At 42.8% G+C, this 133,788-nt stretch overlaps 1 protein-coding gene and 1 long non-coding RNA gene across 3 annotated transcripts; one reads left to right on the forward strand and one right to left on the reverse strand.

Moving 5' to 3' along the window:
• Window positions 1-38,810: 38,810 nt before the first annotated feature.
• On the reverse strand, window positions 38,811-112,806 carry ALDH1A2 (aldehyde dehydrogenase 1 family member A2). 2 transcript variants are annotated; one of them, XM_054043073.1, is made up of 13 exons: window positions 112,746-112,806; window positions 77,807-77,911; window positions 77,446-77,586; window positions 75,527-75,656; window positions 67,881-67,942; window positions 64,561-64,689; window positions 64,320-64,433; window positions 51,664-51,766; window positions 48,538-48,722; window positions 47,495-47,659; window positions 46,890-47,047; window positions 45,955-46,029; window positions 38,811-41,014 (listed from the first exon to the last, which is right to left on the reverse strand). In XM_054043073.1, the coding sequence occupies exons 3-13, from the start codon at window positions 77,518-77,520 to the stop codon at window positions 40,942-40,944; spliced, it is 1,269 nt and encodes a 422-aa protein (XP_053899048.1). In that variant the 5' UTR covers window positions 77,521-77,586; window positions 77,807-77,911; window positions 112,746-112,806; the 3' UTR covers window positions 38,811-40,941. The 2 variants fall into 2 exon arrangements, with proteins under 2 accessions (XP_053899048.1, XP_053899046.1); XM_054043071.1 differs by lacking the exon at window positions 112,746-112,806 and adding an exon at window positions 110,637-110,791.
• Window positions 84,403-103,364, forward strand: LOC128844925 (uncharacterized). Its single transcript, XR_008446553.1, has 2 exons — window positions 84,403-84,844; window positions 103,093-103,364. It is a non-coding gene; the product is annotated as an uncharacterized LOC128844925 (long non-coding RNA).
• Window positions 112,807-133,788: the final 20,982 nt, after the last annotated feature.

A 133,788-nucleotide genomic window follows, 5' to 3' on the forward strand; every position in this document is an offset into this window, starting at 1 on the left:
TCTCAAATAGGTCGCCCTGGAACCCATCTGTAATTTATAAACTCTAAACAAACAGTGTCTGTATCATCTAACTCCACCCCCCAGATGACGACAATAGCCTTGGTGTTACCACTGTCTGAGTCAGGAGAGCGGGAGCCTGATTAGGTTTTCATGTTTGTTAGTTTATACAAAACACTTTCACTTCTCTGAGGGGTGTGTGTGTGCACCTTTCCAAGTAAATTCTGCATGAAAATCAAATCAGCAGTTTAGGTATGTGTTGCGGATCAAGATCACAGGAGGAATCCGGGATGGGAGAATCTTTAAAAGGTAGGGAAATGAAGCTATTGCCCAAAATGTCATACCCTGAAATGCTGACGCAGGACGCTTTGGTGAGGGAAATTTCTTTCCCCATCACCTGTAGTCTCTGCTTCTCTCATAGCCTTTGAATTTATGAAGTGGGTAGCAAATGGCTTAATCTACAGCCCAAAGCTCTCCAGTCCTCTTCTTTCATGTCCCAGTCTTACTGGGCCAGTTTTCACACGGGAACTTGAATCATGAGCAGAGGTTGTCTTTCAGGTGATTAAGTTATGAGGGATGATTAAGTTATGAGGGATACCAAACCCTCCATTTCCCAAAGGGACAAAATGCACCCTGGTTGAGCACATTTCACCAGTCTCAGCAAGTCCCCTTTGAATTTGGCCTGGGCATGTGAAGCAGAGGCAGAAGTAATTTGGCTCCCGTAAATGCTAACTCTTTTTACACCTAAAGTTATTGTTCTTTGGTGCCCCAAAAGGAGGAAGGTGTGAATCTCTTAGCATCCAACTCCTCACTGTCAAATTCCAGTTTCCTCCACCTGTAGGGACTCTGAGCAGGTGACTGGTGTCTGGAGGTTAGAGAATGCTATGCTGCAAAACCAAATAAAATGCAGTACAATGAAATACCACTGAAGTACAAACATAACAGTTTATAAAGGGGAGAGAAAGGGACTGGAAAGGAACATAGTAAATAGAGGGCCAATATAGTCATGCTGAAAGTGTGTATGGGGGGAAACAAATCTTTCAGGTGCTTTTGAAAAGTGCAGGACAAAGAGAAATGGATTGCGAGGAGGAGTGAGTTCCATGCCCAGCACAGCTCACTGCAGTCAGGGAACACTCACTCGGAAATGTTCAGAGTTTGTGGTGGAGCTTTGACAGGAGCAAGAGACTGGCAATTACAATGAATGACGAGAGCACCCAGTGGGGAGGGGCTTTAATTACTCGTGCCACTCGGGCTGCTAAGGCGGGCAGAGCAGGAGGGGTGAGTCACGCTCCCATGTTGGCTGATCCTTTTCCTGTAGTGGCAGCTATTGAGGAGTAAGGGACACCTACTAGGCAAATATCCCTACAGCACAAATACACTCAGTGTCTGTGTCCCCTTCTCTGTTGCATGGAATGCCATTAAGAAAGGAAAGAATTACCCAGAATATCAGGAAAACCTTCTTAGCAGTGAGATTTATTAGGATATGAAATAGTTTCCCTAGGGAATTGGAGGAGGCTCCTTTGTCTGAGCCTTTTAAAACCAGACTGCACAAACCACTAGAATACGGATGGGAACAATGCTACTCTGGCAGGAAGATCTTCTTGCTCCCATCCAAAAGCGGGTGGACAAGGAATAGAAGCGATGTCCTGAATGTACTTTGGAGTAAGTTTCCCATCCCCAACTACGTCCATCTCTCTCTGTTCAATTCATCTCTAGCTTGACCAGATTTATTTGAAAGCAGCTGAATAGTAAAGTACGGAACTTGCTGAAGAACTAAAACTATATTATTTGGCTGGACATTTTACAGTGGTTTTTAGTTTATGATAAAATTTGTTACAGAACACTTGCCAGAGAACAGAGGAATGCAGCTGAAAGGGTATGGTGTGTTCCATTACTAGTATGGGTACACCCTGTATCTGCTGTAAACCACTTTAATGGTGAATACTTGCGCTAAGCAATTAGAAAAATAATATTGAGAAACTATGATTATAGGACCACCACAGACTAATCTGTCTCTCTTCCTTTAGTCTGTGGTTAAAATCTGTTGGCATGTGGCCCACAACATATTGCCTTTGTTACAACAGAGCAAAAGTATGCAGAAGTATTTCCTCTAACAATCAAAACTTCAGTGCAAAAGTAGTGACCCAAATTAACTGTTTGGAAGAAAAAGGTTAAAGGTGTTTTGAAAAAGCATTCCTGACCAAACTGAAATAAATCAGCCAACTTCACCTACACATCCCCCAAACCTGCAATCAGCAATAATTTAATAGAAATAAAACAAATGGATTGCCACATTCCTTCATGTCTATTACACTTCACTCTTCATTGCAGAAATTACTCAGAAATGAAAGGTTGGAAGGAAACTTGGCTGCTGGTAATGTCTTTATCACTTGTGCTGCTGCAAACCTTCACAGAAACGTCTACGATGCATTTTCCCAAAAAGTCACATTTCTGAGTCTACAAAAATTATGAAAATGCTTTGAGTCTTTTAATAAAAAGTTTAATGAATTAATTTTGCATATAAAATAGTAATAAATCATTTATTAGACCTCTGAACAATTAACACTATATTATAGAGAAGGTGAGTAGCACGCTCTCTAGTTGAAGTTCAGTTTCAATTTCCCTTTATCGGTAGAACATAACAAATTATGACCCCCCTTACCAGAATGAGCACTTAAGCATGTGCTTAAGCCTCACTAAAAGTCAATAGGACTTAAGCATCTGCTTAAGTGCTTTCCTGAATTGGGGGCCTATGCCTGAGTTAAGTATCAGGGGGTAGCCATGTTAGTCTGTATCTACAAAAACAACAAGGAGTCTGGTGGCACCTTAAAGACTAACAGATTTATTTGGGCATAAGCTTTCGTGGGTAAAAACCTCACTTCTTCAGATGCCTGAGTTGAAATTTTCAATGTTCTGTCTCAGGCCAAGGGTGAATAAACTATGTTCATCTGCTTTAAAAAGTTGTGTGTATACTCGTTTTAAAAAAATATACCGTTATCCATTTGTTCTTATAAGAAATGCATGTTGTGCATGGACGATATGTTTAAATATACAAATGTTAGTAAAAAGCCAATTTATAGAGGGGTTGCCGGGAAAGAAAAAAACAGATCCACAATACCATCCCATCCCACTGAAAAACAAAAAAATCATCCCTCTGTTCCCACAAATATTCTAGGAAGGGGGGAAAACCCTTGAGACTTGCCCAGAAGGAGTGCTCTGGCATATATATTTTTCTAATCTGCTAGGTTTGAGATAGGCTTGGTCAGCAGCTAACTTCGAGAATTATGGTGTTGTTAAGATGGGCATTGCTACTGTTTTCTTCCTATAATACCTAGTTCACATATGATATACAATCCTAATATTTTTCATGACACAATGTCTTGAAAATTTCCAAAGAAAGAGGACAGTTTTTTTAATCTAATTAAAATCTTTGATCCTAACAGGAAATACACTTTCTTATAGCCTTATGACATTCAGTAATTGCTGAACTTATACAAATATTTCTGCCCAGGTATATTTAATAAAAATATTTTTTCTGACTGATTTGCAAGTGACAGATTATTATAAAAAAGCATTAAGTATGCTTTTGGAGCAAGGAAATAATAAGCAACAGTAAGAACCTAACAGCTGATTGACTTTCCATAGATATTGACAGTCTTCAATTTTAAAAGAAGAGCAATGTAATGTATGGTCATTTAATAAAAAAAAAAAGGCAAATTCTTCCAGCTCCGACTCCCCAGATATTTTTCATATTTAATGATGTTTCAAGGTCATGCTTTTAAAAAAAAATTAAAGAAATATAGGGAGTGCCAGTCATACACAAATAGCAAGGTAAGTTTTTTCTCTCCTACTACCCTTCCCCTCCTCCTCGCCTGTGTGTGCTGCTGCTTGGTGTTTCTAGAAGACAACTCTCCTTGATAAAAACACCCGTGTTCCCCTGAGATGGATGGTAGGATTAGTGACCAGCCAACGCCCCAACAAAGACCAAAGAGGCTTCAAGAAAATAGAGGAGGTTGCTGCCCCAGCACCATCCTGCTTTGCTGAAGGCAAGATAACAACCTGGGACCTGTCCCTTTCATACCTGCTGGGCAAAGCTGCTTTTGGCCTTGAGAGTCAGAGAGAGGTGGAGCTGGAGGTCTCCAACCTGGGTGAATGGACTGTGAAACAAGTGCTGGGGGTGAGAGTTCTAGTTTGAGGCTCTGGGTTTGGAGAAGATAAAGGAAGGTGATGGTCAGAAAGCACCTGGGGAGAAGAAGAAGAGGGACAAAGTGAAGAAGCAAGAAATATTTTTTTATATGCTTTAGGAATTATTTTGGGGGATTCTGTGGGCTGAACCTCTTTGCTCATCCTACAGGGAAGAAGACAAGGCCAGCCCCTGAACAGTGATCTGCCTGCAAGAAACTCCACGAGGGAAACCTCCCAAATCTTTCCTTCCCATCACATCCTACCCAGGGGTTTGGTCACAGGAGTGATCTGGCCTCTCAGCGGGTTAACATTTAGTAAAATACAATTCTTATAACTATACAACCTAAGCTCATCCGGCCATAAAACAGTCTTAAACTCATCAGGGTTTTAAACAGAAACACACAACTTTTTGAGCACCAAAAAACTAGTCCCTTTGAATACTGTACATTTACTTTCTATAGCGCCCTCTAGCTAAGGCTGTCACAGCTTTTTTTTTTTTAGAGACTGGTGTATTAAGCTTCAAAATGCTCCTGTGAAGTAGGTAAATGTATTGATTACAGGCGGAGATACTATGCCACAGAGAGTTTCAGAGCCTTGCCTAAGGCCATACAACATGTCTGTGGCAGAGACGGGAATAGAATACAAGAAGCCTGACATGTTGTCTCCCCCGCACTCCTCATTTACTTTGTGATTGGCAGAGTTGAAACAGTTTATATCTTCTGGTAGTTTAAATTAATCGCAACTCAAAGGGCTACCAAGATCCTTGGCCTGACCCAAGTGAAGTCACTGACACAGCACCAGGAGGGTCTGGTTCTTCATTGCCTTGCTTGACTGGTTATGGCCATCATTGCACAATGAGCGTCAAATGCTAGACAACCGAAGTACAGGGAAATGAAGAATCAGGCCTCCATGTACTTCCTGGGGGTGGGGGTGAGGGGCAGGAGTGAGCCCCAAGGGATTGTGATCTAGTGGTTCTAGACAATACCCCATTCCTTCTGAGTGGTGGGCAGGAAGAATGTAAAGAATTGGCCTGTATTTCTGGAGAGGGATAATTAGTTTGTTTTTTAAATGATATTGAATATTTGAGTTAGTGCTATGTCTGGGTACAGGGGACACAATTAAAACCTGTCAATTTTGCTTTAAGTAAAGAGACCAGGTAATTTCACTATGTGCCCTGTTCGCTGTATGTCACTATTATTACTACAGAAAATAACAAGAATATTGGAAATAGTGAGTTAAGATTATTTAGCTCTCTAAGGTAGTTGAGAAGTTAATATTAGTGATCACTGCAGGTGTTCATGGTAATCAGCTTGTTAATATATTATGGTATAAATCGGTAATATTTGTGAAAGTAAAATATTAAAACAACAACACAAACACTGTGAAAACCGGAAATAAAATAATCAGTTTTATGACACGGGAGACTGGGGAGAGGGTTTCTCTCTGTGCAGAATTATCATTTTTCCTCCCCAACCCCCCCGTACAAGCTCATTTATATTGTTTGAAAGTGCAGCCAATGGAAACACAAATAAACACAGAAACACGTGTTTCAGTCTGTAATTTCTGCCATTCTGTTCCGGTGCCAGAGATACCCATCCATAAAGAATTTCCCTGAGACAGCAGATTGTCAGTACAGAAACCATGTCTGAAAGTCTCCCTTCTTCCTTTAACTAGCATCAAAAAGAAAGTAGAAGGCCAATATATATCATAGTAAAGAAAAATCTAAGACCTAACAGCTTGAATATTTTGGAATTTGTGCTCTAGTGAGAGAAACTCATATCTTGATCCCATTTCAGGATGGGATAAAGTACTGAGGATCCTCATTTCAAAAGATGTTCTAAAGATCGCTTGGTTTCCTCGTAAGTGATGACCATAGTTGGTAATACACTTTTGACTGACTGTATCCCTGGTGTGAATTGTTTAAATAAAGTTGCACTGATTTACACCAGGAATGAAGTTTGCCCCTTGTATAGGCCATTCTGATAATACTGATGATTTGATGATGTATGATTACTTGAACCTGTGAGTATGACCTTTTCTCAATAATAGTTGCATATAGCACAATGTGCATCGTGTTACAGACCAAGATTAAGGCGATTTTAGTCATCTCCCTAGATTCCATTATGCAAGCAGCTAAGGAGTGAACCGAGGTGATATAGTTGGTTCCGTCCCCACCCGTCCCCATATAATCCAGGCCCTAAAGTTTGATATTTCAGCTGTTTACATTCTGCTAAATGAATGTCAGTCAGGAGAGAACAGGAGTTTGGCATTTCAGCTTTATTGATGCACCTTTGATAGGAAGGAACACCAGCTGTAACTGGAAAAAACCCTTATGAGAGAGAAATGACGAGAAGAGGGATAGGTGGCAACACTAAAGAGCCGGAGATAGAACAATTGGAGGAAATGCTCTATCCTAGCAGCATCCCACTATGTATTCTCAGCTTTCACTATAGTCTTTGTCTTAGCATCCTTCTTCCAGTTCTCTAAGACTTCATTGGGTATTGTTGACTTGAAGCCAACTAAGCGTAAAATGCTCTCAGTCCCTTTCAACAGGTGCAACCGCATAAAAACTTCATCTTCCAGAGACAGCGACAGACACTGCCTCAAACTTTGGCTATGAAGTATAAACATAACCCAAATCATTCTGGAATGCAGATCTGAAATGAGGCAACAGCAGAACTTCTAAAAGTATTGCAACATTCATTTGTTTCAGATGAATTTTCCCTGATGCACATGGCACGATCAAACCCAATATATACACTGTTCATCTTGCTGGACTTATTTCAGAGGACAAATAGTTAAATGTGGTGTCATAACCAGAGACAAGAAATGCCTATAACTTTCCTTTTGCATCAAGACAGTTGAAATTGCATTTGTGTTTGTTTCTACCAATATCAGTAATATCTCAAACGTACAAATTTACACTTGGCCTTTGAAAGTTATTAGCATAAGAGGAGAATTGTTTTTATTTCTATTATCCTGGTGCCTTTAAACAAGTGTGGGGGAGAAATAGAAATGTATTGGTTCGGGGCTCCTTTTAATAAATGCAAAGGTTCACTTTAAAAATGTGATTTGGTAAATGTTTGTCATGTGTCTAAAAACGTTTAAAAATCTGTCTTGCAACAGGGGCAGCCTCAATATATAATCCTGATGCCAGCAATAACATTTGCTATGATCAGTAACATGTCTAGTGACCTTAAATGGATTGTGGGTTCAATCTCAGAAGAGCAATATTTACATTCATATTAATTTTAACTTCCCCTCACCCGCCCCCCCCAAAACCCCAATAAACAACTTTTATCAGAACAACCCAATGGGCCTCCATCATAAAACTGCTGTTCAGCTAAGGTTCTTGTAATTACAAACTTTGGCCCAACTCTTTGACTTCAGTGGATCCATGCCAGTTTACACCAGCTGAGGATCTGACCCATAATGTTCTTGAAAAAGCATTTTATGCTTTGGATGGTAAATCAGACTGTTGCTCAAAGGCAAACCAAACCTGAGCAGAAACACTTTTCTGTCTTCAGTAAACTGTGAATAGCTTTTACCCAGTGTTATTACTTAATTACATATGCACCTGCACTTTCTGGTTCTGGCTGGCACTGGATTTGGAAGTGTCAAAATAGCACCAGAAAGGCTCTCTCCTATGACTTTTGCAGCACCATCAGGAGCGGGATGTATCAGAAACCTATGGTAGTGTGATTTACAACCATTTTTTTTTTTTGGTAGATCTAGAGTTCTGGTAAAGTCTGGGTGATCACCAATGTAACTATACAGTAACTTTACCTCACTGACCAGGTCACATGCAGTATTCATAAAATTATTACATATCAATATTCTTAGATTATTACATAGAAGCTCCATGTCCTTCACAGTTTGATTATTAGAATAACCTCATATCCACATGTGATTAAAAAGAGGACAAATATTTGTCTACTGCTATAAATGGGGTAGAGTAGACAAAAGAAACAGTAAATGTTACTGTCATGATCTATTTAGATGAGCTAGAGAATGCTTAGTTGCCGAGCACACTCTAATGTAGTTTATAATTTGATTGCATAACTAGCTGAGGGGATGTAGCCTTGGGGTAGTCCTCAAAAACAACCTCTTTTCTCAGCGGGACTCCAAATGTGAATAGCAAAGTTCAGCTTGATATGATTTGAAATAGCAAAGATATTTATCATATAGCCTGCGAATTCTCTGGGCAGGGACCATCTTCTTTATTATATGACTATCCATCACCTAACCCTTGACTAGTGTTCGTAAGCACCAACTGTAGTACAAATAACAATAATTAACTAAACTTGAAAAGTCTGGATTTACGAGAGGAATACAAATTGAATTTTACCTGTTATGGGGCCATTGGGAGCAAGTGCAGAATGTCATAATCTACCATCCACACTTCATGCATTATTTCAGAGACAGGCTGTATTATACAGCAACTCAGATCAACTGGATTTATTTCGATACTTTTGAAAAGTTAATAGAAATCGGGTTGGTTGGCACAACTTACTGACCCTATCCAATCATTCTTTCCTAATCTACCACAACAGGGATTGTAAGGAGACCATAAATCTCAGGCATTTGTTTCAGTAGTTAGATACGTGTTCAAAACAAGAAGATGTTAGGGATTATTTATGTAGTAGTACAGGAGAAAATTATCATTCTTTACAATTGATATGCATTCCTGATAAGGTATTAAGCACCCTCTGCTGCTGCTGGAGTTGAACATGCTCAGATGTGCATAGGTGGTTTTTAGTAGGATCTGGCCCTGTGGATTTATACTTGGTTTAATTTTTTAAATAATATTCTGAATTTGTTCTGTTTGCTTGACCTACTTGAAAACGTGACAATCAGGAAATTTCACCCAAATCTACACATTTTTAGCTTTTACATCATCTGGACCCTTCTTTTGTTAAATCAAGTAATACACAATTGGCTGTAGCACTGGGAACTGGGAGCGAGTCCCACCTGTGCTAAGAGCATGTGCGCTCAGTACCAGTTAACTGCTTTCATCACCTGCATTCATGTTACAGAGAAACATCTGGATACTATTACAATTATAAAAGGTGCAGTTTTTATCCTCAATCCAGGATTGGACTCCGATTTCACAATCCTCCTAGAAGAGTGAAGCTCAAGTAAATACATCCTGTCCCATTTATAATCAACATATGCTTAACATCAATAAAACATAATAGATCTTTGTTAATTACATCATCATCATCATCATCAACCATAATTGAGGCAGCATTAATAAACCTTCTTGCTGAAGAGTAAAGCTTGTCAATGCAACTCGTCATCTGGGACAGAAAAATAAAGATGTTGACTTCTTGGTCTTTTTTCAAGTAGCAAATAGCCTATGGAATTTTTTTGCTGACTGAGAAGGGAGACACAAGAGGCTTGTCTGGCACATTAAGCAAAGTAACTAGTTCTTTTGCATGTGGAATAGAGCAGTAATATAGCCCAATGCTGTTCCCACTGACATCTGTTGTAAAACATCTATTGACTTCAGCCAGACAAAGGAGAATTGAGCTCTGGTTGCAATCCTTTGAAAGAATTTTGTCTTTCCGTTCTTTCTTTTCGCATGAAAATTGGAAGTAAGATGTCCACACCTTCCAGTTTGCACATGGTAATGAGTGTTTGCCCAAACAAGCAGGTGCACGCCCACTTTTCTGCTCGCACTTTGTTGTGCACAAACACATGGGCATGCAGAAACAGAAGCCGGCTTGAGACAAGCCCATAGAGTCCTTCCAGCATTTACAATATAAACATATGGAAGGAGACTGGAAATAGGGAAGGGAACGGCAAAAACGATTTACCAAATTCTGAATGGAAAGGGGAATGAAGCCTCACTCACTGCATATGCTTCCTGTCTCTTTATGATGGTATATTTGAAATGTGAGAGACTGTTACTTTGCCAAAGTGAACAAGGAGGCAGATATGTAACCACAATGTGAAATCCTGGAGGCGTTTTAGCTCATTTAAAAATGTGTTCACACCATTTTATCAGTCAGGCATGGCTAAGCAGGTGTGCTAGTTTCCTCCTGACATTATGCTTTCCTTGTTTCCCACTTGTAGCTCAACTGTTTTCCCTGCATTTATTTATTGTGTAATAACAGTATCCATAATACATAGGCAGCTTGTTCAATACAGTACCCTGATACAATACAGTACCCTGATTATGCATGGGTGTCCTTGTTGATTGAAGGATTAGTAGGAAGAGCAAATTATATGCTGGGAAAAGCTTGATTTTATAATGCTCCTTGAAGTGCTATGCCTAGAAAGTAGCATTTTCGGGAGTGACATCGCAGCATCTCCAATTAGCAATAACCCACCTGTGATTGCTGTGCGGCAGGGACATTACTTTCAGAAATGACTCCTTTCAGAATGAAATTGTCCATAGGTTCAAAGATCTTGATCTTCCAGGAAGAGTTGGTTATAACCCCTAACATCAAATCATGGGCCTCCAAAACCTTTGCGTCTCAGGTACTTAAACATTTTTATACCAGTTTGGCCAATTTTTAGTGAAGAGTCTTGACCTGTGAATCATAATGGGAGCACTTAGCATGCTTTTCAAATGGAATTCTTTGACGTGGGCCAGTCCCTCTTCCTGGACTGCTTTCATCTTTGGTTACCCTTTGTTAAAGTTTCATACCTCTCTGTCAAACAGCTCTGTCTCTGATGGCAGTTGTCTGTGCTAAGATGCGTTTTTCTACGCAGTCCCACCAGATTCATCTCCCTGCCTGGTTTAACTACCTTCTTCCACTTTGTCATCTTATCCCCATCCGTATGCTTAAGGGCCACTTGTACACTGATGAGTTCAACTGTAAATCTCATTCCAAATTTGTAATAAATATCTTTCAGTAAATACTATCTAAATATTTCTCAGGCCAGAGGAACAGCCTACTATAACGTCTTTTCCTCTATCTCCTTTCTCTGCTCAAATCTCCCAATTGCTGCCACTCCCTATAAATTTGGCCTTCTCTTTGAACTTGAAATGTAGTTCACCTCCCGCATCTCTTATGTCTGTCACTCCCTCCACCACATTGTTTATGTATGCCAGTGTCTTGACTCACTTCTGCCAAAATCCTCCTCTGTGGTTGCTTTCATGTCTTCCACCTTTGCTAATGCAAGTCCTTTCTACTTGGTTTCCCCAATTTGCAGTTTTCCAGACTCCAGCATGTGCAGAATGGTGTCGGCCAGAGTCTCACCTAAACATACAAGGACCAGCACATCTCCCACGTGCTTAAATGACTCTCCATTCAACTCACGAACCAGTTCAAAATGGTATTCCTTGTTCCAGCCTGCTGCATAGCCTGCTCCCTGTCTCCTTGCCTCTCTCGGATCCACTAGCACATGCCTCCTCTCTACTCTCCCAATCTTAGACACTTGGTCTCCCCAACTTCTGCCATCTCAAAGATCCTTCTGTATTTCTCTGCCTCATGGATTTTTCCATCTATTTTCAAATGATGGGCTAGAGTCTGAACATTGATGTCAATACAGCTATACTCATTTACAACAGCTAAGAATTTGCCCCATTGTCTCTCCTTGGTCTCATCATTTCTCACTCTTGCTTGACTTTCAGTTCTTATTTCAGCTTTTTGACGATAATGTTTAATTCTTTAAAACACTATCAGGGAGACAAAGCTGTGGAAAGAGGCAAAACAAAATAAATGTGCATGTTTGGGGATGTGTGGGAGAGAAACAGCTGTCTTCCATCCCATGGGAATCATATTTACTTCGAATACAGGTCTGAAAGCTGGAACGGCCTTTACCCAACCATTTTATTGGGAATTCTTAAAATATCCCAAGGAAATCCTGCTGTCCTCCTTACTAGACAGAAAAGCCAACTTCACAGCTCAGGTTAACCTAAGGAGCGTTTTTAAAAGTGCTCTGTGATGGCTTAACTGTGTTCCCATTGAAATCAGGGGTATAAAGCAGAATTATGACAATGATAAGTGCTTTTGAAAATCCCATCCAAGACGTGTCTGACAGTCATTTCCTAAGTCATGTCTTTTTAAATTCGTCCCTATGAATTAGCAAGGGGATGTCAGTGGGTGTGCTGAGGGTCACGATAGACCCATTCCATAGCACAAACCCAGAAATCCTAAATAGGGGACTTATAATTTGATAGCATATAGGAACAGAGCCACATTATACTTGGTTGGGGGGGCTGTGTGTGATTTTTTAAATGTGGTCTCTCTCTCTCTTTTTTTTTTTAACTAGAATTTAGTTACTGTGAATTATGTAATACCAACTAGTTGCAAATTATTATGCCATTAAATTGGGAAAAACCCTTCAGGACATGTGGAAGCCATGAGAGAGAAATGATATTTCACATCCATAAGTTATTAAAGTTGGCCACTGAGGACCACATGTTTGCTAGAAATGTGAGGAACATGTCATTGCTATTTACAATTCCAGGTAGTTAATAGGAATAAATAATGAGCAGAGATGCTGAAAAGAAGAAGTGAAAAAAAAGGAGAACTAGAGAAAAACATGGATAGAGTGAGTGAATCTGGAAAGAATTCATCATGGAAAGGGAATAGAAGAAAAAAATATTCTGCTCTGTCATCCATGATTTCTTCTATTCCCCCCTTCACTTGACATGATGGGACTGGTAGTGAGGCATTTTATAGAACATCTTACAACATGGTGTGAATAGAATTATGTATAACAGGGCAACGGTGGAATTGCCAGTAACTGCAATTTATTGGAAGATGACTCTTGACACAAAATGAACTTGCCACTGCTCACCACAAACATATGGCCAAACACAGACTTTCTTATCATACCTGCCGCTACCAACATGCGTTTAGGTAAGTGCAGTTGATTCATTCTTCTTTGGGAATTTTACTTAAGGATGTCCTGAGAGGATGTTTGTAAATTCCATTGTTTGGAATATGGCATGCTGCCCACTTCTGTGTGAGGTTTTTCAGCAGGGCCGTAACACTTCTAAACAGATGTTTTAAAAAATGACTTTCTGAAATGTAATCTACATAGGTCTGACCATATTTTTGTTACAGATGTCAAACATATCGACATATTGCACAAGGAAGATAATGTTTGGGACCTAACACTAGGAGATAATCAAGAATGTTTAGCTGAAAAATCCTGTCAACCCCCTTTATTTGTCTCTGCACAAAATCCTTGTGGGAAGAGCCTGACCCCCTCCCCACTCCCCAGCTCCACACACAGATAGCGTCAAGAGATAAAGGCACCAGGCAAAATGAAAAGATAACTTACCTGAGACAGCACTGAGGTGGCCTCTTCGCTTCAAATCTGTATCAATTGTCCAGGGACTTCTGCTTGAGCTCTCTGAATAAGATTAATGAGTAGATGACATCTCTAAGTATAGTCTGATCTTGGCTATGGAATTGGTTTTCTGTTTTTCAAACTCAGAATTATTCCTCAAGACCTGGTAATAAAGTCACTCTGTACTCTTTTGACTCCAGATTAGTGGAAGAGAGATTGTGCCCATGAGGGAAGCAAAACTGCTGGCAACATGTATGTTTAAATATGATAGTTGCTTAGCAGGGTTCTAGCAAAGCTTCCCTGTTCAGTGTAGGCATATATTGTCTGTCTGAGATCCACAGTATGGAACCATGTTGTAGGGTGCCTAGCATGAAGTCTGTGGTCTTTTAGGATGGTTTGGTGAACCTATTTCTGAGAAACTGTGCTAGAGAGTGCTGCCAGGAACCACTAGGTTACTTGTAGTGTGCGAGCTGCCATCTTGGTCAGCACACCAGGAACCTCCAGAGTGGAAAGCATGTTTCTTCAGCTTGAGCTGAAAGGCCAGGCTCTGTAGCTTGAAGCTGTAACAGACTTGCCTCCTTTATGCAATTGGTTACCTATTTCCTCTAAAGAGAGGAAGCTCTTTCTAAGCATCTGAGGCCAACAGCAGTATGAATTCAGGCTGAGCCCCCACTTACATGACGGCCACCATGCCAACTGATACTGACTGAGCTAGGGACCCTACTGAGTTAGAGAGATGAGTCTCTACAGCTTGAGCTATAGAGCCAGACTCAAGCTGAGACCTGTGACAGACCCATATTCTCTATGGAGAGGAGGCAGGGGTAGGGGAGAGGAGACATAACTTTAGCACAGTTCTGCCCTAAGTATGGACAGGGACATACTTTGTCCTTTAGCCAATTTAATTTGAAAAACATTTTCAAATAATGCATTGAAATAGCAAAAGTTTGTTTCTCTGTGTGAGATGTGTCCTGAAAGGTTTATTGCCAGTACTGACTGTGGTTGAACAGTTACAATGGAAACTATTATTAGCAAATCTGTTTCCAAACCTGTCTACATTTGCCTTATTTGCTAAACTGTGTTTGCCAAGTACTTTCTAAGGTATCTGCAGGAGCTGTTCAACTTTTATATCTACGTCAGAGTTCATCCATTACTTCAAAGACTCAGATGCTAATAATGAAATGGTTTTGTGGTCTCACTATTGATTTTGAGTCACATCTAACTCCTTTCCCAGCGTGGGTATTATCAGCTGTCCAAAGAGATTCTTTAGTGTCTTTCACCATTCCCATCTCTTTCTTGTGCCCTGTGGTCACCAAGGTTTAATGGTCATCAGTGGAAGTTAAAGCAATTGAGAGGAGGAATGGAGAGGAGAAGGATGTGTAAGGTGCCACTTCCATATGAGGACTTTATTTTGGCATGTTTGAAGGGGTATGATTGAGACCCAGGGGCTGCAGACACTGTAAAGAATCAGCCATCTGAACTTTTGATACAGTCCAGTTAACCTTGGCTGTCGGACTCAAGTTGTATCTTCAGTTGATTGCTGCCATGAGTTTTGTTGCATTCTTTGTGCATAAGGATGAACAGCTTTGGCATAGACTCTCTGAAATGTGTGACTGAAAGACATGCAGGCTCTTTATGGAGTGCCTCCCCTTGGTTGTGTTTGACATGGTTCCCAGAAATTGTGACCATTCTTGACAGTGTTTAAAAAGATATCATTTTAGTGTTAGATAAGAGCCTGTTGGCCATCTTCGTCATGGTGGACCTCTTTGTAGATTTTGATGCTATTGACCTTCATACCTTGAAGACAGGAGTCAATCAGTGGTGAAGATCACTTCTTTACCTTGAAGTCTTATAAGTACTCTGATAATACACAGGTGTGTAACTCTTGCCCAGTAGAACCTGCATGCTACCCAGAGGAAAGCTTGTTGTTGCCAGCTGAACATCTCAGTGCTACTCCACGTCAATCCTGGGAAACAGAAGCCTTTCTAGCAAGGAAAATTTTCATTATGAAGATGCTAATGCTATGTGTCTTCTTTAATGTGGGGGTTTGGTTGTAGTGAGTCATTCTTAGAAGTTTGTCACTGCTTTTGACCATGCTCTTACCATGCAAAACCATCTGTCAGACATTGTATCAGTGTGTGTTTCCCAATTGTACAGACTGCACCCTTACTTATCTTGTGAAATCCTTGCAACATCATCACCAGCCTTTGCGGTTGTGAGCTGTGATCATATTATACCCACTCTGCATTCTTTGGAATGGTTGCCTATACACTGCCAGAATGACTTTAAGTTCATAATACTGATTTTTAATGTCCTTTAGCAATGTAGGTGGTGACTATATCCCAGGCTTCCTCCTTGAGCCTCATCCTGATGTGTATTTGCACTCTGATGCTATCCAGCATTTAGAGATACCACCGTCATATCTTAAGTCAGCAGGTAATAGGGTTTAAATATGATTTTAACCATTATTAATATTTAGAATGCTTTTATTCTATTGCTGTTCAGCACAGTGCGTGCTGTTGTGTTATGCAAGCACAGTTATCCTGCTTTGCCATATGAATTACAGGTGCACAGTCACTGTTTATACTTCTGCACTGGGAAGTGGTTAATAAAGTTGCATCTCCAGGCAGAAATCATTTTTTTCCCAAACAATTATGGTTAGTAGCTTGATAATGAGATAACAAGGTTGTAGGTACTTGAATGGGGTATTTTGGCAAACAGGTTGCAGTAATTTGTGGGGAATGTGACGCAGAAATTGTTGTGATATGCTAAGGGCTGAGAGAGCTCTGGGGAACTTACTTGGTAATCAAGGTCACCTTCTTCTATAACAGCCTGACAATTCTGGCTCTTCAGACCCCGCAAACTTAATTAAAGCCAGTGGAGAAATTGAAAGTAAAAGGGGAAAAAAGAATGAGGGCAATCAGAACTATTCTGTATTCTGGATCAGCTGAGCAAAGTTCAGGAAAAGAGCCTGATCCTGCTCATTGTCTATGTATCATGAGGTACGTAGAGAATGGGGCATGTCATGTATGAACTGTAATGACACAACATGGTGTGTGGGTGAAGGGCCATCTGCAGGAGCACAGAAGAGACCAATCACCGTGGGACACCTCACTGTCCTAGTGAAAGCTCCCGCCACTGGGGTAAGGGCTGCCATTGTGCCGGATCCTTCCCTTTCATTCAAATCATTGCAGCTGTAAAGCAGAGAATCAGAGTCCTGGATTCTAGTCCCAGCTCCGCCGCTGACCTTCTGCGTGACTCTGGGCAAGTCACTCCACTTCTCTTTACCTGTTTCTTCTCCAACCCTTTGTCCAGCTTATCTATTTAGACTGCAAGCTCTTCAAGACAGGGAGTGTCTCTTACTGTGTGTTTGTACAGTGCCTGTAATGGCCCTGATTGGCTTATATGCTTTTTGACAGAGCCATCTCGAGGCCCCTGAAAAAAGCCATGTGGTCATTTATTTGTTTTTATCTGTCTTTCTTAGGCCTGTGATGAATTTGCTTTGGTATATAGTGACATCACTTTGAAGTGCCACCAGAGTTGGCTTCCATAACTGCCCTTCTCTGTCTTTGCCCCATCACTTGGTAACCATAGGTTAGCAGGTGTTGATTTAAAGATGACCCATTACCCCAAGGAATAAAATAATGGTTAGTTTGGGGGCACAACCCAGCAGACAAATGAGCTTCTAATTTCTATATAAGGTGACTGAGGATTTTTTTCTTACTACAACGCAGAGCAAATGAATAATAAGAGGGGCTGATATTTTTGCTATTCTGCATCTGCGCAGGGTCTTTTACAGAGAAAAATTAGCGTGCATGGAGTCGGTGGGATGGTTTGCTAGGTATATGGGTTTTTTTCCCTTCTCCTTACCCCCTCCCTCATCCTCCAGCTGGGTCTTCATCCTGCCTTTCTCTCAAATTTCAGTTTCTCCTTTACTCATTTTTATTTAGCGGAATTTTAGGTTTCTCAGTACACATCTCCCCCTCCCTCCATGTTCCCCATGGGCCCCACTTCCTTTCTCACATTCCACACTGTAGCTTACCACTCTGGATTCACAGTTGGCCAGTGGGCTCAGGGAAGAGTTCTAACCCTGCAAGTTCCAAGCTTGGTCTGTCATCGTCATCAAACCAAGGAGCACACTCTCACTAGTGAAAATGCTAAGATAACAGTTCTCATGGTATTCTCAATTAAAAATTCCTGAAATATTTCCAATGTCAGCCAGCAGAAAAGCAGGGTGATAGCAAACAAATGATGACAGGAAGGCAAGAGGGAAATGGGGAAGGGAAATTTAGGGCGAGACAATAAGGAGAGAGAGAAATAAGCAGGAGACAAAAAAATAGAGAGATGAAAACCCTAGTGAGGGGGAATCAAAGAATGAAAAAATGAATCAGTATAGATTGTGAAATGAAAGTAAATGAAATTAAGTGCACAGAACAAATATTTGGATAGTGGTCAAACAGAGAGAGCAGATGCTGAATATAACTGAGATCCAGAAACACAACAAAGATTAGAAAAACCTGTAGGAAGGTTTGGGCAAATTTCTGGTCAGTTCTGATGTTATCTGCTCTAAGTCACCCATGTCTGATTCTGATACCTCAGCTCTTCTACTGGGAAGCTGGTTTGCCCAAAATCAAATAATTTACTAGTCTTGATACAATGCTGTGTTTTATGGAGGGTAATTTCTATGGTGGTTTTTCTGCTTAATCAGAGCAATCATGTCCGTAGTCTGGGTATGTTCAGGATCTAGATATACTATGACCTTTGTAGGAGAGGGTTTCTTCCATCATCTATGTTCAAATATAGTCACCCAAACCCTGCCCATGTCTCAGGGCACACTTTGTTCTGATGAAGGCTCTTTTTCCTGAATACCACATGTTCACTTCCCTACGCCCAGCCTGCTATGGGGGCAAACCCACCGGAAAAAATAAATGTCCGCCTGAGTGCAACTTCTGCAAAGGGAAGGGCCCTTACATAACATTCCACCCAACCAGAAAATATTGAGATGAAAGAAAGGAGAAGGGATTTGAGCAGTGCATGAGGATCTTTCCATCAGAACATATGAAGGTCAGATACCATATAGCTTAATTTACAACCTGCTCTCAGTTAGTAATCACTTCTAGTTAGCAGCAACACCTTTAGCCTACAGCTTTTAATTAATGCCATCCATCCTGGTTTAGTAGCCATCCTCACTGGCCCCTTACTTTTCCATACAAGTTTCAGGCGAAAAGTAATTTTATTTAGTAGGAGCCATCCTTGCTTTAAAGTAGCCCTTGAGTTAAAGCCAGACGTAATTAAATGTAATGAAGCTTACAGCCTCTGCACTGGGATCAGAACCATGCTAGCTACAGCCATATTTATTTGTCATTGTAGCTAGTGTGTTAATAGCCTGGTTTCCATAATCAATTTGGATAGCTGTTTTTTGTTTTCCTGAGAACCATGCTGGCCAAACTGTGGTACAGCGTGTCTATAGAGGTTAGGGTAGTTTTATAACATGGCTGAAAACAGTTTTCAGATTAAAAACCCTGCCTGCACTGGGAAAATGTGCTAGAACTGTATCACATTGCTGCTCATGGACTGATCCAGGCCTTTTCCTCTTTCTCTTGTATTGATCTGTATGGCTGTTGGATATCTGTTTCACAACTTTATGTATATTTCCTTCAAATCCTACCTCAAAAACCTATCTTCTTCTACAGCTGTTCCCTATTGCCCTTTCAAAAGCAAAATAAAGTAAAACCTGCATTTTAAAAAGAATTAATATGCTGCATTACTGTGCCACCTAAATAATCCCATGCACTCATTCTGGGTAGTCCTCCTTCCTTTCCTCTGTAACCTTGTCTGTTTTTGGGTTCCCAGAGTCCCTTCTTGCTGTGTGCAATTTAGATTGTTAGCTCTTTGGGGCAGGGATCTTGGGTGAAATCCAAACCCTACTGAAGACAATGGGAGTTTTGTCACTGACTTGAATAGAGCCAGGATTTTCACCTTTGTCTTAACTCTCTGGTTACAGAAACCATACACATCTACCAGCATACCTCTCACCTACCAATGCCCAAATGTGAGACACAGTGTATGACAAAGACCTAAAATGAGGGGCATCAAAAAAAAAAAGTCATGGAGGAATGCTGTGGGATTCACCCCTTCAGTGGAAATAACTGCAACCTCAGTGCCATGATTCTTTATTTCCAGTGTCAGTGACTTCCCACCATAAAAGTGAGCTGACACCAAAGTGGTGTGGCTGTGCCTTGAAATGAGGGACATTTAACTATATTAGAATCGGAAAAGGTACAGAGATGGGCAACAAGTATGTTATCGCTCAAGGATGATTCAGCCATCTCCAGTGAAGAGAACGCTGTTAGAGTCAGAATAATTGGCTCAATTTTGCCATTCGTTTTTTGGCCACCTTTTAGGAAGGTGATCCTGAGAGCCCACACTACGGCGTATCACTGAAATGAGAATCCAAGAAACACAAAGATGGAGCATTATGAGGCAAATGACTAGTTATAGAGAGCAGTGTGTAAATGGAGTGACTCATGTCAATTCATATCTTCCTGAAATAAGACTTTTGGGTGTAACAAATGTAATATTATAGTAAGAGAGAATAGCATGAGTGTTAGGACAGAGATTCATATTTATAAAGTGAATGAAAAACAGGGGAAGGGAGGGTTCTATTTTCCCTGAATAGGAAACATTTTGATTGTTTTCAACTGTAAATGATGCATAAAAGTTCTACAATAGGCCCCTTGAGAGCTCCTGACTGCAGTTTCTTGAAACACGGCAACACTGGTTCTCTCCAATAGGGTATTCAAAGTCAGTTATATTACACAGCGTAAACAGGTGCATGACACCTGATCTATCATACTGGGTGTACGAGGCAGACAATGACAGAAATGGTGATCAGTTCCAGGGCATTTAAAAAACTGCAGATTATGTATTTGCTGATTACCAAGGTTTTCTTAAATTGAGATAAATCAATTTACACTCGAGTGTACTTTAACTTTTTAAAAGCGTGTACTGAGTTATTATAGTGCTTAACAGCAATTACACACAACATTGGCTCTGTGATAACAGAATCTTTTAAAATGATGATTCAAGACTGTTGGAACTGTTACAATAAAGCTCTTTTTGTTTAGCACCTTTTATAATTTGTACTAAAATCCTACAAGTACCTGCTGTAGATATTGTAGTTGGTTTCCCTGTTTATATCAATCTTACAGCTGTTGCTTTGCTGGGATTAATTTGTCTCCAAGGGGTTTCAGCACTATCCTCCCTGGTGCATTTTGAGAGCCTGTAATGTCATGTAATCAGGGCCATATTATTTTTGTCTAAATCTCTGGGAGTGATGTAAGAGGAAAAAGGAAACTAGCTAACTCCCAACCATTTGACCAAAGGTTAAATTAGTCTTGGCCTTCTCCCAGCTGGACTTGAAGCTTTTCAGTCAAACATTTGTTCCGCCCAGCTCAGAAAAATTGAAGGGCCTTTTTTTTGGGTGTCTTTTTTCCCCCCTCAAGATTTTTTGAAAGTTATTTTACCAATATTGCCTGCTTTCCTAAATATCAATAGACTCATTTATTGTGGAATAGATCTCTGGAAATATGAATGTTATCTACTGGCGGTTCTGTCTTATTGTTCTTAATTCCAGCAGAAACTGTGGAATGATGTGGAAAAAGAACAAACAGATAAAATGTCTGTATGTCAAATCACACAGCGAAATAGCTACATCATTTACCAGACAAACGGATGTGCTGTATTTTGTGTATAGTAGAGGCACAATTCAGATACAGCCCAGTCCAAGATGTTACAAAAAACCCTCTGTAACTCTGCAGATGTTTGTGGTTCTGCTTTGGAGAGTGCTACATATTCTTACAATAGCAGCAACAGTTTACCTTGGTTTTGTTGTTGTAAAAAGCCATCTTGCAAACTGTTCTGTACAGGTTCTTATACTATCCTCATCACTGCAGTATCTGAGCACCTTCCACAAGTGCGTTAAGCAAGGTAATTGAACATCTGTGTTGTGTTTGTTTTCTGATCCTCTCCCCAGAGGGAGAAGTGTGTGCAGTGGAGCGATTTTATTTTGGAATTTTTGTTTTATTTTCTATGCACACATTGCTTTATGATGTAGAGAGGGCAGGGTGAAAGAAATATGCCTTGCACTTAGCACAGAAGGTGATGAGGGTTATGATGGTCCTTAGTTTCTGTGGGAGTTCATTAGGCAAGCATCCTGATCTGATTACAACAGGTTGTGATTTTAAATCTTGCCTTCTGATTAATGATAAGTGAAGTCCCAAAAGCTCAGCTGTTGGGCTAAGTTAGGGTGGGGGTAAGCTAAGTTGGGGTAAGCCCTGAAAAGTTTGGATGCTTATCCATCCTCTTTGGTCTGCAGAACGGGCTTGGAATCTCCCAAAGAACTGGCTTTCCTCACAAGGTTTCTGGTTGTTTGGACTAAACATCACAAGTGTCCTTTATCCCACCATTTTAATCATTCTACTCCCTGCTCTGCTTTAAACTAGGAGGTGACTTTGAAGGAATGGGCTGGACTATTAAGACCTTAAATAAGGTTGAGTGTAGTTCAAGCTTTGAGCAGAAGTTCAGGTTGGTTCATAATTTCTCAGATTTGGACACCCCATTCCTAATGTTGCTATCCCATCATTTCTACTGAGAAGTTCATAGAATCATAAAAGGGACCTTAGGAGGTCTTCTAATCCAGCCCCCTGCACTCATGGCAGGACTAAGTATTATCTAGACCATCCCTGACAGGTATTTATCAGTTAGTTGGTATTCGGAGGAGATCAGAATTAGTAAGCCAAAATAGTCTGTTCACAGGTGCTAGTGGCTTTCTGCACATCACTGCATTCATGGGGTATTTTCAGCTTCCGTCAGCCTCATTTCAGACTTCCCACTATTGTCAGTGCATTATCCACTAATGATGACTATTTGTGCTTGTGAAGTATCCATTGCACCGTAATACCTGTGCTACTGTTAATGAAAAAATAATCCCTGGCCCTTTTATAATGCACTACCATGAGTCCAAATCATACCGAGAGGCTAACTCACAGATTAGTATTTGGCTCTTTGATCTCCAATCAAAATAATAATATGTATATAATTTAAAAAGCCCACCTCCAGATATTAATGGTCAGGCAATGATCATGTAAGGAAACCTGATTTGTTATAGGTTATTTTAAAGCACCATTATTGCACAAACCCTTTGGAATGCTATAACTAAATGCTATAACTGCTCAAAAAAAGAATATACTCTACTTTCAGCAAAGTTTTCAAGGGTCAAAACTCTGAGATAAAATTTGTCCCTGGGTAGTTATTTCTCTTATAGTTAAAAGAAATTTGGAGGTATAGATTTGGATGGGAGCTGCCAAAATGTTCTCTGGAAATAATTAGAAAGCAATTGAGATTAATGCATTTGGAAAATCACACATAAGTTTAGCATTGGTGATCTATATAGTAACAATTGCAAATCCTTCGAATAAAGCCAAGCTATTTTAACGGTAAGCATATAGCTTTTCAGCTCTTGCAAATGATGTTGCAGCTAGTTAATGTGTTAAAATATAGAATTATTTCTTTGAGCATACTCTGTTTTGATATGAATATAGACACTAGAGAAAATAGGAAATTGATTTGGTCTATGGAATGAACTGTGTATTGCCTCATGGGAAACAAGGGAAATAAGGATTGACCTTATGAATTGTTCTCCTTGGGCAGAGAAGGGTTGGAAGCATGGCTGAGGGGATGCCCTCTGCTGTGGGGAACAGCACAGCTTGTATTTCATCACTTGTTTGCATCTTTCAATGGCTGGCTGAAGCATGTCATTCCAGTTGTGGAGGAGGTTGGATCATCTTAAAAGGTACCAACTGCAACAGATAATAATTGCACTGAAGAAAGAAAACGCAAGGAACTAGAACCATCTAATGTGGCTTCGTGGAGTTTGCTTAATATATCAGAGTAAAAAAGGATTGGCTTTAGAAATAGAGAAGGAGTAGAACAATAAGCATAAAAGGCAGCCATATATCAGAATGAGTTACTGTATGAGGTCAGGGGTTGGCTAGATGGGGGTTGGGGGATCCCTGCATTGCCATGGAAATTGTCTCCATGCCAACCTATGTGGGGTCAGTATGGAAGGTCATAGGGGAGAGGCTACAACCACCCCCCCATCTGTGTGGATCTTGTGGCTCCAATATCTCACAAAACCAGCAAGGAGGGTTTGCATCTGCTATTCCTGTCCATAAGTGTGAGAAAGGAGGCTAACTGGCAGCCCCTTGTTATGATCCTGGGTTGGAGTTCTTCATTTCACCACCTGCATTTCAAACACATAACCCTGCATCCTTTGTGTGAGTGGGGTGAATTTCACTACTGGTGCCTAGGTGATCAGGGAACCAAAAGGAATAAGCAGCAAGAGCTTAGAAAGAATGAATCATAAACAATTCTTTGATGAAATCACAAACTCACCAGTCACTAGGAATAGAATGGATATAACAGAGAAATTTCACATAAAAGTTTATTCACATGGGCTTTGGTCTGAGTGCTGTCAGAAGCGGGGGGATAGTGAATGTCCAGGCTTTAAAGAGACACCCAGACAATCCGGGTGTATGTGTTTGCTCTATGTATCTTTATAAAACTATAGCTTTATTTTCAAACGCCATGAACACATTATTCATTCTATATTAAATGCTTGAGTCTGGATGCCACTATTTAACCTTTCTGATGTCATTTGCCAGGCTAGTCAAAGAGAACTATTATATACTGTTTCCTATGAATAATATTTTATATGGAAATAGGCATTTCCCTGACTAGTGTGACTCTTTTCTACTTTTAAGTGTAAACAGTTATACAGCAAAACTATCAAACATTGCCAGCTCAGATTAGCTACAGCTGCCGCATGCCACATAACCTTTTCCATTAATAGCCAGGTAGCTTTGACAATGGTCACTATAGAGGCTCCTGTTGCTGGGTGGCCTTCAAGTTGAGATAGAAGTAGGGTGACCAGATAGCAAGTGTGAAAAATTGGGACGGGGGTGGGGGGGTAATAGGAGCCCATATAAAAAAAAAGCCCCAAATATCGGGATTGTCCATAAAAAATTGGGACATCTGGTCACCCTATAGAAGTGGGGGCGGGAGGAGGGGGTATGGAATGGGTCAGTACAAAGGTTATAAAGAATAAAAGGGGGAGCGAAAAATATCATGCCTTGCTCAGTTTCCCTAAAAGTCCCCTCAGAAGTTAAGCACTTCCATGATATATTCAGTACCTCTTAGGCAGTGTTTCTCAAACTGGGGTCACTGTTTGTGTAGGGAAAGCCCCTGGCGGGCCGGGCCGGTTTGTTTACCTGCCCCGTCTGCAGGTCTGGCCAATCGCGGCTCCCACTGGCCGCGGTTCGCCACTACAGGCCAATGGGAGCTGCTGGAAGCGGCGGCCAGTATGTCCCTCGGCCCGAGACGCTTCCAGCAGCCCCCATTGGCTCGGAGCAGCGAACCGCGGCCAGTGGGAGCTGCGATTGGCCGGACTTGCAGATGGAGCAGGTAAACAAACTGGCCAGGCCCGCCAGGGGCTTTCCCTACACAAGCAGCGACCCCAGTTTGAGAAACACTGCTCTTAGGTCTTCTGGGACAAAGGAAAAGAGTTTCCACAATAGCCTTGCACCATCTTCCTGGCTGCCTTTATCTGTGTGTATTACGAGTACCATAAGTTAAAAAATATCATTAGCATCTATTGATTTTAAAACCATTGTTGGTTCTGGAGCAGTCTCAGAAGTACAAGAACCTTTGGGATTTGCCGTGCAGTTATGGATCCCAGGAGGCTGCTCAGTTGTACAAAACAAGGAGGCAGGAAAGACAGGTATGTAAGTGAAAGGGCTGTTGCCTCTCCCAGAGTAGGAGTCTTTCCCTCACTCTCTCTGATTTTCATGAGAAAAGGGTGACTTGTCTTAGGTGCCTAACTCCAGAGGAGGGTTCACAGCTGAGAATCCCAAACAGAGAGATAGGTGCATGCCTCCGGCCTGTCAGGCAGGTACCTAAGACTCAGATCAATGGGAGTTAGGCACCTTGCGTACCTTTGAGGAGCTCTGCCCTAAGCTCCACCCCTTGCCTCTGCATATCACCTCAGGCTAGCTTAGGCAGCTCTCTGCTCAGCTTGCTGCCTTCTGTGAATCCTTTACTCAGGCACCTAACTCTCTCCAGACAGTGCATGGGTGCCTAACCGGGTGCCTAACTCAGGGCTGTGAATTCCATTGGGCAGCAGGGTGCCTAGGAGTTAAGTATTGCAATGCTCAGCACTGCAGTGTCTGGGCACGTCTTCACTACCCACCGGATAGGCGGGTAGCAATCGATCTATTGGGGATCGACTTATTGCGTCTAGTGAAGACGCGATAAAATTGATCCCTGATCGCTCTGCCGCCGACTCTGGAAATCCACCACGGCAAGAGGTGGAAGCGGAGTCGACGGCGGCGCAGCAGCGGTCGACTCGCCGCCGTCCTCACAGCCAGGTAAGTCGACCTAAAATACGCAACTTCAGCTACGCTATTCACGTAGCTGAAGTTGCCTATTTTAGGTCGACTCCTCCCCACCCCCGTAGTGTAGACCTAGCCTAAGTGCCAAAGACTGTGTGCAAATGGAGTATTTGCACCAAGGCATGTGCAAGGGGACCTGTGTGCACTGTTAATATTGGCCTAATCCACCAAAGCAGCCAATCAGAAGTATTTCAACAAGGCTTTTTAAATAAAGTTATTCTACACATTTTTGGAGCCTAATTGTTGTATAAATTACGTTATCTTTCAACAACAGAAGTTTCCATATATAGAGAGATATGTACCTTTTCAGTCTATAACATATATATTGTATAGAACTTCCATCAATGGTTCTTTTTCCTTTAAAAGAATGCAGTTTGTTAGATTAACCATTACAAACGTAATAAAGAGAGTGCATAGTCCTGCAGTTAGTTCTTCCTGTTCCTCTGTCCTGGGGCCAGCATAAAATTGGAATCTTGTGGCTTTCCTGAAATGCCTCAAGATTCACACTGGGAGTAGTAATGAGATTAGTTCAGTTGTAGTTTAGAATGACCCAGGAAGCTGTAGCAAACTATTATTTGAAAGTTTCTATGATAAAATGCTCTTGACCAAAGAAGAGAAGCATTGTAAGTAATCAGAATGAATCTAGCCTAAGGCCAAAATTTACACAATAGGGTGCCTAAAGTCAGGCGCCTAGGACCCGTTTCAGAAAAGCATCCCTATTTAAAATCAAAGGGAATTAAGCATGTGCTTAAAGTTAAGCACATGCTTAAGTGCTTTCTTGCATTGAGGCTCTTAGCCACTATTTAGGCATCCAAATAAGGGGTTTGACTTTCAGAGGTGTTGAACATCTGCAGTTCCCACTAAAATCAATGTGGGGCTAACGATGCCCTATGCCTCTGAAAATCAAGCCACTGATTTAGGTGTGCAAATGGGGGTTAGGTACCTAATTTTATGCACTCACGTTTAAAAATTGTGGCCAAAATATGGGTGTATATGTGTAAAACAAAAACAAAATATGTTATTTTTAAATTGCTGTCACGTCCAACTAAGGAACAAGCCAATTGGCTTCTGAGAAACAGGAAACAACTGAACTAAACTGCAGTAAATTGATACAAGTGCTGAAAAGATAATTTGGCCAAAACCAGGCCCTGGTGAAGCTTCATGGTATTATTTATTAGCTAAGAGATCCTGTATTGAGTATTAATATGTAGAAATGAATAGCTGCTGTGGCTACTAGTAGGGATTTGTTTTCAGGCCATTACTTACTTGAGTATCAAACACAATATCTTAAATAGTCTTTAGTCTTAAAGTGTTACAAGCAGTTTTTCCCCACTTGGTGTGTCAAAAATGAAAACTTTTTAGTCTGCTCTTGCAGTTTTTCAGGCACATGAAATTCCCACTTACGTCTATAGTATTTCCAGGTGCAATGACTGCGGGATCGGGGGGTGGGGGGGTGAGGAGGAGTGTACGTGAGCATGCATGTGTATTGGATATACTTTGTCTTAAAATAGACTTAAACCTCAGTCTGTCCAGCTGGTTATCAGAGAGGAGGAATGATCTTGTGGTGAATGCACTGACTGAGGAATCAGGGAAGCAGAGTTCAGCTCCTGGTTTTGCCATAGACTCCCTATGTAACCTTGGGTAAATTACTTAATCTCTCTGGCCCAGATCCTCAAATATATTTAGGTGACTAAGGACATGTCTACACTAGAAAGGTAAGTCGCCCTATATTAGACTGACTTACAGTCACCACATAATGGCAACTATGGCATCATCTAACTTCCCAATTTGTTGTTTGATAGGCTTTATCGCCTCCACTCAACTTTCCCATCGTGTGGCACTCAGTAGTTTCAGTGTCAAAGAGGATGTTCCCAGATGTTGCTTCAAAATTTGCCATCTATGAGTTGATGCAGAGAAGAATACATACTTTGAATTACATTAAAAAATTCAGCAGCCTCGCTAGAAGCTGATGCTGCATCACTGACCACCAAGTTCAATGAATGAGAACTGCATGGGACAAAAAAGCTCGAGGGTTTAACTCTCGGATCCATGTCTGCACTCCTCTGTTCTTTCCTCTCATGTTGGCACCATTATTGTAGCCCTGACCTCTCATGTCAGCTATTGCAATTCCCATATCTTCCAGCTTTCTAAGAAGCACATTTGTCATACCAGCTCCTGTAGTATCATCAATGTCAATAAATTCTAGAAAATGCTCTCTGACAGTCACCATTGCAGGGACATTTTCACTAGGTTCTGTTGTTGTTACAAAACGCACCATTAAAGTCATTCGTTCCATATGGCTGACGTCAGGTGTGCAGTCCAGAATAACAGAGTAATATCTTGCTGACTTCAGATCTGCCACAATCTTCTGTTTGGCTTTTGTTGCCAGTAACTGTATGATCTCATTTTGAATTGTTTTTCTAAGGTAGTGGTGTGTGTACATTTCTTGGGTGGTGCCTCTTAGATGCTTCTGGAGTACAGCATCAAACTCAGCCATCAACTCCACAATTTTAAGGAAGTTTCCATTGTTTGGCACATCCAGCTGATCTGAAGTGCCACGCAGTGCTAGGTTTTGGGTAGCAAGCATTCTCACAATGGCAATGAGCCTTTTCAGAACATTTTGCCAGTAAAGAGACTCTGATGCAATCTTCTCTTGATGCTGATCATCTATGGTGGCCTTTAACCGTAGTCTCATCTCAGCTCTTTCCATCTATGGAATGCTCTCTGGTGATTTGCTATCTTCTCATGGCATGCCAGATTTCTAGCCAGATTTTTCCAGTCCTTTGTTCCCATAGAACCAAATGTGGCTGGAACATTAGACTGGAAGAGTTTGCAACAAAAACAGTATGCAGCATTCTGGGTTTTTGAGTACATAAGCCATGGCCTATCCACTTTGTCACCATTGGGGATTTCACACTAGTAATGTGTTGGATGGAAACTTCTATTTTCATTGTCTTTGGGGAACATGAAGTTTTTCACTTGCTGTGGCCCATACAGTACAAGGAAGTCCCTCAGGCTACTGCTCAAGTGGGTCCACAGTCCTGGATCATCAAGACCTAAGGAACTAAACTCAGCAGCAGCTGTTTCTCGTGCCTTCACCTCACTCTTCTCTGATCTACACTTTTCTTCAGAAATGTGCATGGTTGCATCCATTTGAGATGGAAATATGGATGCTGCAGTAGCTGCCGGGTCACCTGCACTCTGACTAACTGGAAGATCAGGCATCTCCTCACTACTCACATCCTCACTGGGGCCGGAAGGCTCACCGTGAACAGTTGTGTCTATGTATCTCAGGAGAGCTCCTTCCTGCTTAGATAGAAAAGCTTCCTTTGTTTTCTTTCTTTTTCTGAATGCTGCCCCAGAGGGACGTTTTCTTCTTTCACTCATGATTGCTGTTCTATGCCAGCTATAGTGGCTCTCAACACTCAGTTGAAGGGGACAAATAAGCAGGCTGGTAGCAGGGCCTGAGTGAGGGAAGATATCAGCGTCTTAATGGCCTAACTGGCTCCTACTACTTCAGTTGACTGCCTGTTCTCCTCAAATGGGTTCAGGGAAGCAGCAGGAAACAGGAAGCTCCCTGAGAAGCTGGTGTTAATCAGTCCAGGCTCCTGAGGATGCTAGAGAGGTACATAAGAGGTTCCGCCTCCTCTCTCACCCTGCAGCTCCTGCTGCTTTCTGTTATTCCCTCTCACCTTTTCTCCTGCCTGCCTGTTATGTCTCTTGTGCCCTCCTTCCTCCAGCACAGCACTCCACCCTCTCTGTGCATCTAGAGCAGAGAGAATACATATGCACCAGTAGCAGACACAATTTTCTACACTCTGGGTCCTCGTGGCGCCCTCCCACATTCTGGCACCTGAGGCGGCCGCCTCAGTTCGCCTCATGGTAAGGCCAGCCCTGCCAGGAAGCTGAGTAGCGGATACTGCCTCCTCAGTTACCCCGCAACCTGAATAAGGCATAATAAAGCAAAACTTCCCCACCAAACCCACAACTGGGCATCCAGTGGCAGAACCAGGATGCCTATTATACCCACTGCCCATGATTGGTGGGAGGAAGGCAGTAGTGTAGACACTGACATAATTAGGTTGACGTAAGCAGCCTTATGTCAACCTACTTGTGTAGTGTAGACCAGCCCTAACTGCTATGGATTTCAAAGGGAGTTAGGTGCCTAAATACCTTTGAGGAGCTGGGCCTTAGTTTCCCATCTGTAAAATGGGGGTAATAATATTTCCTTTTTCCTACCCTTTTTCTGGCTTGCCAATTTAGCTTATACGCTCTTCAATGCATGGACTATTTCTACTATGTTTTAGAGCACCTAGCACAGTGGGGCCTAGTCTTTGGTGGGCCATTAGGCACAACCCTAATACAAATAATACCATAGCTAATTCACGTATTTTGTATGCTCTGAAGGCCATGGGAGCATAAAACATAGACAGAGATACTATCAAATAAATTGCTTCATAGTGTTGCATTTGCTTCATAGTGTTGACTGCTTCTGTGCTAGTAAACTTGGTTAATTAGTTCTGTTACTTCTCTTTCTGGACAGCGATAAGAATATTTGTGTAATCACATGCCACACTATCTAGAGAAGGGCCCACCTCAGGATCTGCACACCCTTGAATACTGGGGAAACTTCCAATCCAGATCTGGACTTCATGAATGGGCCTTACACAGATGGTTGGCTGAATCAAATTCCCCAGGTCTGAACACTCTCAAACTGTGGAAATTTTGGACCTAGATCTAGGTTGTGCAGCTTGGGTTCTAATATAAAGGGAAATGTTTTCATAAATACTCTTCAGGTTGAATTTGATTCATCAGGTTCTTCACTGAATTAGCAGCATCTGCACATTGCTCAGCTAATGACATCAGTAAGAAGATGGTGTGTGACTCAAGCTAATGTAAACAAGCATGTCTTCCAGCACTTTAATCACCTTCAAAAACAGGGAAAAGTTGGATTGTATGTGGAGATTTAGCCCATCTTGTGGGTGGTTATTTTTAAAGGTTACAACAATATTTTTGAACGATGTGTTGTAACTGTAGCACCTTCACCACTGTCTAATTTCCTGGCAAGGATAGATGACAACGTATGAAGCTTGATAGCTATAACTGGAAAAAAATGGCAAGCTAGAACAGTCATTTCCAGTGTATTAATGTGTGAATTTTTAGAGGAGTAAAACCCTGGTTTACTGAACTCTAGTGAACTGAAACTCTCTTCACGGAAGCTCTGTTATGTTCCCGGGCCTTGTTCTGTCTATTCACTGAGTTCCAAGTTCCCCAAACCCAGAGGAAAAAGAGGAGCAGTTGACCAGTTTGCCCAAAGGTGACTGGCCAAGGAGGGTGCTCACCGCTAGAGCTGGGCAGGAAATGGTTTGCCTGGCCCAGGAATATTTTTGAGAGTTTGAAAGTTTTTCCCATTTCGAACTTGGATGGAAAAGCAAGCATGAAAATAATCATGGACTGAAAAAATGAAGTGTTTAGTTTCAGTAATTTAAAAACATTTTGTTTCAATGTTGATGGGTTTTTTCCCCCAACTTTTAGCTTAAATTTCAAAACATAAAGCCATTTAGAAACAGAAAAATTTAATTTTTTCCTTTTGAAAAAAAGTCAGAATAAAGAAGTTTGGATAACTTTGAAAAAAAATTCTCAAATTTGTCAAAACCATAACCCTGGTTTGTCAACAGCTTCCGTCTCGACAAATCAACATGTTTCTTCAAAAACTTTTCATCAAAAAAAATTCCCAACCAGCTCTACTCACTACTTTGTCTAAGGCTAACAGGCAGAAAAAGATGCTAGCGGTGACAGTCAGCACGCTGGAGTTAAGCATCTGCTAAAATTCTTTGCTGAATAGAGATGGATTTAATCATGCTTCAGATTAAACATGCACCTAAGTGCCTTGCAAAATTGGGGCCTCCAGACTAGCTCAACTTTGTATGTGCTGTTGCAGTGTGTAAACTAGCTAAAGTTGTTACTGAACGTGGCTCTGAGCAAGTATCTGTTGAGCACGAGCACAAGAGGAAGAAATTGTTGAACAGAACAGAGAAAAATAATCTTTAAAAATGAACATGGGAAAAACCCATTTTCTCCCAGAAACCATGAAAACAAGGTACGGGGAAACTAGCCATCAGTTTGTTTTTCTTTGTGAGTGTCCAACTGGCTAGGCACACCATTCAGATCATAGCATGCAGACTGGCTGCATTAGTATTTGTGTTACTTAATACTGTGTCAAGAAGTTGCTTACAATTAATTGATGCTATTGATGAAGTAATAGTCTTGTGCTGTGTTTACAAAATGCTGAGATTACAGCATTTGGGAGGACATTGTTTTATTGCTGCGACGCTGCATTACACACACAAAAAGGAAACAAGGGGAAATATATTTGTTTAATTCTCATTTTAAAAAAAATACAGGCACAATACAGGCACTGTGAAGGCTCTTGAACTTGATGGAATCCCCAAGCCACTAGTAACTTGCACTATAGTGTTCCCATCAAGCATTTGGGGCCAGAGTCTACAGTCCTTAGTAGGAGTTCTGTCTTAATAAGGATGGGGCCCTGAATGTTTGAAGCTGCACATTATAAGGCTAACTGGTAATTACTCTTCCCAGAGTGGACATTGTAAAAACAGAGCATGCCACTATTTGTTGCTGGTCTACCGAAGAGCACAACTGAAATAACCCTGAGGAAGAGCTCAGAATGTTCTGTTTTAAAATGTAAACTACCCACAAGCGCAGTCTTTTATCCTAGCTAGTACCCAGCCTAGGGTTGCCAGCTTTCTAATCACACAAAACCCAACACCCTTGCCACGCCCCCTGCCTGCCCTTCCCCAAGGCCCCGCCCCTACTCTCTCCATTCCCTGTCCCTCCAGCAGTCACTCTCCCCCACCCTCACTCACTTTCACTGGGGTGGGGTGCAGGGGGGGGTGAGTGCTCCGGCTGAGGGTGCATGCTCCATGGTGAGGCCACAAATGAGGGGTTTTAGGTGCGTGAGGGGACTTTGGGCTGGGGCAGGGGGTTGAGGTGCGGGGCGAGGGCTCCAGCTGGGGGAGTGCATGCTCCGGGGAGAGGCTGGGGATGAGGGGTTTCGAGTGCAGAAGGGGGCTTTGGGCTGGGACCAAGGGGTTCGGAGTGTAGGAGGGGGCTTAGGCTGGGGCAAGGGGTTGGGTTGCGGGAGGAGGTGAGGGCTCCGGCTGGGGGTGTGCGCTTGGGGATGAGGGCTTTGGGTTGCAGAAGGGGGCTCAGGGCTGGGGCGGGGGTGAGGGGTGTGGGCTCTGAGAGGGAGTTAGGGTGCGTGAGGGGGTTCCAACCTGGGGCAAGGGGTTGAGGGTGCGTGAGGGAGTTCAGGGTGCAGTCTCTGACTGGGCAGCACTTACCTCAGGCGGCTGAAACATGTCCGGAGAAGTTAGGGGCAGGAGCTGGGGGGCTCTGTGCGCTGCCCATGCCCATAGGGCCGTCCCGGCAGGCGCCCCCCACCTAACTCCCACTGTGCTGCCAACTGGACTTTTAGTGGCCCGGTCCTTTTTGACAGGGCGTTCCAGATGAAAACCAGATGCCTGGCAACCCTAAACCAGCCTATCTGTATTAAGGTGTGACATCTAGTGCACCTGAATAGGAAATTATCTTAAAACATTTGGCCCACAATGTTAGATTTCAAGCCACAGCCCATGCTGATTGGCATGGGGGCAGGAGGTGGCATGCTTAAGAATAGGCTTCAATGCCTGTCTTTTTGAATAGGGGAGGGAGGGCTGGGTTACAATTGCACAGTTCCTAGTACAACATTCTGAAGCAGGGGCACTTGGGAGATTTGGAAAGGCCTTCTGAGAGCCCAGGGGAACTGGGGGGGAAGAGATCAAATTCCCATTAATCCTCTGGTACCAGTGGCACTCCTGCCGCTTTTCTCAAAATGGAGGCTTGCTTGGCAAAAGAGGGTTCTCCTTGGAAGGCGACTGCAGTGCGGGCAGGACCTGTGGAGAACCAAAGTCAGACAGCGACCTGTCATAGAGAGAGTTTTTAACTGCAACATTGGGGGCAGATGCCACTCCTGGAGTACTAGGTTCCATGCAATACTGGTAGATGATGTTCATGTGGATGATATTAGAGGCATAACTCTGTGAATGGAGAGGCGATGTAACCTTCTGTGGAGAGCGCTATACATTGCTCCCAAATTAGATTGCAAGGCTAGATATAAACAATATTTGGACATAATTGCTAAAGATTGATGAGAAATATGGCTGAAGGCTAAGTGGTGGCTCTGCTAGACCTTTGTGTGTCTTTAGTGTCTGAGAGTAGACAGAATTGGCAACGTGATTATTCCCCCAGGTTAGTTGTACATCAGTGTCTTATCAAAATATTCCCTAAAAACCCTATTCATGTAGTAAGCAAAAAAGAGCCCCATTCTAACTGTGTGCCCCAGTTTCAGTGTCTGGCCCAACAGATACAATGCAAATGCTCTGGTCATAGTCCCCAATATGTAATTTCCTGAAAATAAAATGTTTGCTTTGCAATTCCCTGCCATCCTCTCTTCATCTAAAACTTACACTGAACCTTTGTGAGGTTCAAATAACCATGGCTAACTTTCTATGTATTATTAATTATTATTTGCCACACTATGTACTGCTGGGTTACATTTGGGACTGGAACAAAAGTGCCAAAAGACTGATAGAGAGGCTACTTCTGTGATATTTTGGCCCAACTCAAAGCAGGAAGTAGCAGAAACCTCATGAGACATCCTGCTCTCATGGAATTCCAGCCCCATCTCATAGACTCAATTGGATCAAACAAAACATGGGGAGGCTCACCCACTGCCACCTTTTCCATTTGTTGGGGGAGTCAATGGAATCCGTTTTGTTTCAGTTTTGTAGGGCAGTGGATTTGTTGTGCTGCACACAACTGTCTTTCTGGTTTCAATTTCTGTCTGAAATCTGAACACAGCTGTGCACTTTTCCAAACAGCAGGAAAAGCCACATAAGAAATGAGTTGCTATAAGCACATTTGGTAATAACACCAGGCTATTGGCAGGGGTAAAGGACGGTGTCTAAACAAGGTCTTTAAAAATGGTCAAATTTTGTGTGTGTGTGTGTGTTTTCTTGATACTTTAAAAGGCTCTCACATTTAAATTTAAAGTGGCCAATACAGCTGGGTTTTTGGTTCCAGCTTTGCTACATAGATAAATGGCCAAAGGAAACATTATCCAAACAGTTCCACTTCAAAGGCAAAACGACAAGCTTAGCAGAACTTGCAGTACTTTAAAGCTGGCCAATAACCAAGTGCAAAGTGTAAAATATACATGTTTAGGAAGTAGGACACATGCCGTTCCACACAGGCCTTTCCCATGCTCTTAGAGCAGGCCAGCTTCATTTGATGTGCAAATGCATTATGTGTGAGCTATCCTGGCAACACACTGCCTGCCAGCAGCACAAACACTCTTTTGGAACGCTGCAGCAGGCGACGCGCACAGCGTCTTCAGCAACTCCTGCCTGGTGAGGGCGTCTGTTGCAAAGCCCAGGTTTCTTTAGCAGGCCCCATTAGGGAGGCTGTGCACATGAAACCCAACCTCAAAATAGCACAGTATTTTTAATTAACAGCAAACAAGAAAATTACAACAACATTCTGGGAACTATATTAGTGATACAAACTTAATTTGTCCTTTACCCACCCAGAATATCTCCAGCAAGAACCCTTGGGCGTTACAGCTAGTGTCACTAACTAAGGCCCCAGCACAACAGAAACAATGTGTTTGGAAACAGCCGCTGACATGTGGACAAGTATTTTTCTTTTGCTTGTGCTTGGCAGCGCCCGAGTCACAGCCTCACACAGGAGCAGCTGATCATAGTATAATGCACAGGGTATTTTTGTATCACTTAACATGTTACAGAACCCTACAAATATAAATGTAAATACCAGATACAAAGATGATGTAAATAGTGGTCCTGGTTCTTCACTTAGGCCAACTTTACATCAGTGGCTTCAGTGGATGTAAACAGCTGTAAGTCCAAAGTGAATCAGGCATATGAAATACACTATAGTGGCTACTTTGGTGGCATGCCCAGAGATAGCTTAACTTCTAGAGTGGGTGATGGGGTGCACAAATGTGAAGAATGACATTAAGTTAGAGATGCTGGCTGGCTCGTCCAGTTCCCCTCCCTGCCAGCTGAGGTTTCTCCCATATAGTACATTGTCCAATGCAATACTCCAGGTCAGTTTTAAAAGGCCCCTGATGGGGCTTCCACGCTCTTCCTTGGGAGGCAAGCCACAGGAGCCTGTAGTTCTCTCTTTAGAAAATACGTGCTGGTATTCAGACTAAATCATTCCTACATAGACCCCCCCCCCCCCCATGTGCACCATGTAATTCCTCTCCCTTTGCAGTGGTTAAGTCCTTCAAGTATTCGTTTGTGGTTTTATGTCTGTCACGCTAAACATATTTAGCTTTTCTAAAAAAATATTTCTCCATATGTTTTTTTCCCCCTCTCTAATGTTCCCCTTCATCGCTCAGGAGACCTGTTCTCAGCTCGGCCACTGATCTGCTGCTGTGCCCTTAGGGCAGTCACTTCATCTTGCTGTGACACCATTTCCCCTTTATCTATTTAAGCGCTTTGAGACAGGGTCTGTCTTAGTATGTATATAGACTGTATCTAGCACTAACAGTGCACTATTAAAATTGTCACTTCCATTAAAATATTGTCACCACCCAATTAGTGTGTGTGGAAACCCCAGGGGGGAAGAATGCATTCCTCATCTTATAGCCTCCTCCCAAAGATCTGTGCATGGAAATGGCAAAATCATTTCCAAATTCTGACTGCGCATCTTTTAAAACTAAGCATTTCTGCAGTATAGTATGAGTGGTAATGTGTTTACGCTCACTGTTCTGGCAGGCATCGGTGCTCATTGTTAGTTTAGCTTGTTTTAATTAAGGGATACATGGACTGGATTCTTCACACAGTGATGTTGAATGGCAAAACTTCCTTTGGTGTCAGCGGTACAGGATTGGGCCCTACTCTGTTTTTCTTTTCACCAACTTTCTATTGCTTGTGTGAGCAATTTGTGGCTGCACAGTGCAGTCAGAACGCTGCTATAGTTAGCTTAACAGAACACACATCAATACTGACATACAGCGGAAAGTGTTGATTGTCCAGATGTATGTTCATGGGGACGACTTGTTCATGGCTTGTTATCTACTGAAGCAAGTGGAAATGAAGCCCTGCAACATTTAAAAACATTCCTGATTCCCAGGATTTGTCAATAACTGTGTCCTTTTCTCTCATATTGCAATTTAGTTGCTATTCCAATAAAACAACTTCCCCACCAAATGGTTCCTCTTTTCCTATCCTATTAGAACAGGGGTAGGCAACCTGTAGCATGAGTGCCAAAGGCGGCACGTGAGCTGATTTTCAGTGGCACTCACACTGCCCAGGTCCTGGCCACCGGTCCGGAGGGATCTGCATTTTAATTTAATTTAAAATGAACCTTCTTAAACATTTTATAAACCTTATTTACTTTACATACAACGATAGGCTCATTATATATTATAGACTTATAGAAAGAGACCTTCTAAAAAGGTTAAAATGTATTACTGGAACACGAAACCTTAAATTAGAATGAATAAATGAAGACTCGGCACACCACTCCTGAAAGGTTGCCGACCCCTGTATTAGAGGTTCCCTATGTATAATGGTTGCCCTTAAAAATGTGTTTAAATAAATCACATTGCCCCAGAATTTTCTGTTTAGTCTAGGTATTCTCAATTGTTAGGTGTGGAGGGATTAGATTTTTATTGCTCAATGTCAGGAAACGTCGATTTCACCGTACACACACAAACTGAAAAAATATTTCCATTGATCATGATAAAAGTTTACAGCTAGATGGAGTAAGATAAATGCTGCTTGCAAACTTATTAGCATTTGAGTTAAGGATAGTTACTTTATAGCTGTTGATATGTGATGTTGACTATTTGTGTTTTAACAGTTAAAGTTTTAACTCGTTGACTCTCAATATCTATTGTGAGATTAAGTAATTATTGTCTGATCTCCTCCCCGGAATTTCCCACAACCGTGAACATTTAAATTGCTTTAAAAAAATCCTTAAAACTCATAATTTTGCACAGCTGTGAAAATTTAAATTGATTAAAAAGCTTAAAAATAAACATTGATACGATACATCAAAATTATTAAAAAAAAAATTGAATTCTGCCAAGCCAAGTGATAGGAAATAGTGATGTAACCATATCTATTTTATCTTAGCAAAATAGCCAATTTTTCAAAACATGAGCACTGCTTTGGGCAATGAAAATATGTGAGGAATTTAAGGGATTGTCTGATTGTTTGTGGGGGAGTTGTACATACCATAGAATGCAAATTCTACTGCTTGTGAAGTGCCTTGACATTCAAACTGCCCCTTTTTGGCTTCAGAGACTAAAGGCCAATGGAATATCAGTCCATAAGTGATTGTGGTGTTAATTTATTTGTATCTATGACTCATTGGGAAAGTAAAGTCATCATCATTTTTTTTTAAACTTTATCCAAAACTCAAGCTGCGATGCGACAGTTTGCAAAGATGCCCCACTGGTTCAAATGATTTCAGACCGTCACCAATAGCAAAACTTTATGAGCACAGAGGGCGAGGATGAACTTTGGCTGTGACCTGGATCCACAATTCACAGGGTTTTTTTTTCATACAGCTGCAAAAATATTCCAAAAAACATAATTGGCCATTTACTTCATTCACTTTTGCAAATGAAAATAAAGCTACTGTGAGAGCAGTCCCTTCACTAGTATAATGCTTTTTTCCCCCCTGGCTCCATTAACAACAAAGAACTCTCGCAGGCTACAAAATCTTTCTCTAAACCTTTTTAATGGAAAACTTCATAGAAAATATTTCATATCCTTTTACTTTTTTTTAATAACATAACTATATACATGATAAACTGTAACAAAGACTTGCAGGGATTGGAAAAAATGTTTTGTTGACTACATGCAGATGGTACATTGTTCAAAAAAGGGTTTTCACAAACTCATGTACATCAAATGTAGCAACAGTGACAAAAGCTGGGGGAAAAATGGCAGCTGTATATTATTTACCTGAATTTAATTGAAATAACACAGAGACATACAAAACACACAAATAATACAGAAGAATACACAATATAAATGCTTATTGCTAGCACAGGTTTCTTTTCTTTTCTTTTTGTTTGTTTTTAAGTAAATAGCAGAAAAGAAATAAAATCTCCTTTTTCACATTTTATACTGCAGTTAAAAAGATAACTAATTTGTTATTTGCTGTATGTTTATTTTACTCTGGCATACACTACAGTAGGCGTACATGACATTCACGTGTAACAACTCAGGAATACTTGGTTTCAGCTCTGTTTGTGAATGTACTGTCACTTGTGAATAACAGCATGTTACATAGTACTTAAAACACACACACAGGAAATGGCATGAGTTATAAATACAAAATGCTTTGGGGGTTCAATGCCAGAAAGTGCTGGGCACTGGGTCCTGATGCAGCAAAGCATTTAAGGACAGGCTTAACGTCACGCCCAGGAGTACCCCTCTGAGGTCAATACGTAAAAGTTAAGTAAGTGCCTAAATGATTTGCTGGATTGGGCCCAGAGTGCTCAGCACCTTGGCCTATGGAGCCTATGGTTAGGAAACAAACTGTTAAACACATGAGGCTATAATTCTGTCCTTACACTCCACATAATGTAGCGACGGTAGAATATTTACTGTACTTTTAAATAAATGTTGTTAACATAAAACATCCCCCCCAAACTGGCGCTTGAGTGTTACTCTGCAGCTGGAAAGGAGAAAAAGACAAAGACTGCTAAGTTGATGTTCAGTTTGTTAACTGGGAATCAGGAGGGATTCTGGGACCATCGGGTGTGGCAGTGTACTGTAAACGTCTCACTTTTAAATAGGCCTGCTCTTATTCTGGTGCTGTGTCAAAACAAAAGTGTAATCAATGAAAAGTCCAATAGCAGCAATTAAGCTCTTCTGGGGCTCACCAGCAGGGTGAGGACAGCAAGTCATCTTTTTGTAAAATCAAGCTTGTCGGGCGGGTTTTTCCAACTCTAATGAATACATCACAATTTCCCAAAGTGCCAAAGTTGAAACATCTGCTGTAATCACGAGTAGTTTGCTGGCTGAGGAGCCTGCAGAGTCAGTCTATGCAGATATTTCATGGCACGCATGGGGGGTGGGGGGGAGAAAGCTGAACTAGTTCTGTATAGCCTTTGGGATCTCCTTCCAATCCAGCCATGCATTTGTGGGAGGATGGTAAAACTTTCTAAAAATCTTATAAGTGAGCTGGTACCTATAATAAGACATAAAATAACTGCTAAGATGCACTATGAATATCAGACCGTCTCTGCGTCTTCATGGAAACCAAACCTCAATGCTAACTAGAATCCTTCCAAATTTAGTAATTCATACAATAAATTAGTTCCCCCAAGTCTAACCACTTCAAAATATCATGCTGATTACAAAGTTGCCAATGTACCATATTGGCTGGCTCCAATTCAAAATAGTTCACTTTTGGTTATTAAAGGACATCAGTGATACTTGGTCAGTTATGTATGGCTAAAATGGTGGCCTCCAAATGAGATCTGTCGCAAAGCACCATATAAGAATATCAGCCCTTGTTTGAGAAGATGATTTTAAAACAACTTGCCTTTTTTGCATATGTATGCAAAGGATTGTTCTGTGTGTAACTAACAGATTTATAGTGGTACAGTTAGATAGTAGATAGTATCCAATTGCAATTTTAACTCTTGCTGCATGATTTGATTTACAAAAAAAAAGCGGGGAGGAGGGGAGTTCCCAGTGGAGTGCTATGAAACAATACAGAGTTGGTTTGCATTTTGTATGCAATTATGTGCCTGGTATATATGTTGTAACTTAATATCTTAAATATATACTGCGTAACAACACTTTTTATTCCTGAGTGCTGGTCCCGTAAGGAATATTGAGGGTGGCATCACATGTTGTTCTGCACAACATGCTCCTTCATCTTCTTAGGAATTCTTTTGAGGAATCTTTATTGTCACAGTTTTAACTTCAGAATATTCTCTCAATCCACATTCGCCCCTAGAAAACAAATGGTAGCCTATCAACTCATGTCCATGCATTAGTTCCTTATCCAGCCATAATACGTAGCAGAAGGTTACTTGATGAAGTCATGATATAACCTGAACACCAAGCACAGTTGCATCATTATATTGTGTATTTAACACTGGATTAAGGTTCATTTTATCTTCTAAAACCACTGACTGTCAAGTCCCAGTTTGGGTCAGGAGGAGTATGGACAGCTCCAGGGTTTGGTAATGAGGTGCGGAGCCACTATGAATCCTGTCCAGGATAGTAGTGACTAGAAGCACCCACTGTCTATTGATAGAGCCATGCAAAATGAATTGATGGTCTCCATCCCTTCCTGGTCCTGGAGGAAAAATAGCCACATGCCAAGAATGAACAGCACAATTGGCACCTGTGTTAGCATTCTACAAAGAGAAGTCAAGGAGTGAATGGCAGGAAAATGGAACTACTCATAAAACTAGAGCTGTGCTCAGCCCTGACCTGCCTGTCTTCTATCCCTGCTGGTTCCTGTCCAATGAGTAGGGAGGGGAGGTAGCAGCAGTTACAGAGGTTGAGACTGAGTAAATACCTAGCAGCAGGGATTTAGGGCATTAGCATGTACTCCACTGCAGAGTTCAACCTACCCAGACGTCCAGTAGCCAGAAACCCTTTTAGCCCTGGCACAGTGACACTTAACTGAGCCTATAAGCTCTTAAAGGTTAGTTACTATCATCCACCTGGGATTGGATACTGCTGGCTATATCTACTACTTGGGAAATATGGAGATTAAGCTATTGGTGTTGTCTTGGTTACTGAATAGATTCTTCTGTAACTGGCTCTGGCCCAGCTCCTCTGTTGGGCAATTCTGCTAAGTCTCTGGAGTGGCCACTGCATGACTCTAATCCTTTTCTCTCTCAGGAACAGCTCGTTTCCTTTCCTCTCCATACATCTGGGGTGACGGACAAGTCATTATTTGATATTAGCATTGCAGTCATGCCTATAGGCTCTAATCAGGAATTGGGGCCCTCTCGTGTTGAGATACAAAAATAGGCTCTGCCCCTGAGACTTTACAATCTAAGTACATGAGTTGAGCATCTTTTTGACCTGGCTTGGTACTAGGAGTCTCACACATAGGCTCTCCAGGCGTAGGAGCATTTGCTCCTTGTTTAGACCCCATGTCTCCTTGCAAGAGGCTACACTTAGTTTAGTTTCCTTATTTGTAAGAATAAAACCTAGAGAATTCCTGTAACTGCACTTCATGTGAGTTTGTTTGGCATTTGGAGCTGCCCTTCTTCCTTATGCAACAGCGCAGAATGTAATCCTAAATTACACCATTAACAAAATTCCAGAGGGACTCTCCTGAACCCCCCTTTTAATAAATGTTGCTTTCAAAACAGGGAGGGGGTTATTATTCAGAGGTTGTCCACTATAAAACCCCTGGGTATGCTCCTGATGTTGCATAGCTTGTTCTGAATTTACTTCCACAGTGTACATTTTTACACACAAATGTTTCCCCGGGGGGAGACCCTTCTGACCTCCCTTTGGAGTGTTAATTCATTTGTGCAGAGATGTTGATATTTATCAGGTCATTCCACCCCACCTGCAGTTTTGAAACCCTTCCAACATGCCTGTTGGCACAGTAAAGCTTACACCTGACTTAGCCAGTTGATATTTAACTGATGTTTCAGTCAGCATTGTATGAATTTTTAGAAACTAAGTACACGAAGGGAAATGAACTAATGAGGATTTTTCACAATTAAGTTTCACATTCAATTGGACAAACCCCCACAACTCGCAACAGAAAGTCCTCAGATTTGTCTTCCGCACAATGACCAAAACATTTATCAAACTTAGCTGAGCCACAGAGCTGTTCCCCAATGGCTCAGTAGAGGCTGTCACAGAGAGCTCCATGGAGCTGAAGAACTAATGCTAATAAGTCACTCTGTGTGAACATTTCTGCTTGATTCAGTAGGGCTGAAACTTGGCTCCAAATACCCCTTGGACACATTTTTGAGTCAATAGTTAACCTAGCCAGAGTAGAATCCAGTGCCTTTATATACCACAATTGCCAGCCGCTGTCTTGTTCTGGTCTAGCAAACAAAATAATGGGGGGTGATATGGGCCTTCACAACCTTTTTTTTCCTTTTCTGTTTTGAACTTGAGAAGATAGACAAATGTGAGGAGTCCTAGAGCTACCGGGAAGTTGATGCCCCTTTATAAGCTTATCTTGATTGTCCCTACCTCTAATATAGCCATAGAGGAGAGTACGGAGCAGGAAGAAAGCCCCAGTGCATGGCCATGCACAGGCCTAACCAGATCATAGTTCTAGGAGCAAGGAGAGAGCTGGCGTTGCACACCCAATGGTTGCAGAGGGAAAATGGAGGAGTCAATGCGCAGGGAGTGGTCAGAGCCATCATTCCATTCCCCTCTATCAGCTGATCAGGTTTGAGCGGGGAAGTAAGCTGCACTCCAAAAATGGGTGAAATAATGTATGCTCCCTCTTTCCCTCCCCCCCAAGAACAAGAGATGGTCAGGAAAGGAACTGTGACCCAGGGATATTCCTTCTTGGCTCCTTCCAAGCAGTGCAGCTGGGCATTGCCCCATGCGCAGGACCAAGCTGAAAACCTCCATCTAGACCTTACGAATTAACTCAACGATAGACAATGAGGCTGAAGTAGGACTGAATTTCCTTTGGGAAAGTTTGGACTGAAATCAAAAAGTCTTTCTTTGGGTCATTTTTAATTTAATATGGCCATACTAAATATGATGGGCCTGATTCTCATTTACAAGAGGTCACCTTCACAGCACTCTGGCAGTGTAAAGGGGCCTTAATAGGAATGTAACTGTAACTTAAGACCACTTTAAGGCCTTTTTACACTTCCAGAGCATTATAAAGGGGCAGCCTTAGTAGACAAGAGACCCGAATCTCATATGTATGTAAGGTCTGATTCTCCACAGCTTTTCACTTTGTGTCATCAGGTACACCTGTGCAAAGTGAGTGTAAAACTGGTGTAGCAGACCTGGAGTATTGACTTTCACTCTTTCCTACCTATGAAAAAATTGCAGAAAAATCTAGGAAATGAAATGCAAAACCCAAATCAAACCTTGCTAATGCAACATTAAGGTAACATGGTTATTACCTGACTCTAATATAATATTAACTCAGTTGTGATGCACATATTATATAACATGTTTCCTAGTCCTATTTTTCTAACTAAATGTGTAGCTTACTACTGTTTGTGCAGTAAAATATATCCCATAAAACATATGGATGCGCAACATAGCAAAATTAACCGTTAGACCCTTCACTGTTTTCATTCCCTGACTTTGTGATTTTAACATTAAAACCTTGACATTGCAGTAAAATGTGCGTGTGTGTGCATGTGCGCACATGGGGCGGGGGCGGGCAGAGAGAATAAAAGACACGATGGACCCTGGTCAGAGGATTCTTAAATGCCTAGAACGATAACTCACAGCAGAGTTGTCATCTGGTGTCGTTTCATGGGGGAGACAAATATTATAGCAGATCTAAACACTATTTTCTGTGGGAAAGCTTTTCAAAGGCACGAATGGGAATCAAGTGCCCAACTCCCATTGATTTTCAATAAAGGTTGGGTTGTGCAACTGCCCTCTGTGTGCTTCAGAATCTCCCTCTAGGTACACATGAATATCTTTACTCTCACAGCTAGTCCCATTCAATAAAGGTACTACTAAGTGTGCTCTGTTATGCTCAGTGTTTCTGGAATATTTTCACAATGATAAGAATTAGCCAGTTTGAGGGATGATCTACACTATAGAGTTAGGTTGGCTTAACTACTCAGAGCCTTGAAAATTTTCACACCGTGTGTGATGTAATTAAGCCAACCTAAGCCCCAGGGGTTGAGAGATGGATTTATTATGGTGACGGAGGAACCCCTGTCTACACTTCAGCGCTTCTGTGGCCCAGCTGAGGCATTTCCAGTGTAGGCATAGATATCCTGAGAACAGTCTGACTCACTCATGAATGAGTTCTGCTAAATGGTTCTTAACAAGGGAAGATATACTTGTCTACATAGAGCCCATTTTATGGATCAGAATCTACTTCACCATATTTAGTTTGAAAGAGTTTGACCTTATTTTGATTTTACGGCTGAATGTGTAGTCAGCCACAAGCCTTTTTCAGGGATTAAATGGGACTTAAGTGGTTCATGTGCCCTCTGCACAGGAATTTGCCTGTTATACATATATATTAACAAATACATAATCAAAGGTGCTGCATACACAATTGATAAAATATCTTGCTATTTCCATGAGGGTTTAATACTGGTAGGATGTTAAACTAGGTATGGTAGGAAGAGGATTAAGGGTGGGATTCCACTCCAAGAGATCTGCCATTTACTTCCAACTGGAATAGGAAAGAAGACAGATATTCCATAACAGAAGGGGAATTTTTTTAGGAAGTGTTAATAGAGTCGCCTTAGTGTAGGCCTGATTTCATTTAATGTTGTTAAATCTGGAAGAGATAAATAGCACTTTAGTTACATACAGGTAGTCCAGTATTGGGAACTGTGGAAAACAACAGTGGAGACAGAAAAAAAAACAAAGAGTTACAGCTAGGGAGGCAAGCAATATGACAGAAGAACGACAACATGGGAATCTTCCCAGAAAATTACCAGTTAATATGTCCAAGGAAAAATCTCCTGGATCAGGGAGATATTTGGAAACTTCCATTCTCTTTAGGAATGAGAAGACAGTCTCACTAAGTCACCTTGCTGTTCCAAAATCTCCAAGGGAAAAATAATAGTGCCATGCAAGCCAAATGTATATGCAACCAAGACACGAGTATCCCTGTCTTCTCATACCACGCTCATCAGTGTGGTACATGACTATCTCTATCGTTTTCATTCTAAAAATTCACTAATGTTTCCTTACTTATATATCTGAGCAAAGTTTACAAGGAATAATATGATACTTACATTTCTCTCCCATTGCCAGACATTTTGAACCCTCCAAAAGGACTCTGGGCATTTAAGGCATTGTAACAATTTATCCTGTCAAAAGAAAAGGAGCTAAATCTGGGTGCATTGTCAGTTATGCATTTGGGAATCCCGTTGGGAGGACTAAACTCATAGAAGTAAGGACACTAGCCAACTATTTGTAGTAACTAAGTAATTTCAAACATATTAAAAGAAACATAACCAGTTTATCTTTTATGAGCATAATCCTACTCCCAATGCAGACAATGACACAACTCCCATTGTCTTCAAAAGGGAGCAGGGTCAGCTCCTTAGATGCTGAGGGAAAAAGGAAAGTAGCTTGAATTCAGCTTCAGTAACCAACTGTTAATTTGTTAACAAACCTCAATGCCACCTTGTACGCTTTGCTATTAGATTTGAAATTGTCTTTTTCCACCTGATTTCCTCCGGGCTCTTTAGTTTATCCAGTCCTAACATATCAAATTACATGCTGTTGTTAACCCTCAGAAATGGAGCTTGTCAGTCCCTAAGGGATTAGGGACAGTGGGTGCCTGTTGTTTTCCTGATGTATGTACTTTAACATCAGCAACTGCATTATTCTTGGTGCATTCATCAGAAAAATCTAACAGGGTTCCTCCATTCTGAAAACAACACAGGACATTATTTTTATTTTATTAGGATGATGATGCTTATTTCCTATTATTTGTTTTCAGCAGTGCCTACCAGCATGCCAGCGTCTGAGTTTACAATCTAAAGAAGATGGGGGAAGGCACAATATATAAGTAAACTGGGCGGGATGATGACAAAACACTTTACCTCTACAGTTAGTAGATATCTAGACTGGGCCTGGGAAAGAGTGGAAAACGAGGGTGGCACAATGGTGAGTCAAACCCCTTATCTCCAACAGCAGGAATGCATGGTGACTGGTGCCTTACCAGACGGTTCCAGCTTGCATTGCTGATGAGACTGTCAGGGCCTTGTTTATGTCATTTGTAAAGACAGCAGCTACCAGTCCAAAATCTGAATTGTTGGCTCTCTCTATAACTTCATCCATGGTTTTAAATCTCAGTATTTCTTGAACAGGCCCAAAGATCTGCAACAGAGATTAATGGTTAATTTGTAAAACAGCCTTGGGATAAAAATCCCCATTTTTTCCCAGCTGTCTCCCTTTTCCTGTTTTACTCTTTACCAATTCCAACAGGAGTATTTATAAGCGGCACCAGCTCCCTGCAAAACGGTGTGAGCTTTCCCAAAGCAGAGCCCTAGGACGAGCAGCCACTCAATGAATCCCGTCCACTTCCTTTTCTCTTTTCTCAGCACTGGAACTTGGCTAACTAACACCGATTCTTCACCCAAACAGGTGCTGAGAACTTCTCTCCCCCTAAAGGGTATTGAGACGCACACCACTGCCCAGCAAGACCCATATTCCATTTACAACAATAAATTCCGACTCTAAAACTTTTATCTTCTAAAATAAATTAAATCCTGTTTAGACACAAATTTATAATGATTATGCCCCAGAGAGGAAATTTGTGGATACCTCTTCCTTGGCAATCCGCATGTCATCTGTTACATTGGAAAACACCGTAGGTTCAATGAAGAAACCCTTTCTTCCTAGTCCTTTACCTCCACATTCGAGTTTTGCACCTTCTGTAATGCCACTTTGGATAAGTTCCAGGATCTTGTTATACTGTTTCTTATCGATCTTAAAGGTTGAAGAAGCTGTGTTAGTTCTACTGCTTGATAGTACTCTTGACTACAAACCAGAATGAGTCTGAGAGCATGCTCACAAATGCTCACTTTGTCTCAAACTTGAGAGGTACTAAATACCTGCAACTCCTGTTGACTTCCCCATCTCAAAGAATAGTGTAACCCACATTAACCCTGTATGGTCTTTGTCCTGCTCTAGTGGCTGGCCCACATAGTGAGACTAATGAGTCTGCTACTGCCTTCCATCTAATGAAGCTGAGCCTTTTGTTCAGTTGGTAGATGGGTCATGCCTTTAGGTCCAGATGTCCTACAAATGACCCAACCAGGGGGGTTTAATTACAATTAGATATTTATAGGTAATTTTTAGTGCAATTTAGCGATTTTTCCAAATCTGCCTAATTTTTGTTCAAAACTCACTCCTTTTTGGAGATCAATAATAACAATTATGGCACTATGAACTTTTTGAAAGATGACAGCGTAGAGCAGAGACTTCTGGGAATCTGCCTCTCCATTGCATGTGCTCATTGCACAGCTTGGAGGTGCACAGTGTAGATTTAAGGACAAAATCTACCTTTAATTCTATGAAGCAAACTTTGTAGAATTTGCCAGTATGCTCAGATAATATAATGCAAATGTGACTCTCCATGAAGGGGGAGAGACCCACTTCTGCACTGCAGCAGATAAGGTTGGCCCCTTTGGAACTATACTTTTAAAAATATTTGTTATTTCAATCCCTGTGTACCACAACAAGTCATGCATTCATTGGCCACAAAACATGCTGTGGTTTGAATGAGAACCACAGTGCTAAACAGGCACCACCATACTCTCTATGCAGTGCCCCGTGTCATGAAGAGCTGACGCATTATTCTTTACCTGGGGACCTTGTTCTGTAGTTGGGTCAAAAGGACTCCCCACTACTCTCCTCTTGGCACGTTCGACACTTCTTCTAACAAACTCCTCGTAGATCGACTCTTCCACGTAAATCCGCGAGCCTGCAGTGCAACATTGTCCTTGATTGAAGAAGACCCCCTGGTGAGCTTGTTCCACAGCATAGTCCACTACAAAACCAAGACAGCCACACACTGCTGTGAGAAGTAATTCACACACTGCTATTGTAGCCAGCATCAGACATATTATTTAGTGTTGAGTTTTTATAACTTCATAGCAGAATTACAGGATTTGGTTAAAAAAATAATTAAAAACACATTACTGTGGTATGGTCCTATACATGAGGATTCATTTTATTTTATGTAACAATCTCTGTGAAAACATGGTACACAATATGTGTTTTAAGTTTAAGAGATCAAATGCTGTAGACTATTAGGGCATGATTTTTCTCTCATTTACATGAGGTTTGACATTACTGAAATGTTGGTGACTTCCGTGGAGTTACTCCTGTACACCAGTGGGAGGAAAATCAGGTACATAGGAACAAAAATTCTACCCTTGGTTATTTGGGTGCAACAGATGCCTAGAACAGAATTTGGCCCTCATGGTATTTCATGTGCCTTTATAAAGATTAAAAATACCACTTTATTAAGCAGTAATGTCCAACAGGGTAGCCATTACCCCACTGTCAGTTGCAGCACTTTGGAGTTTGGTGTAGAATATGATCAATTTGGGGATTTAAAAAAAACAACAACAATGCTTTATTTTCAGAAAACCCTGTCTAAGAAACATGTCAAATGTGTTTCCTTTTCACCATCATCTTGAAAAAGTAATTCAGACTGTTTCCTGAAACTCATTCAAAATCTCCCAAGAAGAATCCACAAAGATTGAGAACAATAGCATTTAGAACTGGTTAACTGATTTCCTTTTTCTTTTCTTAACATAGTTTTGCACTCCGAAGGGCTGTAACCATCCACTTGTGGCTTTTCAAAGAACCGTATAGTTTCTATGGCTTTGCCACACTATCAGCAAACTTTCACACACGTTGTTCTGTAAACAGATTAAACAGTTCCTTTGTAACAGCCAGCAAAATCTCTTCAATGTTTAACTAGTGTCTTAGAATCTCAGGTTGGGTGCTAGTAGTATATTTGCAAGGAGACCAAAACCTATTATTGATCCTCTGTTTTGTATGATATACTGTGAACACAACTGTACTTTATATTTAAATTTCTCTGTAGATCAAGCAGAATATAGGGGAAAGAAGGGAAAGAAGCTCTTGAAACATTTATGGCATATGGGATCTGTAATAAGTGCTTGGAAGGAGAACAAGTTGTCGCCTGTCAATTGTCCGTGAAAACAGTAGCTTTGAGCAAGAACTGGACAACTGTTGAATTGTGTTAATTGTAGAGATGGATTAATTAATATTTTGGCTGCTTGTTTCAGGTTACCTAAAATCACAAAGCTTTAGGCAGAGCAATTTGTCCCAATCCAGGAGAATTCTGTCAAGTTTTCTCTACATGCCTAGTGGCATCTGCTTCAATTTAAGCTGTGATTTCAGCCACGTTAGTTAAACTGGTTGTAAAAAGCATGTGGACAATTTCAGTTTGAATCACTTATTTCAATTTAGCTTTTTTTAAGAAATAGCTTTAAACTAATTAATTAGGAATAGCTTTAAATAATTCAAAATAAACCTCTCAAACCAAAATAAGGGTGTCCGTAAATGGGTTTGCATTGGTTGAGTTAAATCAGTGAAAGTCTGTGCATAGCAAGACTTGAGGCCTTGTCTGCATTGGAACTTTTTTGGGGTATAATCTAAGGTGTGAATTAAAACAGTTATAGTTACATGGTAAACCCTCTGTGTGGATGCCCTTATGCCACTGTAGTTTATGTCACTTGGGAAGGTGTTTAACATGATAAAAGCCATTCTTCTACCTGAATAAGTATGTCCACACAGGATTTATATCAGGATAACTGTAGTTGTATAAGTACTGTATATCAGTAGAGTTGGTAACTTTTCCCCATACCAACCAGCTCTCTGTAGTTGAGAGTTCTTCAACTTTATCCTAATCTTGCAGAGCCTATCTGAAAGCTTTGAAAGTGGACATAGGGTTGTATCCTTCTGTTGATCGGCATGTGGCACAGCTTTCTCTTGTTTAGTTAAAAAACCTAAATTTCTAGCCCCTATGGTTGCAAAGGCTTTGTCTACACTACGCACCTTTTAGCGACACAGCTGTGCCGCTATAACTGTGCTGCTAAAAGACGTGCAGTGTAGCTGCTGTTTGTCAGCGGGAGAGAGCTCTCCCGCCCACAAAAAACTTCCACTCCCAAAGAGTGGTGGGGTAGCTTTGTCGGCAGCAGAGCGCTCCTGCAGATAAAGCGCTGTTCGCACTGGTGCTTTTCATCGACAGAACTTTGGTCTTTCAGGGCATGTGTGTGTATTTTTGCCAGTGTAGACAAAGCCAAAGAAAGCTTTTCAAAAGTGCAATGAGTGCAGTGTGTCTGAACAGCAGCCTGAAACAATAGCTCAAAGCAAGGTGTGAACTGACCCATTCATTGTAATAAGTTGTTAACTTCAAAACCTCCTGCTGAACAATTTAAATGTCAACATTTTAACTACCTAATTGCTGATCGTTTTAGCAGAAATTTCCAGCTAATGTGCTTATCTCACAATCTTAAAATGCTGCCCGCAACTTCTAAGGTGTCAAAACTCCTAAATATCTGGCCTGGTATGTGTGCCCCAGAATGGGCAAGGGGGGCTGGATCACATGATGATTGCCCGTTCTGTTCATTTCCTCTGGGGCACCTGGCATTGGCCACTGTCGGAAGACAGGATACTGGGCTGGATGGACATTTGCTCTGACCCAGTATGACTGTTCTTATGTTCTAACTCCCAGCTGCACACACCTTACCTAGCTGCCAAACCTCCAGCTACCCTCTGAGGCTCTGACAAAGGCAGTTATGTTTTGTCAATGCACAATTCTGCAGCACATTGCAAATTAAGACGTTCAAGAGGAGTGTAAAATATACAATCAAATCGCATAGCAAAAGGAATACTGCACGGATTGTATTATCATTGTCAGATTTAAGGAGAATGCGTAAGTGCTGACTTACAATCAGCATCTGCAAAAATGATGTTGGGGCTCTTCCCTCCCAGCTCCAGAGTTACTCTCTTCAAATTACTCCTTCCAGCTGCTTCTTGAATCAGCTTCCCAACCTGAAAGGAAATGGAGAAACATTTTACACACAATGCAGTCATACAGTTAACTGCACTAGCAAGCTCTGGATATTAGTGGGACACAGCTATTAAATAATCCAGCAGGTTCTTCAAATCCACAGAATCACGTAAGAAAGAGACAACTTTCCAGGCCTTTCCCAGAACTGGAGGGTGGCCAAGGCATGGGACAAACCTGTCAATAGGCACGCCCCTTCAATAGCTGTGCTGAAATGGGTTTGGGTTCTTGTCACAGGGTAGCTAGTCCCTAGGGATAGACTAAGCCTAGTGCCTCTGGACCAGAGCAGGTGAGTCCAAGCCGATTAAAGAGGGCTGGGCTACAGGTGGGCCCATAAAGGGCTTCTAGTGGGCAGTTTGGATGGTGGCAGAGATGGGCCAGGGCAAAGAAGTTACGTGAAGTAGAGCTAACTTGGGTGCTGAGTCCCTAGAGCAAGGGGCCAGGTGGCTTGGGGCTGCTGCTCCAGGAAGGGAGCAGAGCTGACTGAAACTGGGAAACTGCCAGGAGCACCAGAGCCCCCTCAGGGTAGGGGGGTGGGGGGCAGCCCTGAAGTCTAAGGCTAAGGAGTGACTTAAAAGACTGTTTTTGTGTTCATCTGCTGGCTTCTCTTAAGAAAATAAACCTCCTTGCAAGAGACCGGGCATGGCAGCATACATTTTGGAGCTGGGGAAAAGCCTGGCTTAGTGATCATTTTCTTCTGTCTTTTTATTGCCAGGATCAATAGGAGAATTAAGCTGAAATCTGTGTAACTGGAATGACTTCTTACACAAACCAGTTTTTTTAATTATATATGGAGTAAGTGCAAAGGGTTTTCCATACCATTAACAAGAGGTTTAGGCTGACCGCTTTCTGTTGATACTGAAACAAAGTCACTTGTACTAGCGCAGAATGCATTGAGTTCTTCTTTAGTAATAAGCACCATCATGCTTCTTTTATACAGTACAGCTATTAGTAATACGATCGCTTTAATTGTTTTGTAATTTATTGCAATCCACTCTGAACACTGACATTTTCCAGATTGTTAGCCAAATAAGTTCTGAGGAATGTGTATATATATATATATACACTCTCTCAAACATTCAATTTTTTAGTCCCCAAAGAATTAAACTAATTTGAAGAGTGAAATTATAAACCAGAATATATCACCTCATCTTAAAATTAGCTGCATTATAAATCGGATTAGCAGCATACAGTAGTTACAGAAGGATTGCACAGGCAAAATACAGTGCACACATACCAGGCCAGATACTAAGCTGCACCACAGCTAGAACATGTAGTAAGGGTGGGAGTCAAAGGTGGTTTTGAGATCCCTTTGGTCCTTCTCAATAGTAGGGGTCATTGGAGGCAAATGCAGCCCCTGGTGTAGTTTGGAGCAGCCCTAAGAAATGATTCTGCAGGTGAGGATCAATAAAGTGCAGCACCAGTCTGGCCACCCCCACCTTCTGCTAGCCATACCTATGACATGCCACCTATGCCAATGTCAGAAGGGTCGCGTAGCATGGAGCTGGAGCTCGTAACACCTGCTCTATGTTCCCTGGAGATTCCCCTGTGCTGGGGAAATCCCCAATAACTAGTTTAACCAGATTTCTGCGTGGTTTCCACTGTTCAAACTGTATTATTATGCCCATGTTGTAGGTTTGGGAAACAGTCACGAGGAGATTAAGGCCCTGATATAGTAAAACATGAGTACAGTGTTCAGTGCTCTGCTGAAAAGGGATGGACTTAAGCATGTTCTTAAGTGCTTTGTTGAATTAGGGCCTAAGACTCAGATCCTCAAAGGTATTTAGGCAACTAAGGAGTCAGATGCCTAAAAGCCTATGAGAATTACATGCCCAAGGTCACGCCGCAAGTCAGTAGCTGGCTGACACACATGTACACATGCAGTTTGATTCCCAATCCTTCTCTCCAGCCATTAGAAATCAGTCTTGCCTTGTGCAAAAATCCCATCAGCAGCTGAACTTTCATCTACACTTTGACTGTGCTGCAGGACCTAGCTGTTGATATTTCTCAATGTTAAACTTCTATACACAGGGCCAGGTGCTTGTGACTGCCAGCATTAAGGGGTTAATGGGAGAGAAGCTGACCTACAGAATTAAAGTCAGTCTGCTAGAGAAAGTTAAGCCAGCACTGGAGTAATCATAAAGCAAATGAAATAGAACCCAGGGCCCCCACCAGAAAAAACAAAGAAAAAAGCCCACAGGATAATTAGGGAATTGTCAACCATTCCATGTAACTCAATGATTAACTGTGTATCTGGCAATACCACTATCAAGTTTGACTGTGGATTTTTTTAAAATAAATTAACTTCAGTATCTTTTCTTTACCTCTATAATGATGAAATGGAGTGCTGACATTATCATGAAATTCCTTACATATCCCCTTAATTGGAGCTGATTTTACCACTATGTTTGACTGACAGCAGGCCACACTGAATATGTTTAACATGTCACTTAGAAATTCCAACATCTCCCAAACAGTTATGAAATGTACGTTTGAAAATCAGCTAGAGCCTGGCCATTATAATCGGTGCTAGCCAATGGCACTCTACAGCCTTATGTCTTCAGCCTCCCTCTTTAGAAGACCAATAATTAACTAGATCCACCCGAAAATCACAATACAAACAAAAAGCAGAACATGCCACCCCCCGGTTCCACTTTAATGTCACAATATTTGTGACCTAGTTAACAAAAAAGATTAAAACACCTGGCAAAACAAGAGGTTGCCAAAGGGCCAGATTTACACCGTACACACCCCTAGGCACAGCATCTTCAGCACCCCAATGTTTGCTGTAAAAAAATAAAACTTTTAACCCTCTTTTAACTTTAAGGAACCCTGAGAATGCCAGCGCCTCTAGGCACGTGCCTATTGTGCCTAATTGGAAATCCGGCCCTGGTTGCCAAATGTTATAGGTCCAAAGGGGCTGGAGACCATGGTCCTAATTTGGAAATGTGTTATCTTTAATATACAGAGGTTGCCAACGTTCCAAGTGTAAGCTTAACAGAGAGTCTCACTTCAGCCTTAACACTGGGAATAAATTCACGCTTATGGGTGGTAGGGCACAAAGCCGCTTACTATGGGGCCTGCTGCTAGTAAGCACTGGCATTTTGTTCAGCCAGTACGGTGCTCTGTGCACTCATGGCATGAGGGGAGCCTTAAGGAGGGTACTGAGGCTGTGATTATTTATTGAGAAAAGGAGCCTTTTTCATTTCTCTCTTCATCCACAGTGAGAGTTACCAAGGGATAAGTGATAGCGTTCCAGTCCCTGTAGTCTTTTACTTCATGCTCCCTGTGGTGTCTCTTAGCTATATCTGTGAACTTCCAACAGGCAATGCAGCGTAGCGAGGGAACTTTGGAAACGAGGACTCCCCCACAGATAATGGAGCTGAGCTGATTAATCAGCAGGAATGTTGGCACAGAAAACCTCGACTCCCCATCCTTGTTTTGAATAGGCTGCAAGATAGATATCAGGAGTATCCCTGGATAAGTTGTGAAGTACCATAACCCTGTAAACTGCATGGAGGGTGTGGGTAGATGTAATTTGGCTCATCTCAAAGAAAATCTGTTATGCGGGGTGACGGGGAGGGGGATGGTGGCGGGGGGGAGGGAAATGGGACACCCAGCTGTACAGGACACCTCTGTTCAAAACAGCTACTTGAACTGCAGTCCCTAAAAGTGTTAAATTATTAAACTGATTGCTGTTTTCTTTGTATTAATTAAATAATTGACAGAAGCACTCAATAGTTGGCTTTGTTTTTTGTTTTTGAATGATCAATCTTTCTCATTGGAAGAGATTCATCTAGTCACATATTAAATAGGAGTGTGCAAACCAGTTTGGGATGAGTCCCAAAACTTTACCCAAATTCTTTTCGAGGGTTGGGTTTTGGGTAAGCTATTGCACCCATTAACTTTTATTTTCATGTGCCTCTGTGCTTTCTGATTCCAGACAGAAGTGGAAGTTCCAAAATCATACACAAAAAGCTGTAATTTCTAGTCTTACTAAAAGCCCTGGAACTCTCAAAGCCTCTTCCCCCCATCACAAAAACCGAAACAAAGCCCTAGTCCTGTGAGGTTTCCACTCCAGTCCTGAATAGTGCATTTGAATGTTCAGGTGCTTCCCTGACCTGAACCTCCCGATGTTTTGAGGCTGTTTAGTGGTTTAAGAATCAAGTAAGCACTACCTATAATCCTTGGATTCACACAGCAGGGTTAGTTTAGCCCTTTAAACTTCTGAGGTCAAAGAATTCAGTGGGATTTTTGGCAAAACCTTGAAAGCTGAGATGTTGCTTATTTTGTGTGAATTTTGATTCCAGATTGTCTCCAGATCACTCAGTCTAACATTGTTTGACCACATGCGGTACTCTGCTTCTAAAGTGACCTTGAGGACTGTTCCCAGACCAGCAAAGATTAGTGAACTTCACAATCCTGAAGTGGACAAGAGCAGCTTTTGGTATGTATCCTTATTTCACATCTGGAAGAAGGACAACTTCCTAGCTCTCTACCAAATGCAATAAGGAAAGAAAAAAGAATGGTTTTATTTTGGGTATCCTAGTCATTCAGGAAGCACAAGTTGCCCAGCAGAATGAGTGACAAAAATTATCAAGAGGGCTTAAGCTAAATGATGAATGAGTTATAATGTATCCTTCCCAAAGCCTCCTTTATTGGACATTTCAGTTGTCTGACTAACTGACAGACTTTTGGAAATGGAACACATAGCCTTTAAGAATTGTATTGTTAGTGGAAGAAAAACCAGGACATAATCCTTCAAGAAGATCCAAAAACAAGGAAAGATTTTATGATACAAGAGAGCTGACACAACTCATTACTCATGCAGTAGGTAGACATGCTGTCTATATCATGCAACATGACATTCATCTCACTTAGGAAATGAAAGGAGAATCCTGCTGAGTAAATTAGAATCAATGGTAATACAGCTGTTAGCTACAAACATTTGTTTGGCATGAATCAATCTTGACTCTCCTGTAGCTTGCTTTGATGGTCTCTCTAGTATCTTGTTGACTAATGATGAGATCATGGTTTGTTAATCTAACTGCATAAAGAAAACACTCTGCCAAGCAAAATGCAGAACGCTTTGTTGGGTTTTATTGAAGTTGTTTATGGACCTTGTGTTTACATAGGCATCCAAACCCATTTATTGAATATTTATTTGGCTTATGCACATAACTGCATGAACATAGAACTGAATCACATCTTTAATCTGAGTTACCCTGTCTGCTTTTTAATGGGGTTTAGCTTGAACAACATGGAAACCAGCCACCTAAAATACATTTCTTGTTGGCCAGTGCTTCAAATGTTTAGCATGCTATCTGTGATTCCTATCATCTTGAGAGCATGTAAAAACTGGATGGAGTTGCAAACCAGTTCAGATTTGGAGGCAACACATTTGTTTTTGAACAGAAGTTATTGATACACATTAAACATTTGCTGAGAAAACTGCTGGGTAATATGTAGCAACATGCAAATTTATATTAAAGCTTTCCCGTTGTCAATACATTTCTAATCTATATTGTATTGTTTTCATCCTTCTATTGACTATATACTTACCAACTACAGTACTATATGTTTTGCTTGATTCATTAGATATTATTATTAGTCCTATATGTCCATACAAGAACTCATGCTTTATATACACATAGACATTGGATTAGTAGTGTTAGTATCTTATGATAATACTATTACTAGTTTAGTAAATGTAACAGAGGGCCTGATTCTCAACCTGGCCTCAACTCCCTCCATTTTTGAACATACAGTGTATTGTGGTTGTAAATATGAAGTTAATGTTTTAGTGCATTCAATAACACAGGCATTTTTGGTGGCTGCAGAATTTGGCTGGCAGCTACAATAACGGCTTTTCTGCCTTTCTGAGCCCTTTCCCCCTCACTATTTAGAGAACCTGTCTTTAAAGAATCAAAAGATCTTAGGAAGAGGAAGAACTACCGCTCCACATTTGAGATATGTGCAAATTACTGCCCCCTCACAAGAATTTGTGGTGTTGTAAACAATGGCTGCAGCAGTTCATTTTACTATAGGGAAAGAGAAGAGAATTGTGTGATAACGGCTCAGTTAATACATGACCTCATTCCATATGGTGAAAAAAATGTTAAAGGTGCTTTTGGAGCAATCTTCAGTTCTCACTTCTGTCCACCATTAATATTGCATTTCTAGTGTTGACAACCTACAGAAACCTGTAAAGTGATCAAAAATGAAGATATCTCCTGCCCTAAAGAACTAGCAGTCTAAAGGCAAGTACAGGGACACACTGGGAAATCCAGAGCTTGGGATAACTTAGCTTTTTAAAAGATCATTTGATTGTTTGTAACTTTAACATAATCACTCCTTGTGGGCCTCCTGGGAGAACTGTATTTTTAAAAGGGATGTAAATGTGGAGAAGGTAGTGAGATGGTGAGGAAATCAGACAGAGGGTGGCATAGGAAAAATGGAGATGGTTATGGGAAACAAACAGGGCAACTGGGGTGAAATCCTGGACTAACTGAAGTCAATGGCAAAGCTCCCACTGGCTTCAACAGGGCAAGAATTTCACCCTGGACTGGCACCAATGGTCGGGCAGAGAGGGTGAGGGAAATATGACAGGAAACCAAACCCATGAGGTAGGTGGCAAGAGCGGAGTCACAAAGAGCTGTGAAAGCAAGGAGGAGACCTGTAAACTCAAAGTAGTGGGAGCCCCTGAGGGAATACAAATAGGTGGTGACATGGTCAGCTCAATTGGTGAGGAAGGTCCCATTTGGCAGCTAACGTTTGACCAACAGGGTGTGGGAGAAATAAGGTGTCAATGGGTCAGAGAGGAGAAGATTGCAGTAATTAAGAAGGGACACAATCGGGGTCTGATTCATTAAAAAGCACCTAACAGAAACAACCAACCTTGTTAAAAATCTTTCCATCAAGCAAGCTGTTGAAGAGTATAAACTAGTGCAAGTAGAGAAGCCAAAAGCGCTGTTGAAACCTAAAGGGACCATGGCAAAATGTTCCAAATCTGGACCTTGTGCTCAGTATGATTTTTTTTTCCTTCAGCGCATTGGTTCTCAAAGTGTGGTTCATAAACCATCAATGATCTGGAGAACTTTTCCTAATGAACCATTGAGAACCATGAATTGGGGGATTAGGAGAGGAGGTGATCCATGGAGGTATGTTTGCCTTGCAAAGTGGTGTGCGGGATGAAAGAGGTGAAGGACCACTGTTTTGTGCATGAGATGAGCCATGAAGGAAAGGGAATGGGGGAAGGGAATAGTGATAGTATCAGGGAAAACATTATTCATGGGATGGGAAGACGAAAGGGAAGCATAGGCATAGTTTGACTTTATATTTGGGGTGGGGGTAGCTCCAGTCAGGCCAATGGGGCCATGCATGGGGGAGGCAAATTCCATGCCTGCCCAAGGCTTGCAATTTGGGAAGGGGCAAACCCCCCTGGCCTCCCCCAAACTACACCCATGAAGGGAAGATGGACTTTGCACACATGTGATATTTAAAAACAATTCTCAAAGTGCCCAAGAGTCTGAGACAGAAATAGAGAAGAGCTGGAGAGTACAAATTGATCAACAAAACAATCACAAACCTAACACCTGAGCCATCATGAAGTGACTAATTCATATTTTGATTGATTCAAGTGCTATAGCAAGTTCTGCATGGATTCTTCTCCTCTCTAATCTGAATTAAACTCCCTGTTAGGGACAAATGTCCCCCTTTCCACATAAAGGCCTGTGAAAGGCACACTTGCAAAAATGTCTGCCTCATGGTTCCTTGATTCTATGAGGTGAAGCCAGTGGGAATGCAGACCTTCAGAAGGATTGGATGAGGGGCTTGTGGAGGCCAGCTATCTATTGTCTTTTCCACTGTGGCTAGGCATTGCTTGCTCCACTGAAGATTATGGAGATGCAGTCAATGCTGCTGAGTACATCATTAATTTATGTGGCAATTTGAAATATAAACTTGAGAATAAAGAACGAGGAGTACTTGTGGCACCTTAGAGACAAACACATTTATTTGGGCATAAGCTTTCATGGGCTAAAACCCACTTCATCGGATGCATGCAGTGGAAAATACAGTAGGAAGTTATATATATATATATATACAGAAAACATGAAAAAATGGGGGTTGCCATACCAACTCTAACAAGACTAATCAGTTAAGGTGGGCTATTATCAGCAGGAGAAAAAAAACTTTTGTAGTGATAATCAGGATGGCCCATTTCAAACAGTTGACAAGAAGGTGTGAGTAATAGTAGGGGAAAAATTAGCATGGGGAAATAGTTTTTAGTTTGTGTAATGACCTATCCACTCCCAGTCTTTATTGAAGCCTAATTTAATGGTGTCCAGTTTGCAAATTAATTCCAGTTCTGCAGTTTCTCATTGGAGTCTGTTTTTGAAGTTTTTTTGTTGAAGAATTGCGACTTTTAGGTCTGTAATTGAGTGTCCAGGGAGGATGAAGTGTTCTCCAACTGGTTTTTGAATGTTATAATTCTTGAGGTCTGATTTGTGTCCATTTATTGTTTTGCGTAGAGACTGTCCGGTTTGACCAATGTACATGGCAGAGGGGCATTGCTGGCAAATGATGGCGTATATTACGTTGGTAGATGTGGTGAAAGAGCCCCTGATGGCGTGGCTGATGTAATTAGGTCCTATGATGGTGTCCCTTGAATAGATATGTGGACAGAGTTGGCAACGGGCTTTGTTGCAAGGATAGGTTCCTGGGTTCGTGTTTTTGCTGTGTGGTGTGTGGTTGCTGGTTAGTATTTGCTTCAGGTTGGGAGTCTGTCTGTAAGCGAGGACAGGCCTGTTTCCCAAGATCTGTGAGAGTGAGGGATTTTCTCGTTAGAGTTGATATGGCAACTCCCATTTTTTCATGTTCTCTGATGAAGTGGGTTTCAGCCCACGAAAGCTTATGCCCAAATAAATTTGTTAGTCGCTAAGGTGCCACAAGTACTCCTCGTTCTTTTTGCTGATACAGACTAACACAGCTACCACTCTGAAACTTGAGAATGACATATACAATCACTTCTTTCTAGCTGTGTCCGCTGCTGGCAAGTCAAACCACGCACCCCAACTTGCACAGAGCAGAGCTTGTGTAATATGGCATGCTGGTGGCTTTACCGTGGGAGAAGACATAGCATGTGGCCACCTGACCCGTATGTATGCCCCTGACTCCTTTTCCATGTGATTAACTTGGTTTTACTGAGCTAGGGTTGCCAGTTTTGGTTGGATGTATTCCTGGAGGTTTCATCTCATGACATAATCTTTATTTAAATACTAATCTTTAATTCCTGGAGACTCCAGGACAATCCTGAAGGGTTGTCAACCCTATTTTACTCCCCTTCATGCTGTGCTGCAGAAGGGAGTGAGTGGTCAACTGGGGTGGACTGTAAAGTGAGTTTGGCTCAACCAGCAGATTCTGCCAAGTTCTTGCGGGGGGGGAGGGGGGAGATAGTCCTCTGGATTCAATGTGCATTCCATTTCTATTATCATGAGTTACATTGTTTACTGAGAGAATAGAAGCCTTTTATCACTCCAGTCAATTGGGATCATATTGGCTCTCTCAGTTTAGGAGAGGGAAATGAGAGATGCAGTTTATAGACCTGATTGAGGAAAGCATCCCTATTCAAGACAGAACTTAAGCATATGCTTAAAGTTAAAGCATGTTCTGACATGTTGTCTTGAACAGGCATGGATATAAAGTACATGCTTCAGTGCTTCCCTGAAGCGGGGCTTAAATGATTAGAGTTTGAAGTCAAAATATGAGAAAAAAATTGCCATCGTTGTATGGACCTAGACTTGAGCCCTCACAATGGACTCCAGCATGGAGTCATGGTCATGCACTTGGACTCTCTTAGTCTTATTTCTTTTGTTTGTTGAGTTTTATTATTTATGAATGACCTCTTCCCCCCCCCCCCTCCTTAAAGGAACGCTGCTGAAAAAGAGACAATAAAACCCAATTAATTCTGATTCTGCAAACACAAGATTTTTTTGCAGCCAGTTGGGGAGCTTAATTAGCTTTTACGGGAAAATATGAATTGTTTACTGTATAAGCAAGAGGTTCTAGTGGTGGAGAATTGAGAAAAACCCATGCTGCAGGCACTTAAACTTGAATAACTTTGCTTTTCTTCTAATAGGTTTTATCATTAACTCGTTAGAGCTAAAATATTAACTGCCTGTGCTAGCACCTGGAAGAGCTGTGGGAATGGAATATTCTGGCTCTGAGTGTATCTGATAGCTGTAGGAAACCACATCACTGGAATATACAACTGACCTGCTGTAGATAAGAGTAGACACACAAAATATTTCCATTTTTATTTCATTAAAAAATGTGAAAACAGTTTCTGAGAAGTCTGATGCTCTGTATAACCATTGATATTACAGGACCATGTCTAAAATGTTACAATGTTGACTTGCTGTTACAAGAATTCAGTGTTACAGGAAATCAGAAACAATATGGAACAGTTTACACTAACTCTGCATTAAAATGTTCCATCTGTTCTTGCTTTAGGTTTTTAGAGAATTGCTTTTTCATCTCAGTAATGCTTTTCACTTCCTATTAGTAAGGCTTTTAAAGGTAGGCACTGAGTTAGTATAAAACCCACAGCTTTTGAGTTTTAAACGCCTATTAAAACTAAAGCTGTCTTGAACTACAATAAAAATTTATTTTGGCTACAAAAGACAACTTTGAAACCTAACCCATCTGTATTATTTCTCCTCCAAACAGCGCAACATCCTGTATAATAGAATATTTATCTTAAACACAGACCACGTACCTTTGTGAAAACAATTGTTTCAACTTAATTTATGGGGGGGGCAGGGAGAGACAGAGCTCATATTAAGATTTCCAATATTCTATTATGCTAATGTAAATTGCTTACAGAACAGGAGTTGCAATTTCTCAAAGTAATCTGAAATCTGATGTTTGTTGCAATTGACTTTGTTACTTTTTGTATATTATAACCTAAATTTTCATAAAAATCCACACACAATTACACATGGTAATTTTCTGCAAGGTAATTGTGTGTGCAAACTAGGCACACAATTGCATTCCCATTATACTGACAATTTAGGCCCATACACTGTGGTACCTAAGATTCATTATAGATTGTATTGCATCAAAAAGTATTGAAAGTAATACCTTAGCCTGATCCCACAGTCATTGCACGCACAAGTTTCCCAGTAACTTCAGTGAGAGTTACGATGCCTGCATATAAGGGCTGCTGGATCAGGTTATAATCTCACACCTAGGAGCGCTGCCAGCTTTTCCGCCACCCTAGGATGGCAGAAGGTCCCGCCCCAAAATGCCGCCCCCCCACCGAGGCGGCGGAAGGTCCTGCCGCGGAAATACCGCTGCGGTTGCCACCCCGCAAATTGCAGCAGCCTAGGTGACCGCCTAGGTCACCTAATGGGTTGCGCCGGCCCAGCTCACACCAAGAGTAAATCTATCTCACTACGGAGTCAGGGGCGGCTCCAGGCACCAGTGCACCAAGTGCGTGCCTGGGGCAGCAAGCCGCAGGGGGTGGCCAGCTGGTCGCTGCGGGGGTGGCAGTCAGGGAGCCTTTGGCGGCATGCCTGTGAGAGGTCTGCCGGTCCTGCAGCTTCGGCAGCTGGTACACTGAGGCCACAGGACTGGCGGATCTCCTGCAGGCATGCTGCAGAATCTGTGTGACCAACGGACCTCCCACAGGCGCACCGCCAAAAGCTGCCTGACTGCCGTGCATGGGGTGGCAAAATATATTGAGCCACCCCTGTACGGAGCGTAGTCTACCCTTGATGCACACAAAATACCCATTGAGCCTAGTGGGAGTCACATACACATATCAAGGAGGGAACAGACCCTGGAATTGTAGGATCTGTCCATACAATGGTCTGTTAAAGTCTCAATGGAACAGGGCCTGTTCTTAGCACTCTTTAAATATTACCAATCCTGAAACTCCCATTGAGATTCCTCTCCTTCTGGTTTCCTTTTTTCCTCTCTTCAGACTGAGAGATAAGGACCCTTCTCTGGTGGCATCAGCCTGTCGCACCTCTATTATCCCCAACTCCTGAATGATAACAGTGGTCTTTGCACATATTTGAGAGTTAGGCAAAGTCACTGTTCTGATTGGTTCAGCCCCCTTTATGTAGATTAAAACCATTCTCTTCAGAATTAACCTCTTCAATAGCTTCTAGGTCACACAGATTATGGACACCAAAAAGGGACTTGTGCACCCTGTGGCTTATACTACACAATCTATCTACCCGCGTGTCCTAATTCATATCCTCACAAGCCCATAGGAAATCCTAGCAATATTTTTCCACATGTGCTTCTTGTGCCATGGTATTTGGTACAGCTGGTGTTAAGGGGAAACTGACACCTCTGCTTTGGTAGTGTGATAATATGTAGATTTAGCTGGGAAGGACAGACCATTCTGGTGAGGGTATATCCTTTCTGCTGAATGACCCAGAGGAACTTCAGTCAACAGCTTGGCTGCCGTTCCCAAATATTTTCTGGACTGATATCTTACAGTAACATATTTTAGAATACACTTACCTCAGTAGATCCAGTAAAAGCAATTTTATCTATGCCAACATGAGAAGCTATTGCTGCGCCTGCAGTTGGACCAAATCCTGGCAAAATATTGATTACTCCTGGTGGAAAGCCAGCCTAGCAAAACAGAATTAGAGGAAACATGGTTTGTGAAAATTGACCAGGCAAATTAAACTAGACATGCTGTGGTAGTTCCTTAGCTGTAAGGAGAGCCAGAGACATTATTCCTGTCAATTATTCTTACCTCCTTGATGAGGGCTCCCATATAAAGCGCACTGAGTGGTGTTTGCTCTGCTGGTTTAATAACTACTGTATTGCCACAGCACAGAGCTGGGGCAATCTTCCATGCAAACATCAGCAGGGGGAAGTTCCACTGTAGGAAAAAATAAAAGTTGATAGATGAAAAAATATTGCAGTGGTGCTTTGTTTTCAAGATGTCAAGCTGCTACCTCACTGATTTCTCAGGCTTATCCTCAACATAAATCTTTCCCAGCACAAAGCAAGGGTTTTTTTTAATTACCACCATTAAGAAAGAGGCAACAGTGACCTTTCAATTCTTCTTTCTCCTCTACTCAAAGAATTATAACCTCCGCCCCCTATCTTCTCAAAAAGAATTTTGGGTTATACGTCAATTTTTTTAATCAGAGCTTTTAATGTCATTGACTATTTTGCGATTGGAACCTCTTTTTTTTTCCCCTCAGGACAAATACCTCCTGGCTCTGTGGTGTTCAGAAAGAACTATTTTGCATCAGTGCCAGAGATTTTTATATTATAGATAGATAGATAAATTTCTAACCCTTGAATGCTTTTTAAGAAATCCATAACATTTCTAGGCAAACCCATACATAATTAACTGATGGGATTATAAGAAATAACTCCCCCCACACCTCTCCCAATATCTCTACAGTATCAGCACTCTATACTGTCTATTTATTTACTGAGGAAGTTTTAACATGTTTACAGCTCATTGCCATGGAAATAGCAGAGACAAAAAGACAGTCAGCTATCTGTGTCAGCTTCATTACAAGTTCTTGTTGAACAATTGGTATGAAACACACAAGAAAAATAGAGACAATAAATTGGTCCAGCCAAATTATCTGCTGGTGTAAATTTGTGCGACTCCATTGACTTCAACTGAAGGATTCCAATTTACCGCAGCAGAAAATTTGGCCCATTATATTTATTTGCTGCACAAAATGGCTACGATTCCATCTGGTAGCAATCATCAAAGGTATCTGGCCTTCTGCATTTGGGCCTGATCCTGCAAACACTTATGCATGTAAGTTACTTTACTCACATGAGCAGTCCCGTTGATTTCATGTGAGTAAAGTTATTCACGGCTGCGTTTGCAGCATTGAACTCATAGCGGTAACTATAATAATCTCACTTGGAAGAAAATAGAAATATCAGTCATGAAGAGTCAGCCACTCGCTAGAAGGTGTGACTGCCTGATGCACATCAGCTGCCACTCTCATAGACCTCTCGCTAGCCCCTGGCAAGCTTGAAAAAATACACAAATGTCTTTCCTTCACCGAACACCCAATTTTTTCCCCCCTCAGTTGTTTATAAACTTTGGAGACAGAGTGATGTTTTAATTCCATCACCAGTATATAAGCCTGGGAGTAGAGACATTGGGCCAACAGTATGCTGACAGCCTGCACTTCTGTCACCTCTTGCAGTAAAGCTCCGAAGAGTTTTATAGTGCAAAATGTGGCAGGGTGAAAATAGGCGTCTCTACTTAGGAACCTTGCAAGGTCTTTCCTCATCCTTCTCCAGGAAGGTTTCGTTATGTAAGACACTAAAAATCAAAATAAATACAGCTTCAACCTACATATCTGCATAAATCATATGTAATGGATTATGTGGAAATGTGTTTGGACTGTGCTGTTAGGGCCTAATTTACAGCTGGATCCTGGCCTAGGACCTATCTACCTACTGGATCTCCTCTCTCCTTGTGTCATGATGCCACAGCTGTGATCAGCAGCGGCACCTGAGCTGGATCCCCCTTCATTTAAAAGAGAGGAGCTCAGCAATAGAGGGTTCTCCATGAGGGGATCTCAGGTCTGGGAGAAGTTTGCACCTCTGGCCCCAAATGGCCCGGGTTTGTTAACCTTCAGGGTATACTGCAGCATTCAAGGCTACAGTGGAGGGTAGGTTTTGATGGGGGTTAGATCTGGAGCAGGGAGGGAAGTTTTGTGTAGTGCTGGCTGTTTAGTTTTATTTTTGTAATACATTGCAGGGGCCTTGGATAAGATTCCCCTTTTGTACAACTCTACATAAAGTAAATAAATCCTGCATTCTTCAGGATCTTGGGCACCTCCAGCAAAGTGTTCAGTACCCGCAGCTTCCAGTGACTTAAACAGAACTTGTCAGTTGAGGGCACTGAGCAGCTCCCAGGAAGTGCCCAATGCCTTAGGAATGGGCGTTAAGGTTCTGATCCTGCAAACACCTACGCACATGCTTAACTTTGCACAAGTCTATTGCCACTGAAGTCACTCATTCCACAGAGCTGTTCATGTGACTAGAAGTTAAGAATATGTGTAGGTGTTTGCAGGATGGGGGCTTAGACTATGAGCTCCTTCCCAAGGTGTTCATACAGAGTGCCAGCCACAAGAACCACTCTTACAAAGAAATATAATAATAAATAGTAAGAGAAAAAAGGCCTTGACATTGTTAAAAAGCATCTTTTTTGGGTTTCTCTTTTTTATTGGAATTGCTGCATATTACAAACACACCCTGGCTGCTCAGGGGCTTGCGGTAGACATGAATAAAACAAAAACCAACATCAACAAAAAATTCTTGATTAGTTCCCCAATGCTTTGTAAAGGAAAAGCTTCCGCACCATATTTTAATAGCTGTACATGAGCCTCCCATTGAAATTTCTCCCAGAAACCATTAACCAGTACTTTAGAAAAGAATGCTTGTTCAATGAAGTTCCCATGCAATGTATCACAGGAGTTTGCCGAGGGTGCATACGCGGGGGCGGGGGGGAGGAAAGAGTATTAAATTTAATGAAATAATAAGTGTCCTTCTCTCTTGCAACAAATACAATAAACCCTTCATGTTTTTAATAATCTGCACAACGTTAACTGTAACGACGTGTCTTCTGGAGTTTCTTCTTTTCTAAAAGCTTTATAAAAAGAAATACCAGGAAAGAACAGAATTAAAATACATAACATTGTCCCAAGAACTTGGAGGAGTCTGTTAAATTGCAGTAAAAACTAACTAAATAAAAAATGACTGCCACGGTAAAGCATCAATTTTCCATAAGTTGTGTGAACATCCATAACCAATGACAGCATATTAACACTGTGTTTTGCTTTGCTTGTTTTAATCATGAGAATTCTATGACTTGAGAACTTAACTCCTAATACCAAAGCTAAAACCCTATTAGCGTGTTCAAATAAGCATTTGCAGAGAGACTGTTAAAGATATGTCAACAATATGAGCTCAGCTTTTTTTCGTAATGGAAAACACACATAGCTGAGGTCCATGTTTTATGTGTCTTTTAAAGAGAGCTAGTTCAAATGAAAATAAATACAAAGCACTAGCAGAGATACTCACAGGGATGATCTGTCCACACACTCCGATGGGTTCATGTCTTGTAAACGTAAAATAATCTCCATCTGAAACAGATGAGAATGGTTAGTCTCAAGAGCAGTTTGACTTGGCAGAACAAAAAAAAAAGGGGCGGGGGGAGAGCTTTAAGGATCAGCCTTTGATGGCAGTAAAAGAAATAAAGTAGTCACTGAAATATCTTTCGTGAACCAGCGTGGGAAATCTGGAGCAACCCAATTGTTTGCACCACATGCAAAGGTGACATGCTTGGTTCCTTGGGAAAGAGGACAATCTGTGCACAAAGGGTGTGTCTACACTGCAATTAGACACCTGTGGCTGACCTATGCCAGTGGACTCAGGCTTGTGGGCTTGGGCTAAGGGGCTGTTCGCTGCAGCGTGAGTTCTGGGACCCTCTCACCTTGCAGGGTCCTACAGCCTGGCTCCAGCCCAAACCCGAATGTCTACACTGCAAATAAACAGCCTCTTAGCCGGAGCTCGAATCAGCTGGCACTGGCACCCGTGGGTTTTTAATTGCAGTATAGACATACCCACAGAGGTTTTGGCAGTGACCTCAAAGGAAGCCACTTACTTGCCTCCAGGCTGGAAGAAGAGAAGAAAAAATTAATCCTCTGAATCACTGAGGAAGAGCTCTGTGTGGTTTGAGAGCTTGTGTCTCTCACCCAACAGAAGTTGGTCCAATAAAAGAGATTACCTCACCCACCTTGTCTCTCTGAATCACTGACAATTACTTTTAGAGCCTTGAAAACCAAGATGGCAAAAAACAAATGTGGTAGGTACCAGGCTTTAAAATGAGACCTATGCCCAGCCTGGAGGTTTCATTTAGTGGGGGGCAGGCTCTTGAGCTAAATCACTACAGTGAAGGGGGTGAAGTGACTCACTTCAAGAAGTAAACAGAAATCTGAAAGCTCCCTGATTTGGGGGTCTGATTTTTCCTCTCTGCCAACCTTTCACATTGCCCTGGTTAGAGCTGTAGGTCTCTGAGCAGGTCTGTGTCTATAGGAACACACACGTATTTACAAATATAGGCATCTGTTTATGCACCAGAATCACCTCAGCTAAATATGGGTAAGACTGGTGAGAAATGTACCTAGGCTCAATCTCAGGGGAAAAGGTGAAAATTAGAGCACGGAATGATTTGGGGAACCTGCAGCAGACTTTGGTCCCATACATCTGGTAACAATAAATGGGCTAATCCAGAAAGTTTCCTGGTTTTAAACACAGGCTTCAGCTTAGCTTTGATTAGAAACAAAATTTTTTAGTTTTACTTGTTTCTGTAAGTCTATTTCAGTTTGTGTAGGGGAAACATACCCATAAAGCACTACTGTACATTAATCAGCAGGGATTTGGCTTCAAAGTTTTCAAGAGACCAGAAACTGAATATTAGCTATAAAATAGTTATCAGCAGGCTATGTGCAACAGAGGGAGACAAAAGAGGAAAAGGGTCACAGAGAGAGAGAGCGAGAGAGAGAAAGAAAGATTAATAGAATAAGAGAGAGAGAAACAGAGTGTAACACAGGGGAAGGAAGAAGAAAGATGGTTGATGAATCAGTTTGGTCTGCTTGGCCTAGACAGAAGGAAAAGAACAGGAGGAACTATAGAGACTGGGTTATATTTCAAAATAATCAAAATGCTCTATTTAGAGAATATTTTTAAAAGAATCATAGAAGTGTGAGGTGAAAATACCAGCCTATGCTCGCTAACACCAAGATAAATGGATCCTAGGCAGAAAGCCTCTGACAATATAACAGTAACAGTGCAGTAGCACCATTTGTGTTTTGGCCATCCCTGTATCATCATTATTGCACTACTTCATGGCCCATGAGGTAAAGCTGCAGTGAACCCAAACATGGTTGCGAAGTCATCCAAATCACGGTTAATTCGATTGGACATAAAAGGCCCGTTCTTTCCTCACTCAGAGTCTTCTTCACAGTGATACCTCTGATGTTTGCAAGGCTTCTGCCAGACTCCAGAATAACTGCCCCTTTTTGACACCTACTTTAAATGTTGGTCATCCACAGACCTCACAATTCTGGTGAAATTATTGGGGATGTTTAATAACATTTCCTTCAGCCATCGCTGCAGATTTCAAATAACCCAGAGGGTGAAGGTGAAGTTGGAAATGCCAACTGTGCATCTGTAGGCTGCCTGGTGCACACCATAAAACAAGTTTTTGTAATGGCAGAATAACTAAGTTTGATGAAGTGAGTCATTTTAACTAAACAATGATAGTTAAAAAGCCTGAATCCTTTGTGCTCAGAAACTACACAGGTAACAATGAAACTTTTAAGTTTTAATATAAACTTATAAAACTCGCAGTAATGAAAATACTGTTACTTTAAGATGGTGTGAAAATGTGCTAATTCTCACTCACTCTCCCCAGTGCTCTCCTAGTAGCTGTCAGCAGGCAGGAGACTACCCGAGTGAGGTCTGTATATCTGACACCCACACCGAGGTGACTGAAAGAAGATCCATCTATGCCAGGCACAAAGGTCTTGACTTTAATCTCTGCAGCACCTGAACCTTTCTGCAACTGCTTCAGGATTGTGAGCTGTTGTCACTTGAGACAGTTTACTCTGAATCCCCCTGGGAGGGCGAACCGGCTGACCACTAGCTCTGGCTCTAGCTCTTGTCCTGAAGGACAAGCTTCCCACTGGGATCTCCTTAAATCAGCTAAATTAGCCCTGGTGAATTAGCCCTGGTAGACAAGGCTCTGGTATGTTGTAATGCGGCTGTTATTAGACATCTTTGTGCGCATTATTAGCCCATTACTCAGCAGAAAACACATCGAGCTAGGTTTGGTGAGAAAGCAGATCCTAGCACACTCCAGGTGGACAGCTGTGAAATCCAAAAGGATCATCCCTGTTAACCAATTTCATGACTTCTAAAACAATTAATGTGTTGAAAGATACTTTATAAAGTTACCGTGATTGTGACTGTCTTGAGGGAATGACAACAGGATATGCCATTCCACATCTAGGCCACTGATTCAAATCCAGTCCAGATTAGTAGTAAATGGAAGTTGTTACTGCCTGATGTCCTTTGAGAGCTGAAGTAGGTCACCCTCTAGAGGTACGTCTATGCTACCCGCCGGATCGGTGGGTAGCGATCGATCCCTGATCACTCTCCCGTCGACTGCTGAACTCCAGCAGTGCGAGAGGTGGAAGCAAAGTTGATGGGGGAGCCATGGCCGTCAATCCAGCGCCACGAGGACGCGAAGTAAGTAATTTTAATTTGATCTAAGATACGTTGACATCAGCTACGCTATTACCCCAGTGTAGACCAGGGCTGAGTCTCAGCTGACAAGTGTCTGTATCACGAAGTTCACCACCTCATTCATTATCAATCAACTTTGTAGGCAGTAAGCAAAGAAACTGGAGATCAAATGGGTCTGGTGACTGAGAGCCCAACTGTGCACCCATTTACTCATGCTAGCGAACACCTACATGAGTCATCCCCTTGGTTTCAAATGGGACATCTTGCAGGAGTGCGTGTTCACCAGCAAGAATAAGAATTGCACATAGAGTAAGAAGGAAATGCAGGACCCTTAGAGTTGGTACCTCTAGGTCAGGGTGGAGGCATATGGCAGGACAATGTGTGAAACTTGCATTGTTGCAGTCCATACTGTAGCCATTTGGTAGCTAAGGGACTTCAGCCAGGCTGCTCATCTGACACCTCTCCTATTTTTTTCTACCAAATCGTTAAGGTAAATGCAGAAAAACAAACTGAATTTGTCTCTTTTTCAAGTTGTATTAAAACAGGTTTATAGAAAAGAGCATATGTTATTTTTAAAAAAATATATCCTCAGCTGGTGTAAATTGGCCTAGCTCACTGACGTTAATAGAGCCACCAGTTCACAGCAACTGAGGATCTGGCCCAAAGATTTTTTTTTTAATTTCCCAATTAGAAAATCACGTTTATATTCAGGGATTTCTGCTTTGGTATTGGAACACCTTCCATAGGGGTATCCAAGCAGATCTCTCACAGGAGTAAAACCATGTCCTGGGTATTTAGTTTTCACATATATGGTAATGTGGCAGGTCTAATATGTAATCATATGGCTCATATAGTGGCACATATAAAAATAAGAGACAGAGATGACAGATTCAGCCTTGGAAACGTATTGTGTGATAGCCTGGATGTAACCAGAGCAGAATTGGTCCTATAACTTGTGATGTGGCATATACTGTAGCTACAGCTACACTTTGGTCTGTAATAGCTTTATTAATCTAACAGTTTCTAGTCAGGGCCTGATTCTGCTGTCCTTGACATCAACAGTAGGGTTAGCATATTTCAACAATCAAAAAAGAGGACACGGGTTGCTGCCCTAGCCCCGCCCCAGCCCCGCCCCCTCCCACTTCCCACCCCCCCTCAGAATCCGCCTACCCCCTACCTGTTCCCCCCAACTGCCTCCAGGACCCCACCCCCTATCTAAGTCTCCCTGCTCCCTGTCCCCTGACTGCCCCAACCGCTCTCTAAACCCCCTTCTCCCGACAGCCCCCCCCAGAACCCTCGACCAATCTAACCCCCCCATTCCCTGTCCCCTGCCTGCCCCAACCGCTTTCTACACCCCCTTCTCCTGACCAATCTAACCCCCCTGTTCCCTGTCCCTTACCTGCCCCAAACGCTCTTCACACACCCTTCTCCTGACAGCCCCCCCAGAACCCCCGTCCAATCTAACTCTCTGTTCCCTGTCCCTTGCCTGCTCCAACCGCTCTCTATACCCCCTTCTCCTGACAGCCCCCCCAGAACCCCTGACCAATCTAACTCCCCCTGTTCCCTGTCCCTTGCCTGCTCCAACTGCTCTCTACACCCCCTTCTCCTGACAGCCCCCCCAGAACCCCCGACCAATCTAACTCCCCCTGTTCCCTGTCCCTTGCCTGCTCCAACTGCTCTCTACACCCCCTTCTCCTGACAGCCCCCCCAGAACCCCCGACCAATCTAACCCCCCGTTCCCTGTCCCTTGCCTGCCCCCCCCCCCCAGGCCGAGGGAGAGCTGCGGGCTCCACGTGCAGCCAAACAAATAAGGCGCTGCTCTGCGGGGGAGGAGGGTGCGGGGATGGGGAGGGACTCTGGCTGCTAGAGGCCCCAGTGGCTGCGAGCGGCTTTCAGTCAGGCACAGCCATCCAATCAGCCGCGCCGCACTCTGCATGAGGGGAAGGGGGAAATCCCGGACATTTCTACCATATTAGAAATCCCCCCCGAACGGCCATTTAAAGCTAAAAAAGCTGGACATGTCCGGGGAAACCCGGACGGATGGTAACCCTAATCAACAGGGTTTTGCAATAGGGAGCAAAGGGCAGGGTGGAGCCCTAACACTGAGACCAGAACAAATTTGACTCTAACGAACACTCTTCCTTCTTAGCCACCCCTATATCCAGTGCCTTCCTTCCTGTCTCTCCCTGGTCTGCAGTTGTTTTAAAGAAGAAAAACCTTGTCAAAAATAAACATCAGAGGACTGTAGGGTGTCTAATTCATTATCACATTTAACAGACGGGGGTGGGGGAAGAAATTTAATTGGATTTTTTTGTGGTTTTATTGTCATGTCTGATTTCCTTTGACAAGTTGACTGTAACTATGTAAACAGTCATCCCTCGGTAACTCCAGCTTTAGGCTGGCATAACTAACTTTACACTGGTGTAACTCTACTGATAGCCATGAGTTTACCAGAGAAACACAGGGGTGAATCAGATTCAGGGAGAAAATCCTTGCTAGCTAAAAAGGGCCAAATTGCACCCTCAGAAATTGCAATTTCACCCATTTTTGTCTGGAAAATCCCACGTTTGCACAAGGATATGGATACCAGTAATTGTGCAGGCCATTGTGGTTTGCATTTAGGGAGGCTTGCTGAAAATGTGGCCTCAGGAACTCAGACCACTTCACTAACAAACTCAGTTTTACAGCTGCTTTCCTGCAGTGCTTTGGTTGTTTGCATTTTTAAGGACTAGAATAAACAGAGTATTTGTTCTCCCGAGTTGGCAATGCCTTTTACCCAGTGACTTAACTTTTGTATTCCTGCTGGGCTCATATGTGAGGAGGCGGCATTCACTGACAAGGGAAGAAGGGATTAGGGAGCAGGAAATTTGCTGAATATATGAATGTATGGTGTGCTCTGCACTATTGCTTGTGTCAATTTTAAGTGAAAGCAGGACACAAAGAATTTGGTGGCAATATTTTCTTTAGTCCTTACAGAAGAGCTTTTACTCAATGTTACAGTGCCATTTCTTTAGTGAAAATACACTGACTCATAGACTTTAAGGCCACAAGGGACTGTCATGGATCATCTAGTCTGACCTACACATTGCAAGCCCCAGAACCTAACCCACCTACTCCTGTCACAGACCCATAGCTTCTGGCTGAGTTACTGATGTCCTCAAATTGTGATTTAAAGACTTCAGGTTACGAAGATTCAACCATTTACTCTAGTTCAAACCAGCAAGTGACTCATGCCCCATGCTGCAGAAGAAGGTGAAAATTCCCAGGGTCACCACTAATCTGATTTTGGAGAAAATTCCTTCCCTACTCCAAATATGGTGATCAGTTAGATTCTGAGCATGTGAGTGAGACCCACCAGCCAGATACCTGGGAAAGTATTCTCTGTAGTAACTCAGAGCCCTCCCCATCTAATGTCCCATCTCCAACCACTGCAGATATTTGCTAATCGCAGTCGTGGATAGGCCATATTCCATTGTAGGCAATCTCATTGTAGACCATAGATTAGTATGCTTTCAATAGAAAATGGAAAGGGAGTGGGTTGTCAGCTAAAAATGAAAGCTAAGAAAACTCAGTTACATTTTCTTACCTCTTTACTAAAATAGAAGAGCAGAATAACTTCTCCCCACCACTTATGCCCCAGCTTTTCTCCCACACACATTATTAACTACTGATCCCACTGTACATCAGAAGGAAGCAGATTCCGTAAAAAAAAAGTATCTTGTATTTATGGATGTTTCTCTTTAATGAAATTACAAACTCTCTCAAAGTATCTGTGAATTTGAATCCAGTTTGAATAACAAGTAAAATGAGTTGGATAGTCACATCCTGGTGCATGCTGGATATTACTAATGCCCATTTTAAACCACACAAATGAGCACAACTAAGGCTACAAATTTGGAAAAGCAGGGGCAATAGGGGTGAAAAGTAAGGAGTAGCTTCAGTGGGAGAGCTACATGAAGGATTATGCACAGAATTTGCCCAAATTATGCCTATATTTTCAAATGCATCAGGGTGCATAATATCCATCTTCACAATTATATTTATATTTAAATATAGCTATCAAAAGCTATCTGTAGTTTACTTCATGGTACACATACATAGGGGTCCAAACATTCCTTTGGATATGCATGTGAAGCTTTCCATTGACTTTAATCACAGTAAGTGATCTAGTTATCTAGTCCATCCCAGTGACAGTTTAATATTTTACTCAACAGCATATTATCTAGTGCTTTTTCCAATCTCATTTTAAGTAATCCAATTGTAGGGCTTCCTCCACCTTTTACAAGAGGTTATTCCATAATCTAACAGGTCTCATGGGTGCTCCATTTTGCCCAAGTGTTTGTGTAGATATTTAAATAAAATTCCAAAGAAGAATCATATTGCAGGTAGAATCTGCTGCTTCTGTGAATTCTACTTACCCACAGGAATGGTTATTCCATGAATCTTGTCTGCCCAACCTGCATAATACCTCAGCGTTTTGATGACTCCCTGAAGATCTACATAGAAAGCCTGCAGAAAGGGTTTGCCACTATTCAGCGATTCCATGGTCTGGAGGACAAGAGCAAAGTAGCACATCAGGCTATGCAGAGTGCAATACTCCAACCGCTCACGTAATGACACTAGTGACAGACGAGTAGTAATGAGGATCAAACCAGGCTTCCCCCAACATCAGGAACTTCACAATAGCTATTAAGATCCCTTTTTACTGCTACTGTTTTGTTTTGTTTTTTGTGTGTGTGTGGGGGGGTGGCAATAATACTAGGAACAACGACTTCTCAAGAGTTGCATGGTGAAACTTTTGTTTAATATTTCAACTGATCTGAAACATACAGAATTTTTCTTGAAAAATCCTAGTAATTTTAAAAGTCCCTAAAACCCCTATGATTTTAAGAGTAAGTGTATGTGTGTGTGTGTGTGTGTGTGTGTGTGTGTACACTTAATAGTCACTGTGTTTAGTTCAAATACATAAACACAACATTTCTTTAATCAGGAGCCAAGATAAAAATGCCTGTCAAACTAGGATCTGCTATGTTCATGATAACAACTGAGAATGGGCTCTTTGTAACCCTACATTAACTATCTCACTTCGTAGAGAGCAGAACTGACGTATTCCTCTTTATAAAACTGATGTGAATATAAAATTTTCTATAAATGGCTGCCAAGACCCCTGTTGAGGCCTGGGATATCTATAGTGTACAGCCAGCGTATTTATTACCATCAAATAAACAAGCTCTCCTCTAGGGAAGATCATAATTTAACAAGCTAAGGGCTTTATTTTTAATTCAGTTTTCCCATTGACAACAGTATCTTTTTAGGCATCCTCTTAAGAGTCCTTAAGATTGTTTAGTGAAAAGAATCCAATAAAATTTCCTTAGATGTTGAGTAGCTTAACTAACTTTCAGCGGTTAGTATTAGCTAATAGAAATTGTTATGAATGGGCACAGTGGAGATAAGATAGCAGGTATAAGACATGACTAGATACAGACCATAAATGTAATTTGTATACAGAAGAGTAGAGGCCTAATTCTGCACTGACTTACATCCCAAACTGAAGTCAGCAGCATTGCCTGTGATGCAATTCAGCAAAGAATTTGGCTCTAGACATACAACTCAAACAACAGGAATAGTGAGCTTGGTTTGTTGTCCACTTCCTTTTCCCCATGGCGATTTTACAGCATACATTGGTGGTAACATGATTTAAGTGTTGACAAAGCTGGAATTAAGATGTTCACCAGCTTAGTTCCAAAGCACTTGACATGCAGAAAATGATATTAACAATGCTGCAGTTTATAAGCTTAATGTATGTGCTAAATAGCATAATTTCTAAACTGCATTACTGGTTCACTACTGCATAGCATTTCATCTATCCTTTTATTAATTATTACCGCACAATTGGATTTATGCATTTTTCCATTTTTTAAATTTTAGAACATAACACAAAGTTACGAATACACATGTAATCCACACACTTCCTGGGTGTGGTGTTCTGTCCCATCTAGTGGCACCAAGACCACTTAAAGAGAGAGAGTTAAATTAGTCTGCTCTACAGCCTTAGTTAATAGCCAAAGTTAGCTTTTAGATCATGCAGTAGAGGGTCATGTACTAAGTTCCAGAGGTCTCAGGTTCGATCCTGCCCGCTGATGACTGAGGTCTGTCGGCGTTACACACACACTCAGAGCCTGATCCAAAGCCCATTTGAGTCACTGGAAAACCTATTCAGACATACCACCAATCTGACACCAATGTCACTCACATCTACACATCTATGAATTTATTTGCTCTCAGAATATAAAGCTCATACACGAAACAACTTTTGATTTCCCCCTACACCACTTACAGCTAGAATTGCTCTGTCTCTTTCAACCAAGTCTGCTAGTTTATCCAAGAGACGGCCTCTTTCCGATGCATCCATTCTCCTCCACACCGAGCCTAGAGAGAAAGCAAGGCGAGCTGCCCTCACTGCTTTGTCCGTATCAACCTGTTGAGGAGGAAGGAACAATAAAGCCCTGGGGTAAACACTGACAGAGTATTAGTTGGTATCTGAAGTTTCCGAACGGACAATGTACCATAATCATACTATAGGGGCAGGGGTTAATAAAAGATTGGTCTATCATCAGTGGGGATTCTGGAGTGGACTAGTAAGAGGTATAGGTTTTGGTCCAGTGTACATTTGTAACCATATCACAGGGATACTTTACCTTGTCAGCTTCCTGGATCTCACAGATCTGCTCTCCTGTTGATGGATTATACACTGGGAATATGTTCCCACTCTCAGAATTTTGCCACTCATTATTTATGAAAATCTAAAAAGGGGAAGAAGAAGAAAAGGCACTTTAAAGCTTTAAATCATTCTGTAGGTACCAGTCATTTAGCAAGTAGCATTTTACTCATATGAGAACCTCACTGAAGTCACAGTAAAGTCATCAATAAAGGTCTGCAGACTCTGGCACCAAAGTGCTGAACTCATTTCTGCTTTACAATGTTCAAAAGTTAATATGAAGGGCCTGATCCTGCTGTCACTGAAGTAAGGGGCCCTAAAGCCGAGATCCTCAAAAGGTATGTAGGCTCCTCCCTTCCACTGATTTAATGGGAAGTTAGGAGCTTAAATACCTGGGAGGATCTGGGCCTAAGTGGCATGGTTGAAATTGAAATTTGAGTCACCCACAGTTCAAAAACAATTTATGGGAGCAAAACCTTGAAACTACCAGAACTAAGGCAAGATGGTGGATTAGTCACTCAAATCCCCATCTCAGCAAGTAAATGTTTTGTCACTGAAATAACCCAGTCAATATTAAGTAATCGCAAACATCACAGTTCTCCAAGAGACAGTCAGTTGATTATGACCAAACTGAAAAGTTGCAACACGGAATTAAATATCTGCAAAGAACAATGAAATTACTGTTAAGTCCTGTTAATGATGATATCATCTTAATTGTCATGGACAAATCAAATGCAGATTCTAATTCTGCCAATCAGTTGCTATTTTGGCAAAGGTTCGTTACCGTGGGACTTTGTGTTGGTAACTACATAGTAGGGGTCCAAATTTCTACTGCATGACTTTGGAGAAAACAATACAAATTTTTATTAGAAAATATGAAATGCCCCCTTACAATAAGTCACTCTAGGGGGAAATTCTGGCCTCAGTGAAGTCAGTGGAAGTTTTGCGCAGGAGTCCACCCTTAGACTGGAGTGACAGGATTAAACTTCATAGGCCGTTTCCTGCAAGGCAGTTTAAATTGTGTTTATAGGGTAGGCCCCTTTCTTCGGTTAAAGCACAGAAAGACCCTTATGGGCCCTTTAATCTTGCAAGAAGCTGAGTGACCCTTTGAGTCAATGGGAGTTGAGGAGGCTCAGCATCAATTCTCACTGCACATCAGGGACCAATCCTGCAAAGTGTTGAACGTCCGTCTACTTTGCCAGGCGGCCTTTGATACCATGACCGATGAGGTATATGCTGTACAGAGCCATCTCTAAGCCCTGGTCTACACTGGGGGGAGGGGGGGAAGGGGATTGATTTAAGTTATGCAACTTCAGCTACGTGAATAATGTAGCTGAAGTCGACGTACTTAGATCGACTTACCGCGGTGTCTTCACTGTGGTGAGTCAACCGTTGCCGCTCCCCCGTTGACTCTGCTTGCACCTCTCTTGACACTGGAGTACAGGAGTCGACGGGAGAGGGCTCAGGGGTCAATTTATCGCATCTAGACTAGATGCAATAAATCGATCCCCGCTGGATCAATCTCTGCCCGCCGATCCGGCAGGTAGTGTAGACATACCCTAAATTGTAGACATTACTACTCTACTGTTTATGGTTTATATTAAGATTTTTTAATGACAACTGATTTTTCTGGTATGCTGGGTGATAACAATGTGGGTGGCCATTACACAATGGCACAAGGAGCTTCTCATCCCATATAAAGAGCCAATCAGAATTGCTTCCTTCCTCTGGCTCTGGGGCCCAGTCCACCCCAAAAGGGGATGAGGAGAGTATGGAGCCATGTGTGCTAGCCCACGGAGCAGGAAAGGCAGGCAAATGGGAGTATGTTGCACCACTGAAGATAGGATTTCTGCACCCCAGGTATGGCATGAACACATATCGCAGTTTACTCGGGGTTGTATGCACCCTGTACACGCTAACCATGAGTAAGGCACTCAGGATTGGACCTTTCATTCATAACACCAGGAACGATCTATGCTACTCAGAGAATATCTGAACATTTGTTTTTATGTAGAAACCTGCAGAGTTCAAAATACGTGGATCATGATACTTTGCTGCTGGTAGACTGGAATGTGGCTGTCTCTGTTAGTGCTGTTCTCACCACTCAAAATACAAAAATTCAATGGTGACTTGGGCACTGACGTTGGGTGGAAGCCATAAGTTTGCACAAGTTTTCAGTGTGAACCCTTCTTCACTTGAAAACAGTCCATTTTCACTAAGAAAATCCACATCCCTCCATGAAATTCTTCATGAAACCTAGCCCATTTTCACTGGAAAAATACATGCATTTGGCAACAACTGGCCCACTTTTGAGTTCATAGCTACATGACAGGAGATGAGTTCATGACACACATTTCATACCCTTCTCGCTTCCTCACAGATCAGTTAACCCTAACTGCTGACCCTGCTCGGACAAAACTGGTACTTCCTATTTAAGTAACCTAGACATCATAGACTTGTCTAGACAAAAGTCATATGTTGACTTTGTCACCCCATTGATTGCTTTTACTGCCATTGCAGGAGTCTGCGCTCTGACTTCTATACCTGGGAATCAAGTGAAGGTATCGCTGTCATACTGACAAACATGCCTCTGAAGCTGTGCTGTGGACATCCACTCACAGAACATTGTTAAGAGAGATGGCCAAGGGCCCTGACTTCCCTGACAACTGATATGCCTGGATGATGGAGCTAAAGGAAAATTTAGAGAAAAATCTGGTGTGACAAACAGGGCCAGCTCCAAGCACCAGCTTACCAAGCAGGTGCTTGGGGCGGCCACTCTGGAGAGGGGCGGCACATCCAGCTATTTGACGGCAATTTGGCGGATGGTCCCTCACTCCCACTTGGAGCGAAGGGTCTCCCGCCGAATTGCCGCCGCAGATCGCGATCGCCGCTTTTTTTTCTTTTCTTTTTTTTTTTGCGCCACTTGGGGCGGCAAAAACCCTGGAGTTGGCCCTGGTGACAAACCCATCGCCTTATTTATCATGGGATGGCTCTGTAGGCAAGAGGCAGACTGTTATACTTTGCAACTTCCAGTTCCTCTGCTTCATCAGCCAGGGAGTTGATTTAGATCTCATGGTCACATTTTGCCATGGCCTAGAAAATGCCTTTCTGCCATTTATGTTCTCAAACATTTCCCTGCTTATATGACTCTGCCTTTTTCACTGATACATCAAAGTCTTCTTCAGAAAGTCCAGGTTTCTTGCATGACTATCTGAAACCAATCGTTCCAGCCATGGCATGTGACATAGCATTATGTATACCCAGGGCTGGCTCTAGGCAGCAGTAAACCCAGCATGTGCTTGGGGTGGCACATTTTCAGGGGTGGCATTCCGGCCATCTTTTTTTTTTTTTGCTTCCGGTGGCAAAAGTCTAGAGCCAGCCCTGGCAGCAGCAGCGCGTTGTGCGCGGGGGGTGCCCTGGGGCTTACCCTGACCCTGCCAGCGCCAGACCGGCTGGAGGTGAGGGGGGAGTGGGCGGAGTCAGTACTGGTGGGGGGGAGCCCAGGGCTGGGGCGGCAAGGGGTGCAGGTGGTGGTGGGAGCCCAGAATTGGTGCAGCAGGGGGTGCAGGTAGGTGGGGGAAAAAGAGAGCCCAGGGCTGGGGCAGCAGGGGCTGCGGGTGGAGGAGGGCACTGGTGGAGGGGGGGTTGAGAGCCCAGGGCTGGGGTAGGGGGCAGCCAAAAATTTTTTTGCTTGGGGCAGCAAAAGACCTAGAGCCAGCCCTGTGTATACCACTTCAGACAATCACCCCTTTGTCCTAGAGCAGTGGTTCTCAAACTTTTGTACTGGTGACTCCTTTCACATAGCAAACCCCCTTATAAATTAAAAATACTTTTTTTATATATTTAACACTATTATAAATGCTGGAGGCAAAGCGGGGCTTGGGGTGGAAGTTGACAGCTCGCGATCCCCTATGTAATAACCTTGTGATCCCCTGAAGGGTCCTGACCCCCAGTTTGAGAACCCCTGTCCTAGAGAATATGAAGTTTACATATGTGATCCTCAACTGCCTGTGTGTATTTCAGGGTTTCATCAGGATCCTCAGATAGACACTGACAATGACTGTTGGTGGACATCTGGCTTGTGAGGAGTTGGAAAATGCAGTGAGACCTGAGGGACAGCTAGTCTTGGTCTGAGTTTGCTGGTGCTTCTGCACCATCAGAGGCCTCATAAGATCTCACTATGGATCAATTTCTGATGAGGATGTGGTCAGTTTCCTTCATGACACATCCATTGTTTGAAACCCAGGTACTGCGATGGTTGTTAAGGTGCCTAAACCAGGAACCCATACGAGACAAGCCCTTTGCAGCACACATCAAAAGCTGGGTTGTGGTGTCATGATTTGGGGAACCTTAACCAAAGCTGTCACAGTTTCATACCGAGTTTGATCACAGCCAGTCACGGCTCTGAAATCTCCAAGAACTAGCAGTATATCATATGGCGGAGTTGACTGGATTTTTGCTACTCACTGGTGATACAGTGCAGCCTTGGCACAGAGCCATCATGTGCCTGGCTGGCAGCCATAAACAGCCTTCTAACATCCCCATCACAAAACCAGACAGCTCTCCCTGCTCATCAACGGATGAGGTCCTGGACAGATGGAAAACACATTACAAAAATGTGCTGAACCACACACATGCTCATGGCGATCCAGAGCTATGTGACCTGGCACACCACATAGCTGCAGAGCCAGAGATGCACACTGATCCTTCATCATCCAAGGAAGTATGAAAGGTCATCCAAAAGTTACAGAATGGACATGCTGCTGGACCTGATGGCATTCCACCCTGGCTACTCAAAGATGCTTTGGAACCAGTGAGCATTGCCCTGCATCAGCTGTTCTTAAATGTGAGCATAAGCAGAATGGAAAGATGGCATCATAGTGTCCCTGTATAAGGGCAAAGGATCTCACATGGAATGTAGCAACTGCGGGCCAATCTCATTATCATAAGTCCCTGGAAAGGTCTTCACTCGCATTCGGATTGGCAGGATGCAGCTGCGCCTTAACAGAAATTGTTGTCCACGCAATCAGATTTCACCGTTGGGTGGTCCACAATGGATGATGACTTTACCTTCTGGCTGAGCTGCATTTCTGTTTCATGTGGCATTTATCAATATCAACGTGGTTTTTGATTCAGACGGCAGATCAGTATTTTGGCTCACACTGAAAAGAATTGGTGTTCCAGATGTTTTGCTAAATCTGGTGCGTGATCTTCACATCAGTACCAGTGTAAGAGTGCGCATTTGTTCCCAGCTTTCAAAGTTTCTACCCAACCTCAGCTGCATGGTAGGGATGCATTCTCACGCTGGCACTAGTCTGTCAAACTATCAAGTGGATATTAGCACTTGCCACTCCACATGTTGGAATCAAGATTGGTCAAGAAGTGTTCACTCACCAAGACTATGCCAGCGATGGTGACGTACTTGTGAAGAAGCCAGAGAATTTCAACCCCCAGTCTCCAAGACATTGCCTACACAGTGGAGGCATCTCATGGCAGAAAGCCAAAGTCCAGAACCTCGGATCTGGGCCAACAGAACCCTTGGTGCAGATGGGGTTGAGTGTTGACTAATTTATCTACCTAGACTGCCAGCAGAGTCAAACAGTCACACTAAACTGGACTTTCTTCAACAATTAGGTCTCGCTGTCTCCTGCATGAAGTCCATGTCTAACTTGTGGCTGCAAAAATATCTTTGCCCTGAGACAAAGTTCAGGATCTCTCAAACCTGTGTACTACCTGTATTGCTATATGGGTCAGAAACCTGGACCCACTTACAGGCAGACATGGAGCATCTAGAGGCATTCCATATGCACTGTCATCATCAAATTCTGAGGATAAAATGGTTTGAATTTTTGCAAAATGTCATAATCTTGCAGAGATCTGAACTTCCTTCAACGGCTCATTATATTCCAAAGAGGTGTTGCATGCTTTTTGGCCATGTTACCAGGAAAACACCCCAGCACACTATGCTCTCAAACTCTTCAACAATGTGCAAAGTTTTGTGCACCCTGACCCTGCCTGGCACTGCCTGAAAGGACACCCCAGAGATTTGTGGATTTGCAGGGTTAAGCCAGATCTGGGCACTTCCATACACGATTCCTAGTGTACACCATCCATTGTGGTCACTCTGGCTGGCACAATGCTCCTCAGTTGACTGCCTGTTTGATGATGTTATGTATCACACAATTCCATGGGGGGTTGAATTTTGGTGAAACTCATGTGATAACAAATTGATCCATAATTCTATTTTTCACTGTGCAAAGAACATATAAAAGTAGAACTATTGCTGAGCTCGCTTCTACTAGAGAGACCAGGATCTAAAAGTCTGCACACATGGCTTGGAGCCAGGAACTCCTCCATTCCAATAATGGCTTTCACAATGTCTTCCACTGCGGCCTTGAGCATGTCACTTTGCCTTCTGTCTCAATTTCCCTGTCTGTAATGCAAGGCTAGTAACACTTGCCTGCCTCTCAGGGTTAACAAGGGTTAACTAGAAAATGTTATAACTTACTTGGACCTTGAAAAAAGCACCAGCCTTAGAGGTCTTTGTAACATTGAATCATTGACTAGTGAGAAAGATCATATAAGGCTGCAGTCTGTCTGCTGGGAAGTGAGGGAGTGAAGAGATGAGGCAAAACCAGATACAAGGAAATTCTTAAAGAGAAAGGAAAGACAAAAGGATAATCTTAGAAAAATAAACAGGAGAATTATAAATTATTGCTATTTTAGAAAACTCACTCAGGAATCTACAGAGGAGGCATTGTCATATAGAAATAAATAAAGGCCTATAAACCCAGAGAGAAATGTGAAAGACAGTGTAGTGGGTCTGATTTTTTCTGAAGTCAAGGGTGAGACTTGGACCTGGAGAGAGAGAGAGAGAAAGAGAGAGAGAGACACACACACACACACACACGTTAATTGTGCACACCAATGGGCAATTGCAAGAGCAAGATGGATCTGCACATACATGGATTTGCTGGATCTCAGCTTTCTGGGTTTTTATGGACTGGGCCACTGGAAGGTAACTGATTCTGAATGACTTGATGTGAAAATATTGTAGAGATTATGTATGTGTGTTCTGTATTCACAGTGGCCCATAGCAGAGAGGGATTGAGCCCCAACTGGTCCCTTCCTTGCACCCACCATTGAGCCCATCTGGGGACACGTCCCCTAACCAAGACCCACCCTGCCCCTTTTCCTTTTCCCAGACATGTGGGCTAGTGGAAGGCCAGCCCTATGAGCGAAGGAGACCTCACCCCCAATAGGAGCTCTGTAGGCAGTGTCAGCAGCAGGGCAGAGGGGCAAGGCACTTTCAGAACCCCTGGACTAGTCTCTGGACATCCTTTCCACACTGCTAATTCACTGTTAGCTGCAACCTCTTCCCACTGCTTTCCTTCACATTACCTTTGCCTTCAGCCTCACTCTCTTTGCCCTGCTCCTCTCTATCCCACTGCAGTCAGGGCCGGCTCCAGGCACCAACCCACCAAGCTTGTGCTTGGGGCGGCACCTGGAGGGGGGCGGCGCAGCGCGGTGCTCCGGCTCTGGGGAGAGCGGAGCCGCAGCGGGCTTGCCGCCCTCCCCCGGCGCTCTGGCCGCCGGGGAGAGCGGAGCCCCGGCCAGGCTCTCTGCCCTCCTCCCGGCGCTCTGGCCGCCGGGGAGAGCGGAGTCCCGGCCGGGCTCTCCGCCCTCCTCCCGGGGCTCCAGCCACCAGCAGAGCCACGGTGGGCTCGCCGCCCTCCCCCCGGCGCTCCGGCCGGTCGGGGAGAGCGGCCCGCAGCCGGGCTCGGTGCCCTCCACTGCCGCGCTGGGGGGAGGGGTGGTGGGCGGTGGCGGGAGGCTTTTTTGCCTGGGGCGGCAAAAAAGCCAGAGCCAGCCCTGACTGCAGTGCCTCCTCACTTTTCCTTTCTTCCTTCTGCTCCCCTACTTCTAAAAAAATTCATCCCCTCCAGCGTCACCTTCACAGTATAAATAAGCTTGGGCCTAACATGGCATTTGCCAGATATCATTTTGTTTGGATGTTGCATCCACCCTTGGCCTGACATGGGTATTGACTGTAAGCTCTTTAGACGAAGGACTGTGTTCTCCTATTGGTTTGTACAACACCTAAAAAATGGGGCCTTGTTCCCAACTGGAGCTAATCCATGCTAACCCAACAGAAATAATAAAAACTCATCATCTGTAGTAACACCATGTGCTGGATTCATCTGGCATGTTATTGTCACTTCTTAGCGTATATTTTAAACCAGAGTTGATATTACAAACAAAGAGCTGGCTATGACCTGTGTAGAACAAGGATTTTGTTGGCAGCTTTTCCACTGACTTTAATAGACTTTACATTAGGCTGGGGGGGAGAGGCTCTTCAGAAGCAGATAGCCAGGGAGGTGGCAAGGATGTTTGTCCAAGATTGCAGAGTCACAGAGACATGAAGCTTCTTTCTTAATTTTTCTCTGTCTTGAAAGAATAAAACATTTGGACTAAATAAAAGAAGTTGAGATGGAGAAGTTGAGAAGGAGAACAGGGGGCGGAAACAGCAGTTTTCTTTTCTTCTCGGATGAAATTGCTCTGGTTTTGTAAAGAGCTTAAAAAATGCCACAATATGTTCTGCTGGGACCAACTGCTATCATCAAGTTCACCAACATATAGGACATGTATTGTACATATTGTTTAAATGCATTTCAAAGCAGGGACTGGATGTAGCAACACGGAAGTCACAAAACTAACTGGACCTATATGATGTAATATTTTTATTCAATACCCCAATTATCCCCATAGTGTTTATAAAGCAGCACCAGCAAAGATTTTTAGATAGGACATGGGAAAGATCTATTTGGCATAACGTTGAGGTAGAAGGCAAAAGAAATTGCTACTGTTAATGGTTAATGTTAGTTTCTTCCTGTTCCACTTTCTATAAACAAGGTAATGCCTATACAAGCTCATTACTGTAAACTGAGCACATTTAAATTGGCAGTAAAATCAGAGTATTTACTCTAGTGCACATATAAAGTACCTCGTCCAATGTTTTGGAACAGTTTCAAGTCTTGAAATCCAGCAGCTGGCGGCTTTACAAGCAAAACGTTACACTTAAATAACTCACTTTTGAAAGTTTTAGGTGTTCTGTGTCAGGTAGTACCATTCAGCAGACATTCATACCACCAAGACTCAGATTCTTTTGCAATAAATTTGCATTCACTGGAGCTTTTATAACTCTTCCTGCACTACTGACTCCAATGGCTGTTGATTAAATGTATATATCCTGTACATTTAATCTGACTTTCATTATGGCCACTTCGTAAAAATGCCATGGAATGGACAAGTGATGACACATTGCAAGAACAAGGAATCCCTGCAAAGCCTCAAATTGGGTTTTTTTTTCTTCCTTATTTATAGTGACCATTGTAGTGCCTCACTCTAAATCAGGGAAAATATTTGACAGCAAATGTTCCTATCTATGGATTATATATAACCCATCCTAAACACCAGATGAAAAAAGGGATAACCCTAGGAAAAGAAGGGCTTGCTTCCATGTAAATCATGCTACAAATTGGACAACACCCAGCGAGCTCATTGTTCAACCTCAATTGTGAAGGCTATTCACATTTACTATTCCCCTGGAATCAATGTTAATTAAGGCTGAGTGAGGCCATAAATCAGCCCTTGGTTTTTACAACTTAATTCAGCATTAAGCATATATATTTAAATAAAAGGTAACTGATTAACCACTTGAGTTTTCCAGGAGTTGCTGAAGTAATTTGTTTTTGTTTGAATCCTAGTGTTCACTTCTGTGGTTTGCAATAGGGAAAAGAATAAGCATGCAGTATGTCATGTATTAGCTATGTGGCACTGTGAGTAGTTAAGTAATCTAGCCCACTGGGTGCTGTCAATGAAACTGTGCCAAACGAGGGGGAAAACAGTGGAGAGGTTTTGGAAGCAATGCAGTGAGCATTAAGTTTGCCACCTACCCTCATTTAAGTGAGTACTTCAGCCATTTCAGACCAGTAAGAGAGAACAGAAACTCTTCGTTTTATTTGTGTTCCTTGTAAAATAGCCCATGAATCTATCCAGTACAATGAACTGATCAATCATAAACTCATCTAGACAACAAATATGACACCCCTCTTAGGTGACCAAAGCTGATTTTGATTGGCCTACAATGCTACAAATTGTCTAAATGAGGAAATCATGCCAGCCTTTTGCTCACTATCAAAGCATCAGTGCTGACGCCATAATGTAACAGGTGGGGGAGGTTGTTCTTCACTGTTCAAAGTGCCATCTATTCACACGGGGCATCAACAAGAGGGCTCTCTTGCCCAGCTCTTGTGACGAGCCCATGACACTTTCCCAAAGTAGGGACATTCCTGCTGTCATCAGAGATGAAGAGAGGGGAAGAAAAAATGGGGGGATTTTACTGGAGCCCCAAGCTCAGGTCCCCCCCAGAAAACATCTGTAACATCTTAGTAGAATGAAATGGGAGAACGTGGGTTCCCATATTTCTCTTGCCAGGCCAGGGTTTCATGGTTAATATTTTCACTCTCTCTCTCTCATGCACAAACACACCCGCATGCACTGATAGTTTCTAATCCAGAACTTTGAATGCCTAATGGCTGCTCCATTTTTTGCCTGGGGAATCACTTCATTAGTAGGGCCAAAGTCTGCCCTTGGTTAATCATGTACAAATCCCATTGACTTCACTGGGCATTGTAACCAAAGAAAGCATTGGCCCATTGATTAGGACACATTCCAAACATGATGGGATACCTAGAAAAATGAAACCTGCGATATCATCCTGAATATTATAGAAAACAAGCAATGGACTTCCAAGTGTCACCCAGAGATACTGCAGACAAATAATCTCAGTCCTGTTTTTTATTTTGGATCATGTATTATAGTATATATGGCCTGAGTTTTAAAGCTACTGGGCACTGGCATCAGTAGGATTTGTGGATGTTCATCATTTCTGAAAGATCAGGGTAGTAGTAGCTGTTTTAGCCTAATGCAAAGCAGTCTAAGCTTCAGGAAGAAACCATTATAATAGCCCAGTTAATTAGTAGTCTGTCCCAGTTGAGGTTTGGTAATTATTAGTAACAATGTTCACCTCAAAACATAGCTGTAATTCATTTCTAGAACATGATCGGTTAGCAAAGTTATGTTTACAAACTCCTATTAAGTGACACCCTCCACACCCACATACCCACAAATATGCCACAGAGCTAATATCTTCTGTGCTGCTCTTAATGGAAAGAAATTTGTTTTTGTTGAATTACAAATTCCTTCTGATGTTTACCCTGGGGCGAACTCTGGCTTTGGGAAGCGGAACTGATTTTTAAATCCACCAGGGATTCCTGCATGTTCATTGCCTCTCATGTTTACTGTCTTCTCTAAAAATATGCAGGAACAATAGCATTGGAGTTGTTTTAATTCAGCAGAGCAATCAACACAGGTGGCAACAATGTAACTTTTCATTTCCTTTTTTTAAAACGTTCTCAGATGATGTGCTAGTGAAATGATGATTTACATTCCTAATTCGATATTGCTTAGTGATGATGTCATCAGACTTTTTCTATAAGATCCCCAGGTGCACAAGTAAGAACCTCCGCCAGTGGACAGACAGTGGCCTAGCTTTCAGCTCCTTTGAGATAGAATTATTTTCCCATGGATTTAATAAACAATGTTTTTGTACTTTTGCTGATCCAAAAATGTTTTTTTGGTACAGGAAGAGGATTTTAACATCCAAATAATAATGGCTTCCCACAGGAGATATGGTTCTGGATGAATGCAGGAATGAATGGGAATTTCCTAACTCAATTGATTTAGTAGCTGGTTATAGTTTCGTTCTATCAAAGTGATCCCTTTTTCATATGTGGCTTTTTTCCTTGGAGAGCCTTCAACGCCAAGGCTACAAGAGAGGGGGAGGGGGCATCAGATGCCAAAGTACTTTATGAAGGAATCACAGCTGTTTGGCCCCCAGCATCTTCTCATAGCTGGAGGAATTAAGAAATACATAATAGGACTTTTTGGGGGATGTGGAGGAAGGACAATTTTAGAGGCATGCAAAAAATCCAGAATCATTCCCTTGGTAAATGTTTCATAACATCACAGATACTGGGCACCTGTACCTCAGTCTGGTCAGGAAATTTCATATCCTTTCCCATCTCAGCAACTTAATTTCCTCTCCTTTGGACACATTTCAGGAGTCCTAACAGTTAGTCATTGGGAAGGGAATGAACTAGACGGGATTGCCAATCAGAGGTGCAGCTTGTTTATTTTCTCAGGCTTTGTTTTCCTTCACTTTTATGGCTGCCTTGACACAACAAGCCTCCAGCATTCTAGACAGTGTATGTCACAGGGCATTTCTGTGATTGCCTGGGAATCGACAGGTGGCTACAGAATCTGGGAAAATCCATATTTTATAAACTCGCGTCATGACGGCAAAATGCAATCTTGGCATGTTGGTGGAGAACTTGGTGATTGGTCACCAAATTAAATATAAATAAAATAAGGGGTGGTGCAGTGAATGAACAGAGTACACAGTGCTTTGCAGTGGCCACTAAACAAATTATATGGGCTATGCACTTTTAAGCAATGTGGAGTTCTGTTTATAAAGCCAGTAGCATGACGTGGTCCAATGTTTGGGCTGTGTCAGTGATGGGACCACTTTTCAAACTGTATCAATAGATGGATATGAGAATCACAGCTAGAGGCAGGATTTACAGATTAATGGTATAAATTGACAGTGGCTATTCTGTTGTTCACTAAAGCTATGCTGAGGGGAAAGTGTGGCTCCCACTGAAGTTGTCCAGCATTTGTTTTCATAATAAGGTGTCTTTCAAATGGGCACTGTTTGTAATCATTTTAATTAGAGTGACAATGAACTGTGAACAAGATTTAAACTCTGGCAAGCAAGTCAGGACTGCCAATGAACTGCTGTTCCATCATGAGGAGACCAATCCCATTTGCACTGAACTAAATAGAAAAACTCCAACTGACTTCAAAGGGAGCAGGAGAAGGCCCGTAGGTGATGAAAAGGTAGCTACACAAGCAGCCAGTAGGAGATGTTTGTATTGGGAGGTTCCATTGCTTTATTGGAGACTGAAACCAGCCAGAGAGACTGTGAGCCCCACACACATGTTGATTTTCCTTCTTTGGCTGCCTATCTGTTGACTTTTATTCAGCTCTGCCTGACCTCCCAAATAAGAAGAGATTTCTAAAGGAAGAAGAGTGTTCTTTTTTTACCAGGTGGGATTTTTCCCAGCTCTAATTCGGATGTAGAGCCAGAAACAAGTTGCCATAGCCTTTAAGGAAACACTGCCATAGAATGGGGTTTTCATTCATTAACTTAAATTTAGGTTTTATTAAAAGCACAAGATACAAAATATCTAAAATCCAAAATGTATTGATTGGGAAATTTAAAACATTTACAGCTAGGGACTAAAGTATAAGACTCAGAAAGGGGAATTGATGAGAAACTGACACAGTGAACGTGACACTGACCAGCCCAGTTTCATTGTCACTACTGGCTGAAATGCAAAACACTTGCGGTAAAAAGTGAACTAATTTTTTAAATTTCTCTTCTGAATAATCTGAAGTGTTGTGTACAACAGGTAAGATCTTTATGAAATATACTGGGACAATTTAATCCCACTGTACCCTCCATTAGCTTTGTTAGACTGGGAAAGAATTTGGCCCATTATTTTGGTTTTAACATTATTCTTTAGGTCATATTTTGAAGAGAAGAATTTAGTTTCCTACTGACAAAGACAGTTCCCCTGCCCCCACCATGTAAGAGTGATTCCATCTTAATCTGGTTCAGGTCTCAGAGATTTTATTTTAATTACATGCTAGTGGGACATTAAACTATACACAACTGATGGGACAAACAGCTTCTCTCTATATAGTGATCCAAACCATCAAAAAAAGCCTCATATTGCAGCCTTTATTCAGCCAATAAGTCTCAGATGAAGTCAGTGGGTGAAGTTCTGGCCCCACTGAAGTCAATGAAGGCAAAACTCTCCTTGACTTCAGTAGGGTCAAGATTTCTCCCAATGAGACCATGAACAAGGACAAGGACTGGGCCCAGGGAAAGCTTTCCAGAGTCAGACAAGATGAGTCTTGCACCAAGCTCTGCAGGCTAGTAAATTCATGATCAAGTCATTCCATCTCTGAGCCAAATCCCCAGCCCCAATAAGGTGCTTTGCACCATAATGGTGACACAAATAAGTCTTTAAGTTGGTCTAGGTGACCAGCTGGGGATCCCTCTGGTGTAGGGGGCACATTAAGGGCAGGAAGCGTGTGGCCAGACTCATGATCTTTGGTGCCGCAATGGCCACAATGGCGTCGCTAACTTATGCTGAGAGCTGAACTGCCCCCAGCAGTTCCATGAATTGGGATGGATTGAAATGGAGTAGAGTCACCTTTACCACCCGTTTGAGGCCTATCCCAAGTGCAGTGTGTCTGGATAGCTCAGATTGGGGCCTATAGCTTTTCTGGATATAATCCTCAAACAACAAGGGCTTGATCCAAAATCCATTGAAGTCAATGACGGTCTTTCCATTCACTGCATTGAGGTCTGGATCAGGATATAAGTTTTTAAAATAGTAAAGTACATCAATATCTTGAGAACAGGGTTTCAGGGCCAGATCCTGCTCTTACCTATACCAGTGTAAATCAGGAGTCACTCCATTGCAATGTCAATTGAGTTAAAATGGTACAGTCGGAAGCAGCTGTGGCTTGAGGAGAAGTTCTGTGGGAAATTCAACTCCTGAGTAGTAGCGGGAGACACTGATGGGGTTTGACAACCTCCTGTCAATCGGTTGTGCAAGTGGAATTTAACATGATTTTTCTTCTCCCTATGAAACAAAATCCTCGCACCAAATGTTTGATCTGCCTATCTCCCTGGCTTAATTAGTCTTCTGTCTTTCTGAGAGTTGAGTCTGCTCTTTTGCAAATGGCAACACATCAGACAAGGGGAGACGTGTCATGTTTATTTTCTAAGCCATAGGGGACACCTATTTGAAAAAACATCCAGCTTATCTAAATGTTTTTGTTTATATGATTTTGAATTAGGAGGTTTGGGTAATTAGTTGAGGAGATTAAGTATGTCTTAACAACGTGCAGTAGTAGCATGCTTACTTAACTTGTTTCCTTCACAAGTATTTCCTGCATAAAACCTAGTCTGCCAAACAGCGATTATACCCTTTTCTATTCGAGTTTCTCACTGTGGCACATGCTGATGAAGCAGCCATTATTTTAATTCAGTCATACTAAAGGGATTAATTTTGCTTATGGTTCCTCCAGAAAATTACTCTACGGGGGTAAAATATATCAACGTGCATTGTTTGTTACACTGTCCTTGTAACAGATCAGAAACATCTTATTCATTTTGGCTGTATTATTACAACCTATAAACACAATTTTACATGCAGCACTGGAAGTAATTGCTTTTCTCAAAGTAATTTGCACCTTTTCATTTAATGAAGAATTTATCTGCTGATAGTAGCACAATACAGGGACAATTACACTTGCCCTAGTCCAGCTAATATTTCATGTAATCCTAACAAAACTTTGAGTCACGCTTTCAGTAGTGGGGCTCTCTCTTTAATTTCTCGTGAAACTCTCCACTGTCGTAATCTGCCCTGCATCAGAAAGGGTTTTGTTGGAAACTAGGATTCCTGAAACATTTATTATGCACTGGATCTGCCATTTAGAGAAAAGAAAAGCCATTCGTGAACAAGTAACTGCAAATTTGGTTACATGTGAGGGGAAAAAATTATGTTTAGGGCACAAGGTCCATCTGGCTGATTGCATTTACTGAGACCTAAAAATTAAACAATGAGAGATTTCTAAAAATTCATTGTCGGGCATTGGTGGGAGGGAGGAGGTATTTGTTTTGAAAATCAATTATTGAGCTGTCACTGCACTTTAATGAAGTTGTGGCAATTAAGAAACCGATTCTGGAAACCCTTCCTCACCGGTATCCTTACACAAGGACTGTCATTTTAGGCAGTGGGCATAAGGACTATTCAGATAAGGGATTTTTTTAGAAATGAATCTAAAATTGAACAGCATGTTTTTCCTAAATCATGCATAGGTGCTTGTGTGCTGTGCTTGTTATTGTGCATCTCAGCACAGATTTGATAGTTAAATAATAATACAGAACAGAATTATGTGTTCTTTTATGCATGGGAGAATGATTTTAATATTTAAATGAAGACAGTAACATTAGTCTTCAAAATTGTTTGTAACTAACTATTTGCTATTTCACATGTTCATTACCAAAGTGCAGGGTGTTGCTTACAAATTAGGCCACATTTTAGCTACACAACATAAGTATTTACTCCTGCTACTCTTGAACATTACAGACAACTCTGCCTCAGAAAAATGTCATGGAAGAGTTCAGCTTGACTTGAAAGTCCCATATGAGAAAATCACTTTATAACCACATATGAGAAATTGCTGGAATGTCAACTTCATTTGCAGTGGCCCCATATGGCCTGATCACTCTCCCTGGCATGATAAATCACTGGCAGGATCCTTACCTTAGCACGTTTGATCTCAGCTCAGCAAGACTTGGTTTTGATGTGAAGAACTCCAGATCTGTTAGGTCAGAGACAAATAGCAGAGCCACTGACCTGCAAAGTGCTAAGTCTATATTAGACCCAAGTGAACAGTCATAGCTTCTGGAAAATTTGCCCCCACTAGTATCCCACTAACCTACTTAATGTTTGCAAATATTTCTGTTACAGCATTTTGAATGTATTTGCTAAATGATACCAATGAAACTTCCTTTTATTGCAGGTCCTGCAGCGCAAAAATTACCTAAAAGTGAAAAACCAGACAGTTCGAAAAGCGTTTAGGAATATAACCTTGGATTAACTGTTCTAATTGTCAGCACTTCAGGGATATATAAAATCAAGCTGAATATTTATCAGCCTGATTGGATTTCTGTGGAACATCTATACATTTTAAAGTTTACACTAACCCTGTTCTACCCAAAGTGCATTCACTGATATATCTAGTAATCATGATATTCACTAATACACCTCTACCCTGATATAACGCGACCCGATATAACACGAATTTGGCTATAACGTGGTAAAGCAGTGCTCCCGGAGGAGGGGGGGAGCAGGGCTGCGCACTCCGGAAAATCAAAGCAAGTTTGCTGTAACGCGGCTTCACCTATAACACGGTAAGATTTTTTGGCTCCCGAGGACAGCGTTATATTGGGGTAGAGGTGTACATCTAATAAGATACATGCAGGTGATTATTTTTACTTCCCATACTGGTTATAACTGAAGACCCCAAGCCACAAAGTCTGGATCTAAATCTGAACTTTCCCAAAGATCTGGAGGCCCTTATTCCTGAGGCTCAGTTCTGGGTCTGGTACCATTCATTATTATACTGGTTAAACTGTCACTTATCTCTAGAATACTATGCAGGAATATTAGTCTTCCTGAAAATGGGACGTTATTAATGGGCTTCAGAAAGAGAATAGCTTGGCATCATCAGCATTAAGTTACCTCACATTATGTACCACTTACACTGTAAGGAATACCACCCATGACATCCTTGGTGAAAGCCTTTAAAACAAAGTTGTTGTGTTTGGTAGTTGCAGGTGTGAAGTAATTCCCAAAAGACTAATTTGGAAACTCTTTCATCAATTGCTCTTCAAGAAGATACAGAGCACATCATCTCTCCTCTTCTCCAAAATGACAATGGAATCTCTTTGCTCAGAGGCACAGATGAGCAGGGGCTTTTCTTTCCAATAAAGGAGCTCGGGGAATTTTGATTTGTTTATTTTAAACATGGTCTCTCTCGAAGGAAATAAAACTTTAGTTAGAGTCTCTTGCCTCGGAGTTCAATTTTGATTTCTCCTTCAGTTGTTTCAGTCAATTAGCCATTGAGTCCACAAATAGAAAATTGGAACAGTCCATTTGACTTACTTTCTATTATCCATAAGGCTGATTGGGGAAGGCTGGGATTAAGCTGTCAAAAGTATCCCACTGTGTTTGGATATCTGACAGATTTACACCCCAAGGTACACTGTGGTGCTAAGACGAAAATTGGATGTGAAGAATTCTTGCAGGAGTTGATTACAGTGCTGAGCAAATAAAACACTTAGGGGTATAACAAAATAATGCCAATATTTAATGGTGTTTAACACTAGTCTTTTTATAATTGTGAGCTATTCATTATGGCCTGCATGAAAAATGAGCTCTTTTATTTACCTCTAAATAGAAGCAGACCAATAATTTTAGGTGTGTAAATTAAAAACATAAGCCTCACCTTTTACCAAACAAACAGCTTTTACAATATGGACTAAGACAAAACTAAAACCCCACAACCCAGAGATTTCCCTAAATGACCAGAGTGGGTTATAAGTCTTGTACGCCTTCCCTACACACACATGTTCATTTATCTAAGCCTGAGAATTTTTCCATTTGCTTTCAAATCACTGTTTCTCTTCCTCTTTCCAAACGACTCCCCTTTTACTCTGCTGGAACCCCTTGTAATGATACCAGAATGTGGGCAAAGCTCATTAGTCTCCCTGCTGTTTACAAGACAGGATTTATGCTCAATGTAGTGAACACAGTGACACTTGATCACTAAATGGCTAGAACCACCATCAAGGCTTTAATCTGAGAAATTTTTCACCCAGACAGTGCAAATACCTATCAGCATGTAGAAGCATGAAGAGCCATATTAATTACAGCTAGCACATGTAGCCCAATAACTAACCTTCTCTAAAGAGCACACCAATAAATACCCATTTGCGAAGGTTAATTTAATACAACCCTTGGCTGTTATCTGGTATAGGATATGTCGCCAATTCAATCCATTAAGTAATAACTGAACTCTCAGAGGGCCTAGTTGAAGTCAAATGTTGTTATTCCAGGTTCACTGCTTTTAGTCTCCCTACAGACCATTTAGGCAAACAGATGGAAGAGCTGACTACAAAGGCTCTCAGTCACAGAGAGCCACTTTGTGAAAACAGGTAACTGATTTCCTGGTCAGAAGCCTTTATCAAGTACTCTGCGTGTGTGCGCGCCCACACTTGTATTTAGAGAGCCGAACCCAAAAAAGAAAAGCAATTTGTTCTTGCTCCATGTGTAACCGGAGGGAAAGTCAGGCTGCCATAAACACAGCTTTCTTTCAAAATGAGTCGATTAAAAAAGGCTGTGAGAGATACAGAAACTATCATAGACTGGTCTAAAAAAAATATCAGGGACTAGATGGAGCTATGTCGATTTACACCAGCTGAGGAACTGGCCCCAAAAGCTCTATGCAGCCTGGACCACCTGGGTAGATGGGGGTGGGTGACGCTGAGCTGTTCCAGTTGCTGGATGTCTCTGTCTGTGGGGTTGGGGTACTTTTCATATTAAATATCAGGGCCTCCTCACCCCCCTTTAAAAAATAAAAAGGAGGACCTTATTAAAATCTTTGGAGGACCTGAATAATGATGTCACAAGTGGGAATGACCTTAGATGCAGGTCTTCTTCTCCACTCCCTGCCACCAGAAAGAATTCTGATACTCATAGAAAAATAAAAGGGTGGGTAGCATTTCAGGGTACAGCCTCATGTGACCTTATTATTCAGATCTCCCATCAAAATCTGAACCTAATATCTCTAATGAACAGCAGCAGCAAAACCCCCAAACACTGAGTCCATTTTTGTGCTACATAAAGAAGCAGCAAAGAGCAGAAAGCAAATGTAAGATTGCGCGCGTGTGTGTGTGTGAATGTGCACGCACAATATATAATCAGGGGTGAAAGTAGAAATAGGGACTACTGGTACGGGGCTGGGTTGGGTCCGGCTCTGGACCCCGGAAGGGGCGGGCCTCGGGCGGAAGGGGCGGGCAATGGGGGGGGTCAGAGCCAGCCTTGGCCCACCCTGTACTGGTAAGTGCCCTCCCCCTCCCCCGCCGGGGTAGCAACGGCAGCTGGGGGCTCCGGTAGCAGTTTAAAGGGCCCAGGGCTCGGCCGCCGCTACTGCTCTGGCAGCTATTTAAAGAGCTATTTAAATAACTCCCAGAGCCCCACTGCCACTACCCCGAAGGCTCCGGCAGCAGGGCTCTGGTGGCAATTTAAAGGGCCTGGGGCTCCAGCTACTGCTGGGAGCCCCAGGCCCTTTAAATTGCTGCCTGCGGAAGCCGGGCCGCCCAGTACGGCACACTGGCTCTTGCCGGTACGCCGTACTGGGGCATACCAGCTTACTTTCACCTCTGTATGTAATACACTAACTTCAACCTTCTGAGCATTTGAGGAAGCAGCCCAATTCCAAATGTGCATTGTCTTGTCCAGGGCTCTCAGCCTGTTAATTTGTCTCCGGTGTTCTGACTGTCTCCGAGGTCTTTGAGTAGCAGCCGTGTTAGTCTGTATCCGCAAAAAGAACAGGAGTACTTGTGGCACCTTAGAGACTAACAAATTTATTTGACCATAAGCTTTTGTGGGCTAAAACCCACTTCTTCGGATGCATAGAATGGAACATATAGTGAGGAGATATATATACATACAGAGAACATGAAAAGTTGGTTGGCCAACTCCCAGCTTTTCATGTTCTCTGTATGTATATATATCTCCTCACTATATGTTCCATTCTATGCATCCGATGAAGTGGGCTGTAGCCCACGAAAGCTTATGCTCAAATAAATTTGTTAGTCTCTAAGGTGCCACAAGTACTCCTGTTCTTTTTTCTGAGGTCTCTGATACTCATGCATCTCTGCAGAGGGAGTAATTTAGAGAACTTGCCGCTTGGACTATTTAAAATATGCCATTTCTCTATTCAAAGACAAGGAAAGCACATGGTAATGCAGTGAGGGATGGGGAAGTCAGGAGATCTGGATTCGAATCCTGAATCTAACACTGACTTGTATAACCTTGATCACCATGATCACCTTTCAAGCCTGAGCTTCCCTTGCTGTAAAACAGACCTAACACTCACCAGTCTCCCGGGGATGATGGGAGGCTGAAGTAATTGATGTTTGTTAGAAGCTTCGAGATCCTTGGCGGGAAAGTACTGAGTATTATTTATTGCACAGGAATGACTTTAGGTAAAAATGTCTTTACCAAAATAACAAATGGTTTTAAAATGACTATCAAAGGGCTCAGACCAGTAGGACCAGGTTAACACAGCACAGGCATGTTGCTCTGGAGTCTCAGACAGCTGGTTGAGACCTGAGCTGCCTGCCTAAAAAGAACAGGTGGGGAATTAGAACCTGCTCCAGTTCAGCGAAGTCAATGGAGAGAGTCCCATTGACTTCAATGGGCTTTGGCTCAGACCCTTAGTAGAAGTGGCTGGGGAATTATGGTAGAGATAAGGAAGGAAAGACTAAGAAAGCCTGATGGGTGACGGAGAAGTCAGGGTTGAAATCTTATTAAGCTATGCCACAGACACAGTGTAATGGTAGCCTCAGCACCTCAGGCACCTAGGAAGAAAAACAGCTGGATCGGGTATTTTAAGTTTGCAAAAATTACAATTAAATAAAAACAACGTTAAACAAGTGAAGACCATTGTAGGTCTCTGAACAGGATAATCCTGCCTGGGTTCAGTTATTGGCTCCTATTTGGGCCTACTCCTCTGGACTCAATGGGAAGCCTCGCTCACTTGTGGGGGCTTTAGATCAGCCCCTTTGTTAGCTTCAGGAGCTGTAAGTTCTTGTCAGAGCTTTCAGGGTGCCCCAGTACAGAAATTGCTAGAACCACACTTTCCAGCCTGAAAGAAGAGGGAACCATTAAAGAAAGCTCTCCTTTTTCCTTGATTTGAACAGGTGAACAGCCTATTACACTGTTTGTTTCTACCCACTCCATTAAGTTAACCTATACAGATGGCTTAATGTTGATTAGTATTCAAAGCAATTAGGAGGAAATAAAGATTTTGTACGATAAGGTAAATTGGTGCTTGGTGGAGATGCACAGTGGCAAGTGCTGGGATCTGAGGAAGGCACTTCTAAAATGGGTCAGAAAGAGCAGTGACGACAAACTCTTGTTCAATTTCAGAATGCAAAATAAAATGCCTCTTTTCAGGTCCATGAGCCCTGATTCTCATTTACACCAAGCCCCTTTACATCACTGTGGCAGCATAAAGGGGGCTTAAAGTGGCTGTAAATATAATTTACTTCCATTTTAAGACCCTTTTCACTGCCAGGGTGGTAAATGAGAAGTAGGTCCTATGTCTCAGGAAATGCCATAGTGATCTAGTTGAAGAGGCTTTGTAGGCTTTTCAGCTGGTCAGCCTGCAGCTTTCATCCAAGTCATCTTACAGTTATAAAAGTACAAGTGCCTATAAACCAATGCAAAAAGCTTAAGAGAAAAATGGGTGATCTGGACTGTCTCACTGCGAGAAAAAAACCCTGGCATGTCTGAAACATGGTGGGGTGAGAATAATCAGTGGCATACCATAATTTCTAGCTATAAACTTCATAGGGAGGACAGGTTAGGCTGCAAAGATGGGGGGAGTAGCCCCATACATAAAGAATTCCATGAATTCTATTGAACGAAAATGTCTGGGTAGAGAAGACTCTGAGGTAGACTCAGCAGTGGATACAAATCTGTGGTCATAAAACACAAACACAATAGCAGGGGCATAGTCCTGACCTCTGGATCAGAACAATAATCATGAAGTTAAATTTGAAAAAGAACAGGGAGGCAATAAAAGCTATTAGAATAATAATCACATATTACCCGAGTGAATATTATGCTGTGAAAGAGAGTGTGAAAAAATAATTCTCTATATTCTAACCCACACTTGACTTAGTCCTGTCACACAGGAGTTGGTTTAAGAAGTAATTGTAGCTGAACCATTGAGTAACAGTTACCACATAAATAATTTCAACATCATTGCAGGAGAGGATCACATGAAGAAGCACTACTCTCTGGGATACTAAAACTTCAAGAGGGGATTTTTTTTTTTTTTTTTTAAGAAAAGGAAGGAAGTTAGAAACCTCCTGCTTGAAGTTAGGAAATTAAAATCCATAGAATCAGCATGGAGGCTTACGAATGTATACGAGTCACAGAAGATTTGCATTCCCAAGGCCAAAAAAAGGAAGCAAAGAGACAAGAAAATAAATGGGATGGTTAAACAGAAAGATACAAGGGTTTAAGCAGGCCAAAAAATATCCTTAATAAAAGCAAAAGCAATCCTGCCTAAGTGATGCTAATAGAAGAGAACATAAAATGTAGAAGCAGAAAGATATAAAATGAAAATTAGAAAACTGCTTTGAGGTATTTGATGAGAAAATACCAAAGATGTAAAGGCAAATTAAAAATAAAGTGTAGACTTTTTTTTAAAAAAAAGCAGCTTTAGGAGAGTCAGCGGGATCACAAGACAACCTGGCTGTGAACGGGAGAATAAAGGAGGCCACAGACTAAGCTAAGACTGACATTTTCAGAACTGGCCCCTGATGTTGTGTGTCTCAAGTTGAATACCCATATCTGGAAGCACACAAAGCTAGGAGACTTTCTAGGCAGTCTGGGCCTAAATTAAAAGATGGGGGCCTAGAGGAGGGGGGTCATAAGTCTTCATCACAGAAGAGAATGGGGAAATACCTGTCCTAGGGACTGCTCTTTACTACTCTATTTAAACAACAATCTATCAGTCAAGGGTGCCACTATTTCATATATGTCACAAAGAGATTAATTCTGAGATCCTACAAGCAGCCCCAAATGCTAACCTACCTCAAATCTCACAACCTAATCAGGCTGAGACCTGGCCAGTAATTGCATGAGAAACCTCCTAGGAAATCCCAGGGTGCTCCTAAAAGTGGAGTTGGTGATTTAGTATGTGGCATACTTCCCACTGAGCCAGCACTGAAACAATGCCCCAGCATGGTGCTGCTAGGGATGTCATATTTCAGATGAAATGAAGAATTGAGGTCCTGACCAAACACTGTCATTTAAAATCCTGTGGCATTTTTCACCCAGGGAGGCTAGGGTTGTTAGCCTTTGTATTATGGTCACATTTTAGTTTGGATAATTACATTTCATCTTCCTAAAATCCTCTCCAAGTTCAATTGACGCTAGTATTTTTCACTTCTGGTCTCAAACTGTTGCCTTGTGTTGCTCTGCATTGTTACGCAGCTAATGTGTTGCACCCCAGAAGTGGATTCACTTCAGCGATGGATAAAGTATTTTTGCCACCAGACTCCTTGTTGTTTTTGTAGATACAGACTAACACGGCTACCCCCTGATACTTACAGAGAGAGGTGTGTTTGGAGATTCTTTGTGTTGAAAGGCACTTTTTATTACCCCCGTTTGCAATTTTAGGAATGTTCAGTCATTGCCTGCTGCTGGATGTCCAGAGAACAGCGAAGAGTGCTTTTTTTTTTTCCCATCTGAGCTTGGCAAAGAGGTGGCAACCTTTTCATTCAGAGTTGGACTTCACTACAATTCTCCATGCCCCTGCCACCTCCAGCATAGATTCCTGCAATTGAGTTACTCTACTATGGGCTACATCTGAAGACCACATGAAAACTGCAGCTGGATTAAAATGTGGCCCATTGCATACATTGGTGTGCAGGGACTGCATTATACCTCTGTTCAATAGGTCACATTGGCTTCCACTTAGGTTCTAAGTGCAATTTAGAGTGTTGACTGTGACCTACTAATTGCTTTATGGATTAATTCCTGTGTATTCTAGAGATTGCCTCTCTCCTTGTATTTTATTGTAAAAGTTGAGATCAGATCAGGTGTCAGGGAATTTTCACTAGAGGACCCTCCCCTCTGAAAATTACTCCTACTTCAGTCCAGCAACACCTGAATGCATTGACTTTTAGGTCATGTTGCAAAATCTAGTTCACCAGGCACCCTCTGGGCAGGGTTCGGAGTGAATTCGAAGGAATTCTGTTTTTGTTGTTGGAGAATATTTTAGTGTTGGCTTTGTTTCACTTTGATGTAGTGATTTGTACTGCATATTTAAGTAACAAATTGTTTGTGCACTAAAAATTTGACCACATTGTATTAATTTAAATAAATGTCACATTTATCTACACATAGTGTAGATCATTATTAAAAATAACAGAAAACACTAGCCAGGGCTGTTATGATTTTTGACTGATTCCAACGTACGGAAATTCTTGTGTTCTGGGTGAAACAAGCTGCTCATATACAATCAGAGCAGCCAGCCCTTCACTAATCATGAGTGTGCAAATAATGCAGGATTAGGTCCTTAAAAAGCAATCACTTTTTAAGCTACATCATTTTAATATATTATATAAAATACAAATAATGTTTAAAAGTCTGTAAGTAGTCAATTTAGCCACTTATTTGTGTTTGTTCCTAGGTACCCCACATCACTTGACAGGATGCCTCTCCAAAGGAGAAGGTGGAGGGAGATTTATATGCAAACAGCATGAAAGTGCTCAAGAGCTTTAATTTGCTGAAGAAATTGACTTTCTTTGATAATAAATAAAAATACCTTGTCTTTACATAGCCCCATCATAGTCATACTTCTCTATAAATACACGATTTGACTGTCACAATGCATCTCTTTCAGCCAGATTGAATTTTGATGCATCCATGTTGATTTATAATAAAGAATTAGTCACATTGGTCTATGCAATCTTTCATTTTCTTGAGCTATGTATCTTTGTCTCTGCATCTGTGCTTTTAGTTTTGTTTGCTTCAGGGAGGAAGTGGTACTCTTATACTGGAAAAGCTAAAACAAACAAATGAAAAACAGTCATTTAAAAAAATGAGGTGATGAAAAATTAAATTGCAAAATGTCTTGTTTCAGTACAAGGAAAAATAGTTGAGAAAAATCATAAAAAATCATAAAAAACAGTGATATTTTATGAACCATTTGGCTTTATGGGCAAACTGATATAGATTCTACCATTGTGCCTCTGTAACCCGTTAAGCGTTCTTTGAAAATAATTATCCAAATGATGGGCAGAGAAGAATCAGTGATTATAATTTATTTAGACTTTAAAAAGGCTTTTGATGATAAAGTCCTTCGCAAGAAGCTATTAAGGAAAGTTAGTAACCACATGGTGAGAGATAAAGTCCTGTCATGGATTAAAAACTGGTTAAGAGATAAGAAGCAAAGAGTGGAAATAAATGGACAATTCTCACGGTGGAAAGAGGTTAATAGAAAGGTGCCCCAGGATCATTACTATGACTAGTGGCAATCAATATCTTTGTTCACTAGATCATTAACAGTGAGATGCATCGGCTGCAGATAAAAAATATTCAAAGTAGTCAAGAGACTGGAAGGGATTGTGAGAAATTCCATCAGGAGCTAACCTAACTAGGTAATCGGAAAACAATACAACAGATGAAATTCATCATAGGTAAGTGCAAAGCAGTGTACATTGGAAGGAAGAATTTAAATTACTAGTACAAATTAATGGAATCTGAATTAGTTGTAACCTCTGGAGAAAGATTTAGGCATTACTGTGGACAGTTCATTGAAGACATCTCTTAATGTGCAGCACAAAGAAGTGAACAGAAGAAGATACATACAGTGGAATTAATGTATTCGCCTGGAATACTATATTCAGTTTATTGCAAATAATAACATGTATAGGATCTGATTAAGGAGTGGGGAGGGCATTCTGCATTGCCGGGCAGATGGATTAACTGACTAACTTAACAGGCCTTTTCAGTCTCCAACTTCTATGAGTCTAAGAACAGATAAATGCATTTATATGAAAATAATAGCATTTTCAATTATATTATCTATACTCAAGCTTCAAAGCATCAGGGGTCAGGAAGAAATTTCCCCTTTAGACCACAATGTAGTTTTGCACAGTTCAGTGCACCTTCCTCTGAAATATCTAGACCTGGTCACAGTAGGAAATTGTTACATACCAGTTGGTCCACTGGTCAGTTCCAGTATACTCCTAATGCAGAGAGATTAGGTCTGTGGATCCACATAGCATCAAATCCAATAGTTACTTTGCCAGTCCATGCTGGCACAGAGAGCAGACTGGCAGAGCTGTAGCCAACCCCCGACCCAGGCTGGCAGAGAGAAAAGCATCACAGAGTGCAGCATCTCTGCAACCTGAACCCTCTGGACAGAGGAACTGAGTGGTTCCATTTGTCCACTTCTCAGATCCCATCTCTGGTTGTCTTTCATCCAGGCACTCCTGGAATCTTCCAGCTGAGCTGACCCACAAGGCCCCTAACCCCTTCCCATTCAAATACATCCCTGAGAGCAACTTCTACCACGAAATCTATAAGAAATTAGCCAGCTAATAATGGCCGGTTACACAGATAGATTGATTTTTTTTTATATGAAACAAGACTCGTCAACCCAAAGAGAATCTGCTACCAGAAAGGATAAAGATAGCTGGGGAGAAATCTACTCACCTGAATTTTTTCAAACTTTCTGCTTCAGTTCAACACATTCAGGTCAGTTATTCTAAATAAATCATCTTCCCTGCCACCCCTAATCTGAATTTTGGTCAAGAAATTACTCTGAGAATCTCCGGCAGGCAAGAAAACCCGCAGAAAAAGGGTGCTAGGCAATGTCACAGAGTGGACGGGCAAGAGAATTTAGTAGCAACCAATAAAAACCCTGAACACTTTTGGAATCTCAAATGTTTCTTTTCAGTTCTTATTTCACCAGAAGTCGCTTGCCCATCCCTAGTACAAACTGTGTAATTTTATTGCTTTACTGTAGGGCTAGACTTACAGTTTGGTTAAATTGTCTGAACTGTAACTGGCCTATATTTAGTTTATAGTTTAGGAGTGGAAGACGATCCCTGTTACAGGTTTAATATGGCCATCAGTCTATTCACCTAATCCTAATGTATAATTCTTTCTGAACAAAGAGCCATTAATAGAACTATATACTCACTCCTTTCGTAATAAAGCAACTTCATCCTGTTACAGTCCTTTTACCAGAGGATCTCAAGGGACCTAATTTAGCAACTCTTACTCAAGCTCAAGCTCAAGCTAAAAATGCCATGCAAACAAGAATTAGAACTCAACATCAACTTGACTATTATCATCCCCATTATACGGAGGTAAATTGAAACACAGAGAGGGTGAAGCTGGTCACTCCAAGTCACACAAGCCAATGGCAGAGCTGGGAAAGGAACCCAGGAGTCCTGGCTCTTTATTCCTGCTCAAACCACTCTACACCACCCTGTCCTTTCATGTCAATGTGACTTATTAAAATCACTATGACAATGCTCTGCACATAGGGCTTCTATTGAACAGGATCTATTAGTTTTATATTTTGAGGTTTATTTTTAGTAATTTTTGAGTTCTGTGTAGATGTCCAAAAATCAGGTTTTTGGGAGTCTATTGACTCTACTGTAATGAAGATTTTTTGTGGAGATACTTCCCAAAATTCTTGACTAAGCAGGATCTACTTTAATTTTTATTATATGTATAAAAATGACTTACATGTTAGTTTAAGCTTTATCCTTGTTATTGAACCATTGGTTTAGTGTTCAGTGCATTGGTTCCCTTCTGAGCTTTAACATAAGTACTCCTGTTCTTTTTACTGTTTCAAATGGCACTACAGTAGAACCTCAGAGTGATGTACACTTTGGGAATGGAGGTTGTTCGTAACTCTGAAATGTTCGGAACTCTGAACAAAATGTTATGGTTCTTTCAAAAGTTTACAATTCAACATTCTTAATACACCTTTGAAACTTTATTATGCAGAAGAAAAATTCTGCTTTTAACCATTTTAATTTAAACTAAACAAGCAGAGAAACAGTTTTCTTACCTTGTCAAATCTTAAACTCCCCCCCCCCATTTTTTAGTAGTTTACGTTTAACACAGTACTGTACAATATTAGCCTTTTTTTTTGGTCTCTGCTGCCACCTGATTGCGTACTTTCAGTTCCAAATGAGGTGTGTGGTTGACTGGTCAGTTTGTAATTCTGGTGTTCATAATTCTGAGGTTCTATTTATGTTAAAGTGCAGTAGGGAACCTTTAGTGCCCACCAGCAGGGACTACACAGACCAATTAATGCGCAACACATTAGAAATCACATCCCCATAACCCCCATTACTGCTCCATGTAGATACAAGCCAGGGACCAGCAATATTGCCCATATAATAACAGACTACACTGGGAAAGGGGTGACGTCAACACAAATTGAGTAACCATTTCTGGTATTTTTCCAGTGTTTATTGGATCAACACTTTTTTTTTCAAATTGGTTAAAAACTAACTTCAGAAGTCCTATCTATAAAACAGGGTTGATTAGACAACAGCAAGAGATGAAGAATTCCTGCAGAAAAAAACACCAGAGGTGGCCTTAGGGGAGGAAAACTCTGCAAGGGGAAATAGTTCCACTGGAATAATTCTATATCTATTTTTAAACACTAGATAGAAGAACAGATCAAATGATAAAGGGGTTCAGACTCTGGAGCCCACAGAGTCCCCACAGTTGCACACAGATCTCCAGGTTTCCACTACATGCTCAGAACACCCAGACGGCGTGGCTTCACTGCAGCTTCACTGCTGTGGCTTCCCTCAACATCTGATGCTCCTGGAACATCCCATTTTAGAGGAGTTCCCAGCATGGAGATGGCACAATTGGATTTATTGTTTGTTGCCAGGGAGAGGGTGTGTATCAGCCTGGCATTCCCTCCTGCCTGCCCCCTCCCTATACATGGATCCCTGGACTGACAGAGGTCTCCACAGGTTTGGAGCAGGGGGATGAGGAAGGCAGAAAAACAGAACTGTAGAATGACTTTGCTTCTATGCAAGAGCGGAAGACCCTCCTCTCTGGTGATCCTTGCGGAATGATCCCTCCTGACGTATTTATATGGGGCTCAGAAATGAAGAACAGGTTTAAAAAATAATAATTATAATGAAAATCTTGAGTGTCTTGCACATAGCAGTTCCAGTGGGTGTCACCAGAAAGGGAGATATTTAACCTTAAACCTGTAAGCCTGTCTACATGTGGACATTAATCTTGTTTAAATTTGGACAGAATCTGGCTGTTTCTCTTCCAGCATTTTTCTATTATTTACATATTAAATTAGTCATTTTCTATAATGCCTGATCTAGGGGGATATATTTCTATGACTAGTTTTTAAAAATAAGACTACATTCCCTTCTGAGGATGGAATTCAGAGTAAACTACAGCATACATTAAAAGAAAACTGCATTTGTGCCTCAGGAAACTGACAGTCATCGCAAAAAAATTTTTTCCTGATCAGTGAAGAAATGTACAGTGTGCATGTTCCAAAGCATGGAGCAAAAGTATATGTGATAGAACTCAAACATTCTCTGCTGATTCATTTCACTACATCTAGCATTTAATGATGTTAAGAAACAATTTTATGATATTTGATTGCTAACTAGTGGAAATACACCCAACTTTAAACACACAAACACAAGCAGTGTTTATTTTATGTATGTCACTCAATGGTCCTTAAGAGTGTGGTATTTTCCTAGGAAAATAATATACGTCTTACTATTTTAAAGATTTCTGGGTAAAAAAGTGATACTTTCTTTCAATGCACATTTTTAAAATCTATATTGATTATGACTTAAGGCTCCCTGGAAGTCTAATAGCTTTTAGACTTAACAAAATTTCCTAAGCATTTTTCAAGTTTAGAATTTAAAACACAGCAGAAATGCCATCCTTAACTAGAAAAAACATTTTCAAATAACTTTAATTTCTCTGTATTACCATGAATACCTTTATTTTATGTAAAGAATTAACTCCCAAATGGTTAAGACTTTACATTCAGAGAGAACTGTAATAAGGAGTTCAAGAATTCTGAGCGCTGCTTGTGTGTTTAAAGGTCTCAGCTAACAAGCAGGAGGAGAGAGGCTGCTGGAAATGCTTACAGATGTCTGATTTTACAAGTTTTTTGTAAAGTGCTTTAGTCTAGCATTATTTATTGTTTATGGAAGTTGTTTGTCACTTAAGACATGAAGTGACCCCTCCCCCAAATGAAAGAATCAAGTTTCAATCCATTATTTCATTTCTGATTGTTTTTCTTTGTAATAGGTGGGAAAGTGGATCCTGGATAAAAGTCCTGCCCAAGACAAGACTCCAAATTGAAGACTCCAATTATCTATAAATCACTTGTCTTTCCTGCAGAGAGAAAGAAAAGGGAGGGGGAGGAGAAAGAGATAGAGACAGACAGAAAAACAAAGACAGAAGACATGCCAAATAAAATACTAAAGATACCTTTTCTATACCAAACTTCTTTCTTCAAGGGCAATCACGAGTTACCTGATATTTCAAATTCTGGTAAAACATTTTTGTTGTTGCTTTAATACTGAAAAATGAACCCTCTTACTTCAACCATTAGGCTAAAATCTGTCAGATCTCACACACTTCTGAGATTATGGCATTTTCATTCTAAATTATTAGAGTTTATATTCCTTGGTAATATTTTCAAACAAAAAAGAGGCACGTGGCCACTCACAAGTTTGCATTACACTTTAGAAAGATTTTTAAACCAATTTCCCAGTTGCATAACATTGAGAAATGTGTACACAATTACTATACAAACTGTCTCGGATAAGCACAACATCATTTGGAGTACTCATAATACCTGACACACATTTTATAATACAAGAACTAATAACTTTAAGCGGTAAATAAAATTCATGCAAAATATTTGCTCAATATCATCATCCTTACAACGACACACCAATCACCCTCAAATACCCACATACTTTTCTATTTTCATTGAAATTACCTTCTGGAAAATTATAAACAAACAAATATACGCACTCTTAATTTGTATATCTCGTTTCTCATTAAAAAATTATGAAGTCTAAAGTAGTTGAGTTTCCCCTCAAAAATTCGTCTAAAACATGGAAAAAACTAACAAATTAGAGAACAAATTTGTTTTGGCACTAGTTTAAAAAAAAAGAAAGACAAAAAAGCTTTTAAAGTGATAATTGGAAAGAAAATATTACAATGGATTGGCCAACATGGGTTTCCTATCAGCGCTAAGACACCTGAAGGTGTATTTCCAGTAGATAAAAATGTTATCGCCTTTTTCTAATGTCCATGTGTTTTCTTTTCCTATTAAGTTACTCAGTAATTAGGAATAAGATCTTAAACATTGAAATTTATTTATACAATGCATTTGATATTTCTCCAGCACAAATGAAAACATACTTCAGTTCAAGGTACTAAAGGTGTAAAGATTCAAAACACAAAAACGAATTTAAAAATTGAACTTGCATTTACAAACAACTGGTCTAAAAGCCTCTTTTAGCCTCTGGAAACTGTTCAGTTCTATAATGTAATACAGAAATCCTGAGCATGTATATACAGTGACCCAACTGGATAATTCTTAACCATGCCTTAATGAAAATATAATATGACACTATATGTCTTAAATATTAAGATAATTTGCCCTCTAAACAATGTCATTTCAAGGGCATACTCAGATATTGAGGAAGTTAGTCAAGAGACCTGTTTCAAGGCTGTAACAACCTGGGAGGATTAAGAGCCCTCCAGGAATTGTAAAAAAGTCCCAGGGGTACATGGACCATTTCAAGAATGAAAACATTTTTATTTTCTGATTGAGAAGTATAAGTATATATAACTTCCTCTGATTTCCATCAGGAGCAACTGAAATGTATAAGAGAAGCACTGACTGCAACACTGAAAATAAAACTGAGCAATTTTGTGGAAAACATTTAAAGAAGCATAGAAATGGTACAGCCAACCTCAGCAAATATCATTTGCTTTTCTATTATCCTTTGGCTTTCCAGATGGTTACAGGGCTACAACAATCCGTTTCCTTTATTAGTGTTTCAAGGCAGTTTTTTATCTCTGCACTGAAGTCGGTTAGGGCAGATTGGAACCGATGTTAAGCAAAATCCCTCTTCTGGGGGGAAAGCTGTGAGCTCCCTGCCAGAATAAATGAACACAACTTACCTTGGTGTATTTGATTTCAAGGTTGAGAGTGGGAGAAGGCAGCAGATGCAGAGATGCCATCAGAGCTGCAGGGTCTGCCTTCACCTCTCCTGGCATCTCAATTTTACTGGAAGTCATAGTCTTTGGGGGTTTTATAGTACAAACGTCCCCACTTATCTGGCCTGGACTTTCCCCCCCTTTTCTTTTTTTCCTCCCCCCACCCCCCCCTTGCACAGATCAGTGCTGAAGATTTTGCTCTCGTCCTCTGTATATAGGCAGGTGTCAAGCCGGGTCTCTTCTTATTGGCCATGAGGGCAGAGGCAGGGGGGCAGGTCCATCCTACCTAGGCTGATAGAATTAAAATGCTCTCTCTTTCCATCAGCCGCTCAGCCTCAGCCCAAGTCTGGCAGACACTGCAGGAGATCAGCGCTCAACAGGTCTCTTCTCTCGGCCAAGGCTGGAGCCGGAGCGGGCTCCCCTCTGGCTCTCACCCATCGCCCGGGTAGCCAGCAGCCAGGCACCCACGTGAAGCGCGCTCTGATGCCGGGGCTGCCGCTGGCTGCGGGGGAAATGCCCCAGGATTTCCCTGCAATAATGGCAGGAGCATTAGCGGCCGGGTGCTAGGTGCCGCCCGGCGGAAATCAAAGCGGGTTTCTGAGGGGCGCACAGGCTCTCCGCCGCCCGGCCGCAGGGGGCACTTGGGAACCTCATTAGACCCGCTCTGCCAAGGGGGGGCGGACAGAGCGATACGAGCCCCGGCCCCAGCGGGGCAGCCCTCCCCCGCAGGCACGGCTCAGCGGACACCCGGGCCAGGGGCGACCCCCCCGGATTTCCAGGGGCCGGGCCACCCCTGTGCACAGGACACCGCGCTCCCGGCACGGAGCAGCCCACACAGCCGGGGGAACATTTCCCGCAGCCCGGGGCCGGAGCAGCTGCTGGTCCAGCTCCGCGGGACAGGCTCAGCCCTGTGCCAACAGCAGCTTCCCTCCCAGCCCAGAGCGCCGAGCAGCGGCTCAGTTCCCTGCTTGCCCTCCGCCGGGGTAGGGCCGGGAAAGCCAGCCAGACACACGGGCACACACGGAGAGACAGCTACAGCCAGGCAGGCAGCGGGAGATACACACACAGAGATACACCCCGACAGACAGACCCACCCAGAGTGACACGGATGTACACACAGATACACACCGACCGACAGATACCCAGAGACACAGAGATACTCATACCCAGAGATAGATCCCGACAGATAGACCCACACAGAGAGGCATGGATATATATACCGACAGATACAGATACTCATACCCAGAAATACACACCAACAGATATACTCATACACGGAGATACACACAGAGATATACACTATTTTTATATACACAGATACCAAAGTACCCCCTGAGGGGCACAGCACAGACGCACGCCGACACACGTTTTGTTTCCACCTTAGGAGAATATAGGGGAATTGATACCAGTGAAGATGCGGGTAGTCCTGCCTCTTTACTAGGAAACAGCCCCCCTCTTCCCACACTGCCCTGTCCTTAGCAAAGGTGGGGTGAGGTAATAGCTTTTATTAGTCCACCTCCTGTTGAGGAGAGACACGCTTGGAGCTGACACAGAGCTCTTCCTTCTGTGTAAGCTGGAAAGCTTTTGTCTCCGGCCAACAGGAGTTGGACCAAGAAGATGTTACCTCACCCAACTTGTAGCCGTGTTGGTGGCAGGATATTAGAGGGGCAACAACAGGGCACACCCCCAAAGTTTCTTTAGAACTGGCCTCCCTCCTGATCTGTTTCTAGATTGGGGTCTGCTCCCCTGGCCCTACCTGCATCACACCCCACTACAGGAAAGGGGTTTCCTTGCACAACCCAGCCTCTTGTTCTCATCTGCCAGTTATTTTATTTATCCTCCTTCCTCCCTCCCCTTCCAGCGATCTAACCAAACGGATCTCCACTCCCCCATCATATACTTTTGCAGAAAAGGGACCCTGCCTCTTCTTGCATTGGTCTCACAGGCTGCTGCAATTTGGGAACCAGAGTTTTTAAACAGGTCCTGGTGTTTTTTTCCCTTCTCTTTCTCCCAGCTTTATTCTCAGCATGTAATGATTTTCTCAAAATCGCCTCACTTTTTGCGGCTACTTACATCAAAGAGGCTGGATCTCAGGGTGTGACAGTGATAAATGCAAACCAAATATCCTCCGAAGAAAGCGGCCGGCAGCAGATACCTGATTACAGGCAGCAACATCTTCTGTTAGCCTGCTGCCCTCTGCTGGGCCACGTAGCTCATATCCATTGTCAGCTCCCCCAGCAGAACTATCACCGTCTGTTGGAACTGAAGCCAAAGAATACACATCAAAGCAACCAGGAAAAGAGCAGGTTATTCTTTTTATTGAACTAGCTAAGAATAAACAATAGAATCTGGGGACATTCTGGTTTTGCAGAGTCCACAAATCCTTGTTTCTCTTCGTTGTACAAACATGACCACAGTTCATGGACAATTTGCAAATACAAATATAGTGTCAAAAAGGGTTATGTAAGGACACAAGGTGAACTTCACTCCTCCACAAAGAGCCAGCAAAAGGTATATGTCATGTTAGGGCTAAGCTGGGACTTTAGTGGTGTATAGGCCACAGCGCTAATCTGTGAATTCACCCACAGTTGCGCTTCCAGCTGAGTAACAAAAAAGAAGTGTCCAAATATATTTGTCTAGCTTCTTTCTTTTCTTTATTCTTCTCCCAGTGAAGATGGCTTCATAATTTTGTGGTTTTTATAGGATAGGCAGCACTGTCAAGCTGTGACAATTTGAATGAGTGATTTCAAAAATTTAGCAATGCAGTTTATAATGCCACATTGAAAACACGGAGCCAGCGCTTTATCATATGAGTGATATATTCTATAAACTGCCTTAAAATGAAGCAAATGAGGGACTCTTCCCCCCAAATGAGTGAAACTCAGTGGGGTTTGTATCTAGGGGGGTTTTATTGGCAAAGATTTGAGGGAGAGAGCCTGTGTGGCTTTTTCATTCTTAAGCAATACAGGCTGCTGGAGATTAAGTCAGAAGGCACTCACACACTAACTGAAGTAGGAAAACCTGCTTCGATGCTGCTCAGTCTGGGCTGGGACAGTCTGCACAGAGGCCCTGTGCCTTTGCACTGCCTCCCAGCTTCCTCCAGCTCCATGGCAGTACAGATCCTGTGCCCCTTGTTGCTAGAGGCTCCTCTGTCTATCACACAGGCCCTAGACCCCAGCCACCTTTGAATATGCTGAGGGGCTGGCTGCTAGGGGACCTTTTATGTGGATTCTCCAAAGGGTTGGAGGAGGGTGATGACTGGCACCACCCTAGTCCTGCCTGAGCCCACTGCCTGTGAACAGATTGTTGAATAGGGATCCCAAGACAAGAGGTGGGAAAGACCGGCATTCACTCTTCCTACTAGCCAGGGATCTTATCTCCTCCTACCTGCAAAGGCAACGATTTGGGTCTGAAACAGAGTGTGCTTGTGCTCTCATTGAAGTCAATGGAAGCTTTGCCAAATGGGAGTAATAGCAAGGTCCAGAATACAAAACACTACACTGGACAAAACAACAATGTTGCAAGCATAGCCCAACACTATGAGTGCTTGATTATAATACCATTGGTTCAGTCCCCACTAAGGTAATACAAATATTTCTTCTTGAGTGTAATCTTTCGGGGCAGGGACTCTGTCTCCCTATGTGTCTGAACCTACCATATTTTGGGTGCTATCACAATAAATAAATAGAAATGAATATAGAACTAAACTTGATTTGCTTTCTCATGGAAGAACAAAATAATTCTAGTAAAAACTATATTGCATGGAAAAGGAAGAAAACACCATCTGTGCTTAAACCTGAGGAGTTCCACAAATGACAATATTTTACTGAACTCTTGCAACTTCAATTCTTTTTCTGAGTGGGAGTGTTAAGTAAACTGGTAATTAAATCAGTCTGTTTTACTTTCTTCCATGTGAATGCGTTTTAATTAAACACCTATTTAGACAGCAACTTCAGGTCACTTAATCTGGAAACAAATTTGTTCTGTGTCAGGTTGTAATGACAAAGATATTATTGTCCTTCCACACTTTGTAAAGAAATAATCATCGGCAAAATGGAGAAAGACCTGAGTAATTGTCTCCCTTATTTTCAAGGGAAGGATTTAGGTTAGTATCTAGCCAATAACAAATTTATTCTGTAATTGTCACAATTCTTCTTTATTATCAGTTCTGCTCAGGTAGAGTACCTACCTAAAAGGTAGGTAACACTTAGAAAAAAATTTGACTCCATTTCCAAACCTTAATGCCCCCATTTTCAAATTATGCTGTTCATAGTCAAATAAGTGGCATCACTTATATAAATGCCATCTGCCAAAGCTCAGAAATAAATGTGTTTGATAGTAACACAGGGCACAGGAGCCAGGGCTGTGGCATGGGAAGCAATATATTTCCTGACCCAAATGTAATAAAGGTGTGACAACCAGGAGTCATGGTAAGACTAGTCTTTAGCTTGTAACCCCACTCACATGACAAGGATTAGAGTTACAAACAGTCCCTTGTCACATGCAGGGCTGGCTCCAGGCACCAGCAGAGGAAGCACACACCTGGGGCGGCACATGCTAAGGGGTGGCATTCCGTCCATTCTTGGGGCGGCACAGTCCGGGCGGCTTTTTTTTTTCTTTTCTTGCTTTGGCAGTTCGGGCAGCAGTCCGAATGGCTTTTTTTCTCTTTTTTTTTTTTTGCTTGGGGTGGCAAAAATGGTAGAGCTGGCCCTGGTCACATGGCAGAGGTCAATACTCCCAGAATGAAATGGCTACTGTTACATCTAGTAAATCAAACTTCACAAACATCCTTTACATTAGCAAGTTGGGACTCTTACAGGCCTTGGCTACACTGGCAAGTTACAGTGCTGTAAAGGCTCCCCCAGTGCTGTAACTCACTCCCCGTCCACACTGGCGAGGCATTTGCAGCGCTGTAGCTCCGTGGTTGCAGCGCTGCATGTACTCCACCTCTCAGAGAGGAATAGCGAGTATTGCGAGAATAGCGAGTGTGGCCGCCCAATGCACTGTGAATGGCCTCCAGAATTATTCGGCAGTATCCCACAATGCCTGTTCTGGCCACTCTGGTCATCAGTTCAAACTCTACTGCCCTGGCCTCAGGTAACCAACCATGTGACCCACACTTTACATTCCCCGGGAATTTTAAAAATCCCCTTCCTGTTTGCTCAGCCCGCATGGCGTGGAGTGCTATCAGCAAATCTTTCCAGGTGACCATGCCTCCATGCGCCAAGCGAGCCCCAGCATGGAGCAATGGCGAGTTGCTGGACCTCATCAGTGTTTGGGGGTAGGAAGCTGTACAGTCCCAGCTGCGCTCCAGCAGTAGGAATTACGATACCTTCGGGAAGGTATCAAAGGACATGATGGAAAGAGGCCATGACCGGGATGCCCTGCAGTGCAGGATTAAAGTGAAGGAGCTGCGGAGTGCCTACCGCAAAGCCCGCGACGCAAACTGCCGCTCGGGTGCTGCCCCCGCGACCTGCCGATTCTACAAATAGCTGGATGCAATACTTGGGGTTAACCCCACCTCCACTCCGAGCACCACCATGGACACTTCAGAGCCGGTGGGGGGGAGGGGGGAGGGGGAGGAGAGGAGGAAGAGGAGGAGGAAAACGGGAGTGATGGTGGTGGGCTGGATGGAGACACCCTGAAATCCCTGGAGCCATGCAGCCAGGAGCTCTTCTCGAGCCAGGAGGAAGGTAGCCAGTCGCAGCGGCCGGTACTTGGTGGAGGACAAACAGAAAAGCAGGTTCCCGGTAAGCGGTTTTTCCTTTCGGGAAGGAATTTTTTTGGTGCGGGCTCTTTGGGAGAGGAGGGTTAAGCATGCATGCCTAGATGCGGAATAGTGCATTGATGTGGTTTATCACATCGTGGTAATCGGCCTCGGTAATCTCCTCGAATGTCTCATCCAGAATGTGTGCAATGCATTTGCGCAGGTTTATCGGGAGAGTCACCGTGGTCCTTGTCCCAGCCAGGCTAACATGTCCGCACCACTGTGCCGCGAGGGGCGGGGGGACCATTGCTGCACACAGGCAAGCTGCATATGGGCCAGGGCGGAAGCCGCATTGCAGTAGAAGACCCTCCCTTGCTTCCCAGGTCACCCTCAGCAGCGAGATATCGTCCAGGACGAACTCCTGTGGAAAATGTTGGGACAGTGTTCAGTGTAGGTGCCCCCTGAAGCTGTTGGCTCTCCCCAAGGCACAGAAACCCAGAGGACAGTGCAGCCCTGAAACAATCAGTCCCCCTTATTCACCATTTTGAGGCTCCCGTGGGATATGTGTGCTCTGTTTCAGATGGGAAAATTATGCTATTGTGTAGACCCTGCGTGTTTTCTACTCCTTAAGTGTGGCGGGGAATCATTACTCTGTCTGGTATAAACAATGCTGCCTCTGTTAAATGTTGCATTTTGCCTATACAGCTGCATCAACCTTGAGACCTCAGCCATCCCTCTTATCGCCTGCTCAGAGTCTGCAAAGACTCAGGAAGAGACCGCGAAAAAGCAAAGAAGACATGTCACAAGAAGTGATGCAGCAATCTATTAAAGAGAACGAGAAGGCACAGGACTGGAGGGAGAGAGAAAGCAGGATCCGCCAGGAAAATGCAGCGCACCATCGGCAAAGCACCGCGCACTAGCAGCAAAGCACTGGGCAGCATCTCCTATTGGCTAGTTTACATAGCTTCCTGCTATGTAAACCTGCTAGTTTACATAGCTCCCTGCTATGCTAAGCCTGCCCCTCTTTCAGGACATGTCTACATTACGCACTGGATTGATGGGCTGTGATCGATCCACTGGGGGTTGATTTATTGCATCTAGTCTAGATGCAATCAATTGACTGCCGAGTGCTCTCCTGTCGTCTCCGATACTCCACCGGAGCGAGAAGCGTAGGTAGAGTCGACGCAGGAGCATCAGCCGTCGACTTACCACAGCGAAGACACGGCAGTAAGTAGATCTAAGTATGTCGACTTCAGCTACGTTATTCACATAACTGAAGTTGCGTAACTCCCCCCCCCCTCCCCCCAGTGTAGACCAGACCTCAGTCCAGGCTGCAGGGAGGTGTCTATCCATGCGTAGTGATCTACGAACAGGAACCCATGGCCTGGAGTTAGACACCTTAGGCACCTGAGGTGTTTCTTGTAGGAATGACTTAGGCACCTGCCTCGCTCCACAAAGAACAGGAGTAGGCGGTGGTGCCCACCATGTAATTTTTAGCCAAGTAGTTAGAGCACTCATCTGGGATGGGGAAGATCCAGCTTCAGTTCCCCACTCTGCCTCTCTCTCTGGCACAAGGACTGTTCCACTGTGGATAATTACACAGTCATTGGGTGAGAGTAAGAGGATTAGAATGACTCTGTAGCCCAGTGATTAGAGTACCCCCCCCCGGGAGGTGGGAGAGCCTGGGTCCAGTCCCCCTGCTGCAACCACACTGTCATTATTTACCCACAGTGGAACAGGAGAGACTGAAGGTCCCCCACATCAGAATATCCCATAGCTCAGTGGATAGAGCACTTTCCTAGAGTTGGGAGACCCCTGTTCTATTCTTTTCTCCCCCTCAGCCAGAGGGGGAATTGAACCTGGGTTTTCCCCATCCTAGGTGAATGCTCTAACTACCAAGTGAAAAGTTATAAGATGGGAACCAGCACCACCTCCTCCAGCCAGATTTTGAATGGGTCCCAATCCTGTAAGTGCCCTCTGAGCACACCTACCAGATCCAGGTGGGCCTCACACACGACTTATGCAACCAAATGCCTGTGGACCCCTGGTTCGTGGATTGCTCTGGGGATTAGGTGGGAGGCAGGTATCTGGACAGCTATAGAGATGTAGCAGCATGCATGCCTAGAAGCAGAAACATTGGCGCTTAGGGAACTTTTACCCTGAAAAACTTAAGGCACAGAGTGAGTTTAGGTGCCTACAATATAGGCAAGAGTTTGATGAATCACAGTGGAGCCAAAACTGGGCCCTGGGTACCTAAAACAGGGACTTAGGCACATAAGTCTGGGGTTTATAGGCTTAAATACTTTCGTGGATCCCACCTTTGCTACCTATTGCATTCCCACTCAGAACCTTCCAGGTTTGGCCAGTGCAGTGTAATGGGCTCACCACTCAAAGGATTAGGTATTAGGGCACATCTACACTTGCAAAGTTACAGTGCCGGCAGTTACAGTGCCGTTCAGAGAGTGCCAAAGGGAAATTGCTGTTGTGTGTTCACACTGACAGCTGCCTGCGCAATAGCATGTTCACACTTGCGGCGCTATTTGGAGCGGTGCACTCTGGGCAGCTATTCCACAGAGCACCTCTTTCTCTTTTGTCGCTAAGACTTGTGGGAAGGCGGAAGGGGTCGTGGGGCACCCTGGGTCCTGTCCCAATGCCCCATGATGCATTGCTTCGCATCCCAGCAATCCCTGTGCTTCCGTCCGCATTTGGCACCATCTTTCAACAGTTTGTTTACTGCGTGCCCTGCCCTGCCTCTTTCGAGCCCCAAGAATGGATCCCAAGCTGTTGACCAGTATGCTGCTCGCACTGACCAACATGTCACGAGTAGCAGTGGAGTTATTCCTTAAACTACAAAGTCAAGAGGAGTGTGATGTTGATCTAGCCATGCGTAGTAACTGTGACACGAGATTGCTTGTGGCATTCAGAGAGGTGCTGACCACAGTGGAACGCTGCTTTTGGACTCGGGAAACAAGCACTGAGTGGTGAGATCACATCGTGATGCATGTCTGGGATGACGAGCAGTGGCTGCAGAACTTTCGCATGAGGAAAGCCACATTCATGGACTGTGTGATGAGCTTGCCCCAGCCCTGCGGCGCAAGGACATGAGAATGAGAGCTGCCGTGCCGTTGGAGAAGAGCATGGGGATTGCACTGTGGAAGCTGGCTACTCCAGACTGCTACCAATCGGTCGCTAACCAGTTTGGAGTGGGAAAGTCAACCGTTGGAGTCGTGTTGATGGAAGTGTGCGGGGCCATTAATCGCATCTGATCTGAAGGATCGTGACTCTGGGCAACGTGCATGATATTGTGGATGGCTTTGCACAAATGGGCTTCCCTAACTGCAGAGGGGTGATTGAGTAGTATTTCTCAATGGTTCTCTAGGTGCTTGTGGATCACCATGGGCGTTTCACAGACATTAACGCAGGCTGGTCCGGAAAGGTGCATGATGCACATATCTTTTGGAACTCTGGCCTGTTCAAGAAGCTGCAAGCAGAGACTTTCTCCATGACCAGAAGATCACCATAGGGGAAGTTGAAATGCCCATTGTGATCCTGGGAGACCCCGCCTACCTCTTAATGCCATGGCTCATGAAGCCATATATGGGGCAACTTGACAGCAGCAAGGAGTGCTTCAACAACAGGCTGAACAAGTGCAGAATGACTGTGGAGTGTGCATATGGCCATTTAAAAGCCCACTGGCGATGCCTGTATGGGAAGCTGGACATGGCCAATGACAATAGTAATGTGCTTATAACCACGTGCTGTACGCTCCATAATATTTGTGAAGGGAAGGGTGAAAGCTTCACTCAGGGCTGGACCGCAGAGGCTCAGTGCCTGGAGGCTGAATTTGAACAGCCAGAGACCAGGGCTATTAGAGGGGCACAGCGCAGGGCCATAAGGATCAGGGATGCCTTGAGGCAGCAATTTGAAGCTGAAAGCCACTAATATTTGTTGCTGTGCTCAGGAGTGCAGTGCTTGTAATGCTAGGAGGTGATTGGCGCACATGATGCAAGAAGTGCCCTTAACATAATTGTATGTTGCTTTGCAGTGCTGTTTTTGCTTTCACTTAATAGAATAAAGATTGCTTTCAAACAAACAATTATTTTATTGAAAGTCAACAACCAGAGGAGAGAGTCAAATAAAAAAAATCATCAGCAGGGAGGTGATGGGGGAAGGGAAGGTCTCCAGAGGAGGAGGGGTCCCGGGATGGCTACAGATTTGTGTATGTCCAAGGATCATACCCAACCTTCTCCTTTGGAGTACGATGCAGCGGGTGCTGGACTTCAGCAGGGCCAAGCTGCAGAGGGATGGGTGTTGAGTGCAGTGGGTAGTGGCAGTCCCCACTGCTGGACTGTGAGGAGGGAGGAGTGGAATGCTGCGGGTAGAGAGTGGAGCCAGGAGGTTGATAACAGTGTGTTGGCAGTGTGTGTGTGGGGCACATGGGAAAGAGTTTTGCAACAGAGGCTGCAGAGGAGGGCAGGCATGGAGCTGCTCGGTTTGAAGAGCTAGTATCCCCTGGAGCATGTCTGCTTGGTGCTCCATAACTATTAAGAGCCGCTCCGTGGCTTCTTTCTGGTGTGCCGCATTCTCCTTTCGGTCCCTCTTCTCGCTGTCCCGCCACTCCTTCAATTCTTTTTTCTCAGCGGTGGAGTGCATCATAACCTCGCGCATAAAGTCCTCCTTACTTCTTCTTGGACGCTTTCTAATTCTGTGCAGCCGTTCTGCCACCAATAACAAAGAGGGAGGCTGTGCTCCCAAGGTCATCTCTGTGAAGTTTAAATGCAACATTTTACAGGAGCAGTATTGTTTGCAACACAGACAACACTGTTTGTGCTTTAAAACACAGCCAGTACTAATACACCTGTCACTAACTGGCTGACCCCATGCAAGCACACATGAGCCATAAGACCCCCAAAATGGTGAGTAGCCGCAAGGGCAGAGTAAATCACTGTTCTAGGACCCTGCTGTACAATGGGTATGTGGCTCTTGGGCACTTGAGGAGAGCCAGCACTGTAGGATGGGCCTGATAATCATTCCTGTCCCCACACTTTCCACAGGAGGTGTTCATTATGGAAGATATCTCGCTGCTGAGGGTGAGCAGGGAATCAAGGGAAGGTCTTCTCCAAGCCTGTGGCTTCTGCCATGGTGCCTATACAGCTAGCCTGTGTGTAGCAATGGTCCCCCCACCCGTCACAGAAAAGTGGCGTGGGAAAGTTATCGTTAATGGGGCAAGACACAAAGCAGCCCTGCTGAGGAACCTACAGCAGTGGCTTGCCCAGCATCTCCACAAGAGTTTCCTGGAGATCTCTGAGGGAGATTCCCGTGAAGTGAGGGAGTATCAGCAGCCTGCTCCGGCTAGGCATGAAGTGGGAGAGAAGCCTGCTTTCTGCAATCCTCCTGCCCCCAACAACTCGCTTCAGCAATTCCCCAAAACAGATCCACTTACCAGGGGCCTCCTCTCCTGTTTGTGCTTCGCCAAGATCCGACTGTTGTGACTGGCTAGGCTCCTCTGAGGTAGAAAAGAGCTCCTGACCGTATGCATCTCTGGCCTCTGAACCATCCTCTGCCTCTGGGTCCCCCTCCCCCTCTTTGTTGAAGATTGCCCCCTCCTGGCTCAGTCCACTCTCGACTGGCACGCAAGCCAACGAAGTATCCACAGGGTCCTTTGCTGTGGAGATGGGGATGCCACCGAGTATCGCATCCAGCTCTTTGTAGAACCGGCAGTTCATGGACGCTGCACCAGAGTGGCGGTTTGCTTCCCACGCTTTGTGGTAGGTGTTCTGCAGCTCCTTCACTTTGACTCTGCACTGCAATGTATCCCGGTCATGGCCCCTTTCTATCATACACCTAGAAATCTGTCCGTAGGTATCATAATTCCAACGGCTGGAGCACAACTGTGACTGCACTGCCTCCTCTCCCCAAATGCTGATGAGGTCTAGCAGCTCGGCATTGCTCCAAGCAGGGGATCGCTGAGAGCACTGCACACATCACCGCGCAAACAGGAAGGGAACTTTCAAATTTGCAAAGGAATGTACGGGGTGGGGCTGACAGTTGGTCACCTGAGGGCAGGGCAGTAGAGTTCAAACCGATGGCCAAAGACATGAGAACAGGCATTGTGGGACACCTCCCAGAGGCCAGTTGCAGCGCTGTAATCACCACAGTGTCTACACTGGCACCACAGCGCTGTAGCCCCAGCGCAGAAAGCTGTACGCCTCTCGTCGGGGTGGTTTTTTTAGAGCGCTGCATCTGCGCAGTTTCTGCGCACTAAGTGGCTTGTCAGTGTGTACACCTCAGGAATTACAGCACTCAAAGCTGCTTTACTGCGCACAAACTTGCCAGTGTAGATGTGGCCTTAGACCTATGCTGCACCAGAAGCAACAACAGCACAAATAACTGTCAGCAAATGTGAACCACTAGAAAGTAAAACTACTCAAAAGGTGTAGGGGGCCATCAATAGTCCAGAAAACAACTGGAATGCTTCCCTAACTGGGCCTCTGATGATCGCTCATGTAAAGAAATCCAGGCATAATGCCAGCATAGCATCTCTGCACCACCTACTCCTCCATTCCCAGGGAATATTAGGGCTGGGAGGAGGTGTGGCTAGAGTAATTTGTGCTGCAAAGATCCTGGGCTGGCAAAGCAGTCCCAAAGGGACCAACCCAGCACCAGGTTGTCTTCAGGATCAGGGTAGCAGAGAGTCATCTATGTTCTCATGCTGACCATCGCTCATATGTAGGACCCTACCAAATTCACGGACAAGAAAAATGCATCATGGACCGTGAAATCTGGTCTTTTGTGTGCTTTTACCCTATCCTATACAGATTTCACAAGGGAGAACAACCTTTCTCAAATTGGGGATCCTGACCCAAAGGGAGTTGTAAGGGGGTCGCAAATTTATCTTAGGGAGGTCATGGTATTGCCACCCTTACTTCTGTGCTGCCTTCAGAGCTGGGTGGTTGTAGAGTGGCAGCTGTGGGCCAGGCACCCAGCTCTGAAGGCAGCACCCCGCCAGCAGCCATGCAGAAGTAAAGGTGGCAATACCATACCATGTCCCCTTACTTCTGCACTGCTGCCTTCAGAGCTGGGCAGCCGGACAGTGGCGGCTGCTTACTGAGGGCCCAGCAATGCAGGCAACAGCGCAGAAGTAAGGGTCATAATACCATACCAGGGCATCCTTACTTCTGCACTGCTGCTGGTGGCGGTTCTGCCTGCAGAGCTGGGATTCCAGCCAGTAGCTGCCGCTCTCCAGCTGCCCAGCTCTGAAGGCAGCTCTGCCACCGGCAGCAGCCAGAAGTAAGGGTAGCAGAACTACACCCCCCCTTCAATAACTTTGAGACCCCCTCCACAACTCCTTTTTGGGTCAGGACCCCTACAATTACAACACCATGAAATTTTAGATTTAAATAGGCGAAATCATGAAATGTATGATTTTTAAAATCCTATGACCATGAAATTGACCAAAATGGACCATGAATTTGGTAGGGCTCTACTCATATGTCCGGAGAGTCTAGCTCATACAGCGAATAGCTAAGCAAACCTACCAAATCTTAGGCAATGAGGTGGATTTGTAGTTGGGCATTATTCTGACTGGAGTTTCATTAATATCATTATCCACTTGAGCTCCTGGTCATCTTAGAGTTTGTTCACTTAAATCCCACTAAGTATTTTATACAAAAATATGTAATAGTATTCCACTATTATTAGAAAATAACAAAAGGTATGTAAATGCTGACCCACCACTGACATTTATAGGCACTGCTTCACCTCCATGGCTGTTGAGGTTCTCGTCTATGCCTTCATCTCCTTGATCCTCGACTATTTCTATACCCAATGGAATCTCCTAAACTCCCCTAGCAGCTCTAGACTGTTTATCACCACCCTTTCAACACACACAAAGGAGTCTGATCACATCACTCTGCTACTCAAACAATTCTGCTTGGAATTTGTAAACATATACAAGCTGTAAGTCATTTACCTTTTTGTACTGTACATTGTCTGTTTCTTTATAAAAATCAGTAAAAAGAATGATAAAAACCCCACAACTCTACTAGCTTCCCATTCATTTCAGGACCCAGTTGAAAACAGACCTTGTTTTCAAAGCCCTCCATAGATTGATATAAGCCTGTTTTATGGACGTCCTTCACTCCAGTGTCACCATTGTGGGTGTGAGAGCCTTTTCCTCTGCAGCTCTTGCCATCTTGAATAACCTGCCTCATTAAATCTCTCTCTCATTTCAAGTCTTATCTGCAAACATCACATCTCTTCATATTTCTCATCTGCTCCCCCAACATTAACTTTGTAATTATGTCAGTTAACTCCATAAAGCTTTTTGGGGATTCAGTTTGTATAAAGGCATTATAAAAACAATGTTGTATAGTGCTGCACTTTGTTTTCTGGGAAAATAATTTGACTTTTTTTTCTACCCTTGCACTGATTCGGTATAGGTGCATAAAAGCAGAACAAACTCATCAACCAAATTGCCAGCAAAACTCTAATTCCAGACTGTTAGTTGTAGGTAATGCTTTGTGCTGATGTACTTGCAAAGTAAGAAAGAAATAGGCTGATTGGTTTCAGTTTACAGTTTTGGCAGTTTAAAAACAATTAACTTGGAAAATTGATCAAATATGCTTCGGAATTAGAACTGGAGAATAAATAAGGACCAAAAAGCCACTTCCACTAAGTCATTTTTCTGATCAAATTTCCACTTTAAAATTTGAACTTCATGCAGTCAATGCTTCAGCCTCAAGTGTCTCATATTAATTGCCTGGTATTTTCATTACTGGCCATGATGGCAGCAAATGCTCTTCCACAGATACTGGTATTGTAATTTATCTGCAAAAATAAATCACACCTTATAGCACTTCCCCCTCCCCCTGAGTTAATTGAATCACTTCTTTAAATGTCTCCAAGCCTGATGATTTGAGAGAGGTTTATTGTTTGAAATATTTTAAGAATTACATTCCTCAAGTTGCATGCAAAATGATCTCGATACTTACTCCAGATAAAAGTACAGTCCTAAAACTTACTACAGGGATTTTACAGAGAAATATTAATTCACTATAAAAAGATTCTACATACCAAAAAGGATCCAGCGTCTAAATACTACACATCTGTAGTTGTAATTGCTTAATGAGGATTTTTGGATCTGTTGTAAGTTCTACAAATGCTACAAAACCATACTTATATTTTGATTTACTTTTTACACTAATGGTTTCAATATAGAATCCAAAATAGATGGTGACGTCAATCCTCAGCAATGATTCCTGACCATTGGAAGTCCAGAAACTACCAATGATGAAAACTAGATTTGATACACTATTTACTGTAAATGAGACCAATGGATCAGCTTTCAAACTTGTGATAGAGTCCATTTCACGCTGCACAGATCTATTCCTCGCTGCTGCAGTTAATCTGATCCTAAGCCTAAAGTCAGGATTTTAGTCAAGCCACAAATTATTCAGTTGCCAATAAACCCATAGATGGGTGCAAGCAAAAAGAGTCTGCAGGGGTTGGGGTCTGTGGTTTTGGTTTGGCCCATAGTAGAAACAGGGGTCAGTTGCAAAGTTTGGTATTATCTTTTTAAGTCTATGGTTTAAACATAATGTTCCCAGCACCGATTTACGACTAGACTGGTTTGCTGGGGGCTGACGTTACCTCATATGGAACATGCACAAGGAGTAGCCTCAAAATCTGAAGGTCTCCTGAGATCTGCCTGAGACCATAGCCACCTGTGTGGGTGTCCTCTGTCTCCCTAGCAAGCAAAGAGCCACATGCACAGTCTGGCCCACTGCTGTCAACTGAGCATCACTAAACCTCAGACAGGGATGGTGACAATGTGCAATGTCTTGGGTCAGTGCTCTATAAAGTGTGTGCTAACATCTATGCAGTTGTGCCAGGTGTGCTTTTGGTTCCACATACTCTATGCTGAGCGAGATATATAACATACCTTCCTACTTTGAACTTCTCTTCAATTTGCTTTTTTGAATTTACTATTTGAAAAACACATCAAGCCTCAAATGGACTGACCTTTCTGCTAATGTATATCACCTAATGAACGGATGCAATTAACTAATTCATATTGGAATATTGCACTTTCCAGTTCACATTTATCATCTCTAATTGCTCAATCTGGTTTGCCAGTTTAAATTTTTTATTATTACCCTTTAAACTAAAGGAATAAGTCTTATATCTAATTAACTGAACTTACATATTCAATTAATAGATTCATTATACCTTAATGAATATGGATACAGCACTGGGGCAACAGCAGATTGCTGTGTCGGAGTGTTCCTACCTATATATCCTGTAAAGAACATGCTATGAATCTCAGAGCAATTTTTTTCAATTAAACAAACCGGAGTGCTAAGAGCACAGCGCACATGCAATCTAACATTTCTGTACAGCGTGAATTGGACAATTTTCTAGTCTTTGTCCTCATTCTAGCATCTGATAGATTCCCCCACGCAAAATGAACCCAAGCAGCAACACTTCTGTTTCTGGAGAGGCAGGAAATCTAGATATTCCAGACTGAACCATTGTGAATTTGGGACCTCTGGAGATAACAAAGTGGGAGGGCGACTCTGATTTAGAGCACCTAGAAATAGCAAGACAGGAAGCTTCTCACCTGTTAGGCGGCAAGTAATGGACTGAATGAGCTTTCAATGGAGTGAGTGTAACACTGCTATTAGAGGTGACCCAAGTGAGAAGATAAAGGGGGACCATGTCACAGGATCCTAGAGCCTGGGCTCCAGCCTGAGCCCGGATGTCTACATTGCAATTAAACAGGCCCACAGCCTGAGATCCATGAGCCCAAGTCAGCTGGCATGATCCAGACACAAGTTGTTAATTGCTGGATAGACCTACTAGAAGTAGGGAAGTAGAAGCACTAAGTATGAAGCGGTGCCTGGATACAAGGAGATCTCAGGGGGGGCGGGGAGGGAGGGTGAGGGGTGGCCTTGGGAGTGGACTGGCAGTGTAAAGGGAAGGTGGTTTGCAATGTAAATGGAGGAAGTTTTGTTGCCCTCCTAAAGATGCTGCCCTATCCATCTTCAAAGATTTGCTTGTCAAATGCAGCATTTTATATTGTTTTTGTGGAGATGGAATCAAGTCCTCACTTCCCTTGGGTTTTCTTAAAATAATATTTCACACTAGGAAGGCTTAGATCTACTGCCCTTCTAGAATCCTTATTGTCTTATCAGTAGCCATAATAAGGTCCACTGTTCCTGCTACCATAAGGAATTTAGTCTTTGTAACAGGGTGAAAGGGTTTGATAATGCATCCCATTCTGATTAGGAAAATGTAGAACTTACATCATCAGAAAAATCCACTGGAAATACTTCAAGGCTGTCTTGCTTTCTTCATGCAGCACAAATGTATTTACGAAGAAACCTTTTGTTTTCATAGCAACACCCTTTGGAAGTGTTTCTTCTTCAGGGGTCTGAAATTAATAAAAAAATATGAAATGAGCCAACGATATTCTGTTCTTGCAGAGAAAGGTATGCACAACTTATGGACCTTAATTGTTCTGAAAAAGGGAGTGTATATCTGAAAATGGACAGGGAACTAGCCAGAACAAACTACTTCTCTGTACTCAATCAATCCATTCTCAAAAAACACCCGCTGGCCAAATCCTGCCCTGATTTACACACCCCTCTCCCAGTACATACCGTAAGATAGAGCTATGTGTAATGTAATGTACAAAAGGAGCTTATATTAGTATTATAACCAGCAGGTTTAAGGAAAAGCCATCACTAACCCAACATATAACATTGGCATGGACACAAAATTAGCTGTACAACTACAACATGTTTACTACACGTGCATTTTGAAACAAGAGCAGTGATACAGCAGCATTTCACTACTGCCCTCTGCCCAGCTCTTAGAGCCCTGTCAATGTGAAATGTTATCTCTGTCATACTATTTCAGATAGATAATCTCTGAGAGCACACATTCTCAACGAATCATTGCACAGTCGTCATATACATGAACATAGGAAGTGCCATACTGTACGCTCCTTAAAGCTATGTCAATAAATGGGATGGCTGCATGTAGCGAGGTGCTGCTGGGCCCCTCTTGCTTCTGCCCCTGCTGCCCTCACAAAACCAATCAGGTGCGCCTTAGGTTGATGCAATCACTCATGTATTTTATTTATAGTTCTTTCCCACCACCACCTTACTATCTATGTGCAGGGTTTTACAGCCAGACTTCACCAGCCCCTCTCAGCCTCTGGCATTTCTCCCCCGCACAAGCCTTTATAGCCCCCGGCTAATCAGGCTGGCAGCTGTTTCTAGTTGCCAAGCAGGCAGGGCTATTCAACCAGCCCCAGTCCATTCTGGCATGGCAGGAGGCTAATTAAGCTCTTCATGCCCAGCACCCTGTCAGACACCTCCCCCCTTAGGTAACCACTAGGTTGGTCCATCCCAGGCCTCTCCTCCTCTGCCAGTGGTGTTACTCTAGGGGAGTCTCTTGCTTCCCACTGGGTGCTCCCCAGGGTCCTTCTTGCGGGTTCGTTCATGCCCCACCCACAGAACGTACACTGTGTAGGGGGTGGATGGTCCCATAGCTCTGCCACCACCTACAGGTCGCCACACCAATTGCACCCCCAGGTTTGGCCCCCCTGCTTCTCCCCCTTTCCCTCCAGCAGGGGATCAGGGTCAGCTGCGACTTCCCCCAGGACACCCAGGCCAAAGGTTCCTCCAACCTGTCCAGTGGGGTCTGGGTCTCTTTGTCTGGGGGCTCTATTTTGGGGCACTCCTTTGGCCCCTCCTCCTCTACTCCCTTTTCTTCCCCATTCGGACTCTGTTGTCTAGGGTTTTCCTCTGTTCTTTCCTGAGGACTTTGGTCCTCCCCTTTACTGGGGTCCACTAGCATAGAGGGCACCCCTCCCTTCTTCAGGGTCCCTCTCTTTTTTCCTCCCATGAGTCTCCTCCCCTCACCTCCTTTCCCTTTTGGGAAGGGGTTCCAGTCAGTCCCCAATATCACTGGGTACAGTAACCCCTCCACTACCCTGACCCGTTTCCAGGAAAACCTGCCCCACGCGTCCAGGGGCACCTGGGCCATTGGACAGTGCTTCCTATCCTCGTGGACTCACTCAAGTTTCATCCTTACCCCAGGGGTAAGCCAGTGTGACTTTACCAGCCCCCTATGGATGAGCGAGCAGGCTGAGGCCATGTCCATTAGAGTCCTCCGGGGGCTTCCTCCCCACCCTCCCTGGAATGGTGGCAGTCCTTGCCCCTTCCCCCACCCTCCAACGTTTGTCCAGCTGCAAAACTCAGCTAGGCCGCATTCCATCTCCTGGCAGTCACCCCTTTTATGTCCCGGTCATCCGCACTGCCAGCACATGAGTTGACCAGGACGACTGGGGGCTCCTCTTTCTTCCTCTCCGGGCCCTTCCCGGGGGGCATTTCTCTGGGTTTTTTCCCCTGACTCCAGGTCCCTGCACATCCGATCCTCCTTCCGGGGTAAGTCTGCTTCCACATACTCCTCAGTTAGCTTGACTGCAGCCTCCACTGTGCTCGGCTGGTGTCGTCTGACCCAGACTCGCACGTTCTCTGAGAGGCCTGTAAAAACTGTTCTAGAAGCACTTGGTCCATAATTTCTCCCACGGTTTGGGTATCTGGCTGCAGCCAACGAGTGGCCCAATCCATCAGCTTCTGGGTGAATGCCCGGGGCCGCAAACCCCCTGTCCATCTGGCTGACTGAAATTTCTGGCAGTATTTTTATGCCGCTAGTCACACCTGGTCTAAGACGGCCGCCTTCACTGCCTCATAGTCTTTGGCCTGGTCATTACTGAGCGCCATATAGGCCGCTTGAGCCTTGTCAGCCAGATAGGGAACCAGTCTTAGGGCACAGGCTGCCCTATACCATCTGGCACCCAGGGCTACCCACTTGAAGGTGCAGAGGAAGGTGTCCGGGTCATTGGCAGGGCCCATCTTACAGAGGCCCAATCCCGTTGCCCAGGTGCCCATCACCCCACATGGGACTCACCAGTCGCTGTAGGAGCTGCTGCTGCATGTTAGCCTGCTCCCTTATAAAGTCCTGCAGGGTTCTCTGTTGTTCCAGCAGCCAGGTGAGTAAGACCTGCCTCTCTAGCTGGTGGGACTGCTGGAAGGCTTGCAGCATCTTTTGCATCTCCTCCTGCTGCTTCGCTAGCAGGGGCCAGCTTTAGGCCGATTCCACTGATTCCCCTGAATCAGGCCCCGCGCCTAAGAGGGCCCCACCCCCTAAAGAAGAGCGCCTTTTTAATTTTTTTTACTCACCCGGCGGTGGTCTGGGTCTTCGGCGGCACTTCGGCGGCGGGGGGTCCTTCACTCGCTCCAGGTCTTCCGCAGCATTTCGGCGGTGGGGGGTCCGCAGAAGACCCGAAGCGAGTGAAGGACCCCCCCACTGCCGAAGTGCCGCTGAAGACCTGGACCGCCGCCGGGTATTCGAATCGGGCCCCACAGTGCCTAAAACCGGCCCTGTTCGCTAGCCATTGCAGGATCCTTTCCATCTCTGGGCCACCACACACTCATGCTGGCTTCATATCCCAGACAAGCCCCCATGTGTAGCAAGGCGCTGCTGGGCCCCTCTTGCTTCTGCCCCGCTGCCCTTACAAAACCAATCAGGAACACTTTAGGTCCATGCAATCACTGTGTATTTTAATGATAGGTCTTTCCCACCACCAGCTATCTATGTACAGGGTTTTACAGCCAGACTTCACCAGCAACAGGCTAGAGCCACCAGCCCCTCTCAGCCTCTGGCCTTTCTCCCCCCTGCCCACTCCCCTGGCTAATTAGGCTGGCAGCTGTTTCTAGTTGCCAAGTAGGCAGGGCTATTCAGCCAGCCCCAATCCATTCCCCTTGATTGGAGCTGGTGTGGCAGGGGGCTGATTAAGCACTTCGTGCCCAGCACCCTGTCACACTGCACTTCTGTATCTTCTAAAATGTTATCATTATTTGTTATTTCCTGGGACCTCATGGTGTGTTCAGCCTTTTACAGAACAGAGAGCTGTTGACTTTGCCCCAAGGAGTTTACAGGACTCCCACTGCCTGCAGTGGGTTTTGAATCAGGCCCTTAAGGCTATAGCCAATGTGGAATATGCTTACAGTGTTTACTAACAGAAGTAACATGAATTCATAGGAATCTTTCAAGTTTGTCACTCCAAGGGGCTGATGTTTCTTCTATGGACTGAGATCTTTTACTCCTATATCTGATTCACATTAGCACTTATGCATCAGAGATGACAGCAAAGGATAGATGGAGGCAGACCAGAAAGGGAAAGATGGTCTACAGAAGTGTTCCTTGGGTATGCAAAGAATCAGTAATGCTGTATTTGAATCTGTTCAGCTCTTCATCATAAAATAGTTGCTTTCTTTGAATGCACCAGCAGTAGCAATGATTCACTTACTAGAGAAAAATCTTTCAAAAACCGTGTAGTAATTTTTCTGTGAAAATGTAAGTTAGGTGAATAAACTTGCATACAGACAGGAAATACAGCTAATGGGCATATTTGCCTTGGTGTAGCTCAACTAAAACCAACAGATTTACAGTAGGGAAGAATTTGGCCCATATTATACAAATACTGAAAGGTGCATTGTGGTGCATGTTAATAAACTTGCTCACCCTGGCTATGTTGGGTTTATCACTTACATCAATAATGATTTATGCGATACTCGGAATACTATACTGTTAAGAACTCAGTGCTGTATATATCGTTACCCCTGAGAATTAAGCTCTGGGAGCAATATGTAGCAGCATTATTCTTTATTTCTGTAGGACAAAGCATGAGGGGGAATGTAAGGAAGGTAGAATAATACAGTCTGTATATAACCCTTTCTCATTCCTAGTCTGCTTGGATATAGACATAGGGCCAAAGTACTTTAATGCAGATTTCACGGATGTAATGGGACAATTTATGGGGCCCAGTTCTGAGGTTACAGTATAGGTACATTCAAGAATGGATCACATTAATATTGTAGACATTCTTTCCCTTTTTTAAAAAGCTTTGGCCTCCCTGCTTTCAGTCACCTGAATTCCATTTAATGATACTTAAACTGTATATGTTACACAAATTGGAAACTCAAGTCCAAATGAAACATCATTAGCAAAAATCAATAAACTACAAGCAGAGAGTATTAGCCTCTTTGCGCTGTTCTGCACATGTGCGACCCTCTCCACCTCTTTGCAGTAATAGCAGCCTTTCCACATGAGCGATGATCAAAGGCCAGGATTAATCACAGTCCACAGATGCTGGTGCAGAGCAGTGGTGCTTACTGCATGGACCCGGGGAGTTACATCCCAGTTGTCAGTTTTTTAAGCTCTAAGCTACCCTGACAGTCTTGAAGGATGCTCCTGTCATCTGTTTGGCAGTGCCAGTATTCCTACCATTATGACATCGTGAGCAGGGCCAAGATGGTAAACCTGAGAATGAGTGAGATTAGTAGAAAACAGTAATCATGGTGTTATCATCCGAACACTGTTTAACTGGGCAGTCCAGCTCTCTATGTAGTAAAGGAGCAGTAACAGGAAAGGTAGGTTGCATGGATTACTAATTAAGGTTTTAAATGTTTAATAGTATTTCTTTTTCCTTACATTTAATATTTTCTCCCCCCACACACACCCCCATGCCATCTAGATATTTGTTAGAACTGGGAGAATACTTCAACAAACCTGCTGTGATTATCACTCAAATTATAAACTGAATTCACTACAGCTGCGTTTGTGCCCCTTTTGTATTGGCTTTCTGCAAAGAGTCTAGCCAATTACTTTAATGGGAGGAATATATGTGAAAACTGAAAATTTTAAGCAAATATTAAAGAATATTTGAAGAAAGCAAACTCTGATCTTTTAAGTGTAGGTATTGGCACTAGAAAGCAGATTCTCAGAGTTATGCTCACCTAGCCAAGGAACAAAAGCACTATGGGGAAAGCAGTGTGGTCTGGAGAAAGGAACAAGGAGTTGGGAATGAGGAGCTCTTGACTCATAATCTTGGATGTGCCACTGACTCTACCCTGTGACTTCAGCCAACTCTCCCCCCACAGTATCTCCAGCTACCAAAAATGGGGCTACCAAACCTTGCACACCTGTTGTGAGGATTAATGAGGTGATCACCACACAGCCCTCTGAGAATGAAAAGGGGTACAGAAAGGCAGTGCAACTCTGGAACAATGCAGCTCTTCATTGCCTCCCTACTCAGGGCTGTGGCTACCTGCCACAATCTAGGCCTCTGTTAGAGAAGGAATTGCTATCGACATTCTTCTTAATCAATTACTTTTCTTAAGGGTACATCTACACTACAGGGGGGAGTCGATTTAAGATACGCAAATTCAGCTACGTGAATAGCGTAGCTGAATTCGACGTATCGCAGCCGACTTACCCCGCTGTGAGGACGGCGGCAAAATCGACTTCTGCGGCTTTCTGTCGGCGGCGCTT

The sequence above is a fragment of the Malaclemys terrapin genome, chromosome 10 (assembly GCF_027887155.1).
Source record: "Malaclemys terrapin pileata isolate rMalTer1 chromosome 10, rMalTer1.hap1, whole genome shotgun sequence".
In the NCBI taxonomy this organism is placed as follows: Eukaryota; Metazoa; Chordata; order Testudines; family Emydidae; genus Malaclemys; species Malaclemys terrapin.

Coding starts and splice junctions, on each gene's coding strand:
- ALDH1A2 (XM_054043071.1), bottom strand. CDS start 110,753: ATGACTTCCAGTAAAATTGAGATGCCAGGAGAGGTGAAGGCAGACCCT. Junction 64,434..64,560: donor TGGGAGCCCTCATCAAGGAG/GTAAGAATAATT, acceptor CTGTTTTGCTAG/GCTGGCTTTCCACCAGGAGT. Junction 46,030..46,889: donor ATGCAAGCTGGAACCGTCTG/GTAAGGCACCAG, acceptor TTCTTTTGACAG/GATAAATTGTTACAATGCCT.